Consider the following 135042-nt stretch of genomic DNA (forward strand, 5'->3'; position numbering starts at 1 on the left):
AACACCTTAATTAAGTGCCATATCAACGTTAAGTATCCGGATGCCTTCAGGGCACCCGCTGCCAGGGTGTAACCGGACTCAGCCCGTAGCTCCGGGTCGCTCCCGCTCTCACTCTCCAGCCGCAGGCTTTGAAAACCCCGAGCTTGATTTTGGGCCACGCATCACCCATCTGAGGAGGGTGACCCTGCCCCAACACCCTCACAGCCCCTGTCCCGGTGCCCAGGAGGAACTTACATCTTCGCCGGGTACGGCCAAGCTTCCCCCACTCTTCACCCTTTCCAGAACAGCACGAAAACGCGACACACCAAACTGTAGAGATACAGATGTATTTGTGATGATGTTGCATATTTAAGACAACTTTACATAATGGTTCTGACAGAGTTTTGGCATCCTCCCCTGTGTGGCCCCTCTTCCCCCACATTCCTCCCCAACCTCAAAGCACCCCAAGCAGAAGTGGGTGCAGGACAGGGCGGCCGAGTGCCATCAGGTACCTGCTCTCACACACAGAGGTCTCAGTCCCCTCCGTTTTACAGTACACATCTTGCAACACCCACATCCTTAAATTTGGAGACTGGGAGTGTCAGACCTGCCGAGCAGAGAGAGCTGGGACATGGGAGAAAAGTTAAGATGGCACAGATCCATGGAGACAGCAAAATCCCACCAGCTCCTGAGACCCTGCTTTGAGCAGAGGGTTGGGCCAGGTGGGCTCCAGATTGTCCCCAGCTGTGAAGTGTCTTCCCAGGGTGAAACCAAACCCAGACTTCTCCAGGCAGCATCAGTCTTGGAGAAAAGAATATTGGAGGCAGACCCCAAGGACATCCTGGGGGGACTGCAGGGAAGAGGGATGCTCCACTGCAACCCTTCCCAAGAGGACGTGGCGCATCTTCCCTCTGGCGCACTGGGAAGAAGAAGCAGAAGAAGGAGGATGAAGCTGGCCAGACCTCGTCTCACTGCTTTGTTTTTTGGCCAGGGAAGCGCAGGAGGTCCCAAGAGCTTCTGCCGACGTGGGAGAAAAGAAAAGGCCGGGTCAAGAAGCTGTGGCACAGGGCAGCCCTCCAGGCATGGCTCATCCGCAGCAGGACATCGGCCCTGTGGATGATATTTTGGCAGAGGACCAGGGCGTGCTTTTGCTGAAGTGGAGACAGAAGTGGCGGAGTCTTCAGTGCGGCTTGTTGGACCTGAACCACGCACCAAGCACTACCCGCTTGCCGTCGCACAACGCACCAGAGCTCCAGACATTTGGCATAGTTGGGCAGCTGCCCCACAACCTGGGGGCAACCCTGCCCCAAGGCCAGCAGGCTACAGGTCCCCAGCAGCCCTCAGCAGGAAATGGGCAAACAGTAAAACAATAATAATAAAAATAATAAAAAAGTATGTAAACGACCCAGCACCCTGTCCTGTAGCACCAGGACACCCAAGGGAACAAGGTATGTTACAGTCTGAGGGGAGATGGAGACACAAGGACTTCCCGGCCAATGCGGGGTCTCGTCTCTATTGCACTTTGCATCATATATATTTCTATATATATATTTATAAAAATACAAACTAAAGGGCTGGGGAGGAAGGGATGAGATGCAAACCCCGGGCCAGCAGCAGCTCCGTGCACACGGCAGTTTTTGACTCATTCTGCTTCTGCCTATCTCCAGTCCCTCATCGGCCCACCAGGGCAGCAGCCAGCAACAAGGGCCCATCCTGCCAAGTTCTAGCCCAGGGCTGAGCAGGATGCTGAGCTGGTCCAGAGCCTGCCCACCCACCAGCCGTCCCTCCCTCCCACATCACCCTTTCCTGAGGCTCCAGGGCCTGGAGTAACAAACACACAGCTCTTCCCAGGTGCCTGCCATGCCCCCAACAGGGATGGGCACTCCAGCACCCTCTCCCTGGCCAGCAAGGGCTCATTCCTGCCCTGAGATGGGCAAGACCCACCTCACGCCTCTCCCTCTGCCCAAAATACCCCACAGGAGAAGGTTTTCTCCTGCCTGGAGGTTCCCTTTTTCTCTTCCTCAAGTGACTACGGTGCAAATGGCACAGGGTGATGTGGTCCAGAGACACCCCCCAAAACAGAAACGGAGGATGCTCCTTGCTCCCAAGGCTGCCCTCCAGCTGTTCCTGCTACCTCAGCCGCCCATCAGGTTTGACGGGCCCCAGTTCTGATTTGGGGTCTGGGGAGAGGGAGCTCCAGGAGGTTTTGCTGCAGGTCTCCAGGGAAGCGCAGGCAGAGGGGCTGCTGACACAGACATTTGCTGTGGACCAGAAGGTGCCAATGGAAGCGTCTACCCAGTCCTCCAGCTCCTTGCCCGTCAGCCGTGCCTTCCGCACCGCATCCTCCTCTGCTGCCTCGGAGCGCGGCAGGTTGAGGATCCCGCCCAGGCCCTGGAAATTCTGGTCCATGTACTCGTTGCGGGGAGGGCCACCATGCAGCCAGTTGCTGTCGTCTGGGAAAGACACGGAGAGAAAAGAGAGGGGATGAGCAGTGCAGCAACATTCTGGCACCCTGCAGGTCCTACCCCCAACTCTAGTTGGGGCACAGCACTCCATCCCTTTTTAACACCAGCTCCCCACCATCACAAGGATGCTGCTGCAGGAAGAATCTGACTGACATGCCAATGGGCTCCCCACAGCTGCCAAGAGGACAGCCCAGTCTAAGGATTCACATGGGCAAGGGGACACTGGTGAAAAATTTGCTCCAGCCTGGTCATCAGCTTCAGCCCAGGGGCCAGAACAGGGGGAAGCACTTTGGACTGCCCACAAGTACACCCTCTCATCCAGCCCCAAACTCCAGAGCACCCTCACCTTTCCTGAGAGGCTGCTTGCGGTTGAAGGTCTGAGGCACCACCAGGAACTGGGTCTCCCCCAGAGGCTCCCAGAACTGGAGGAGGCGGATGGTCCAGATGCCAGGGCGCAGGGGGTGGTTGAGGGGGGGCTTGTACTGGGTGAACTCTGCTTCAGCATCCACCGTGATATCGTAGGAGGCAGCAATGATGTAGGTGGGGTCAATCCACACCACCGTGGCCGTCAGGTTGGGGCCCCGTGACCACTTCTGCATGGCCACCGGCTCATCAAAAGGCCCCATCAAGCCTCCAAAATTGCGGAAGAGTCTTTCCTTGGGGTCCCACTCCGTGCCCACCTGGAGGGATAGGAAGCACAAGCAGTGGGACACTAGGCAAAGAGACACTATCAGCTGAGGTTCTGTGTTTCACCTCCCCAAAACAGAGAACACATAAACCTTGAAGTCTGAAGCAATGGACACCCCACCCTCCATGGATCACATGCCAGCACTAATTCAGCTGTACAAGGCCTCCTGCAGCTGCAGGCACTGGATCTCATCTGCCTCTGAAAGATCCCCTGAAGGCCAGTTCTCCATCAATCAGCTCCTCACAAGTACTCAGAAACTTCCAGATAAAGGTTTATTCTAAGACACAATGGCAGCTGTGTCCCTCTGTCCCCATGGCATGCAGGTGGGGCAGAGGAGGAATGGCAGCACAGTGTGGGAAAGCCAGGGAGAAAAGCACCTCATTTACCTCAAGGTTTTGCAAGCGGTTTGCCTGCCCTCCATGACCTGACAGCTTCAGAGCTCCTTGGGGCATCATCCACACCTCCAAGGATTCTGCCTGCCCAGTTGCCAAATTCTGCACTTCCTGCATCACCAAGTAACCCTGGAAACGGTCATCATAGAAATATAAGTGCACACTGGAGGGGAAGCCTCGAGGCTCAAATCTGGAGAGACAGACAGAGAGGTTGCACATCTGAGCATAAGCATCCTTCCAGCACAAGATAAAGGCCTCCCTCTGGAGCCTGGGTTGAGACCACAGAAAATACCCCACCTGCAGAGCTTGTCAGCCTTGGCTGCCAGCGTGGATGAGGCTTTGTGGAGCCCCAGCCTGGAGAAGGCTGTATAGAAGGTGAGGGTGACATCGCTGAGACCGCTGAGCCCATCGACACGGTCATAGACATTTTCCCAGTAGGCCTTGAGGGCTGGGGTGTTGGCAGGGTAGCTGCCATAGAGGTGCGTGTCCAGGATCTCCAGCACCTCCTGATTCACTGTTGACTCAAACTTGCGGGCGAAGAAGGTGGGTCTGGAGAGTTGCTGGAAGAGCACAGGAATTTCTAACAATGTTGGCTGCACCCACTCTGCCCTCCCACTCCAGCACTCCATTCTGCCTACTTTGAAGGCACAGGCTAAGGAGCAGCACAGCACAGCCAGCCTGAATGTGGGATCCTCTAAGACAGGATCAGTGGGAGCACACCAAGAGTGGTAATGCAGATGGGTCCCCATCTCTCCCACCACCTCCCCCTCTCTGTGCCCAGAAGCAGCCATGTGTCATCCACCTCCTTTGCTGCAGTCTCTACTCTGACGGGCTCCCACCCACCAGAGCCACTGCTGAGCCCTGCATTAGCTCTGGCCATGTGGCACAGCCTGTAGGAACAGGGTCTTGGGCTCTGCAAGCCTGGGACTGCTGGAAAATCCTGCCACAACTGCTCTTTCCAGGGCTGGCCCTATCTCCCCCAAACCTCCTGTGTTCAGTCCACATCCCCAAACATTGAGAGAGCATGGGAGATGTTTTGTCACAAGGCATTTTGACCTGCCAAAGAAACAGCACTCTGAAGGGGTTTTACTAAAAAGGTATTTGCCCCAGGTGATACATTTGCAGAGAAAGAGCAGGAAAACAGGAGAGAAAGTCTGGGAATAGGAGCAATGCTGCAAGGAGAAGCCTGGCTGCAGGGCAGGATAGTCAGGATAATCCCACTACCTGTTTACAGACACATCTACACTGAGCCCCACCGGGGGACCTGACCATGCTCCAGTTTCTTGTAGGGACATACACAGTAGCTGACACTGCAGCCTGGGGTGCCCACAGGACAGCTCAGAGAGGAGAGGACAGGGAGGAGGGGAAAGAGCAGGAAGAGAAAGGAGGATCTTTTTCACCTGTAGCCGAAGGAAGTCCTGGGGTTTGAAGTCATTTGGGGAGCACCCGCACCAGTCGACTATGTGTTTATATTGGCACTTACAGCCCAGCTTCCGGTTCCAGTTGGTCACTCGGAGGTTGTTATCGACCAGCGTCTCGCAGGCGTGGCTGTTCTCCAGGACCGTGTGGAAGAAGGACTGTGCAAGGCAAAAAAGGGACAGGACACCCAGTGGGATGTAGGACAGGCAGTTAATGGAGATCCCCACTCATAGAGGAGAAGGACAGACCTCAACTGCTACTGAACAGAAACTTATCCCCATTCCCAGCACAGGGTAACATTTAAGGGACCAGGCTTGCACCAGTCCTTATCTGGCCCAAAGGGTGACTGGACCTAAAGCTGGGCTGTATGTAAACATGACCCCTGACCTGTCTGCTCCTCTCTTCCCTCTTTTATACCTATGTCTGGAAAAGGGGAGGCACAAAACTGCCTGAGCAGAACCAGCGACACCCTTTGCAGCTACCCAGAGCAGGGACGAAGTGGGACAGAGATGTTAAGCACAGTGGGAAGAAAATCCATCCCATGGCCCAGAGCCAGCACCCACCTCAGCTGGCAGGAGTGTGTAGGTGTAGAACTGGCGCAGCTGGGACACCAGCTGGTCATCAGCATAGACCACATATTCCACAAAGCTGCGTGTCAGCGAGAACCAGTCGGAGCCCCCGTCCACCACGATGCCCTCAGGGATGTGGCGTTCGCCCAGCCGCCACATGTGGGAGTCACACTCGTGGAACAAGCGGTCCAGGCCCTGCTTCTTAATAAACCTGGGCATGGGGATGAGGAGTTAGGACTGTCAACCACCTTGTTAAGTGCAGATGCAGAACACTCCCTCCCTGCCACAGCTGTTCCAGTTCTTTTCTGAAATCCCTCATTTTCTGTTCCGCCAGTTCAACTCTGCCTCTAGCTGAGATTACCTGGCGTTGTCTCGGCCATGTGACTTCAGGAAGTTCTTATCTCGGTATTTGGACAGGAACATCACCAGCTCATCATTGGTCCTGAGGTGCAATTCAGGAATCGTTAATACTCCTGGGATGAAGCAGCCCAGTAAACATTCATTCTGCAAGAGCCATTGGACACAAGGAGCCCAAAGTTGCTGACTCAAACCCTTGTCCCATCATTGGACAGACACAGCCTCTCTGCTGTCTGTTGCCTCATGTGCATATCCTCCTGCAACACCCAGACCAGAGGAAAAAATAGCTTCTGAGGTACTGGCTGGGCTCCTCTGCATACATGGGTCCAGTCTGGCCTGGGAGCATCATCACCAGCACGTGGGTGCAATCTCCAACCCCATCTCCCTCAGCTCCCTGATCCTCCCCGCCCCTCCCAAGGGTGCCGCGACACACAGCCCCAACACCTCCAGCCCCCTCCCCTGCCCCAGCAAGGTCCTCACCTCGTGGGGTAGTCAGTGGCACTCAGGTTGATGAAGAAGTCCCAGGGCCACTCAGACAATTCCAGCAGGTCCTTCATGCTACGCAGGTACATCTTCAGCAGGCTGGCACCTCCCCAGATGGTCACCATGCGCCAGGGTGTCACACGGATGTTGGGGTAGTGCCGGGCCAGCTCCACGGCCTCGCGATGGAGGTAGTTGGAGCGCTGCCAGGGAACACAGCCCACCCTCAGAAAAGAGTTGATCCTCCCAGGGCCCTGCTTTCCTTGCCGCCAGCCCAGAGTCAGCCCTTGCAGCAGCCTCCAAAAGGAGGGAAGCAGCAAACAGGGCAGGGGCAAATAGATCCTGCTTCTGTGGGGTTGCAGAAGTAGCAGCAGAGGGTCACAGCTCCACAGCAGTGAGGACTAACCCTATCCAGCCACTTTCCTCACTCACCACCACCTGTGCCTCAGCTCTGTTCCCTCTCCCAGGGACCAATGGATCACTGTTAGCATCCACTCCCTCCCCCCTGCCACACACCTTGTCAACATGGATGTAGAAGAAGTGCTGCTGGTGGTACACGGCCTTGATGAGCCGCTTCAGCTGGCGGATGGCCCTGCCGTGCACCACAAGCATGTAGGCAATGCGCACGGGCTTGCTGGGGGGCCCCTGCTGCAGCCGGCTTTCGTCCCACTGGATCACAGGGCTGACCTTGCCTGCATGGGGAGGGAGAGGGGTGTCAGCCACCCCCAGCCACCCCCAGCTCCAGCTACTACCTGGAGCTCCTGACCAAGGCACAGGACAGCAGGGAAGCACTCCGCCTCGGGCAAATCTCAAACTGGCTGCACTGCCAGGACATGATGGCACATGCAGCCCCTTGTGTTACACTGATGGAGGGTGCTGGGAAAGGGGGTGTCCTCCTCTGGTGCATCAAAAACAGAAAATGCAGCTGGGCCTGGCTCTGACCCCTGCAGAATTGCAGGCTGGGATGAACAGCTCTATTTAAGAAGGCTGGCACAGCTTTGATTGGATTATAGAGGCAGCGATAATCTGGGAATCAGTGACAGATTGAGGCCGCTGTTTGCCAGGTGGGACAGTTTGGTGACATAAGGAAGGTGGCCTAGGAGCCTGCCTGGGATATTCCCAATGCCCAGGGTGACCAGGAGCACTCCAGCAGGACTCACCTGAGAGCTGGCAGTGGCGAGGCACGGACTGGGGCATGAGGCTGCCAGCCCGGTGCAGACACACCACGTTGGCAATCTCCTGTTGGCACTGTTTGCTGCTGGCCCGGGCCAGCGCCGACAGGGCGTCTTTGCCCGTGATTTCACACTTGGGGGTGAAACTGTTCTCGGTGGGCTGGGGAGCCCCCTCCACGCTGCCCGTGTCACCCTGCTGGAAGACGGCCAGCTGGGCCTCCCCACGCAGCTCTGTCAGGTTCCTGCGGCTGGAGGAGTCCAGCATGGCCGGCAGCCTCCATCCTGGTTTGTGCCTGGCCGTGACGGCTCTCACCACCTTGGACACCACGGCCCCGGGGCTGTCTGGCCGGCCCCGCCATCGGCCGTGCTTCCGGCTGGCACTGCTCCGGCGCCCGGCAGAGCTGTCCGAGTCCTTGGAGCCGTCGCTGCTCTCGGGAAACCCAGCTTTTTTCTGCCGCTCCTGCTGCAGGTCCACGTGCATGCAAAAGAGAGGACAGACAGCATTAACTCAGGCCTGCTTCCCCCTAGCTCTGTCAGCATGCTCCTCGGAGCATCCCTGTTCCCAGTCCCCGCTGAGTTCAATGCTGCAGCATGACAGGTGCTCCAGGAGCAACCACTGTGCAGCACAGGACATTACACAGCCTCTTCACTACCTAAAACCCCAGGCTAAGACCCAACAGCAGCCCCCTGCCTATGCCCCCATCATGGGGACACTCAGACCATCTTACTCTCTGTGGCTGGGCTCACTGTAGACTAAATGGACACAGTGGGATGTGTCTGCATCAGCCATCCTCTGAGGTCCTGCCCATGCAGGGACATCCCTGATGCTGGAGATAAGCACTGGGCTGTACTGGCTGGTGAGGGTTATTTCATGGCGAGCTATTGGACCAGCTCTTCCCTGCCATGACCATGCTGTGAGCCCAAGCCCAGCACAGCCAGAGTCCCAGGCAGCCACAGCTGTGCTCTTTGGGCTGAAAGCACTGGACAGGAATAGACCAAGGCCCTGCCCACGCTCCCCTCTCTGGACCCTGGCTCCCCGTGCTGGGCTGGGGCAGGCACTGCCATCACCACCTTCCCTAGAAACTCAGTCACAAACCCTCCTGAGGACCCAAGTGGATGTGTAAAGGGAGCAGTTAATTACGCTTCGTTACCTCTGCCAGGCTGGCTGACCAGCAGAGACAGTCAGCCTTGGGGAGAGCAGGGAGCTGGGAAGTTTGGATGCCACACTCATGGGAAAGAACTTACACAGTGAGTGGTACCCGTGATGTCGGGGCCATGTGCCCCAGCCCACCACAGGCACTCCCTGATGACAGGCAGGCAGCTGCCTGCTCCAGTCCAGCTTCCCAGGGCTGTCTCACAGCACCCCCAAACCCTGACTGCCCAGAAGCTGTGCCAGGCACCATGGAGAGCTGTAAGGAACATCCAGGGGCATTCCTGAGCAGCAGCATCTCACAAGGATGGACAGATGCCTCACAAGGACAGTAGGACTGAACTAGCCCCTGGCACAAGACTCACTTGAGGGTATAGCTAATGGGAAGGTCACAGCCAGGAGAGAGCACAGAGTGAAAAGGCTGGAAAACATTTGGTGTGATCTGCCCATTTCAGAGTCCCCAGACTACCCATGTTGTGCTGACACAACCATGGCCAAACCACTGCTTAAATCCCGAGGGGCTGGTTCAGTGGGCATCAGCCAAGCCTGCTTCCACCCACAGGCGTCACAGGCAGCCCAAGACAGGCAGTGAACCCTCCATTAGTCACCATGTACGACCATCTGTTCCAGAGCTATAAACCTGTTTTCCCCACAGAGCATCAGAGGAGAGGGCAGCCAGAAGGCCACAAGTGAAGAGAGTCTCTTCCATGTTCCTACAGGAAGAGACTCACTGATCCTACCCACATCCTGCACTTCCCAAAAGGCCTGACTCTGGGGACACTCCACATTCAATGCCCACCCATGGTTACAGTCCTGCTCATCCCCCTGGAAAGAGCCCTGTTCCCAGCTCAGGAGCATGCCTAGCTGCCTTTCCCAGTAGGGAAGTTGTTAGAAGCATTGCCAGCCCTTCCGGAGCTGCCAGCCACGGAACTCTAGGGTTTCTAATTACTGCACCACAGCAGAGTGATCCCGCCACCCCAGCCTGGCAGGGAATGGCTCCGGCCACATTGTTCTGCTGTATTTAAGACCTGTGTGGGACAGTCAGTGAGGCTCCCCATTCCCCCCTTCTGACACACACATGACTCCAGGCACCAGCCAGAGCTCACTCAGAATCACAGAATCATTTAGGTTAGAAAGACTCGCTAAGATCATCCAACTGTTAAACCCCTGTCAAGGCCACCACTAAACCATGTCTCCAAGTGCCTCATCTACACATTTTTTAGATATCTCCATAGACTGTGACTCCACCACTTCCTCATCCAGCCTGTTCAAGGGTGATATCCAACCTAAACCTCCCCTGGTACAACTTGAGGCCATTTCCTCTTGCCCTGTTGCTTGTTACTGGAGAGACTTGTCCTGTTCTGCCTCCCCTGGTGCGACACTGCCACCCCAGAGTGACACAGAGCAGCGGGTCATGTATCTACCTCCATGCCATGCCCAGCACAGATCCCACTGTGCCACTAGGAGGAGTAGGGCTAACAGCACCTGGTTTCTGCAGGATTCCCTCTCTGGCTAACTCAGGTTTCTGCCACATACCAGCACTCATCAGGCAAAACCAGCACCAAAATGTTCCAAAGCCATCAGATGAATCCCGAGTTAAAATGGCTGGATTAAGTCCCCTAAAAACAAGCTCTCTGGCAGGAAAAATAACTGTCAAGGAATCTTTCCTGCAGAAGAAAAGACACTTCATAGAAAGCTTCTCCTGTGGCCACAGAGCACAGAGGACACCAAGACATAGGCCCCAGAGAGGTGCCACGTCCTGCCTGGACAGACAAAGACAGGAGACCAAGTAGCTAAAACACTGTAGTGACAGGTCCTCTTCTCCACCCACAAGGAAACTTTGTGGTTTGAGTTTCACTGGTGCCAGCTCCACCACAGACTAAGAGCTTCGGGAAGCTCCTGTGCTCACTCAGGAGCTGTGGGGGTCACAATGACAGAGGCAGGATCGCTCTGGTCTCTCAGGCTGCCACTTGGTGGGGAGACACTCATGCTGACCACAGCAGGAATGGGGATTTCCTCTCTCATCCATCAGTCTGGATAGGGATTGTATTGTTTGATCCTGGTGGAACAAGAATTATTTGGTTTCCAGGAGGAAACGCAGTGTTGACTTGGGCAGATGGAGACAGATACAGATACCCCTGGTCTGCATCCCATAAAGCATCTTCTTGGTGAACATAGGCAGCCTGCAGGACCCCAGAACAGGCTTGGGAGGAGAACTGATGGATCCAAGAGGCACAGCCAGCTCCACAGCACTTCCAGGACTTGAGTGTCTCTTTCTTTCTCCACAGCCAGTCATAGCCCATTCATGGTGGGGATGAGCTGTGTCCATTAGTGGGAAGGAGCCATTTACTTTGGCAATTAAGAAATCCCAAACTTCCACGAATCCTTTCAGGCCTATAAGGTCAGACTCTCCTGGGATTGTTACTCTGGCTTTACTAGAAATGCCCTTAGGGAAATGGTGTCTCCTCTAGGTCTGGCCTAAATCAGAAGCTGCAGGATGGCACAGAAACCAAGAGCTTTGCATTTTGTAAGAAATGAAGGTTAATTGGACTTTTCTCAGCTTGCTAATGGGTTTGGGCTGTCTGTGAAGTTAAGGATGGCTATTGTCTTCTCCAAAGAGGCTTGTCAATTCCCAGGACTACTGGTAGTGAACCAACTCCTCTCCAGGAAAGGGGACCCATGACCAAACATGTTCAGCTGCCCAGCTCAGTTTTGGGATGAGACATGGGGAAACCAGGCAAGGACCAGGTAGAATGAGCCAACCCAGGAGGCTGTGAAGGGCAGGAGCAGAGAACAGCAGACAAGGAGTGCAGGATGGTGCAGAGGGAAGCAGAAGCCAGGATAGGTGAAGTAATTTGATCAAGGGCACAGAGCAGGGAAAGGAGCAGTTGGGTACTCCTTGGTGCCAGATCAGTCTGCTCTCATGCTTCCAGTGCCTCCATGATCACCTCCTTGCCACATTCATTCCCTGGTCCTGTGTTGGTGATGGGCGTATGGCAGCCCATGAGGGTGCTCATGGCCATGCCCCGTGGCCCAGGAGGAGGCCTAAGGCTGGGAATTCACCTGCCCAATGAGTGGCGTCACTTGAGCGATCTTCCCCACTGCAAGGGGCTACCCTGTTCCCCTTCTCACCTCTTTGCTCTCAGGGAAAGCTTTCTAGACCTGCTGACCATGGCACCACCCTCCACAACAGTGAGACAGCAGGAGGCTTCAGCCACTGACCCACACAGACATAGCAGACCCGGACACAGTCTGGGCAGCTCCCAACAAATAAACAAATCCAAATTAGCAACCCAGGGGTGGGAGCTTTGTTTGAAGGTGGCAGCAACGTGCTTTATCAGCCTGGGTCTTCTTTGATACCTGCTCTGTGTCTGACCTTGGGCAAACTCCTTCACCAGACCATGCCTCAGTTTCCCCACACTCACAAGAAAGAAGTGATGCATTTGGCCTTAGCAGGATGTTCTGGTATAAAGACATCAGCGACTCCAAAAGGTTCTTGTACTCTCCCACTTCACAGGGACATCTCTCACCAGAACAGCGACACGGGAGCTGACGCAAATCTCCCAGCTCTCTGAATTTAATGTTTTATGGTTTGGGTGTCCCTGACCCCAGTTTCCCAAAACATCCCCCAAACCACAGGTGCAAAACCTCCATCAAACTCCCCACTCTATGCCAGACCCAAAACACGCCCCCCCCGGGCCACAAGCTCCCCTTCTCAGGTGCTGTGACTCCGCTCTGCTGCAGCCAGAAGCCCCCCAGGCAACATCTCGCTGCCCACCCCACCGCCAACACCTCCAGCAGCCTGAGGCTGCGGGACGCCCCACCCCAGGAGCCCCATCGTGGGTACGGGCCTTGCCAACCCCACGGAGCCCACCCCTTTGTCCCCGCCCCAGCTCCCGAGCAAGGAGACACTCGCGATTCCCAGGGCACTGTCCGTCCCAAGGGGTTCTCCACGAAAGCCCCATCCCAGCACCCACCGCCCTCCCACGACCCCCCAGGCCTTCAGCCCACCTCAGGCCTCCCCTGTCTCCCGCGTCGCCCTCAGTCCCCTCACGACCCCCCAGCCCCTTCATCGCCCTCCTTCAGCACGGCCCCTCCTTCACCGCCCCCCTCCCCTCACCGTCCCCCCGGCAGGCCCCGGCCGCCCCTACTCTCTCCCGCGGCACACCTCGGCCGGGCCCTCCTCGTCGAGGCCGGCGGAGCTCCAGAGGACGAGCCCCTGGAGCAGGAGGATGGCTAGTGCCGTGGCGGCCGCCAGCCGGTAGCGCCGCACCAGCTTCCGCGCCCGCCCGCCGGCCACCATGGCCCCGCCGGCCACCATGGCCCGCCGCGCCGCCGCCGCCGCCGCGCATGCGCGGGCGCCGAGGGGCGGGGCATGGGCGGGGCCGGGTGGGGCATGGGCGGGGCCGGAGGCGGGGCCTGTGAGAGAATGTGTGCGTGTAAATGAGCATGAATGAATGCGAGTGTATTAATGTGAGCGTGTAAGTAAATGTGCGTGTATGAAAATGAATGTGTCAGCATGTAAGTGAAATGTGAGAGAATTGATGTGAGTGTGAGCAAATTAATGTATGAGCATGTGAGTGAATTAATGCGTATGAGCATGTAAGTAAATGGGTGAATTAATGAGTGCGAGCGTGTACTTACACGCTCAGAGTGAATTAACGTGTGAGTAAATGAATGTTGGTGAATGAGCGTGAATGGATGTGAGCGTGTGTTAATAAATGAGTGAATGAATGTGAGAGTGAATTCATGTGAATGTGTAAGAGTGAATGAATGTGAGAGTGGGTGTGCAAATGAACGTGTGAGTGTCTGTGAATGAATGTGAGACAATGTGAGTGTATGTGAGACAATGTGAGTGTGAATGAGTGTGAGTAAATATAAGTGAATGTGTGTGGGACTGTGAGTGATGTGAGTGTGCACTGGGGTGCGCAAATTGTTTGTGTGTGGCCACTCATGTTCTGTGTGCCTGTGCCACTGGTGTCAACCCCCCTGCCTTGGGCAGGGACACCTTCCACTATCCCAAGTTCCTCCAAGCCCTGTCCAACCTGGCCTTGAACACTTCCAGGGATGGGGCAGCCACAGCTTCTCTGGGTACCCTGTGCCAGGACCTCCCCACCCTCCCAGGGAACAATTTCTTCTCAATATCCCATCTAACCCTGCCCTCTGGCACTGTGAAGCCATTCCCCTTGTCCTGGCACTCTGGGCCAGTGTCCCAAGTCCCTGTCCAGCTCTCTTGGAGCCCCTTTAGCCACTGGAAGGGGCTCTGAGGTCTCCTTGGAGCCTTCTCTTCTCCAGGCTGAACACCCCAGCTCTCTGAGCCTGTCCCCTGTGGAAGCTATGCGAGGGGAGGGTGGGTGTTTCAGCAGAGGAAATAGGAAGCAGTGGCTGGGTTGTGATAGCAGCTCCTCAGAGTTCCATGACCTCCTGTGAGCTTTGTGGGCAGATTCTGCCAATAAAGCTGAGGGAACACTGCAGACTCAATGCCCCTGAGGGCTTTTTGAGGAAGAGGTTTTGATAAGGGTGGGTTTCCCTGGCTGCAGAAGGGCTCTGAGCAGCCTGCTGAGCTCTGGGAGGGCTTCCCCTTTGGTAGGAGCAATTTGGTTCCTGCCTCATGAGCTGAGAGCTGCAAGATTGCCTCAGCATCTCCACACCAGCAGGAAAAGCCTCTCTACCTAGAATCCTTTAGGTTGCAAAAGACCCTTGAGAACATCAGGACAATCCATTAACCCAGCACCACCAAGGCCACCACTAAACCATGTCTCCAAGTGCCACATCTACATGCCTTTTAGACCCCTCTGGGGATTGTGACATATCCCCCAGCATCCTTTTCCAGGGCTTCACAGCCCTTTTGATGAAGAAATTTTCACTAATGTCCAGTCTAAACCTCCACTGGCACAACCTGCAGAGTTTTTTCCTTGTGGCACCCTGTTTCCCCTTGTCCTGTTGCTTGTTACCTGGGTGAAGAGACCAACCTGCATCTGACTACAACCTCCTCTCAGGTATTTGTAGAGAGTGAGAAGCTCCCAGCTCAATCTCCTCCTGGTTGTGGTGTAAATCAGCATCCCTGCCCTGAAACCAGCCTGGCTGCAAAAAGCTACAGTGCTCAAATTCTCATGGCAATGGAAAATACACCTCTTTGTCAAAACCACTTGCATGGAACCATGTACATGTAAGAGCTCAGGTTTTCTGCTCCCAGCCCATCACAAATCGACACCCAGCCCTATGGCCTGTTTTTCCTGGGAGTGGAGAGATGAATTGCCTGGCACTGGGCCAGAGAAGAGTGAACTCATGGGGGAGGGCACCAGCACACCAGGGGCAAGACCACATGGAACGTTCCCGTGGGGACTGATGCTGCAGCACCTGGTGGTGGGGCTGTGGGTTTATGCTGGAGCCCCCAGAGTCCTTGTCCCTAAAGATCCGAGTTCTCACACTGCTGGAGCCCAGCTGGGCACAAGCAAGGGGCTGGACCTGCTCTCAGGGTGAGACTCTGCAATAAACCCTTTAGCAGGTGGGAACCTGCTGTACAAACACAGCCACAGGCCGTGGCCAATGCTATCAGATTCTCAGTGCCATGGATAAACCAGCAACACTTCACAGAGAAACTATTTGGTGGGTGTCAGAAGAAAAATTATCAGCAAAGCAGAGAAGAGCAAAGTACTGGCTGCAGCTCATCTGTCTGCTCCCAGGCTGGGGGTCCTTGGGAGTGGTGGGAGAGAAAAAGCAGGAGCAAACCGTTTGGGGGCCTGTGGGACCATTGGGGGAGATGCCATTTCTGCACCAAGATCCTGTTACACCTCACCCTCCACATGAGCACCCCTGCAAATGTGTTTGGACATAACACTTCCCACTATCCAGGTTCCCAGGAGCTGCCAGCTGGCATTAGCATGAAAAAATGTCAGTCACAGGTGACCAGTGAGTTTGGGAGCCTCAGCCCACATGAACAATGCAGCCAAAGGAGCAAGTGGGATGAGTGGTGAGCACAGGGAACCAGCTCACCCACCAGCCCAGCCTCACCTCCCCTGTCCACCTCTCCCACACCCTGCCTGGTGGGTCTCTTGTCTGGACTACCCCACTTCGAGGGGGAGCGCTTTATTCCCAGCACCACTGCTGGATGGATGAGGACTCCAAATTGCATTTGCAAAGAGATGACTTTATCTTCAACTCTCTCTGTGCCACCACACAACCTCATCCTCTCTGATGTTGCTTCAAAGAAACATCCAAGCCCCGGAGAGCAACAGCTCTGCTGTTGAGCAGGCTCCTGCCTGAGCAGAACATCAACCCCATGTCCTCTGTGCAAGTCTTGCTGGTGCTGCCAGCGGCAGGAGCAGCCCATGGGGCTGGGTGCTTGCTCATTTCCCCCCCACTGTGCTGTAGAGCTCTTCACTGGGCCGTGGAGCTGATGGCACTTTGGCATAGATCTGCTTCTGCTGCGGCACGGGCTTCTGCACTTTGGCATATAACGCCTCTCTGTCCTCTTCCAAAGGCTGGGAAAGGAGGGAGATAAACAAAAAACATCCTTTGTGGGGCTACTCCAGGCAAACACTGTCCGCTGGAACCTCTCTGTGATGTTTTTAGCACCCGGAAGCAGCCACAGGGACCGGAGAGGGAACTTACATTAGCCAGAGTCACTTGCACCCCAGTTTGACATTTCCCTTTTCAGCCCTCTCCTTCCCCACCCAGCCCACCCTGCTGCCCATTCTGTCACCCAGTCCACTCCAGCTTTCCTCTCACTGTCTCCAGCTTGGCAGTGCTTGGTATTCTCTTACCTGAGCACTCTGCCTGACGTCTATGTACTCCACATGGGGTGTTTCCAGGCGGCGGAAAGCCTCGGCATTGCTGTACTGGCTCTCAGCCACGCTAGTGTCGTGGTTAATGTCCACATAGATCAAGCCTTCTGTTCCCTGATGGAGATGGATGAGCTCTTACCCTGCTGCCACTCCCTGCCTGCACCCACAGGGGTGGCAATATCTCCCACCTTGCTGCCTGTCCTGATGGGTGTTGAGATGGTTGCAGGGGCACTGGGTGGAAATAAAAACTTAAGCAAGGGCTGGCTCAACATTCCCCAGGGGAATTCTAGTGACACTACCCCCTTCTCAAGAGCTGGCAGAAAATAGCAGAAAATACTTTCCAACTAGTAAGTAAGGAGCAGCTACCCTGCAGCCACTTCAGATGTGCTTTGCTGCAGGTTCCCAAGGCTGTTTCACCCAGAGAAGCAGCTCCCAGGCTTGGAGAGGCTTGGAGAGAAACCTCTCAGCTCAATCCTAAATTCCTTTCCCAGGAATATTCTGTGATAGTCACAGAAAGTCCCTGGTTGTGTTTTTCTGTTGGCGAACAGAGCCCAAAGGATCCCTTTCAGCCTAGAGTGCCACGAACCTGGCTGAAAGCAGCAGCTCTGGCAGCTCATGGTGCAGTGTTTCCCCTCTCCATGTGAACTTTGGGGCACAGAATCCCAAGAACCCAAGAGGTTTTCCTTACTGTACATGACATGCTGCGAGTCCTGTCCATCTCTATGGCTGCTCCGGAAAGGGCTGGATGAAGCATGGATGTGGCTGGACATGGGTGAAAATAGAGGAAAAGGAACGTATTGAGAAACTGCACTGCCACTGCAAATCTTGCCATAAAGCAGGACAGGAACCTGACACTCCATGAGCCATCTAAACTGGAGCAGTTCTTTAAATAAAGCCAGACCCCACCTGCCAGCTGGCAATGTCCCCTTCCTGTCCCTCCCCATTCTTCACACTGGCCTTAAACTTTGCATCAAGCCTAGTGTAAGCCTGGCCCATGCAAGTGAGCCCATCTGGAGAGGCTGATGGTGCCCAGACAAACTCAAGCAGATTCTGTGACCAGCAGCACCCACCACAAGGGCTGTCATTCCCTGCTCCCAGGGGAGAACACCCACGGGATAACACCCATGAGATGGTCCCACTGTTCTCCTGAGGGAGGGAAACCTCCTTGGTGGAGGTCTCAGTGATGGACTGAGGAACTGGATGGATCAGAAAGGGAATGGGGGAGGAAAAAAAACAGAGGGGAAAAATAAGAGAAGCAGAGCAGGCTCTGTTTCTCGTTACAGAAACAGGATGTGTGTGGCACTGGAAACTTCACTCACCCTTCTTCTTCCTGGAGAGTATTACCAGAACACCAGCAGCCACTGCAAACAGAAAAAGAACCACAATGATGGCTGGAGTGAGGATGTGTTCAACCACGTCCAAGCTGCAAGAAAAAAAGAGTTTATGTTGTCATGCCTCTCAGGATGAACCAGCATGGGGGAGGGTTGCAGAAGGCGGTTGTGGGTGACAAAGGAAGCAGGTGTGCATGGTAGGGCTTGCCCATCACAGCAGGCATGGGCTGGTCAGGCTGCCAGCTGAGCATGGAGCAGGGCAAACTAAACAATGCAGAAGAAAATGGTGCTTGGATCTGAGAGCTGATGTGTCTTCAGTGATTTAAGAAGGGCTTCTTGCATTTGCTCTTTGTTTAACTCCACTCTTCGTTAATCTTGTTTGTAATGGGCAAACATATAAAGTCAGTGAGCCAGCGCAGCCCTGAGTGTGCTGAGGGGGAGTCTCAGCTTTGTCTGCTGCTGCCATCACCTCACAGTGGCAGGACAGAAGGGGAGAAGATCTAACACTCTGGTTTCACGCTTTTGCAACTATCTCTGCCAGGCTCTGAGTGACTACAAAGAACAGGACACTGGGCAGCACTTGGCTTCCTAGGAACAATCTCACTGAGTTTTGGGGAAGGAAATGGGGTTGGTGTTGCAGGCAGGAACCACCTCTCCCATATGACTAGAGGCACAAGAATTACTGTCATATAATTAGAGAATGATTTCAGTCAGAAGGGACCTTAAAGATCATCCAGTTCCAACTCTCTGCCATGGGAAGGGACACATTCCACCATCCCAAGTTCTTCCAAGCCCTGTCCAACCTGGCCTTGAACACTTCCAGGGATGGGGCATCCACGTCTCTGGGCAACCTGTGCCAGGACCTCCACACCCTCACAGGGAAGAATTTTTCCATGTGGAGTGGTGTCTAAAGGCAAAACCAGGAGGACTGGATCCTTAAGGGTGGTGTGAAGAGCCCAATGGTTGCAGGGCTCCAGCTGCACCAGACAGCTGATGGAGGAAAGGGGCTGCTGTAGGCATGAGCTCCTACTCACAGTTGAGAGGTGGAGGGATTTGATGTTGATTGCACAATTCCCCCCTGGGAAACTGTCTGTGTGCGGCCTGTTACAGAGAGAATGAGATCAGAGAACGAGGTGGTTGTGTAGGTCGATGATGGGAGGGTGGAAGAAGCTGTAACAAAAAGAGAAGAGGCTTGGTTGATCTCTGGCTGATAAAATGCTGTGGGTTTTGCAGTGAGATAGAAGTGACCCCTGTGCTGTCACAGCAGGACAAGCTGGATCCCCTCTGCCACACCCAGAGGACACATCTTGAGGTCAGTAAGAACCTTCCCCTGCTCATGAGGCTTTTCACAGTCTCAGTGCCCCACAAAACATGAACAAAACACATTCACGCTGCAGAAAGGGGGTCTGGGCACCCCATGCCCAGTTTACTACTAACACAACACCACCACACATACACTGTCCTGCTAGGCAGGCTGATCCCAGGCAAGGCAATGCAGAGAGACATTTGCTAAGCCCAGGGCCTGGAGCCCAGAGGCACTGCCTTGTCCTAAGTTGGAAATGGGGCAGCACAGTGCAATGAGGAACACCCCAGTGTGATAAACTAAGGCAAGGAGGGCACAGAAAGGGCAGCGAGAGCTAAAGAGGAAGAAAATTGGACCCAGAGAGCACAGTGCACCTCACTAATAAAGATGGCTGACCCTGGGATGCCAAGCAGGGGCTCTGGGGACAACTGAGAATAGGGAATGAGTGATGGTGGCACCCACTGCACTGTGGTGACACACCCTGGGGCTGTCCCACCTGCATGGGCACCCACCAACACCAGGCTGCCCCCATTGCTCCAAGCAGCTGAAAGGGAAAGACACATCCATGCTGGATCTGGGGGACCTGTAACCCACAAGTACTGACCTGAGACCATGATCACCCTCACAGCAGCACTGTCATCATACCGAAGTATTCCTGTTCGCACCCCGCAGTAGAAGGTGCCCTCGTCCTCCTTAGACAGACCATCCACGGTCACCGTGAATACCCGCTGTGCGCGGTTGTCCCGGATGGAGAACCGGCCCTGCCGCACCTCGGGCTCCGACTCCGAGGTGATGACGATGTCGTCACTACAGGTACCAATCACTGCACGCGGTGTGCACCAGAATTTCGGCAACTTCTCCTGGCCCGGCTGGTAGGTACAGGTGACCGACAGGGAACCCCCCAGGAATCCCAGCACGGTGCCGGGCCCCGTCACTGCCCCGCAGCCTGTGGAGACACACGGAGCCGCGGGAGCGCTGCCGCCGCAGCGGCACCTCCTGCCCGACGGGGCGGCCCCGGCAGTCGGGGGCTCCGGCACAACCTTACCTGGAAGCAGCGCCCAGGCGAGCAGAGGCAGGAGCTGCATGGCCGCTCCGGGACGCCAGGGCTCAGCGTGCTGCCGCTCCCGGTTCCTCTCGGCGGAGCCCGCCCCGCCCCGGGCCGCCCCTGCCGCACGGTCACCCCGCTGGGGAGGAGCGCGGGGGGAATTCCGGCACTGCTGGACAGGGGGGCCCGCCGGAGAGACGAGCGGAGGGGGCGCGGAGCGTTTGTTGGAGCCGGCGGGGAGGCAGGAAGGGCCCGGCCGGGCCCCGGGGATGCCCTCGCCCCGCCCGTGCCGTCGGGGCCGGGCCAGCGCGGGGTCGAGCGGCGCCGGCCGGGACCGTGGGGTCCCGCAGGCCGACCCGGAGCGCGGCCCCGCGATCACGGCCGGCAGCGCCGGCAGCGGCAGCCCGGCCGGCGCTGGGAAGTAGCGGAAAGTGCTGCCGCTCTCCTGAGGAGCGGTGCCCTGCTGCGTCGGCTGCCACGGGCATCCCGGGCAGTGCTGGCAGCTGAAGAAAGGAGCAGACAGACAGACAGACAGACAGACAAGAAGACAAGGCCCTGCAGGATACCCAGCCTTTATTGAAAAGCGTCTTCAGCTGGCAGCTGCAGCTCAACAGACATGGGCTCTGTGCACCCCAAACCCTTCCCTCTCCAGCACAGCGGCTGCCAGCAGGGGCCGAGGCTTTCCCGGGGCACACGCAGCCGGAGCCGAGCAGCTCCCGGCACGGGGCGGCCGTGAGGGGTGGCATGGCCCCGGCAGGGTGGGGGCCGGGGGGGCAGGAGGGCGTCCCTGGGGCTCGGAGGTGGTTGGGACAGGTGGGCAGCCCCGGGCCCTGGTGCTGCTGCACAGCTCCCAGAGCTGCGGGTTTTCCTGCTCGCGGCTTCTGCACCGGCCCCTCAGCCAGGCTGCCCCACACACCACGGCCAGTGCCACGGGCACCTTGATGCTGAGCAGAAGCAGCAAGTGGATGATGCTGAGCTGGCACCTGTGTAGGAGAAGGGAAGTTATGCTAGAGCTTTAGGAGGGTCAAGGGAATGAGGATGGCGACTGGGCCACTTGCATGTCTGCCAGCTGCCCTGCTTGCCCCCAGGATGCTCCTTGGGGCCTCAAAGCTGGGCAATACGTGCATGGGAAAACAACGTTTTGGCCAGGGGGTGCTGCTGGGGGCTTGCCCGGATCCCAAGCCCTGACTCACAGCACTGGAGGCTCCCCACAGCCCCTGGGGCACAGAGGGTTGGTGGTCAATGGGCTCACATTGCTGTCCTCAGTTGTGTTTGAAACAGCTGGCAGAGAAAACAGAGTCAGAGCAAAGGGGAGACCCCTGCACCTCCTCTCCTGCACCTTGCACAGGCTGCCAGCTGGGCATGGAGCAGGGCAAACCAAACAATGCAGAAGAAAATGGTGCTTGGATCTGAGAGCTGATGTGTCTTCAGTGATTTAAGAAGGGCTTCTTGCATTTGCTCTTTGTTTAACTCCACTCTTTGTTAAATTCTTTGTCATGGGCAAGCATATAAAGTCAGTGAGCCAGCGCAGCCCTGAGTGTGCTGAGGGGGAGTCTCAGCTTTGTCTGCTGCTGCCATCACCTCACAGTGGCAGGACAGAAGGGGAGAAGATCTAACACTCTGGTTTCACGCTTTTGCAACTATCTCTGCCAGGCTCTGAGTGACTACAAAGAACAGGACACTGGGCAGCACTTGGCTTCCTAGGAACAATCTCACTGAGTTTTGGGGAAGGAAATGGGGTTGGTGTTGCAGGCAGGAACCACCTCTCCCATATGACTAGAGGCACAAGAATTACTGTCATATAATTAAAGAATGATTTCAGTCAGAAGGGACCTTAAAGATCATCCAGTTCCAACCCTCTGCCATGGGAAAGGACACATTCCACCATCCCAAGTTCTTCCAAGCCCTGTCCAACCTGGCCTTGAACACTTCCAGGGATGGGACATCCACAACGTCTCTGGGCAACCTGTGCCAGGACCTCCCCACCCTCACAGGGAAGAATTTTTCCATGTGGACTGGTGTCTAAAGGCAAAACCAGGAGGACTGGATCCTTAAGGGAGGTGTGAAGAGCCCAATGGTTGCAGGGCTCCAGCTGCACCAGACAGCTGATGGAGGAAAGGGGCTGCTGTAGGCATGAGCTCCTACTCACAGTTGAGAGGTGGAGGGATTTGATGTTGATTGCACAATTCCCCCCTGGGAAACTGTCTGTGTGCGGCCTGTTACAGAGAGAATGAGATCAGAGAACGAGGTGGTTGTGTAGGTCGATGATGGGAGGGTGGAAGAAGCTGTAACAAAAAGAGAAGAGGCTTGGTTGATCTCTGGCTGATAAAATGCTGTGGGTTTTGCAGTGAGATAGAAGTGACCCCTGTGCTGTCACAGCAGGACAAGCTGGATCCCCTCTGCCACACCCAGAGGACACATCTTGAGGTCAGTAAGAACCTTCCCCTGCTCATGAGGCTTTTCACAGTCTCAGTGCCCCACAAAACATGAACAAAACACATTCACGCTGCAGAAAGGGGGTCTGGGCACCCCATGCCCAGTTTACTACTAACACAACACCACCACACATACATTGCCCTGCTAGGCAGGCTGATCCCGGGCAAGGCAATGCAGAGGGACATTTGCTAAGCCCAGGGCCTGGAGCCCAGAGGCACTGCCTTGTCCTAAGTTGGAAATGGGGCAGCACAGTGCAATGAGGAACACCCCAGTGTGATAAAGTAAGGCAAGGAGGGCACAGAAAGGGCAGCGAGAGCTAAAGAGAAAGAAAATTGGACCCAGAGAGCACAGTGCACCTCACTAATAAAGATGGCTGACCCTGGGATGCCAAGCAGGGGCTCTGGGGACAACTGAGAATAGGGAATGAGTGATGGTGGCACCCACTGCACTGTGGTGACACACCCTGGGGCTGTCCCACCTGCATGGGCACCCACCAACACCAGGCTGCCCCCATTGCTCCAAGCAGCTGAAAGGGAAAGACACATCCATGCTGGATCTGGGGGACCTGTAACCCACAAGTACTGACCTGAGACCATGATCACCCTCACAGCAGCACTGTCATCATACCGAAGTATTCCTGCTCGCACCCCGCAGTAGAAGGTGCCCTTGTCCTCCTTAGACAGACCATCCACGGTCACCGTGAATACCCGCTGTGCGCGGTTGTCCCGGATGGAGAACCGGCCCTGCCGCACCTCGGGCTCCGACTCCGAGGTGATGACGATGTCGTCACCACAGGTACCAAGCACTGCACGCGGTGTGCACCAGAATTTCGGCAACTTCTCCTGGCCCGGCTGGTAGGTACAGGTGACCGACAGGGAACCCCCCAGGAATCCCAGCACGGTGCCGGGCCCCGTCACTGCCCCGCAGCCTGTGGAGACACACGGAGCCGCGGGAGCGCTGCCGCCGCAGCGGCACCTCCTGCCCGACGGGGCGGCCCCGGCAGTCGGGGGCTCCGGCACAACCTTACCTGGAAGCAGCGCCCAGGCGAGCAGAGGCAGGAGCTGCATGGCCGCTCCGGGACGCCAGGGCTCAGCGTGCTGCCGCTCCCGGTTCCTCTCGGCGGAGCCCGCCCCGCCCCGGGCCGCCCCTGCCGCACGGTCACCCCGCTGGGGAGGAGCGCGGGGGGAATTCCGGCACTGCTGGACAGGGGGGCCCGCCGGAGAGACGAGCGGAGGGGGCGCGGAGCGTTTGTTGGAGCCGGCGGGGAGGCAGGAAGGGCCCGGCCGGGCCCCGGGGATGCCCTCGCCCCGCCCGTGCCGTCGGGGCCGGGCCAGCGCGGGGTCGAGCGGCGCCGGCCGGGACCGTGGGGTCCCGCAGGCCGACCCGGAGCGCGGCCCCGCGATCACGGCCGGCAGCGCCGGCAGCGGCAGCCCGGCCGGCGCTGGGAAGTAGCGGAAAGTGCTGCCGCTCTCCTGAGGAGCGGTGCCCTGCTGCGTCGGCTGCCACGGGCATCCCGGGCAGTGCTGGCAGCTGAAGAAAGGAGCAGACAGACAGACAGACAGACAGACAAGAAGACAAGGCCCTGCAGGATACCCAGCCTTTATTGAAAAGCGTCTTCAGCTGGCAGCTGCAGCTCAACAGACATGGGCTCTGTGCACCCCAAACCCTTCCCTCTCCAGCACAGCGGCTGCCAGCAGGGGCCGAGGCTTTCCCGGGGCACACGCAGCCGGAGCCGAGCAGCTCCCGGCACGGGGCGGCCGTGAGGGGTGGCATGGCCCCGGCAGGGTGGGGGCCGGGGGGGCAGGAGGGCGTCCCTGGGGCTCGGAGGTGGTTGGGACGGGTGGGCAGCCCCGGGCCCTGGTGCTGCTGCACAGCTCCCAGAGCTGCGGGTTTTCCTGCTCGCGGCTTCTGCACCGGCCCCTCAGCCAGGCTGCCCCACACACCACGGCCAGTGCCACGGGCACCTTGATGCTGAGCAGAAGCAGCAAGTGGATGATGCTGAGCTGGCACCTGTGTAGGAGAAGGGAAGTTATGCTAGAGCTTTAGGAGGGTCAAGGGAATGAGGATGGCGACTGGGCCACTTGCATGTCTGCCAGCTGCCCTGCTTGCCCCCAGGATGCTCCTTGGGGCCTCAAAGCTGGGCAATACGTGCATGGGAAAACAACGTTTTGGCCAGGGGGTGCTGCTGGGGGCTTGCCCGGATCCCAAGCCCTGACTCACAGCACTGGAGGCTCCCCACAGCCCCTGGGGCACAGAGGGTTGGTGGTCAATGGGCTCACGTTGCTGTCCTCAGTTGTGTTTGAAACAGCTGGCAGAGAAAACAGAGTCAGAGCAAAGGGGAGACCCCCGCACCTCCTCTCCTGCACCTTGCACAGGCTGCCAGCTGGGCATGGAGCAGGGCAAACCAAACAATGCAGAAGAAAATGGTGCTTGGATCTGAGAGCTGATGTGTCTTCAGTGATTTAAGAAGGGTTTCTTGCATTTGCTCTTTGTTTAACTCCACTCTTTGTTAACTTCTTTGTCATGGGCAAGCATATAAAGTCAGTGAGCCAGCGCAGCCCTGAGTGTGCTGAGGGGGAGTCTCAGCTTTGTCTGCTGCTGCCATCACCTCACAGTGGCAGGACAGAAGGGGAGAAGATCTAACACTCTGGTTTCACGCTTTTGCAACTATCTCTGCCAGGCTCTGAGTGACTACAAAGAACAGGACACTGGGCAGCACTTGGCTTCCTAGGAACAATCTCACTGAGTTTTGGGGAAGGAAATGGGGTTGGTGTTGCAGGCAGGAACCACCTCTCCCATATGACTAGAGGCACAAGAATTACTGTCATATAATTAAAGAATGATTTCAGTCAGAAGGGACCTTAAAGATCATCCAGTTCCAACCCTCTGCCATGGGAAGGGACACATTCCACCATCCCAAGTTCTTCCAAGCCCTGTCCAACCTGGCCTTGAACACTTCCAGGGATGGGGCATCCACAACGTCTCTGGGCAACCTGTGCCAGGACCTCCACACCCTCACAGGGAAGAATTTTTCCATGTGGAGTGGTGTCTAAAGGCAAAACCAGGAGGACTGGATCCTTAAGTGTGGTGTGAAGAGCCCAATGGTTGCAGGGCTCCAGCTGCACCAGACAGCTGATGGAGGAAAGGGGCTGCTGTAGGCATGAGCTCCTACTCACAGTTGAGGGGTGGAGGGATTTGATGTTGATTGCACAATTCCCCCCTGGGAAAGTGTCTGTGTGCGGCCTGTTACAGAGAGAATGAGATCAGAGAACGAGGTGGTTGTGTAGGTCGATGATGGGAGGGTGGAAGAAGCTGTAACAAAAAGAGAAGAGGCTTGGTTGATCTCTGGCTGATAAAATGCTGTGGGTTTTGCAGTGAGATAGAAGTGACCCCTGTGCTGTCACAGCAGGACAAGCTGGATCCCCTCTGCCACACCCAGAGGACACATCTTGAGGTCAGTAAGAACCTTCCCCTGCTCATGAGGCTTTTCACAGTCTCAGTGCCCCACAAAACATGAACAAAACACATTCACGCTGCAGAAAGGGGGTCTGGGCACCCCATGCCCAGTTTACTACTAACACAACACCACCACACATACATTGTCCTGCTAGGCAGGCTGATCCCAGGCAAGGCAATGCAGAGAGACATTTGCTAAGCCCAGGGCCTGGCGCCCAGAGGCACTGCCTTGTCCTAAGTTGGAAATGGGGCAGCACAGTGCAATGAGGAACACCCCAGTGTGATAAACTAAGGCAAGGAGGGCACAGAAAGGGCAGCAAGAGCTAAAGAGGAAGAAAATTGGACCCAGAGAGCACAGTGCACCTCACTAATAGAGATGGCTGACCCTGGGATGCCAAGCAGGGGCTCTGGGGACAACTGAGAATAGGGAATGAGTGATGGTGGCACCCACTGCACTGTGGTGACACACCCTGGGGCTGTCCCACCTGCATGGGCACCCACCAACACCAGGCTGCCCCCATTGCTCCAAGCAGCTGAAAGGGAAAGACACATCCATGCTGGATCTGGGGGACCTGTAACCCACAAGTACTGACCTGAGACCATGATCACCCTCACAGCAGCACTGTCATCATACCGAAGTATTCCTGTTCGCACCCCGCAGTAGAAGGTGCCCTCGTCCTCCTTAGACAGACCATCCACGGTCACCGTGAATACCCGCTGTGTGCGGTTGTCCCGGATGGAGAACCGGCCCTGCCGCACCTCGGGCTCCGACTCCGAGGTGATGACGATGTCGTCACCACAGGTACCAATCACTGCACGCGGTGTGCACCAGAATTTCGGCAACTTCTCCTGGCCCGGCTGGTAGGTACAGGTGACCGACAGGGAACCCCCCAGGAATCCCAGCACGGTGCCGGGCCCCGTCACTGCCCCGCAGCCTGTGGAGACACACGGAGCAGCGGGAGCGCTGCCGCCGCAGCGGCACCTCCTGCCCGACGGGGCGGCCCCGGCAGTCGGGGGCTCCGGCACAACCTTACCTGGAAGCAGCGCCCAGGCGAGCAGAGGCAGGAGCTGCATGGCCGCTCCGGGACGCCAGGGCTCAGCGTGCTGCCGCTCCCGGTTCCTCTCGGCGGAGCCCGCCCCGCCCCGGGCCGCCCCTGCCGCACGGTCACCCCGCTGGGGAGGAGCGCGGGGGGAATTCCGGCACTGCTGGACAGGGGGGCCCGCCGGAGAGACGAGCGGAGGGGGCGCGGAGCGTTTGTTGGAGCCGGCGGGGAGGCAGGAAGGGCCCGGCCGGGCCCCGGGGATGCCCTCGCCCCGCCCGTGCCGTCGGGGCCGGGCCAGCGCGGGGTCGAGCGGCGCCGGCCGGGACCGTGGGGTCCCGCAGGCCGACCCGGAGCGCGGCCCCGCGATCACGGCCGGCAGCGCCGGCAGCGGCAGCCCGGCCGGCGCTGGGAAGTAGCGGAAAGTGCTGCCGCTCTCCTGAGGAGCGGTGCCCTGCTGCGTCGGCTGCCACGGGCATCCCGGGCAGTGCTGGCAGCTGAAGAAAGGAGCAGACAGACAGACAGACAGACAGACAAGAAGACAAGGCCCTGCAGGATACCCAGCCTTTATTGAAAAGCGTCTTCAGCTGGCAGCTGCAGCTCAACAGACATGGGCTCTGTGCACCCCAAACCCTTCCCTCTCCAGCACAGCGGCTGCCAGCAGGGGCCGAGGCTTTCCCGGGGCACACGCAGCCGGAGCCGAGCAGCTCCCGGCACGGGGCGGCCGTGAGGGGTGGCATGGCCCCGGCAGGGTGGGGGCCGGGGGGGCAGGAGGGCGTCCCTGGGGCTCGGAGGTGGTTGGGACGGGTGGGCAGCCCCGGGCCCTGGTGCTGCTGCACAGCTCCCAGAGCTGCGGGTTTTCCTGCTCGCGGCTTCTGCACCGGCCCCTCAGCCAGGCTGCCCCACACACCACGGCCAGTGCCACGGGCACCTTGATGCTGAGCAGAAGCAGCAAGTGGATGATGCTGAGCTGGCACCTGTGTAGGAGAAGGGAAGTTATGCTAGAGCTTTAGGAGGGTCAAGGGAATGAGGATGGCGACTGGGCCACTTGCATGTCTGCCAGCTGCCCTGCTTGCCCCCAGGATGCTCCTTGGGGCCTCAACGCTGGGCAATATGTGCATGGGAAAACAAAGTTTTGGCCAGGGGGTGCTGCTGGGGGCTTGCCCGGATCCCAAGCCCTGACTCACAGCACTGGAGGCTCCCCACAGCCCCTGGGGCACAGAGGGTTGGTGGTCAATGGGCTCACGTTGCTGTCCTCAGTTGTGTTTGAAACAGCTGGCAGAGAAAACAGAGTCAGAGCAAAGGGGAGACCCCTGCACCTCCTCTCCTGCACCTTGCACAGGAGTCTTTGCCTTGAGACTTCAGCAATGAAGGTGCAGAGGCTGGGTAAGGAAGTATCCAGACAGTGCCCTGAGCACTGCAGAGGGGGAAAATGAAAAAAGGCAGATTTGCTTCCAGCCCTGTTTTACCTGCAGAGACCATCACCTTGATCCTGTGCCACTGGTTTGTCCTCAGTTTCCTCTTCACCCCACAGGAGTACTGGCCTGCATCCCCCAGTGTGACACTGCTTAGTGTCACTGTGAATGAATTTGCTGTGTGGTTGTCCCTGATGGATACCCTGTCCCGCGTCACCGTCGCCTCTGAGCCATCAGTTTGGATGATGTAAGTCATGCAAAACGAGAGGAAGTTTTTGAGGCACCAATATTTGGAGTTGAGCTTGTAGCGTGGCCTGTAGCTGCAGGACACTGCCAGTGAGCTGCCCTGCTCAACTGTCACCAGCCTGGGGCCTGTCACTGCCTGGCCACCTGCAGGGGACAGAGAGAGGTGCTGTAAACCCGTCCCGACATTGCCTCAGGAAACCATAAAGGATCTGAGCCCAGGTTTCTTGGGGGTACAGCCTGAGGGAGGCTGTGCCTGTGCACCCACCATGCTAGTGAGCTGTGGTGAGGTGAAATGCCCCCAGTCATTAAAAAAGAGCCCCCATCAAAGGTGTATATTAATAAGAGAGTGAAAAGCCTTATTCCCAGGGTTCACATGGCAGGGAATAAGCAAATCTCAGAGATCCTGCCCTGTAACTGGCAGAGGAAAAGTTTGAGATTAGCTAGGCTTTTGCCATGACCCCAGTGAGCTTCCTGGTCTGCCTCAGCCCCAGCTTCTCCACAGCTCTGCCAGAACCCCTGGTATAGATTTGCCTGACCTGTGCTCGTGGCTCTCATGAGGAAAAGGGTCCAAACCAAGAAAATCCTCATCTTCCAGCTTCTTGCTCCTGAGGTGGAATTTTCCCCGTGGTTTTCCACAAAAAATCCTTCAGAATGAAGCCAGGCCCACATGCACATGGATGTCCTAAGAGTTTTCCAAGCCGTCTTCTCCCGACACTTCTTTGGGCAGTGCTTACCCTCAGACTCTGGATATCTTCTTTTCAAGACAGTTGCTTCCTCTCCTTGACCCAGGGCTCATGACTCACCCTGGGGTGTTCCGTGACAGAGACTGCTTTTTCTCTGAAATAGTCACTGGGTTCCCAAGAAAATGTCAAAATGCAGCAGGTTCCTCCACCATCCCAGCTGGGACCTTCCCAGCAGGGACAAAAGACCCTTCCCTGCCCCAAGGATTTTGGGGAGTTTTGAGAGGGCCTGGCCAGAGCAGGGATGCAGGCACTGGAGTAGAGTGAGTGCAGGTCAACCCCTGTTGATGGACTGGTTGGGAAGTTCTCCTTCCATCCCCTGAGGATAGAGCAGTGATTTACAGCCACCCAACATCAGCACTGCGACCCCCACATGAGGTTTTACTCTGATATTTCTCCTCTCACCTGCTGTTTGAAGGGACCCTGGCTGAGTGGGACGCTGGCCAGGGGCTGTCAATGAGGGGTTTGCAAAGAGGATGGCTCCAGCTCAGTTCCTCAGACCCAAAGAAACAGCAGTGTGAACATCCTCCTGGGGCGGAAGGTCAAGATGAGAGCAGGCAGGAATGAGGAACCCCAGAGTGCTGACACAGAAGCCTGTCACAGGAGGATCTATGATGTTTATCCCAATTAAAGTGAGTGTTAGTTAGAAGGCAAAACCACAAAGGGAGTAGAGCAATTCAGGCACAGATCAGTGCACCAGAGTGTGCAGGAATCACACTGCCTAAAGTGGGGAGAGACGTGCAGAGAGCCCCCCCCGACACCCCCTCGGCACGGGTGCGGAGGTGTTCCAGAAGCCCGGGGGAATGGATAAACACAGCTCCCTGCACCGGGCAGGGGAAGGCACTCTGCTCTGAGCCAGCATCTCTGGAGGCTGTGGCAGCATCCTGCAAGCCAAGACCTCTCTCTTCTGGTGGAAAGAGGCCCAGGAAGCACGAGGCAAGGCTGCTCGGTGAGAGAAGCAGCATCGCTGGAGCGCTTCTCAGGAATCCCGCTGGTGCACGCTGACAGGAGCACACCCATTTGCCTTTTCGCCTGTGCCGCACGCCGGGCTGCAGCGAGCACCCTCGCGTGGCCCGGTGGCCGCGTCAGCGAGCAAAGCGTGTCAGAGCCCCGGCAGCGCTGTCGTGGTGTGCTCTGGGCACCGCAGAGGGGATGAGATGAGCTGACTCGTGCGCCCCTGCAGCCCCTGCCTGCCCCTGGGCAGCGCTCCCAGTCCCTGCCCAGCAGCAACGGGACACTGCCCGACACCATCAGACGCTGCTTTTGCTCTAGTGCTGCAAGACTGTGAATCTGGGTTTACTCTCTGGGGTCGGTCCTAAGAAAAAGCCTCAAAGCCTTCCTGAGACAGGCAGTAATTGAGCTAATCAGTGCGTGCATCTCCTTGGTTCAGGGCCCAGCAAGAACAGATCTTCCGCAGTTCTCATCCCACTGTATTACCCACCACCACAGCTGAGCCTTTCCAGAGTCCTGTCTTCTCTGGACTTCAATGATATTTCCAATCCTTCGCTCTGTTATTTAATCTAGGGCCTTTGAAAAATGATCAGGTCGTTTCAGTCTGTTCTTCACGGGCAGATTTAGTGAGTTTGGTGAAATTGTCCTTAGGAGATAAGACTGAGTATAATAATGTAGCTCCTTTTGTGCTGGCTGATTGAGCAGGCATTGTCTGATCTCTCCGCTGCCATCTCAGATAACCAAGATAAGTCCGGATGATTCCCAGGTCTCCCGATTTAGCAAAGACAGTAAAAGTGGCAAAACGTACTTGCTGACTTTGTGGTGGTGGAGGATTTGCTCTGGGCTCCACCTGAGGATGGACTTAGCCAGAAAGGGCCACGGCAGGGGTTGTTTAATGCAAAGAAATTAAGAATCCATACTCGGTGGATTCAGAGGATGAAATTCTGATTCCTTCCTAGCTCATGGGGAAGGAATGACATCAGCAAGGCTCCAGTTTCCCCCAGATGCGTTGTACAGGCAATCCAGGGAGATACTACAGCACTTAATGGGGTCGGGCAGCAGAGAACAAGCAGGAGCAGGCCAGGAGGACAGTGAAGAAGAAACTCCTCAGCTGGATTTAAATCTTCCACTGTTAGAGCTGTAGTTCTCAAGGCAGATCTACAAGTAATTAAGCTTCCAGAGATGCAGTCTTCGAGCAAACACACCAAACAATGGATCTAAATTGCAGGTTCATTTGGAATCACTCCTGCCGTTTACAGGCCATTTCCTCTGATTTCATTGCTCTGTATTGATTTCAGCTGGTCAGCACTTGCTCGGGGCAATAAACTGTTCACTGGCTGCCAGAAGCCTCTGCTGGGTCTTGGGGAGACTTGTGGAGCAAATGATTTGGTCTGGGTGGTGGGGAAATGCATTCCTCGGTGTGTGAAGGGAGGCAGTGATGCACCTGTTGGGCTGCTGGGCTCCAATAAAGATGCTGTTATTGCTTATCTACGATGGGTCAGGTCCTCCAGCATGATAAAGTGGGATGAAGCCCTTGGAGCAGGACCAGGGCGTGCTGGTGCCTGCGTTTTGCCAGCGATCTGCGTTGTCTCATTAGGCTGCATTACATTTGGAGATATCATGATGGACAGGAAAATTGTCTTCCTCCTGAGTGAGGTTAAACCTGCAGGGCTGAGTGTGTCTCTAGTGCAACGCCAGTGCCTGCAGAGGGAATGGACAACTTGGCTCTGTGAGGCTCTTCAGTGAGCAGCAGCTCCCCCCTGCTCTCTCTCCTTCGTGATTCAGGGTAGTTAACAAATGTTTCTCAAGCTAAAAAGTCAGAATGCTCTCTGAGCCCCAGAGCTTCTCCTGCAGCAGGGACCTCCCAGAAATTCCCATCCAAGGATAAGCAGACCTGGAGCCTCAGACCCAGTGGAATGTTGGGGGCTTACTCTCCTCTTCACCCCCACCTTCCAGGAGAGGTTTGTTTGAGTACCTGCCCAGTTTGGGTGCCCAGGGCAGAGCCGTGCAGTCCCTGCTGTAGATCTGGGTCTCTGGGGTCAGGCAGTGCCCCCCCTCTGGGCCAGGAGAAGGCTGAGCATGCACTCAGGATGGAGGCATGAAGTCTCCATCCTTAATGGGCCATGAGAGCACTGGGACATCCACGGGAAGGGTTGTACTGACATCCATGGAAATTTGGGCGTTTTGACATGTTCTTGGTGTGTTTAAGAGTTACCCTGACTTTGTTGAAGCCCTCCTGAGGTTTGCTGCTCTCTTCTTCTTGGATCTGCCTGCTGTGGGGTGTGCGCACTATTGAACCACTTGTTAATTTTCTGATCACCAGGGCTTGTGATATCATTTATTTCTGTGCTGTTGATTGTCTTCCAGTGCATGAGGCCTTAGTCTGGCTGCAGGATGGTCTGGGTTGGTTGGGTTGTGTTTTTTGGCCTCAGGCAAGCCTGAACCCCACTGTCCCTATTGGTTTTTAAAATTTTTTCTGGCTGTTGTTTCCAAGTCTAATCATCTGACCCAGCAGAACCATGTCTGCAGTCAGATGAAATAATGGGCAGATATAATTAGCAATGTCAGGCTCGGGCAGCCAAACAGCAGTCGGATGGGTGCAGATGGCTCTTGGAAACATGGTCTGTTCCTCTGGCTTGGGGCCATCTGCTGATCTGGAAGGAGGGAACTGGAGACTGAATCGAGTCTCTCTTAAATAAACTTCTGAGTAAAGATTAATTTATTTCCAGTGCAATCGACAACAACAGATTGCTCTAAAGGGAGTTGTAAACAAAACGATCTCAATGAGATATTGACTGTCACCTTCAGGTTTAGGCACAGCTTCATTCTGGTTCTAATAACTTTTTATTTTTTACTCTGAGCAGAGTCATAACTGGGCTCTGTAAGTGCAGTGAGATAACAAACTGGACCTGCTGGGGTGAACCAGGCTCAGCACCAGTTTGGTAAAGAAGCTGAAATGGCCTGGCTAGTACGAGCTGCTACCCCTGCCTAGAGTGACACACCGGTGATGACCACGCAGCTCTGTGCTTCACCCCTGCCCCTGGGCTCTGGAGGGGTGTCAGCCGGAGCAGCCTCGGTGCAGGCATGAGGCTTCTTAAGTGCCAACGAGCCTGCTGTGAATGCGGAGCGGAGCAGCGCAGCGGACCTGGCTCCGTGCTCTCAGCTCGGCACTGATCGGAGCTGGCACCGAAAATCTCTGCCAGGGCTGGCGGTGCCCCGCGGGTGCCTCCCGCAGCGGAGGGAAGAAGGGCAGCGATTCCCCGCGGCAACGGCGGAGACCCCCGGGCTCTGCTAAGTCGGGGGGGCTCTATCACGGTGGACAGAGACGGGGAGGTGGGCAGAGACCAGCGGAGAGTCCGGCGGGCTCTGCCGGCGTGGGGGACGCTCCCACCGCCTCCCCGCCCCCGGGCGGGACCGGCCTCTCGCCGCTCCCCCCCCAGGCCGCCTCCTCCGGGCGGGGGAACCCTGCGAGTGGCGGCGACGAGCACCGGGCAGCCCTGTCCGGCGGTGACCGAGCGGGCCGGGCGGTGCCGCACCGGGCGGGCGCTGCGGGGCCGAACCGGGGCGGGCGGTGCCGGGCGGGGCGGGCGCTGTCCGCGGTGCTGAGCGGGGCGGGCGCTGTCCGCGGTGCTTCAGGGCAACCCCGAACCCCCCCGGCCATGGGCGCCCGCCCCGCCGGCCCGGGGGGGGACGGCTACAACGAAGACCTGCTCCACAAGGTATGGCTGGAGATGGGGATGGAGGCATCGGGCAGGGGGCTGCAAAGGGGGGAGACAGGCCAGGGCTTCTGCTTGAACTTCCCAACAAATTCCAAATTCCTCTGCCTTCCTCGCCCCTCGTCTCCCGGTGGGGTCCGTCTGTCACCCCCATGCCGGGGCGGCGGGGCGGGGTGCGGCGGCAGCTCTCTCCCCGCCGTGGGGATGGGCAGCCCGCAGGGATTGGCCCCGGTCCCAGCCACATCCCGGCTGATGGTAGGCAGGGGGGTGGCAGGATTCGGCATGTTTGGGAAGCCAGGACTGCTGGAACGGGGCCAGCCCCGCGGCACGGCCCGCAGTCGCCTTTCAGCCGCTCTCGCTGTCCTGTGCAGGATCAGGGCGGGTCAGGGGCAGCTGAACTCCGGGGCTCTCTTTGCCAGAAGCAGATTAATGAGCCGGGACTTCCCTGCCGTGAAACAGCCGTGTCTCAGAGACGTCCATTCCTGCCCTTGTTGCTTTGAAATCCTCTTTTGCAGTGTTTCTGGGACTGTGTTTTGTAACTGCAGTTGCACGGAGGGTGGTCAGGGTTGGTGGTGTCCCTGCAAGATATGGGGCGCTCAAGCTTTGCTGCAGGGACAGCAGCAGCAGGGCTTCTTGCTCTCTGCAGTCAGGCGCTGCCCTGCAACTCCTGGCGTGATGGAGAAGGTGCTGATTTATGACGGATCCACCCATCACTCCTTCCTGCTGTCCTCACACTGCTTTCCTGCAGTCCACAGTGACTGTGCAGGAACTGGCACTCTCAGGAAAAGCAGGGATGGAACAAGACAGGAGAAGGGCTGAGGTTCTGTTCCCTTTTCACAAATCCCAGTCTGTTCTGTATCCCGCTGTACTCAGGGCAAGGTGCCCAGCCTTTGATTAGAAGAAATACATCAATTACTAGCAGCTCTCATTTCTGTTGTGGATAGAATACATAGAACATGCCCCCAGGGATGACTTGAGAAACTTTGATTCTTTGCAAAGCCTTAACTCTCTCTTCTCCAGGAAGGAGCTGCAGATGTTAAGAATGACATTGGTGGAAATGAGCCTCTGGGCAGAAGACCTGCCCAGGCAAATAACCAGTCCAGTCCCACGTTCCCTGCTGTTTCCCTTGGCATTTTTCTGCCTCTCCTGGCTGGGCTGCTTGTCTTGCAGAAACAAGGCTGCTCTCACTCCTGGGAAGTGAGGCAGCAAATACCTCACTAGATCTTCTGTCTGAGCAAGCAATCACATCTCAGATGTGCTGAAAAATCCCGAGAGAACTTTGGAGTCTGGAGACAAAGATTAAATGATTTCTGGTTGGTGGCTAAACCCAGGCCTGGGGAGGAAATGGGCCAGAAGCTAACCAAAGCAGGAACAGCAGAGGTTTATTCTTGTCTGTTCCAGAAAAGTTTTGCTTGATACAAAATGATGCTTTCTGCTCTCTGGTGGTTTGACCCATTGCCAAATCATTCTTCCTCCTCTGTGATTTCTGGATCCATTCAGCTGGAAAAAACCCAAAGGCAGAGGGATGTGTTCCTTGGCTGTGGTTCATCCAAGGTGTTAACAGGGGGTTGCAAACAGGGATCTCCTGCATGATCGGAGCCAGGTTTTGTTTGATGCACAGCCCTAGAATTCATGTCTTCCAGGATGAGATACTGCCTCTGCTAAGGCAAGGGCCCAGCCAGGCTAGCGGGGGGCTCCAGACTCTCTCTCAAGCTGGTGTAAGTGTCTTGGCCATGGTGGAATAGTGCCTGGGCAGGTGGGGACAGCCCTGAACTGTCCCTGTGGCACATAACATCTTCTAGCAGCGTCCAAATCCACCCCTGGAGTCCTGCTTGGAGCAGCGGGGAGGCAGCATAGTTTTGTATAAAGAGCAGGTTAAAAATAAGTCTCAGGGACTGAGAGTCTCAGCCTGAGAGGCCACGAGAGTGGGGTGGTGAGGGGCTGAAAACACCATGTCTTCACCCTCAGACCTCTCCCAGTGCCATGGCCCAGCTGAGCTCTGCAGGCAGCTGTGCTGGGGGGCATGTACACATTTGCCACCATTTGTTGTGATAAATCCTGCTCACCTGGGCACAAACCTGTGGGTTTGGGGCTTCAGCAGCTCGCTGAGAGCAATACCAGAGCCTGTGGAGGGCAATTCTCCCTTCCCTGCATCCCCTGACTGGGGTTTTACCCTGTTTTTACCCATTAGCTATATTTAGCTCAGGTCTGGGTTCTGCATGTTAAATCTTGAAAATGAACTGGGAAGACAACCTCAGCCCACACGCGCTGTCCCAGATCTCCTCCCGCTTGGCTGGCACCAGGATTGCAGCCATCGCCTCCCTGCACTGCCTTGACAGCCATGCAAAACCTCTCTTCCCTTGGCAGGTTAGACCAAAATATCTCTATTCCTTGCAAATATGGGAAGTTTGGACTATTTTGCCTGCAGCCCATGCCAAGCCATCAATGATTTTGACTGGAAGTGATCTGTCCATGTCTGAATTAACCCCAAAACTAACTCAAGGTGTAGGGAGGGATATTTGCTCTTCCCCTAGGGCAGACCAACCAGACAAGTCTTTTCAGGAGGGTGTTACAAGCTGTACCTTCTTTTCTGTGGAGCTGTGGGGTGGTGGAGAAGTCAGATTACATCTCCTCATCCAATGGAAATAATTTCCTTTAGCTGGAAACAAGGATTGCTTTGATTGCACTGGGACTCAGCAGTGGTGATGTAGGACTGTCACCAAGTGAGTCTCCAGATCTTGGGAAGGTTTCCCTCTGTACCTTGCCCAGCCCTGGAAAAGCATTGCTCCATCTCCACACACCAGGCAGAGAGGATCAACAGCACCAAAAGGAATCTTGCAATATTTTACAGAAGTTTCCCATGAAAAAAACCCCAACTAAACAAACAAACAAACAAAACCCCCCAAACCCCATCAAACAAACTGGGAAAACCCCGAGGCTGAGAAGGTGTGGGAGAGGTCAGTCTGTGGCTGAGGGTGGGGAAGAGTCAGGACAACTAAGGAACTTCATCACTGGAAGACTTTATACTATCATGACTCAGTCATATCCTGCCTGAGGTTTCAAGGGCTAACTACCACATCTTCCCCATAGTGGGGTTTTTGTTCTTGTTTTATGTTTATTTGGTAACCAGGAAGGCCACAGTGATTTCCACTGTGCTGTTCCTCCACGGAGCCCATGAGCTTTTCCTAAAGTCATTAGGAATATCTCTTGGCTCATCCAGGCCAAATTTTACTGTTATTATTAAGTCATGAAGCAATTCATGAGTTGTCTCTATTATGAATCCCATTTAAATTATTAATAGAGGAATCTGCCTTTTATACATGTTCTCTGTAAACCCTGGGCTCTGGAGGCTTTCTGGTGCTCATTCCAACCAGCTCTTCTCCCTCCATAATTAATGCTGTTCTCTGCATTAACTTCTCCCAAAGACAGCACTTCAGAGTGTATCCAGTCTTGTTGCACATCCCAGCATCAGTATTTTACCTGGAAATAGTATATAACACCAAAATATACAGCACTGAGGTGCAGAAGCCCCACGGTAATGAATCCTTGGAGTGTTTTCCTATCCAGCTGTTCCTGGGCATATCCTTCTCTCTGCACAGGGTAGAGTTCTGGGCCCTAGGGAAAAGTCAAGGGGGGTGTGGGCAGGGAAATTTCCCCCAGGAAAGGGGTGACCCAGATCCTCTGGCCCAGAGATTTCTGCCTCCCAACATTCCCCCAGATCCCGTGCAAGCTCCCAGCTCACGAGGCTGCTCTGAATGTACAAATGCTCTGCAAGCAGCCCAGGCAGGGAGGAGGGAGAAATCTCTCACTCTGGATCTGGGCACAGGTTGCTGCCCCTCAGCACACAGGTCTGTGCAGCAGCCTGCATCTGGCAGAGGCGCAGGACTCCCTCCTGCCAACAGCTCTGCTCAGCAGGTCAGGCTTTTCCCAGGACAGGTTCAGTGTTTGGGATCTGTTTTCCAAGAGAAAGTGCTGATTCACTAAGGCAAGCATTCACTGAAGTGTATCAGCACGAACAGGCTCCAGGCAGGTTGTAGGGTGGTGCTTTATGCAAGGCAGGATGCTGATTTCCTGCCAGTCCACATCCCTTCATTGTTTGTGGTCCTTAAGCTCCTTGGCTTTTGGTTTCAGCCCACTTCTTTAGGATCTGTGGGGTGCAGGAACCATGGTGCCAGGTGCTGTGAATCCCACATGGCCTCCCAGGGTATAGAATCAGGCCTTGATCTGCTGGGGCTGTTCAGGCATTTGATTAAACACATTCCTTCACACTCATCCTGTGTTTCACAAGGGGAAGTGCAGTGCCTGAAGTAGTGCCAAGGTTGGTCACACTCCAGGGCACTTTGGGACAGGAGATGGATAGGACTGGATGTACACAGAGGCTCCCCTGCATATTGGGGAGGTACTGAAGCACCTTCAGGGTGGGGACAAAGGACTGAGGTGTCACAGGATGGAGCAAGGCTGCTGGAGCTGCACAAACACAAACCAAGCAGGGGAAAACCAGATGCAGCCAAGTGTAGCAGAAGAGGATGCAGAGAGTGGGGAGGTTTAGTCCCAGCACCTCGCTGGCTCATCCCTGCAGCCTCAGGGGGGACAGGGGACCAGTAACAGAGAAGACACTCCGTGTTTGCCAGAACTGCAGCCTCAGGAACACCCCTGTCCTGAAAGACAAAGCCCAAACCACTTCTAAGCAAGAAGCCTGGTAGCAGAGTTTTTATTTTAACTTGTGTCCTGCGGAAGGGTTGAAAGTGCCTCAGTTTCCTGAAAGGATGGGATTGTTTGCCAGTGGCTCTGTGAACAAACCCCAGATACCAGCAGAGGGAAGAAAGGTTCTGTTTGCACTGCAGGTCTCCCTTAGGTCAGGGATTTTGAGCGACACGGGCAGGAGCAGAAGGGAAGATGAGTTTCCCAGGAATGAGGTGTGGGCACCAGCACCATGGGCAGTGTGGGAGCTGCTTAAGAGGTGATGGCTCTGACACCAGCACAGCTCTCTTGTCCCTTCTGCTTAGGGAAGGGAGCAGTCTGGGGCTTCCCATGGAGGCTGGAGAGGCAGAGGGACCCCGTGACTTCAAACCCATCACTTTGCAGGAGGGAGTGCTGAGGGTCCATGACATTAAGGCAGTACAAAGGCAGCCCAGTTACCTGGTGAGGTTGCATGGCTGTGGCAGCAGCTGTGTGCAGCAGCCGCAGGAGATATGTCTTTACTAAACAGTTTTGGACTTAATCCAGTGACTCCAAAATCTTCCCAAAGAGGTTTTCCAACAGGCCTGTGTGAGCCAAGGCTGCTTCTGCCTGGAAGCTTCCCGAGCTGGGGTAGAAGGATCTCCCCTGCTCACTCCCTGTGACAGGCTGTGCTTTGCTTTTCCTCCCATCTCTCCCCTCTTGGGCAGGGTGCAGTGGGTTTCAGGCCTGAAGCTCATCCCATAGCACATTTCATTTATTACAGAGATGGACAAAGGGGTGGAAATTCCTCTCTGGGCAAGTGGCAGAACCAAACATGACAGACCCAGGGGCTGGGTGGGTCCTTCTTGATCCTGCTGCATTTGCTGCCACATCCCCCCAGCACACCTACCCAAATGTCTGGCCCCCAGCTCCCCCATCACGTGCACCTCCACTAATGCCTCTTTATCTGGTCCTTGCAGACAATCCTGGTTGGAGACAGCGGTGTGGGGAAGACGTCTCTGCTGGTCCAGTTTGACCAGGGCAAGTTCATCCCTGGCTCCTTCTCTGCCACCGTGGGCATTGGGTTTACGGTAAGAGCCCAGTCACTGGTCCCCGGGATGTGCATTCACCCTTGGGGAGCAGCTTTATTTGGGGAATCACAATCTATGAATCTGTGGTAAGCACAAAAAATTGGATACTTTGCTTTGGTGCTGCTGGATGAGGAGTTTGGTTTGGCTCTGTGCTTCCTGGCATGCTTTGGACTGCTGGGAGGGATGAAGGATGGGCAAAGCTCCATATTCCAAAACCCTTGGTGGGACCATGTCTGAGTGCAGCTTTATGCTTCACACACAGAAAGCTGCATGTGGAGCTGCCCTGCTCTGCCAGGGAGATGCCAGCCTGTGTCCTGCCTGTGTCCAGCCTGGGGCCCTGGCGAAGTCAGACAGATGGTGACGGTGCCTGGGAAAAGCACTCGGCTGCCATCCAGAGCTATTTGCAGAGCTGCCGTGGGGTCTCAAGTGGCTCTGACGTGTGTTTCCCCTCTCCAGGGGGAGCTCAGGACAGGGACAGTACTTGGGACCTTACTCCAGAGAAACTGTCATCCCTTCAGCTTTATGACAAGGCTGGAACTCAGCAAGGGGCTGGTACCCATGGGGATGTGACTACCCACAGGAATTCTCTTTTTAATCCAGGCCAAGGAAGCAGGAAAATGTGGCACCAGTGGGGATGTTCTGGGGCCAAGCTGTCCAGGGATCAGCAGCCAAGGCTGCCCCTGCCAAGCCATGGGCAGGCAGAGGAGGCTCAGCCACACCACTGATCTCCGCCAGCTTCTGTCTGCCTCGTTTCTCATGGAGCAAATGCCAGTGTGTGGAAGTGATGCTAAGCCAGGCGCTTTTGCGGCCCAGGCAACTTCATGAGCTCCAGCACAGTTTCCTTCCAGCCCCTTCCCCATCTTGCTACAAGGAAGCTCAGCCACTTCCAGGAGCTCTGAGTGCTTCCAGCCTCCAGCTCTGGGCACTTTCCTGGCCAAAGAGCACATATAACCTATAAATCCCCTGGCTGGGTCTGAGTGCAGTTACAGGACTGGAAATACAGGTTCTGTTTCCTGGGGGGCAGAGGAAGGCTTGGCTGGTGCAGGAGCTGGCAGCCCCAGAAGGCCTGGAGGTGGATTCCATTCCAGAGGGCATTTCTGCCACTGGACCTCCTGCAGCCATGCGTGGCCTTCACCTGGAGAGCAGCGAAGGGCATAGCTCTGCACGGGCGCCCTGCACCCCTGAATCTCAGTGGTGTGAGCAGGGATGGTGGTTGCCCTGAGATTAGCCCTGATATGGGAGAGGTGAGATATTCCAGGGAAAATAGATGAGGGAGGGATCAAGGCTGTTGTACATGAAGTGATGCCTGTAAGGCTGAAGACCTTGGGCAGCTGTAGTGCATGGTCTTGAATGGAGTTTTACATGGTGGGGTTTTGGGTAACACAACATCCCTCTCCAGGGATTTCTCCCACATTCCCACGCTTGGGCTTTTCCCAAATGAAGCGCGGTATGAGCTGGGCCCCAATGGCTGGTGTGGGATGCAGGGGGCTGCGGGCAGCCAGGGGGAGCGGGAGGCCTGGCAGCCATCCCGGGTGAGATGCAGGCGCCGCGGAACCGGCTCGGCACAGCTCGTGGCTTCCGGCTAACGGCTCCTGCTTCGCTTCCCTCCCCGCTTCCCTGCTCGCGGGGCCCCCCAGCACGGCTGGGGCTGCCGTAATGGGGCAAACCTCCCACCCTGGGGTGGGTTGGTGGGGTGGGAGTGAGAGCTGCAGGGTGGGATTTGGCAGCACCGGGGGCTCCAACGCCACGCTCTGTGAGGGACGGGGTGACTGTTCATTTGTGCGGTGAGCAGTTCCTCCCTCCTCTCCCCACCCATGTGTCCGGAGGGATGTGCCGGGGCTCTGCCCGCCCTCCGGTGCAGCCAAGCCGCTAGCAAACCCGAGCGCCGCGGGGACCGCGGTGTGGGGGTGCAGTGGGGCAGGTTTACACTCTTCAGCCTCTTCCTCCTCATCCCGTGCCCAGGCTGGGCAGGGAGGCGGCCGGCGCGCGGCCTCGGGGGTGGCATCGGCCTCGGAGGAGGAGGAGGAAGAGGAGGAAGAGGAGGAGGAAGGCGGGTGGGGCCGCGGCTCCCGCTGGCCCCGCGGCGCCGGCACTCGGCGGCTCCGCTCGGACGCACCATGGGTGGCCCCGATGGGGCGGCGGGGAGCGAGACCCCGGAGGAGAGCGGGGAACCCCCGAAGAGCAGCGGGGATGCCCCGGCGCTGCCCCGGGACTACGAACTGTCCGGCAAGGTGGGAGGCGGCGCGGGGTGAGCAGGGATGGACCCTCCAAGCTCCACTAGAGGGGAAGGTTTGGGTTCCCCCGCCGTCTCGGAGGAGACAAGGAGGTGTTTAGGAAGGGTCCCGGGGGCCGCCCGCTTCCCCCGCTGCTGCGATCGTGCCCAGGAAGCGGCCGCGAAACGGGGAAGGAGAAGGGGAAGGGGGCGGCAGCCCCAGCTGATCCCCCCAGCTCTTCTCTACCCCGGGAGTCCCCCGGTGGAGCAGGTGTGGGGAGTGGGGTTTTCCCTCCCCGGGAGGTGGAGATGGGGGGTCCCTGCCCCGGGGGTGCCGGGGGGGGGCGGGAGGTCTGTGCCCCGGAGGTGTCCCTGCCCGGCAGTGGCAATAGGAGGGACCAGCTGCAGGAACAGGGTTTTGGGGGGCTCCCGGGAGAGGAGGAGCATGGCTGAACTTTGCCCCCTGAATGCCCATCAGATGTTTTCTAGGGCAAGGGGCTCTTGCCAGCCCCTCAGCAGTGTCCCCCATGGCACAGGGAAGGGGGAGCAGGGGCCCATCCAGGCCATTGCAGCACCCCAAGGGCTCCGAGGCGGAAACAGCAGTTGAGCCCCGGATCCAGCCCAGGGCCCCCCTTTACCTACACTGCAGCATGCTGCTTGTGAATGTCTCTGCACTCCTGCCAGACCTTGGGGCAGGGGGAGCCTTCCTTCCTGAGTGTCCCCCTCTTCCCCACCCCAGCCCAGGCGAGGGTTGCCCCGGGAAGCACCTTCCTCATCCAAGCAGCTCAGGGGAGGCACAGGACTGATGAACCTTTTACACCCAAAATTTAATATACAGCCCCAAGCTGAGCCCAGAGTGATGGGTGTCAGCCCTGACACCCCCTGCTGCCTCACTGACCTGGTTCCAAAATGGTCCTGCACACTGCCACCGTCTCTAAACTGCTTTTATTCTTTTGCCTTTATCCTCCCCCCTCTGACTCCTCTCCATGGAGGGCAATTTCCATATTTGAAGGAGAAAACCAGCTTTCAGCTTGGTCTAGAGTGAGGTGGAGGCAGAACTGAGCAGTGTTCCCAGCTCTCCACAAGTCCTGGGGAAGGATTTGACCAACAGAGTGGTAGCAGGAGGCAGAGCACTTCCAGCTGCCAGCTTTGGCATTTGCTGTGACATCTCTACGGAAGGTGGCCATGGCTCACTCTGTTTGCCTGACCAGAGACAGCAGGGCTGCAAGGGATTCACTTTGCAAGCTCCAGCATCCTGCCAGGGTGGGCAAGTGGGGATGGACCTTCCTGCTGGAGTCCTGCTCGCTGCTGTTTTTCATAAAGGGCCAGATGCAGTCAGGTTAATGGTTGCTGGGCAGGAACAGGTTGCTGCAGGTAGGCAGAAAGCACACAGGATCAGGAAAGGCTGTGCTTATGGAGCCCAGCATTGGTCCTGGCTGCTCGCTGTCTTGAGTGCTGGAGTGCCTGGAGAGCCTGGGCTGATCCTGTTTGCTTAGCAGGAGGGGAAAGGCACCGTGTTTGCTTTGGTGTCTGCAGCAGGCACCAACAGGGAGAGAGTCCCGGACACGCAGGGTTTGCCCAAGCCATGCATCAGCCCTCGGGCTGGGCACACCCGGGTCAGGGGCAAATCGTGGGTGGAGGTGACTCCACACATTTGGGAGCTGTGGCTGGTTCTCTAGGAGCCTTCAGGGCTGGGAGGTGGCCAGGGCTTGGCTAGGAGATATCTCTTCTTGCTGCAATACTTGCTTTCACACCAGCTCTTCCCCTCTTTCATGGCTGGGGGCCGCTCTCCTGCCCTGGAGCACCACTTGGCTGCAACCTCAGGGGTCCCAGCCCACACCCAGCTCCCACGGGGCTTCCCAGACCCATCAGGACCAGCCCTGAGGAAAGAAATGAAGGGAGAGAAGGAACTGGGGAGGGCTCAGCACCAGTCAGGGCTGCTGCTCCCTCCTTGTCCTGCTGACATCTCTCCCTGCGCCCATCTTGCAGGTGATGTTACTTGGAGACTCGGGCGTGGGGAAAACCTGCTTCCTGCTCCAGTTCAAAGACGGGGCCTTTCTCTCCGGGACGTTCATAGCCACCGTGGGCATAGATTTCCGGGTGAGACCACCACAGCTGCCAGCCCCTCGCCTCCCTCGACCCACACCTCAGCCAGGACAGGGTGCTGGGGAGGGGGAACGGGGGGTTTACAGCCTCTGTATCCCCCAGTTCTCTCCCAGTCAGAAGCAGGTGTTTGCTGAAACCCATCCACCCCTCCCTGGGAGTGCACTAACAGACAGATGAGCCCACTGGTTCTGTCACCTCTTACCTTTAAATCAGCAAACAGTCTAGGTTTAGCCCATCCCAGCTGTGTTCATGGGCTGGGGGAGTGTGTGCTGGGCAGCCTGTATGCTCCACCATTCAGGCCAAAGCTAATAGCTGGGGGGGACAAACATTGGTTGCTGTAATTTCGTGCCTTGAAAGGGCTGAAATGGGCTGCTGAGAAGTTGTTAGGGTTACCCGATCCTGTTTAAACCCCCATGCTGCTCTCTGCTCACCAGATTTCAGCTGCAGCGTCTCTCTAAGGGTGTCCAGAGAGGCACAGCTGTTTGCAGCACAGGGCAAAGAAGGAAGGAAGTCATGGGGGTGTCCCCGGGCAGGGCTCTGCCCACAGTCACTGACACGTGTCGAGTGCGGTCTCTGCCCCCACAGCTGCAGCTGCTCTGGTTTTCTGCCACTTTTGCTGCCCTAGCTGTGTTTGGCTTTTGGTGGAACTGGGGGCTTGATGATCAGGGGCTGGGGGAGAGTGAGGGCTGTGGGTTTGGTTTGAAGGGTCCATGAGGCCTGTCCTTATGATAAAGTCATGAAAGAAGGAAAATCTGCTGCATCCCTCTGCTGGGCTCAATGCCACTGTCCCCAGAGGTGTTGTCAGCCCGTACGTACCTGCTCTGCCTCATGCAAGTATTCCCTCCAGCAGCTCATGGCTCACTTCTCTAGGTAATCTCCAGAGTCTCCTAGGGCATGTTTTTGTTTTATCCAGCCCATTTGCTCAAATGCTGTCATCTCCACATGGGCTGAATTTCCATTTCAAACAATTCCAGGCAACCAAATTATTTATAGGGGTCTTCTCTTTCCAGACTCCAAGTATGATTATTTAGGAGTCTTAAAATAGCTTTTCAGTAGTTTTTGCTTTTCTTTTTTCTGGCCTCTGGAGAGAAGCCTCTGCGCTTCCAAGATGAGAACAGTGATTGCCTAAGCCTCAATAGCTGCCTTCCCAGCTCAGTTGGAAATGCCTCTTTCCTTTCCTGGTCCCAGCCCAGCTTGGCTGCAAACCATCCTGACCCAGGAGATTTCCTCCTGCCATGCTGAAAATGGCTGTGTGCTACATGCAACCCCTCCAGCTCAGTGTTTACTACCTCCTTTAAGGACCAAGCAAGGCTCCACCAGCAAGGAAACCTGAGCAGGATACCCAGCATCACCCAGTGCACGTGCCCAGGCAGTTTGTAGCATCCAAAGCCCTTAAATTACTGTAAACAGGCTGAATTTTTTAGTGCAGCAGTGGTTCCTGAGCACATGGAGCTGAAGAGTCCCATCAGAAAGATCAGGGCTTTTTGGTGAGCAAACAGAAAAGCACACCAAGGTGTTAATAATAAATGCAAATTTATGTGTGGTTCATCCATGCCTCCCCCCTTCCGCATCTCTGCCAACTTCCCACGGGTTGCTGCAGTCCCAGAGCTTCCTGGCAGGAGCCAGAGCAGGTCAGTGTTCCTGGGATTTGCTGGACAGCCGTCATTAACTGACTCATTAGGGGACTTGGGAGCCACAGGACAGGGACCGTAGGAGATGAACGAGGCACTGGATCCAAGGCAGACTGGGATCTTGCTCTCTTGTCTCTGCTGATTCTGCTCTTCACCCTGACTCGAGCGGCTGCTGCTCTGGGATGTCCCTGTAGCTGCCAGAAAAGCAGGATCATGGTTTGTAGCAATGAGGCTTCAACGTCCAGACCCACAAGCAGCCTGGCTTTCTCCCACTGGCTTGGGGAGAGCAGCTGAAGGGCTGTGGAATGCCAGCTCAGTGCCAGGGCTGGCTGGCACTTGCACCAGGACATGCTTTGGGCTGATAAACGTGCTCTCCTTGTTTTCTGCAGAACAAAGTGGTGGCCGTGGATGGTGTGAAGGTGAAGCTGCAGGTGAGCTTTGGGAGGGGGGGACAAAATTTCCAAATGGAGACCCACCTCAGGCTGAGTGTGGTGATCCAGCAGGGCTGGGAGCCACAGGAGCAGACCCAGCTCGGGGAGTTTTCTCTCCCTGCTCTCACCAGGGCAGTTTCTCGGCAGATTTGGGACACAGCAGGACAGGAGCGTTTCCGCAGCGTCACCCACGCCTACTACCGGGATGCCCAAGGTGAGTTTGGGGTCCAGCAGGGATGGGGAGACTATCCAGGGGACATCCCTGCAGCGTAGCAATGCCTCTGCCTCTTCCCCTCCAGCCCTGCTCCTGCTCTACGATATCACCAGCAAGATGTCCTTTGACAACATCCGCGTGAGTCCCACCGTGGGTTGGGAGTTCCTCCCCAGGGACTGGGGTTGTGGGTGCCCTGCTTGGTGTTTGGGGTGTGTTTGGGGCAGTTGGGAGCCTGTTTTACCTGTAAGCACTGGCTGTTCTGGCCAGACCCAGCCAGCTGGGAGCTCATCCCAGGGCACCTGGCTGGGTGCTGCATGGCTGGGTGAGTTTTGTTTAAAGACATGGTGAATGCCTGAGGGAGAAAATGTGGTTTGGGAAGGATGTGAACTACAGCTTGGGCTGTAGCCAGGAGACGGGGCGTTCTCAGGACTGCTCATCTGTGATGCTGGAATAATTCCTGTGCCAAGAAAAGTCATTATCCCTGTCCTCGTGGGGGAGAGATGGGGGTGCTGAGGGGTGGAGGGCTGAGTTGGGAGGGACAGGAGTACCCCTCACCCCGACACAGTCCTGCTGCCCTACAGGCCTGGCTGACGGAGATCCATGAGTACGCCCAGAAGGACGTGGTCATCATGTTGCTGGGCAATAAGGTGCGTGCAGGGTCCCCGTCCCCCCTGGGGGTTGCTGTGCTATGCCGTGCCCTTGTGCCATCCTCATGGCTGTGCCGGGATGGGGCTCTGCCCGCATCCTCCGCCAGGCTCTGCTGCTTTCTGGGCTCAGCCGAGCGCAGAGGTGATCCCCGGGGTTTGGGGGCTCGGGGAGGGCAGTATTCCCGGTAGCCAGCGGGTGGCAGCACGAGGCTGATGCTCCCGGCACGGGATGCTCCTCTTATGGGATGCTTTGGTATGGGATACTGCTGACTATGGGATGCACCCCTGGACCTCAGGTAACCCCAAGCCCTAGAGGCCAAACAAGGTCCCAGATTCTCTCCAGGGGTCCTAGATGCTGCTGAGTGCCCAGTGCCCAACGGGATTTCCCTCTGGGACTGGATGTCCCCTGGATCCTGGCTGATGCTGGGTACTTGATTCCCAGCAGGGTACCAGAGCCTCCCTGGGTCCTGGATGCCCTCAGGTACTGGCCCAGGTCCTCAGTGTCCCCAGGTCCTAGGTGTCTCCTGAAATCCTCAAGGCCACCAGGTCCCAGATGCTCCACAGATCCCAGATTCTTAGGGCAGTGGATACTTCTGGATCCATGATGCCCCTTGTTCCTGCCAGCCCCCTGAACACCCCACACTTCTGGTCTGCCAGATTTCCCAGGGTGCCAGCTGGCCTGGTGTGTGGTGACATTTTTCTTCCCTTGGCAGGCTGATGTGAGCAGCGAGAGGGCTGTGAGGACGGAGGATGGAGCATCACTGGCCAGGGTGAGTTGTGCCAGGGTCTAGCCTGAATTAAGCCTCCCCAGACAATTCCATGTCACTCAGGGTTCCCATGCAGCCGTGCCATCCCCTCTGTGTGCCAAGACCTTCTTGGCTCTTGCAGGGGCAGCATAGCAGTCACTTGCATGCAAAATCTGGGGCAAGGCAAGAAGGGGATGACCCTCAAGCCTTGTCCAGGCTACAGGGATGATTCAGAGGGCCAGGAGGGCATCTCGGGGATTGCCATTGATGAAGTCATGCTGTTCTTGCAGGAGTACGGAGTGCCTTTCATGGAGACGAGTGCCAAGACAGGCATGAACGTGGAGCTGGCCTTCCTGGCCATTGCCAAGTAAGAACCTGGGGCCAGGGGACTGAGCCAGGGAGGTGTCCCCTGCAGCCCCACCACCTCCCACACACCAGCACAATGTGGGAGGGGGTAACACAGCCCCACCACTCTAGGGAGCTGAAGCAGCGCGCAGTGCAGCCGCTAGATGAGCCCCGCTTCCAGATCCATGATTACATCGAGTCACAGAAGAAGAAATCCAGCTGCTGTGCCTTCTCCTGAGGGTGCCCCAGAGGAGCTGGCAAGCCTGGGGCCCCAGGCAGGAGGCAGAGAGGGGCCCAATCCTGCCCTCAAGCACTGGAGGCAACCAAGCCCTGACAAGCCAAGGTGGATGGGACAGTACAGTGGAGCAGAGTGCATGAGGAGGGCCCTTGCCCTGGTGCCAGGATTCAGATCCTGCTGCCCTGCAGAGCAATGACCTGTGAGCCACCGTGGGAATCACTGTGGTGTGGTGACTGCCAGTCTGGCCAGTGAGCCATGGTGATCCATCACCTCCATCACATGAGCAGAGTGCAGGACACAGCAACACACCTCACTGAGGGACCCCTGGAGTGGCTGAAGGGGCTGTGCCATGGATGAGCCCCCCTGCAGCCCCCAGTCCTGTCCTCCCCTGCAGCTATTCCTGCTCACAGCGCTGCTGTTGTCCAACTGGTAGGGCCTGGTCCAGCCCCCAAGTCCCTGGTGCTGCCAGGCTCTGGCTTCCCTCCAAGGAACCTCAGCTCTGCCCCCCCAGGCTGCCCCACACCCCGACGCCCACGCTCGGCTGTGGCTCCTCACTTCTGCAGTTGCTGCCAATGGCTTTTATCCTCCTGCCACCACAAAGGCAATGATGTCCCCATTGTATCCTGGCTGTGCTCAAGGGAAGGGCTGGGATGGGGAAGGGTCCAGCCAAACCTGCTCCCTGCCCACACAGCTGGTGTGAGAAGGAAAATTCCCCTGGGAGCATCTCAGCAATGCTTGAAGCATTTCTGGTGTACACAGCAATTTGGGAAAACTTTGTTTCCCCCATGTTGTAGCCACAGAAAATAGATTTTTTTTTTTTTTTTAACAAGAAAAGGCTTTTTTGTTTCAACACCTCCAGACTAAACCATCTCCAGCCTCAGGTAGGAGATGTCCATGGTGGCATCACCTGGGGTGAAACTCCAGCCCTGCCATCTCCCAGGCGAGGCTGGGTTTCTCTCCCATCACTGCCCATGCAATACAACTATGCCTTCCTGCTGCTGGCAAATAGCATCTGGAACCCAGTTTCTGGAGACCAGATGCCTGAGAGCCTTCAGCCAGCAAACACTGCTCCATTGGGCACTGGTGGGGCTCAGGGACATCCCTGGTGCTCAGCCCAGCTCTGTTGCTCCCTCAAGCACACTGTCCACTCCCCTGCGCACTACCCAGAGCAGTCAGATGGTGAATATTTGGTTGTGTAGCTGAAGCACTGATGCAGGGAGCAGCTGTGGAGGGAATGGCACTGCTGCACGTAGGATTCAGGGACTGCCCAGCACATCTGTCCCCATCAGTATCTTCCCTGGCCCTGTGCCTGACTGCTCGTGTCTCACCTGCCCCTGTGCCTCCTTCACCTTTGCTCTGCCCCTGAGTCTCTCTTTGCAAGTTTACAGATTAAAGCTGAGTATTTTTGAGGCTTTGCATCTGTCTGATTGTTTATTGCGTGAGAAATCTCTGCCCTGGGTCTGCAACGTGGGAGGTGGCTGCACACAGGCGCTGCAGAGCAGCTGGGCCGGGGGGGGCCTGGGAGCAGCCCTGAGGAGGGGGATACACCCACGGCCCCTTCCTCCCTGCCTCCCTGGCAGGGTGGGGGGTGCTTTCCTTGCACATTTCAGACAGACCAAAGGTGAGAGAGGAAGAGTAAACATGGTCTGTTAAATTAAAACCAACCTCCTCCCCTGCTGTTCTCATGGTGCGGAGTCCAGCATTCCCCAAATAACTCCGTCTTCCCACCAATGGCATTGCTGCTGCCGCTTGGCTGATGTCTGCAAAAAAATGCTGGATGGCTTCAACACAAACAGAGGTTGGCTCTTTTCTCTTTCCCCCCTCCTGCCTGAGCTCCTTTAACTTCGCTCAAGATGCAAAGGGCAGGAGGAGGCAGCTGGGGTGCAACGGTCCTGCCTGTGCCCTGCCATCCCGCAGGCATTATTGGACCCAAAAGCAGCTTCAGCTGTTTCCTTTGCAGCTGCAGTTCTTCCTTATCAAGGTCCTGTGCTCAAACCAGCCCTGCTGGAGCTGGGTTTTGCTTCCTGACTTAGTGCAGGGTACCCAAAACGTGCTCTACATCTGCCCTTCCAAGAAGCTCACTTGTGGGGCTTGTGCTGCTCACAGCCTCCTTCCCAAGGGGATGGCTGTGAAAGGGTGATAGATCCCCCTATCCTGGGGCCGTAGCACAGCACGTCTGCCCTGGTTTTCCTCTCTGCAGGCATTTGCCGCCCGCTGCCGTGGGATTCCTCTCCGCCGCTTTTCTCAGGGCCGAGCGGCCGCGGACGAATGCTCAGCCGAGTGGAGGAAACAAATGAGCCCACCCTCCGCTCCCAGCTGGGTCCCACGGAGCTGGAGCACAGCCACCCAGAGCACACGGGGGGTTCCTCGGCCGCTGGGGTTCCTGAGCAGGGTTTTGGGGCAGAGCGCCTTGTGAGAGACGTGTCCCATGGCATGCAGCTGTCTCCTCCTTGCTTGCCTGTCTGCAGCTCACTTAAACGTGATCGTGGCTACCCTGAGGACCTTTGCCCAGGAACTTCAGCCAGGCCCTGCAGCAGGAGACACCTATGGTGCCTCTGTGCCATCCTCTCTGGGGCAATCCCAGGAGCCAGGAGGCAGCTCTGCCTGGCACCAGAAACCCTGCGGCACGGCTGGAGCAGCCCAGGCTTGTTGCTGCCTTGCACTGCCCAGGCTGAGCCTAAACCCCAGGATCTCACATGCTCATGACCCCCTGCAGCTATTTCTGCTTCTCAGTCCATGAGGAGAGAACATGGAGCCAGGGCAGAGCAAATCCCCTGGGGTTCCCTCAATTTCCCCCACCTCGGGCCCCCAGCTCTAGGATGCTGAGCAAGGTTCAGAGGAGGCTGGGGGAACAGAGCTGGTATTTCATTTCCACTGCCAATCTAGTTACCTGCCCTCTTCCCGGCCCGCTTTCCCAGGCAGTTTCGATTTGGGAATTTTATTTTACTGTCGAAGCTTCGAGTATCCCTCCACCCTCTGCGTCGGATCAGCGCTGGGACGGACGGCAGACTTCGGGGGCCGGGCGAGGGTATGGGATAGATGTTCCCCGAGAGACCACCCGAGATGTGCCGCGGAGCAGGAACGGCTGGGAGCGTCCCGCCGATCTCTGGCCACCGTGGGGGCTGCCTCCGAGATGGCGGCAGAGCCGATCGCCGGCGGGGGAAATTCAGCGAGGATCGGGAGTTGCCTCGGTGGGCTCGGGCGGCCCCAGGGAGAGGCAGAGGTGGCTGCGGGGGAATGGCCCGCCTCACGGGGGAGCGGTGGGACTCTCGAAGGAGCGGTCGGACCCCGCGGGCCGGCGGTCGGACTCCACCGGGGGAGTGGCCGGCCCCAGGGGGAGCGGTCGGACCCCAGCGGGGAGCGGTCCGGTCCCACTGCGGGCACCACGACCCGGCGGCGCCGCGCCCAGAACGCCCCACCGGGGCGAGAATAGATTTGCATACCCCACCCACCATATTTGCATAACAGCAGTGGGAGATTTGCATAGACACGCCCCGTTGCTATCCTTATTTGGCGGGCAAGGTCCCACCCCCCCTCTCCCATTGGCGGCCGCCTGCCCGGCGCCCCGCCCATTCTATATAAGGCGTGCGGGGAGCTCGTTGGCGCGCAGTGCGCTGAGTGCGGGTGGTGGGACGGGGCTGCTGCTGCTCCCGCCGCTTCCCCCGCCATGAGTAGCGGCGCGGGCCCCTCCGCCCGGCTGTGTCGCCTGGAGCGCGGCCCGGATGGGTACGGCTTCCATCTTCACGGCGAGAAGGGCAAGCCGGGCCAGTTCATCCGGCTGGTGGAGGCGGGCTCGCCGGCCGAGCAGTCGGGGCTGCGCGCTGGGGACCGGCTGCTGGAGGTGGACGGCGAGAACGTGGAGCGGGAGAGCCATCAGCAGGTGGTGGAGCGGATCCGCGCCGCGGCCGGTGCCGTCAGCCTGCTCGTCGTAGACTCGACGGCCGAGGATCAGCTGCCTAAGCCGGGCGGGGCGGGTGCCGAGCCGCCGGTGATCGGCGAGCAGGCGGTCCCGGTGCCGGCGGAGCCCGCGGCGCGGGAGCCCAGCGGTGGCGACCGGCGGGTAAATAAATGAGCGGCCGGGGCATTGGGGCTCGGGAGTTTTCGGGGCAGAGGTTGTTGTCCGAGGAGGAGGGGTCGCGACCGGCCGCCGTCGTCGCCTTCCAGGCGAGCGAGCGGGAGCCGCGGCCGCCGCGTCTGCCCTGGGCGTCGTGTTTAGTTTCGGTCTCGATTCTTTTTTTCTTTTTTTTGCTTTGTTTTAGACGCGGCTCCCCAGAAGCCCCGGGTCCTGCCGCGCCCGACTGCTTTGCCTTTTTTTATTTTAGTGTTTTGGGCTTTTTCCTTAATGATCCTGTCTCCCAGCCGTGTCAGTGCCAGGCGGGCCCACCGGGCTGGCTGGACCCATAACTGAGCCCGTTGTGTCCTGGAGCCCTTCGGCCCATCCTTGTGCTGCAGGGCCGGTAAAATGGGGTGAGAAAAGCAACAGGGCGAGCTTTGATGTGCCGCTGAGCCCAGGACTGAACTGAGGGCAGCCTGCACTAACCCACCTCAGAGTACAACAAAAAACCCTTGGCAGAGCGCGTATTTTGGGGTTGAGACTGCAGGTGTTGATGGCAGTCACTCCTGCTTTGAGTGTGTTCAGTCTCTGCTGTGGAGATAGCAGAGCTCTTCCCGGGCTGGGGGCTTGATCCTGGCTGTCAGTCCCCACAGATACTTCCTAACTCAGGAATGTCGGCCTTAAGCACGCGTGGGAGTGAGCAGTTGCACAAACAAAGTGATGTGGAAAGGTGAGGAATTGAGAAACAGCTGACCTTTCATGCCCCAAGCGGTTCCTAAGAGACGCACTGGGCTCCGGGAGATAATACTGCTTTTTATTTACCCAGCAAAGACGTGTTTGTTGTTACAACAGACATGTGGATGGTTCTCTGGGCTGCAGCCTCTTGGTGTCCCCAGTGTGACGAACCTTCTGAGGAAGTCTTATGACCTGTTCCCAGAGAGGCTGGTGCAGTGGAGCTTTCCCCGTGTTGATGCTGAGCCCCAGGAAGACCTTGGTGCCTCACTGAGCTGTTGTCACATAGGGTTTTGCTGAGGATTAGGTGTTTTTGAGCTGTGAACTCCAGCCTCGTGCTTGTTCCCCTGGTAGGGCTGATCCACTGCAGGCATGGCTCTCATCTCTGCCTGGCCAAAACATCACTCCAGCACCTCTTTGATGGACTTATTTGGGTGGGAACAGCCATGCGCTGTCCCTGTGCTGTCCCTCTTGCTCGCTGTCCCCTGTATCATCCCATGTCACTCACGTGTGGCCCCGTGCCAGGCTCCAGTGCTGCCCCATGCAGGGAGAACGTGCCTGCTCTTCTGTATGTCACAGTGCCAGCACTCCCTCAGGGCTAGTGAGACAGTCTGTGTTCTGCTTTCTGCTCCCAGACATCTCCATGGGCTGGGAAAAATGAAAGGGATGTTGTTAATGCAGCTCAGGTGAGTCCCCTACCAGGCTTGGGGGCTGAGGATGCGTGGTCTCCAAAGAGGATGGAGGCCTCTCAGGCTGTGGGACCACTGCCTGCTTGCTGTGTTGGCTGGAGTGATGGAAAGAGCTTAGGAAGCTGGAGATGCCCCACAAGATTTTGGGAGACAGCCCCAGCTGGAGACACCTCATGGGCTTTGGGGGACAATCTTGGCTGAAGATTCCCCACAGTCTTGGGGAGCCGGCTCGGGGCACAACTCCTGCACAGTTACTACTGGTGGTTTCTCTACTAGCGGTTTTTCTTCTCCCTAGAGCAGGAAGCAGGTGACATGGGGTGATATTGCCACAAGGCCCCCAGGCAGGGGTTTCTGTTGAGAAACAGGTAGCAAGCAGGAAATATTGCGGTTGGGGGCAGGGCCCAATGGAAAAGGCAAGTGGTTTTAGAGACATCGCCTCAACCAGGCACCCACCAAGCAGGGTGGGAAGATGCCGGGCGGGATGCCAAGCCAAGCTAGAGCAGGCAGAAAGGGATTTCTCTCCAGTGAGGCAGGAACACACTGGTGGCCTGTTCCTGGCCACTGGAAGGCAACCGGTGCTGGCTGCTCCATCCCCCCACAGCCCCATCCCATCACTGTGGGTTGGTGGGATCCCCTGGGATCACAGGGGAAGCGGGAGATTTGCACGTGTCAGAGTCCTGTTTGCTTTATTGGGCTGGACTTGCCTTTATTTGTTTAACAAGCCTGGAGACGCTCAAGAGCTGGGAGAGCTGCTTGTGGTGAGCAATGTTTAGCGTCTCCCACCTTCCAGCAGAATCTATTCTCTCTCCAAACCGTGTTGGGTCCTGCATGATTGCAACTGCCAGGGGGCTCAGACACCCCCACGGATCCCTGGGGTAGTTGTGGGAGACTCGTCATGGGCTTCTTTTTCATTCCCGTCAAACCTTGAGTATGTAAATCCCCGTGATACTGCAGTGGATGCTTTGAGCCTCCCTGGGGAGCTGATCCATGCACCCCTGTCTGCAGTGCTGAGCCAGTGTGGTGATAGTTTCACACCCCTCAGGCTTGCCCCATTTCCTGGGGCCCTGTGCTATGGGGGTGTCCCCTCACCAAGAGCTGTGACAGTTTGTCTTCCCCCATGTTTGTTTCAGGAGGTTTCAGCTGCTCAGGAGTGTCTTGAGAAAGTTCTGCGCAAACCACAGTGTTCCTAGGGCAGCACCGAGTGCTGCCAGCATTGTGCCCTGGTACCAGGGCAAGGCATTTGCTACCAGCCCCAGGCTTCCCCCTTGCAAATTTAGTGTTAAATTAGAGCCCTCCCTGCCAGCAAGGCTCATCCCTCCTTGTAAAACCTGGGAGAGGCTCCCAGGGCTGCCTTTCAGAGTGTAACAGGGAGCAGTTCCCCCAGCACTGGGAGCATTGCACTGGGTTAGCTGGTGTTTAATTAGGAAGTGAATTAAATTTCCTCTCAAGGCAGCTGCATGAAAAGCAGCTCCAGTCAAACAGGACGTGACAGGGATGCTGCAAGGAGGCTGCTTTGCATCCCCTTTGTATGAAGCCCGAATGTGCGCGCCAGATTTTGGGACCCGTGTGAATTTGCTGGCTCAGGCGTCCTCAGAGCTGTTGTGTTTCTCTTCGAGTAACTGGGAATGTTGCTGCCGCCAACAGGCTTGATGCTGCTTGTAGGGCTGAAGGGAATTTCCTGGGACTTGAGGCTTCAGAAGCTGTCCTGAAATTGCTATTGGGGGGCTGGAAAATGGGGAGTGAGTCCTGACATGCTGTGCAGCTGGGGTTCCCCCCAGTCCTGGGATTGCTGGTCCTGCCAGGGGGCTGAAAGTGCTGCGGAGGGAGAAGCATCTGAGTGTGCCCCAAATCCTGTTTCAGGGTAGGAACAGCAGTGCAATTCTGCAGAAGTCCTCATCCCAAGCGGGCATCTCTGCAGACAGAGGCCTCTCTGCCTTCCCTGGGTGCAGAAGAGAGGGGTGGCCTGGGATGCCTGTGCAGGGGGCTGATTCCTGCTTCCCCCGCTGCCCTCCCTGACAGAGGTTGTAGCTGCTTGTAACGAGGCTCTGCCGGCTAATCCGTGTCCCAGCGTGGTGGGAGAGCTGCAGGACAGGATGCAGCAGCTTAGAGAAATTAGGGGCATTTCCGCTGCCCAGCTCCATAGCCATGAGTCTTCTCGCATCCCGGGTGTTGGCCCCAAACCCTCTTGCCTCACGTTGCTCAGCCCAAAGGGGCCTTTGGGGCTGGAAGGATGCCCTGCCATGGGGTGCTCTCCCCATAGATGGGCAGGATACGGCTGCTGGAGGATCGGATGCATTTGTTTTCCCCTCTGGGAGGCAGAATGGTGGCTGCCTGCAGGGTTTCTGTGATTTGGGGAAGGCGCAGGCAGCCTGGCATGCTGTGCTGGAGGAGCTGCCAGCCACTGGTGGGGGGATGCTGCGGGGCCGGGTCATGGCTCGACTGGGCTGCCTTGGCCAGCTGCCTTTGCAGAATCAGTGCCTCCCTCACCGCCGTGACCTGTCCATAGTGTCCTGAGGCATCTATCCAACCTGCAGGACTTCCCATCCCCCTAAAAAATGCATGGCACCAGCATCTCAGGGAGCCCAGGCTGCCAGGGCTTTGTTGGTATGGGTGGGAGCGAAGACCTCCCTCCTCCTCCTTGCCCGGGAGTGCTGCCAGCACCACTTGCTGGGTGCTCCCTCTGGCTTTGTCCTGAGCTATCGGTGTGGAGCAGCCCCACAGTGCTGCCAAGGGTACTGACAGCATGGGTGCTCCAGAGCCTGAACCCCTTGCTCAGGGTCGAGGCAGGGCAGGGATCTGGAGGTGCTGCCTTCCTCCAGGCTCCAGCAGCTCCTGCCTTTTGTCCTTATTTTTGGTATTGTCTGTCCTCACCATTCCTTGGGATTTCTGCCTGGGTGGAGGATGCTATCACACCCTGTGAACCCGCTGCCACTTGGGCACGGCGGGGGACAGGAGGGCAGAAGGGGCGAAGTCGAGGGAGTCACAGTCCTCCTCAGCCAGGGAATCCACAGCTGGGCTGCTGCACTGGGCTTGTAAAGCTGAGACACGTGGAGAGCAAGTCCTGCATGCAGTGCTGAGGCATCTCAGGATCACCTTCACTCCTGGCAGATGTGCTGGGTGCTGCCTGCACCTCCCTTCCCGGGGCGTTGTCAAGTGCTGGGTGGCAGCCAGCCTTGACCGTGAAGGAAGGCATTGTGCAAGAGGATGGGCCTTTATCTGGCCTTTATTGCAGTATTGGGCATAGCAATTGTAAATGCGTCACCCCGGCCCATGTGGGACCGTGTGCCGTACCAGTGTGTCAGATACGGGGTGTCAGCACCCCAGGACCCAGGTTTGCCCTGCAGTGGGCAAAGGTGATTTCCTGGCAAGATGCAAGAGTGCTGTGCAGGGGGTAAAGAGCGCCCCAGTGCAGGTGTGGGAGGGCAAATTCCTGCAGTGCCTGTCCTCAACGATGCTATGGGTACCAACAGAGAAAAAATGATCTTGGAGGAAAGATTAAATACTAGCCCCCTTGGTGAGGAATATCCCAGCAGTTTGAGTGAGGCGTGGCTGCTGGGAGAGCCCAGCCAAAGCTCAAGTTCTGGTGGTCAAGGTGGGATCAAACCATTTGATATATAAAGTGTAAAAGTGGTACTGGGTGCTAGGGTCAGAGCAGTTCTGACAGTGCCACATGTAGGTGTCTGGTTGGTGTCACCTGGTTCTTCTGATGCTTCCTGGACAGCCCACTCCCACTGGGTGAGCAAAAGGAGTTCCTATTTGCCAGGCTCTCAAGGATGCTCCTGCTTCTTCCTGCTGCTCAGCGTGTGGGGAGCTTAGAGGGCACCAAGTGAGTGGCTGTGGCTGCTCCAGCATGGTTCCCTGGCTCCAAGCACTGGTGGATCCACAGGTCAAGGTGAAACCATGTGCTGATGAGCTGGGTGTTGCCTCCTGGAGAAGTGAACATCCCAGTCGCACCACTGCAGTGGAGCTGGTTTCTGTTTTGCAATCCTGGAAGGTCATGCTGGGGCATGGAGGTGCCTCAGCATTACAGCTGCTCCCATCTGGGTTCCAGCTGCCTGCCCGAGCCCTGTGTACCCCTTCCCTGCTGACAATGGCTGTGGGGTGTTCTGGGGTGGGGGAATCTCCCTGAGCCCATGCCTGGGTTTGCCATGGAGAGGGGCTGCAGCTGGCAAGGGGGTGATGGAGGGGACCTGTGCCAGCACCTGAGACTTCTCCAGTAGCCAAAGCTTCCTGAGTGGAATGGGATGGAGTGGGGGTGCTTCCCAGCAGCCTGGGTTGGGTTTCCTCCTCCACCTTCACGGCAGTTGCAATCCTGATCCCAAAAGGAAGAGCGTGGTCTGGGAACACACATATGATACCGTGTTTCGTCAGTGTTTCACTGCAATTAGTGTGCCCTGCACCTAATTAATTAATTAGAGCCCAGGATCATAGGGTGTTTGGCACCCTGCATCCCATCTTGAGGTGTCAGTGCCCACAGGTGGTCACACGAGGATGGTGTCCCTGCCACTCCAGCAGCTGTTGGGGGTTCCTGGTGCTGTCCTTGGGTGTTGGGGGGTCCGGGGACAGTTCACCCACAGATTGTTCCCATTGCAGGATGAGCTGAGACCTCGGCTGTGCTGCATGAAGAAGGGCCCTGATGGCTACGGCTTCAACCTGCACAGTGACAAGAGCCGCCCAGGGCAGTACGTGCGCGCTGTCGACCCCGGCTCGCCGGCTGAGGCAGCAGGGCTGGCCCCTCAGGACCGCATCATCGAGGTGTGCTGGGCTGAGGGGAGGGCTGAGGGATCCCTCTGAAAAGCCAGGCACTCCCTCACATCCTGGTGCCTGGGAGACAGCTGCCCTTGGTCAGGAAGGCACGCAGTGTCCCTGGTGCTGGTGGTGACTCATGGCACAGCCGCCTAACCTGCACCAGCCTGCCGGTCCCCACCCAGGGGTGCAGCACTGTGGAGGGCTGGGACTGAGCATTAATTAGCTATCTGGGGGTTAATTAGTGGCAGCACTGTCCCCTGTCCCTGGGATGCCCTGGGGTGGGGTAGGCTGGGGACAAGGTGCACGATGGTCGCAAGTCCTGCTGTCAGGTGTGACCAGGCTGGGGATGAGCTCAGGTTTGTGTCAGGTGGGATGATGATCCATAAAGGCAAGGACCAACTCAGCCCCAGCCCTGCTGCTCACCAGGGTGCGGGGCTGCTGCCTCTTCTGGGGTGAAGCTTTTGGGGTTTCTGGAGACCATGGCATGGCACAAGGGTTCTGTGCCAGCCCCAGGTCCATACGCTGCTGGAAGTTCCCTGCCAGCTTTGCCCATTCAATCCCATGCCAATCACTCAGAGGAAAATCTGCTTTTAATTAGGTTTTTCTGGCTTCACTGTTAATCCCTGCGAGGCTGCGAATGCCTGTGGGGGCTATGGGGTGGCTGTGCTGGGATTATGACTGGTACCAAGGCTGGTACCTGACCCCTCCACGGTGCTTCTGAGGGATGGATGTCCCCCAGCTCCAGTGGTGATGTGGTGCCTGCAGGTGAATGGTGTGTGCATGGAGGGCAAGCAGCACAGTGACGTGGTGGCAGCCATCAAGGCGAGCGGTGACGAGACCAGGCTGCTGGTGGTGGATGTCCTCACAGATGAGTTCTTCAAGAAGTGCAAAGTGGTGCCCTCGGAGCAGCACCTGACAGGTGGGCTGGGGACTGTGCTGCTGGGAGGGGTTTGTGCCACCTCTGCTGGCTCTGTGTCACCTTCTCACCAAACCTAAGGGTGCTGAGCCCTGGGAGGTGGTCTTATCACCCTGGGGCCAAGCAGAATCACCTGGCTTTGGCGTCTCCCTGCCTGGCCAAGGGCCCCATGGGTTGGTGGGGCTGACGTGGGCAGGTTTATGGCCCTCGGTTGCACTTTGGCAGGATTTATGGCTTGGAGAGCAAACAGGCATCAGCTGCCCTTTGCTCTCCTCTGCTGTCATGGTGGTCCCCAGGAGGATGGGGAGGGGGTCTCACTGGGCTCCGCATCACAGCTGCCATCATGGGGATGTGTCTGGCAGAATTCCCCTGTGCCACGGGGCTGGCTGCAGCGGGTGGTTAAAAAATCCAGGGCCTGGCCAGACACTGGGCAGTGTTGTGTGAGCATTGGCCATGTACAGCCTTGGCTTGCCCTCCATTGGCAAGGGGACAAAGCAAACACATCCTCACCCGGTGCCTGTGTCTTTATCCCACAGGTCCCTTGCCAGAACCAGTTACCAATGGTGATATAGGGAAGGTAAGAACCTTGTCTTGATTTTTAATTCCATCTGTGCCCATCTTCAGTCAGGGACCCTCCTATTCATATCCCCTCTACCCATGGGTGGGTGATGCCACCAGATACCACAGTGGCCTCAGGCTGCCACACAAGTGCTGGTGCCACAGGGAAGGGAACGGGTGTCCTCCAGGAAGGGGGATGCTTGTGGTGCTGAGTGTCATGGAGGTGGCTGTTTTCCTCCTCTTTTTTGCCTTCTGATGCTCCGGGGTTGGGAGCCCTTGTGCTGCAGGAGGGAAGTAGCACCCAGCCCCGCAGCCACCCTCCCCCTCCTGCTTCTGCTCAAGCCAGGGCAGTCAGTCCGGGCTTTAATCCTTCCCCGCCCTGGATGGGCAGCGCTAGAGGTATTTATGTGCCTGGAGCTTGCAGGGGATTACGCGTTGGGAGGACGGATTTTATGGCCCCCTGGGTGGGACTTACAACTCTGGAGGCTGTTCTCAAGCCCCAGGGCTGGAGCTCACACACCCTCCCTGCTCCCCCCAGGAAAATGGTGGAGAGCCACAGCCTAACTCGGTGTCCGAGACCCCATCCAGCCCCACGCCTCTGGCCGTGTCCCCCAACTCCAGCGAGACCCACAGCAAGGTAGGGCTGGGGATGGCAGGGGAAGGTGGTGGCTGGAAAGCAGGATCTGGGCTGAGCCCCCACCATGGGGCTGCCCAGGGGCACACACAGTGCAGCTGACACCGCCTCTCATCCCCAAACTCAGGCACAGGAGGGTGACAAACACCATTCAGCATCTGGCTCCCTCCTGGACCTCGACATCCCGCTGGCTGTGGCCAAGGAGCGGGCGCACCAGAAGCGCACCAGCAAGAGGGCACCCCAGATGGACTGGAGCAAGAAAAATGAACTGTTCAGCAACCTGTGAAGGCCCTGAGGCAGGGTGAGGGTCTTCTAGCCCCTCCCAGCCCCATATCCACCTCTCCTGGACTCCTCCCTGCCATGGGCTCCTGGTGGAGATGTGGGGCTGCTCCCTACCACCCTGACCTAAGTGCTGGGGTTTGGTGGCCAGTGAGCATCCCTGCAGAGGGGTTCTGGGCCGGGGGTGCTGGGGGTGCCCCCTCCTGAAAGCTCATCCCCAGGGTGCTCCTCCAGCCCTGCCTTGAAGCCCTGCACACCCCAGTAGGCACAGGCAGGGGTTTGGGAGGGATCAAGGATTTGGTGTGGCCTGATGTCCAACACTCCTGGTCCCCACTGTTTCCTGTTTTTTTCCCCACCCCAAACTCCATCTCCATTTGAGATCCCCTCAAATTACCCTCTAACTGCAAAACCTGAGGCTTTTAGTGTCTTCCACCAAACCCCACTTGCCCAGCCACTGACCACAGCCGGGGTGTTTAACCCTGGCCTGGCAAGCTCCGTCCACAATGACCCTGTCCCTTTGCCTCTTCAGCTGCAAGGAGGGGTATGGGTGCCCAGCACCCTTTCCTGGGGCAATTTTGGGAGAGGAGAGGGTGTCTGGAGCCAGCACAGCAAGCAATAACAGTCTCCTTTGCTCCTGCACACTCCTGGAGACAGAGCCAATCAGGGTTTGAATCCAACACTGTTTAATTTAAAAGCTCATATACTTTTTTTTTTTTCCTGAAATAAGTGTTTTTCCAATTACTTTTTTTTTAACTGTATTTTGTGGAAATTCTTCCTGTGGATGTTTTGTTTCCATGTTCTACAATCAGGTGTTGTTGTACTGTTGAGCTCAAGAGAAATTCTGTTTACTGGAATAAACGTTTGTGACTTCACAAGTCTGGTTTAAGACTAAATCCTTCCAGAGTGTGAGGGGGTGCAGAGGGCTTGCTGTGGCCAGGAGTTTGGGGGAGAGGCAGGTAACTAGGGGACACTGGGCCTGGGTTGGGTGCTCCTCAGCAGCTGATGGGGACAGGTTGAGGGCGTTGGAGAGGCACCGGCTGGTCCCAGTGGGGGTTAATGCCGAGGGGTGATTAATGAACTTTAATCCCCTGGGGAGTGGGAGGGGGTGGTGAGGGGGGTGATGCAAAGCTCTAATCTGGGTCTGCCAGCCAAGCTGGAGCACAGCAGCTCTGTTGGGGCAGCTCAAATGTGCCCCCAGCCCCTATGGGGGTTTTTGGGATGAGCCTGGGTTGCAGCTGGGTTGAGGGAAGGCGGGGGGATCAGTGAGGAGAGGGGTGCTTGTCCCTCTGAATGAATGGATGGAGCCCTGGGTGGCTCAGTGGGGCCAGACTGGTGGCACAGTAGGGCAAAGCAGGGCTGTGCCTGGCCTTGATCTAGTATCTTCACTTCCTTCCCTTCTGCACGCTCTTGTTTTGAGCTCCAAATCTGCAAAGAAGCTCTTCCACCTGAGCACATGATTGGTCACAGATGTTTGCACCTCAAATGACACCCAAGTGACAAAGTGCCAGCAGATTTCTGGGGGATGTGCAGGCTGTCACTTCCTCCTGGAAGCTGGGGGAGCCCATTCCAACCTGTCTCATCCTGCAAGTATGTGTCCTCTGAGGAAAGGTGAGCCCCTATCCCGTTTTCTCATCCTCATCCCATTGGAGCAGCAGGACACCCCTACCTGGTATGGATGCTACAGGGTGGGCCAGCCCATGCAGGGCAGGAGTGGGGGCACCCAGTGGGTCCCAGCAGAAACTTTTGCCTCTTGGCCTGGTCAGAGCAGCTGGGCACTGGTTCCCTGTGGGAACCATGTTCAAGCCCTGCTGGGACTCTCCCCCAGCCTTTGGGGCGGGCTGAGCTCCGGGACAGACCCAACTTTGTTTTGGGTTGCCAGGGAAAGGCTGTTCCCAGCCGCCTGCGGAGCCGGGGCAGAGCCGGCGTTGCCGGGGACCGGGGATGCCAAGCAGGGCCCTCACTGGCTCCAGAGCAACCAGCTGGCCACAGGGAGCTGCGATAGATCACCCTGACCCTTCCCCCTGGCAGCAGAGGTTAAAAGAAATTCTTTTTCCCACCTTGGTCGGGTTTTAGGGGAGCAAATCCCAGCCCAGCTAGGTCTCTCCTGCCGGTTTGGCCTTGCTCCTCCGGCAGAGGGATGAGACCCTCCACGGAAGGAGCACCAGAGCCAGGAGTTCACCCAGCAGGTTCTGCAAATCTTGTTCTGGAGGACAGAATCCATTTCTGCCTGCAGCAGGTGACGAGGAGCAGGAGGATTAGTAGCCCTTGTCATGGTAATCCCAGCGGGAAGTAGAGCTGCTCTTCACTTTATTACCACACAAAGCTTTCACTACAACTAAATCCACACTAAATACTTGTTTAAAATGCCATGATACACTGTTCCCACGCTTGGCTTTAATATTAGTCACAGGAATCACGTATTTAAATTAGCTAAAATTGGAAAACTAAAGCCCCCAGGCCCTAAAATACAGGCACAGCAACACTAAAAATTCCACAGACTGCCAAGCTCCAAAACATCCCTGGGCAAATATGAAAGTTATTACCTGATCCTCCATTACTGAAACAGGTAATTTGTGGTCTAGGATTAGCTGTTACAGCTGCTGTTATGGTAGGAAAATACCATATCCCTCTTACCTTCTCTCCTCTCATCTTAGCAGCTTCCCTGCTGTGGACAGCATGTGTAGGGCAGGAGAGGTCAGGCTGAGTAACTGCACAGGGAAGTTTGTCCAGTGGGAGTCAGGCATGTGCCTCTTTTTCATCCATGGATCTCAGATCTACTGCAGCAGAGGCCAGATAACTCCTGCCCTAAATATATCTGCCCCCCAGTAAGACATATTCCCCCCACATTCATCTTTATCTTAGTGGAGAGCACCAAATGGGGCCTCCAGGCTCAGCAGAGCAAGTCCTGAGCTGCTGGAGGAAGGGAGCTGTCTCATTTCAGTGTGTTCTCCTCCTTGCTTTCATCAAAGCACCCAAGGAAAATGAAGTGCAACATCACTGCTGGCCTGAGGTTTTCAGATCTGGAGCATAGCCCTGAAGCTGAAGGGGGGTTGTCTCAGAAGCCTCTTGCAACTCTCAGCCCCCTCATTGTGGTGGGGCTCAGCTCCAGTCTTGATCAGCCAGTATCAACAATTTCCATCATATTAACTTGCCCTTTGTTTGTGCCCACCCACATCTGGGCTTCTCCCTGCCAGGACCCAGCAGTGCCTCCCTGCAACCCACCAGACCTCAGGAAACTGGGTTTAAAGCGTCTCTGCTGTCCTTTACAACTTCTAAACCACTCTATGAGCTGCCAAAGAGAGCTGCTGAGCCCCATGTAGTGCTCAGACACCCCAGATCTTTGTTGTTTTTTGTTTTTTTTTAATTATTATTATTCAAGAGTAAAAGAGACTGAGCTGCCAGTAAATGAAACCTCCTCGTTGATGAATCCCGATTTAAGAGCAGTGGGAGAAGTTTCTGCTTGCCCAGGAATCAACTGCTGGTGATTTTAGGCTCTGTTGGAACAGCACATCAAAGTTAGAGTCATTCCTAGCCAAACGTGTGAGTTAGTGGCTATTTCCCAGGTCCAAATTTCAGGCAGTAATCCTGGCTGGTGGAGCAAAGTGCAAAGTTGACAAGATGACAAAGCAGCTGAAGGAGACAGATGAAAACAGTTCCAGTGTTGGCTCACTGGTGTCTTCCACACCCAGACATTGCAATAACGTCCAACTTCTCCCTGGAAAGCCAGCCAGTGTCTGGAAGTGTCTGTCAGGTGTCCAGCACCCCAGCTGGCTGCTTCAGCTCAGCGTAGCTCTTCTCCTCCACGTGGTTTGTCTGCTCCAGGAGCCACTGTCTCTCCTGGTCACTGACATCCAGCCTCAGCGTCACCTCCTGGAAAACGCTGTTCACAGCAACCTGCAGCACACAGAGAGCAAGCAGCTCAATCCCAGCTACAGGGCAAATGCTGCTCACATTCTCTGGGGAGATGGGCTGCTACTGCACCTCCTTAAAGTGAAGCTTTTTGAACATGCAGATACTGGCTTCATTTTCCTGACCAATCTTAGCCTCAAACTTGGTGATTCCAAGTTTTCCCACTCCTGCAGGAGAAATCAGAGAGAGAGACACTTCTATTACGTGCCACATCTATAAAAGCACAGTACTCCAGTCGTGGGGAAGATGCATCCCTTACTACCCTGCCTGTATCACTGGGAATTATGTGCTCCCTGATCCCAGCCCCACCACACTCCTGTTCCCATGCACTGAGCCACCCTCACCATAGGCCATCATCAGCAGAGTTGCCTCCTTGCCAAACCCTCTGCCACGGCAGCTGGGCTCTGAAAGAGACAGCACAGAGTCAGCATCCAGTTAGTGGAGAAAAACCAGCCACACCAGACACTTCTCAGAAGAGGCTGTGACCTGGACATGCCACGGACTGATCAGGGCCGAACAGCCATGGCAAAGCATGAGAATAAAAAGCTGGTGCAGGAAACATCAGCATCTGTCTGCAGCATGCAGCCACAGTGAGAGAGCCCCAAGCTATGAGGGAGAACTTGACCTGCAATCATGATTTCAATCTCGCCCAGAGTCGGGTCCTCGGTGTTGGTGAGGAAGAGATTCACATCCCCCACCATGGAGCTCTCTTCTGCCTGCCCAGGCCAGCGCCCTGAGTCCAGCACGATGAAGGTGCACTCTGGGGGAAACAAGAATGTGGTAGCATCTTCAGAGTGTGCTGATAATTATTCACAAATCACCAAAGAATGAAATTAAAGGTGTATAATGGACAGAGGAACAGTTTCCACGTGTTAACAGCAAGGAAGAGTTAATAATTTGGCTTCCCACAACAGGTGTGCCTGTTCCTACCCGCAGCAATGAAAGAAATACTTGGAAAAACCTGTTGTGAGGGTGACACAGACACCAAGACTAGAAACAGCCTGTAGAATAAGTGTGAAAACTTCCTTCCCATGTCTGAGGTCTCCTTGCCTTGTCTTACTCAGCAGCAAGTTGGGGCAAAGAATTGTTTGGTGCACAAGAAGCTGACTGAGTGATTCACCTGGCCCATGTTACTGCCACTCTGAGTAAGGTTTTTAATGCCACCTAAGACAAATACTCTGGACTGAGGTCTTTGCCAGCTTCAGTATTTTCCAGCTCACTAAATTTCTACGAGGCTTTTATGGGCAGTGATTCATTACCTGTAGGAGAGTCAGGGAACGAATTCAATCAACACACCCCAACCAGGTGATCATAAAATCATTTGATTTATCAAGGAGAAATACAAGCTCTTTCCACCTTTTTGCAGTGATCAGACCTGGGCACTGTTGGCTGTGCAGAAGTGATGCTTCATAACTTTTAGATCAGCACAAAATGCTGTGGGAAATGAATCACTACAGTCTCTGGAAAACTGCATAAAAAGGAGACAAACAGCTCGAGGAAGTGGATATTCTCCACTTCCCTGAGTATATACCAGCTCTAAGGAGAAAAGCAGTTCAAGCTGCTGTTGTAGAAAGTCTCACATCCCTTCTGGTTTAGGGGAACCCACTCATGGGGCACTCTCAGTTCACTGTGGGTCCTTCCCAGAATGGAAAGGACCTGCTCACCACTCCCACCCTCCCTCAGAAAGCATTCCAGATGCTCACTGTCGGCGTCATCCCGCCAGCTGCGCTGCATTTCGTGCTCCTGCTCCAGGCTGAGGGGCTCCGAGGCTGTCAGTCGCTGCAGCTCCTCCGACTGCATCCACTCGTGGTACCTGGCAATGGACCCCAGCTGCAGCACCACAGGAGGATCCCTCTCAGGGCTCCAGGGGTCAGGGCATCACAAAGCAGCTCTGGAAACACCAGCCCGGCTTTTGTGGCAACTTGAAATGTATCCACAAGCCTCTGTCCCTTATAAAATAGAGTGCTCTCTGGAAATTTAGGAAGTTTGCCCATCCTGTGGCTTTGTCTGGAGTGCCCAAAGCACACCTGATGTTTTTGAGTTCTGGTGCATTTCACCCCGAGCCACCCTGATTCAGCACCTCCTGAACTCTGACAAAACACTAACACTGGTATCTTTGTGATGATTTACTTTAGAAACTGTTGGCACGCCTAATTTATCAAACATCCACCTGGCTTAGCACACTGAAGCTTTGCTCTCCCACCGCCACCCGGGAGAGGCCTCAGTGAGCAGAACTGCTGTGTTCACTCACAGGCAGGTATTTCCCAGTGGCACAGGTGAAGTTCTCCCTGACAGCAGAGCTGACAGGGATGGTGCTGCTGGGCACAGAGGGTACCTCACTGGCCGATTCACAGGGGAAAGCTGGCAGTCACCACCTTTCCTGACCCCAACACTGTCTTCAAAGGGAGAAGCGCAATCAGAGCGTGCAGGAGCATCCGAGGAGGGTGTGGGGAACGTACCGGGGTACGTGTGCGGCGGTGTAGGGCACCAGCGTCACCTTCTGTCCTCGCAGCACCGTGTCCTGGTTAATCTTCATGGCCTCTGCACTGCGGGAGACATCCAACACCCCACTCCGTGTGTCCGCCGAGGCCAAGGCACGGGGCAGTGTGGCCTTGCGCCTTTCGGCAGGGAGAGGCGGCTCTCACTGTCCCGATCTCCCAGATCGCACCAATACCCCCGCATTAACACGCCCGAATCCCTGCACCAACATCCCGACGGGACCCCCGGGGCTGGGGGGGATCCGGGTCCCAGGGACCGAGGGGAACCGACCCCGGGAGGTGATGCGCGACCGCCCTAACCCCTTCCACGCATGCGCACAGACCCCGGCGCCTCCCCGCCACAAACTGTGTGGCGTCATCGCTCCGCCCCACGTGACCCCGCCCCTTTCCTGCCGCGCCCACGCCCCGCCTCTCCACTGCCCCATCCCCATTGCCCCGCCCAATGGCCCCGTGAGGCCCCACCTCCGCTTCGACCCCGCTCCTCCCGTTGCCCAATCGCGATCTGTGCATTCACCCTGTCCCCGCCCCGCTCTGTCCCCGCCCCGCTCCTGCCTTCCTGGACACGCCCCTTCCCGACGCTGCCACGCCCCAATGCCCCGCCCAATTTCTCCATTCCACGCCCCTTTCTGGCCCCCTCCCGTTCGTGTAGGCCCCGCCCATCTTTTCCCGTGCCCCGCCCCTTACCCTTACCCAATCGCCAGTCTGCGCCTTCGCCCCGTCCCGCCCCTCGGGCCAGTCACGTGCGCGGAAGGCTCGGCGCTCGGGCAGCGCGTGCGCCGTGAGTGCCCCCGCGCGGCCGGAGGCGGGGCCGCCGGCGCGAGCTGCTGCCGCCGGTGAGGGGCCGGGCGGTCCCGGGGGGCCCCGGGCGGGACGCGGCCCTCCCGGGAGCTTTGGGGGCGGCCCTGTGTGGGGACAGCGTGGCATGAGAGCAGCGGAGGGGCTCGACGGGCGGGGGGAGGCTTGGGGGAGAGTCCTGGTGTGGGGCGGGGTGTGCAGCAGGGCGGTGGGAGCCGGGCGTGGGGGGAAGGCCGCGAGGTGGGGGGGGGCTGCCGGGGTTGTAGCGCTCTGTGGGGCGGGGGAAGTTCTCCCCGAGAGGGCAGCGGGGACAAGCAGCGTTCCGTCTGGCAGCCCGGGGGTGGCCAGGCCGGGGGGCTCTGGTGCCCTCGGCGGGCCCTGGGGTCGGTTCCCCCCTCCCAGGGTGGGGGCCTGCACGGGGACACGCTGTCCCCGGCCGCGTCCCGGAGTGTCCGTTGTCTCGCTACTTGCTCTGGGTTTGCCAAGCTTGGCTTCAGTGTTTTGAGCCGCGGTTTGTTTTAAAGGGTGGTGTTTGATCTCTTTTTCTGAGGCTGGTCCAGTTATGACCTCAGTGAGCTATGCTGCCTTATTCTTTTCTGGTATTCAGCGTGGGTGTACAAGCTTATAACTGGGTTTTTTAGTGGAGCTTAGCTTGTGCTGATGGTTTGTCCCAGCTAGTGTGGTTGAGTTGGAGCACATCTAGAAGTGTGAAGCTCTTAATTCAATTATGGCTAATCATTGACACGGAAAGCTTCCAGAAGGCTTCAGTCTCCCAATACATGTCTAGTTTGGTTTTTTTTTTTTTGAAACAACATAAAGCTTCCCAAATGCTTCTGCTTTGGAATTGTTGGTGCGTGAGAAGCATCGTGGTGTGTCTTTAATAGGTCCAATATTTTCATTTGTCCACTTAATTCTGTACTTGAATTTCGAAGAAGAGACTTTAGGCTGGTTTTTTGATTTACAGGAGGCACTTGTTTCCAGGAGTAGTAGCTGCATGACAAGCAGTAGTTGGAGATCATCCTCAAGGTAGTAGTTTTTCCTCTTGAGGTTTTAGTTGTCTGAAACAGCCCCTCTGGCTGTTTGGAGAAGATGAAGTTTGGTCATCACATGCTGTGAAAGGGCAGGGCCTTTTGGTTGCTTTAAAACCTGTTTAACAGGTATGAAAACTTCTCACAGATTATTGAACCAAGTGATTCTGGTGAGTGGGGTCTGTCTGAAGGGCCAGATCCTGCTGAAATCTGTTCAAATACCAGAAAACTGATGTGCCAAAGCTTGTGAGTTCTTCCTTTTTCCAGCCAAGATAACACAGTTTTACAATGTTTCCCTAGGTTAAAGGCTACAGAAGTTGAAAACACCCTCCCAAAAACACCCCTCTGGCTTTGCTCTGGGTTTTCCCTCCCTCTCCTGATGGCAGGTGGCATCACTGACACCGGAGAGCTTTACTCTCCCTATGTAAGTTCCACTCTTTGTGGGTTTGGTCACAAGGGTTTTTTTTCAAAATTGTCTTTCCTCAGCATTGTGTTTGCAAATCCTACTTCCTCATGGACATAACTTCAGCATTTCAGGGGATGATGGAGGTCAAAGGGCGGTTAAAGATGCTTAGTGTTTGTAGTTATATGGGGGGGTTTTGACATCACAGATCGCTTTTCATAAAGTAAAGGGATTATGTGTGCTCTAAAATATAGATTTAAAAGTGCTAAAAGACCTTCATGTCCTATACCAGCTCTTCATCCTTCTGCCGGCTTTCTTACATTTTGTTAATGTTTTCATCAACTCAGATGGTCATTATCATAAACAGAGGGGACCGGGGCATTGAAACTATCCCACTTTCTTCCCTTTTGTTGCTTTATATAAACATTTTCCCCTGAATTTCCCAAAGTTTACTTAGCTGCAGCTGTTGCAGTAATTTGTTTTACACCACTTCACTGAAAGTGAGTAATTAAGAGATTCTTTCCCTGTAATGTGGTGTCCTGTGCAACTGCTGAGCCAATTACTGCTTTCCTTTAGTACTGGAAATACTGGTTTTCATAGCCACAAGACTTCACAAAATGTCAGCTTTTAAAAACAGCACTTTATAAACTCTTTTTTTTTTTTAATAAACTCAATAAATTTAGAACCAGCCCTGAAATCTGCGTGTTGGGTTTTAAATCCTTTAAAATTTTTCATCTCCATGTTAACGATTAAATGTAGGAGAAGTGGATATTAGGCTGCAGAAATAGGTCACAACTGAGAAAATGGAGAAGTAAGACAGTAACTGGGATGTCTGGACCCTCAAAGATTAGTGTCACCTGCTCTTATGTTGTTATGCTGGTGCTGCGTGAATTTCCTAGAGTAATCTCAAAGGCTGAGACCCTCCTCTTTCCCTGAAGGTGTCTAACCAGGCTGAACATGACAGGCAGCATTCTCATTTCTTCTTGACCAAAGGAAAATCATTGTTCTCAGATGTTCAGCAAAAGATGAATTTGTTGTGCTTATGCCAGTGAAATGCTCCCAGGGTCACCAGGGAATAGTTCTGATGTTAATTGCTCCACACCCAGAAAAGTCTGCTAATACACAGCTCTTTACTGGCTTTCCTCTGAAGGGACTCTGACCTGTATTAAAAAACACCCCCAAAACCACTAAAGCACAACAACTTTAGCAGTTTTTGATCTTGAATTGAGCTAAATTCATAGCCTGGGGGGTCCTGTCCGAGTGCAGAGTTCTCTTTTGTCTCTGGACACTGAAAAAGCTCATTGCCAGAGAAGATAAAATCCTTTCAGGAAGTAAAATCGCTTCTTCAGAATATGCTCAGCTTCCTACTGGTAGAATGGCAAGCAGGCTTTGAATTAGAATTCTGTTTGGATATTTCTTGTGTGACTGGAAATAAAAGGTCCTGAAAGGTACAAAGTAGTAACTACTCGTGTTCAGGTTAGAAAAAACCCACAGCACAGACCTTCAGGTAGAAGGCAGTGATTTGAAAACGAGCAAACACAAAAACCCTCATATACTTTATAATTTTAAAAGTTAGAGAGAAAAAATAATTTAAAATAATTAGAAAAATGGAGGGGAAATATCAGCTTCTCCAGAAATGTGCTTACACCCACATTGTTTTCTTTGGATTTCAGTCCCCCTCCTCCAGTTATTTCTCACATGGACTTCTTGCTACCCTGCTGGCTCAGGGATTGCCCTCTCCTTTTAAATCAGGGTGTGTGTGAGGTGTTTTGGATGACTGGTGGCACACTCTGATGCTGGATCATGTGGCTGATTGCAGGTTGGCCTGGTGTACATGTTCAACCTCATCGTGGGGACAGGAGCCCTGACCATGCCCAAGGCCTTTGCCACAGCAGGGTGGCTCGTCAGCCTCGTCCTCCTGATGTTCTTAGGATTTATGAGGTAGGACCTGTGTGTGTGTGTGTCTTTAGGGGACTGTAAGGTTCAGCTGGGTGAGGACAGGGTAAAGACTTTTTTGCTGTTTTCCTTTGTGCTCTCTCTCTCTGCTTCTTGAGTGTTGGTTTCAGTGGTGGTGTTGCCCGTGGACCTGATTTGGAGGGATGCACTTTCTGACTCTCTGGTACATCCCATTTCCTAACTGATGGGAAGGACTTTTCCTCCAGTCCAGTCTTCTGGGACCTTTATCCCAGCTATCTTTTTGACATTGTCCTCACTGTGGATACATTCTGTGCTTGCCTCTGTCACAGACCAGTTCCCCAAACACCAACCAGGTCACAGGAGGCACAGGGTCAAGTCTTTGCTTTGTGACTTGCAGATGTGTAAGCTTTCTCTTGGCTTCTGGCAATGCTCTCACAGCTGCAACTGTGTCAGGAACAAAAATTCCTGTACAGCCAGGCCTATCTTAGCCCCTCCAGACCTTTGCTGCTCAAGACCTTGGAGATGGCCTCCTGTTTGTCACACTGGTTCACTGTGGGCCCCTGTCCAGGTGTCTCCCTGCTGGAGCAGCAGGTGGAGCTGAAGGCTGTGGATACAGCGCTGATTTCTAAGGAGTTCCTGCTACAACTGCCCTCTTCTGGTGGGCCGGGAATCCCTGCTTGCTTCTTGCTTGGTTTTAAAATAAAATAAAGCAGAATTCCCTCCTGCCATTTATATAAATGGACTTTTGAAGTGCCAGTCTTTTCAGTAACCAGCCCTGCCAGCCTGAATGTGCCTTTGGTTTGGAGCCAGAGCTTTTGGGTTCTGTTCTGTGCTGCTGGGCAGGGAGACTGTATGGTCAAATGCTTTTGAGTGCCCCACCTCAGAGCTGGATGCTGCGAAGGCTTGGTAAAATGGTATCTATGGGGTTACCAGTAACTGGGAGTTTTAGAAGCAATTCCTTTTAGCTATATTAGTTTAAAGGCATAAATTCAATGTATGGAATTCAGCACCAGCAGACAATCCTTTAAGGTCAGCAGGGAGAGCACAAACCTCCAAATCTGTGCACCAGAACTGCACTGGATTAAGCTGAAAAGACACAGCTCAAAGTGCTGCATGCCTTGGGATCTCTGTTGCTTTTGTTCTGGTACTTCTAACTTCCTCATGCCCCCTGGGCATCTTTAGTACAGGAAAAGCCTGGGTGGAAATTGCTACACAGGACTCAGCACTTCCTTTTATTCTTGCAAAACTATCTCTTATTTGAGCTTGATAGGCAAGTCCAGTTCCTGAAGCAGTGAGAACCACTTTAAAGCCTTAAATAAGATTGCTTTGTGGGGGGTTTAAAACTTACTGATTAATATTATAGGACTGGTTTTAGCTGAAATAATGATATTCCTTCCATAAAGTGGCTCTCCCTGTCTCCCTGGACAGCTCTTACACTGGCCTCCAGTATTTGCCTGCATGTGTGGTGTGCTCCTTGTTCTTGTATTGCTGCTTTGCTTCTGATGCCATGTGTAAGATTCTTTAAGGGACCAGAGTACCTTTGCCATGAGCTTCAGAATTGAACTGGGTTTGTCCTAGGTTCTAAAATGAGGAAGGAAATTTGCTTTCTAGCAATAGTCAAAGTTCTCTTGCTGCCTTCAACCGACAGGAACACCAGGAATGTGCCTTCCAAATACCTCAAGTGTCATCTTATATCTGAAGGTGTGTCAAATTTTACTGCGTATTGTGGTCTGCTTGAACACCTGCATCTCAAGAGCAGAAGAAAGCAATAAACTGAAATGAAACACTATCAAAACAGTGTGTGGGGAGCTGGAAAAAGGATTGTTTTGGTTTGTTTGCTCCTACAAAACAGATGGGAATTATTCTCCATCTCTCTTCAGTGACAGTTCTTGACTATTACTGATGATATCAATTTAATTCTTCTCTCTGTAGCTATATGACTACGACCTTTGTGGTGGAAGCCATGGCTGCTGCAAACGCCCAGCTGAGATGGAAGAGAATGGAAAAACGCAAGGTTTGTGTGGGGTTTAATTCTCCTTTTCCTCCTGTTGTTTTATCACATAGGATTTTCCTGGCATTCTCCTGCATCTTTGCCTTGTCTCGTTACTAACTCAAAGGAAATAAATTTCTTGTGTACTTAACTTTGCCATATAAAATATAGCTGTTAGTTCCCTGTGGGGTTGCTCATTAAAGACAGGATTTTCTGCTCCTGCTTTGAAAAATCTCTTGTGCTGTTCACATTTCTTACTGATCACACTCTCCTTGCCCAGAAGCACTGCTCAATGAATGTGGAGAGGTGGCAGCCAATATATTGGTGCTATTTGGAGTGTGCTGAGGACTATAAATCCTTGCTGATCTCAGGTCATTTAACTGGGACAGGCTGGGATGTCCTTGCTGTTACTTGGGCAGTATCCCAGGTTGTGGACAGTTCTGAATTATGTCCTTGCTGTAAAACTTACTTGTGGCTTTACTGGATCAGAGGGAGGCATAATTGTTTGCACTGATTTAGACCCCTGGCTTGGTGTTAGTGGGATAGTTAGGAACTAGACCTGCTTGTGCTGGCTAGATATGCTTGGATTTATTTTTTTTCTCCCAGTTCTTCAACACTGCAGGTCTGCCTGAAGTTTCCAACTTCCTTGTGCCACTTATCACTGTGTGAATTGGGCAGTGTTGTTGTGTGTGTGGGTGACCTGGGGCTGGGACAGCAGAGCCTGTCACTCACTTCAGCCTGCTCTGCTAGTGTCCTCTTCTGCCCTCCACAGCATCTCCTGAGCTCCCTGGTATTGCCTTTGCTTGCGTGTCCTCCCCTCCCTGTTTGGGACGTTCCTTTGAGTGACCATGACTCTAGGGGTGGCACAGCCTATACTGTGGGCAGCAGATATCTCAGCACTGCTCTGGTCTTTTCATCCAGGAGGATGATGAAGATGAGGATTCTTCCTCTGGAGTGTCTGACAGTGATGTTCTTCTCCAGGATGGCTACGAGCGAGCAGAGACACGGCCTATCCTGTCAGTTCGTGAGTACCCAGTTCATGCTTTCCCTGGTGTGAGGCCCCTTGGCATACAGTGCTCCAGTGGAATCCTCTGTCCGTTTCACCCTTAATTCCACATGCTCTCATCCCAAAGTCCTCAGCACTTGCAAGATAAGACTCATTGAGAATTCACTTTGCCTTCTGAAGCCTGATAAAGATCTTTTCCCTCTAGGTCACTAAGATGAGAACATCTTATTTTCTAAACACCTTTAAACTAGCTTCAGCAGGGTAATTGGCCCAGTGACTCTACAGCTGTGGAGTTGTACATACTGTCCTTCAAACTGCTGCTAGAGCTTCCCAAGTATCCAGGTAATCTGGCCTCAGGCCTTATTGGAGGCACTGGTTGAAACACTTCTTGTTTTTAACTTGCAGAGAGACGTGGCTCAGCCAATATCTTTGAAATCACTGAGAGGGTGGAAATGGGCCAGATGGCTTCCATGTTCTTCAATAAAGGTAAGCGATGAACGTTTTCAAAAGTCCCTTTGGGTCCTCCTGCATGTTGGGTGTATGGCTGTTCATAAGTTTGCGTGCTTCTCGGTGTGGGTTTGCATCCTGAGTTTGTGATAACTCCACCCAATGTACTGTTCCTTCTCTCTGTGGACTGTATTCATCCTCCTGTGTGGTGTTTCTATAAAGCATTTATGGGCTGGGGGGGCCAGAACCTGCTGCGGTGGGCATATGAACCAGCAAAACACTGCAGATTATGGGAGCAGTTTCTTCATACAGGCAAGTGTAAGTCAGTGCTTTTTCTGACTGCACTTCACCTACCTCTGAACTGCATCTGCCCTCTGTGATCTCCACTGTTTGAAGCAGTAGAGCCCAGCTGTTGTGTTTTTTGGTTGCATTTTGGTTGTAGCATTTGAGAATAAGACACTCAGGTTTCCTTGAGCCTTGTAAACAGCAGTCTGAAGAAAAGAGACTTCTGATAATAGCTCGTGGGAATTGTCTGCATCTGGGGAATCATCAAGAGAGCTGGGACATGAACTGCTGAAGAGGTCCCTGCTGAGGATGAGATAGACAGCTGGCTTGTCTTTTTGCTTTTAAATGTCTCTTATATGCCAGGGAACAAACTTGTAACCCTGATAAAGCCCCATCCATTGCTGTGTATGATAGAAATGCAAGCCATGGCGATGAGGATTCTGAAACCTGTAAAGCAGGACAATGAAATGCTCTGCAGAGCCAGAACATCATCAGACACCATGGCTGTGCAGTTTTGAGCCTGTCAGGCCCCATTTTTTTGTGGACAGTGATGTTTCCCCTTGTTCACTGGCCACCTTGCAAAGAGGTGATGGAAGGCTGGGTTTTTTCCACTACATTACATCAGTGTTATGCCAGCATAAAGCTGTTGCCTCTGAAGGACACCTGGGCTTAAGGAGTAAATATTCTTTGAACTTTATTTTTTTATTTTAAAGTTAATTTAAAAAACCAAACTTTATCATTTTCTTGCATTCCTCTTGTGGGATTTTGTAGATTTGAATCACTTAGGACTATTAAAAAAATCCGCCTTGGACTAGGTTGCCACGTTTTTAGTCAGAGAAGTGAAGTGTGTCAGAAACATCTTGTTCCTGGTCTCGCTTGTACCACTGAGTTTTTATGACCACAGGCAAGTTTTCTTGCTTGTTTGCTTTGCTGTGTGTAAAATACGGTGACCACGTCCCTGTCTCTTGATGTTCTTCTGAGGCATGATATTTGAGAAGTGCTTTGAGAGCAATCCATCTAACGGAGTTTAGCGGTATTGCTGAGGATTGGGCTATGGAGGGATGGGGATCACGGGAGTCACAGTGTTCTCATCAAGTTTCAGGAGGCCCCTTCTTTGCATGTGCTTCACAGGGGAGTTGGAAAGGACCCCCAGAAGCCAGGCAGGTTCTGGGCCTTTCTGGTGCTCAGCCAATAGAGGGTGCTGGGAATATGTGTTCTCTCTCAGTCAGCACTGATGTAGCTTCCAAGCAAAGTGAAATAAACTGCTTAGTACTCTTAAATCTTAATCCCTCTTCTTAATGTTGCTTTAGCCAGAGTTATCTGATTTCTGTGTTAAGGATCCTCCCCTGGGTCTCCTCAGCCCGTCAAAAAGGGATGAATCCATCTGCAGGAAGGTGGCTGGAACAGCTGCAGGCCATGGCCTGACCCTCCTTGTGACTTCCAGATGGGATGAGGTGCCTGCAGCAAAGGACCTGGGGCAGCTGTAACTCATTTGCTGCTTTCCCTTTGAGCTCAGCAGTGAGCTCCATCCCTGTCACTGATTCATAGATACCCTTTGGCCTTCGGGTGGCTGCAGAGACAGACAGGTGAAGGACCTCCCTCTGCAGGTCCCTGCTGAGGTGCTCCCTCCCCACAGCTGCACAGAAAGGCCTTCAGCAAGGGCAGCTGCTCAGTGATCACTTAGTGCTGAGAAACTGGGCCACACTGGGGAATTCCCAGCTCCAAGCACCAGCCTGTGAGGTTTCACAGCTGGCAAATGTCTGGGTGTTTACTTATGATACACAAGGTATGGATCCAAACCCAAGGTGATGGAGGGCTTTACAGTCTCCAGAGGGAAGGCTGATGAAAGCTATGCAGTAGACCTCAAAACCCCTGATTTCTAGTGAGTTCTCTGCTCCTTTCCCTTGACTGATTTTTATTTTCAACAATCTGACAGGAGTTGAATCTGCAGTCCTAGGAGGTAAGCTGGGGATAAATCTCAATTTCAGATTGTCTGCTTTCTTAAAGGGAGCTGACTTAGGTTTAGGCTGTGAAGAGATTGTGTGCTCTTTTAAAAGAGCTGGCTCTGAAAGACTACTTTTTTCTCGTTTTAATTTTTTTTATTTTTAATGCTGGGTGCTTTCTTCTGGGACTGAGCAGTCATTTATTGCAGTAATAGATTCTAGGCACATCTATCATGCTGTTTCCTTACAGGAAGTAATTGCTTTTTTTTTCACCCCGTTTTGTACCCAGTAATGAAAGTATTGATCAGGGAGGGTCAGCCGCAGTTTATAAAAGAACTGCTGCTAAAGTCTTCCTGCCTTGGAGAGGATGAGTTTGCGAGAGGAGTGTCACCTGTGCTTCCTGCAGACAGAGAGGTCTGCGTTGGAATGGGGATGCTGCTGGGGCTGGCTGGTGCTGCTCTGGCTTAGCTGGTCGTGTCAGCTTTATTTTGTATGTGTGGGGCAGCTGAGTCCTGAGACCAGGTGCAGATCCCAAAACAGAATATCTATCTGAGTCTGTGTAATCCTGGGCTTCGTGTCCCTGCAGCTTCTGTCCTATGTCAGATATTTTTTAAAACTTTCAACCCTTTTTAATGGGAAATTGGAGAAGACTGGTAGGCAGTTTGTTGCTGTCTCCAGAACAACGCAGAGACTCCCTAACTGTGAAGACATCTTTCACAGAGCAAGAAAGCAAGGAGAGAACTATACAGAATGATCTGACAGTTTCTGTAGTAAGTCCATTTGTCTCCAGGAACAACTCCAGAGCACTGATTTAGTGTGCTACTGTACAGAAGCAGTGAAGCTCTCTCAATGCTTTCCTGATACAGCCCCTTTAAAGCTAAGCAGGCGCAGCATACGGAATAATTTATTTAAACAAAGGAGAATGCCTAATAATGTTTCCTGACATCCAGAGCTCCAGGCGCAGTATGATGGCAAAGCATGGTTAAGCTTTGGGGCACCCAAGCACTGTAGGAAAAAGTCCTCATTCCTGCAGCAGTGTTGTCCTTGTTTGATAGTTGTCACAGCTGTGAGTGTGAGGTTTGCTCAAGCTGCACTGGGATTAAGCATCAGGTGGCATCACAACTTGAAAGTAGGGGCAGGTTTCTTGAGCTGTTTTCCTTCAATGTCACCTTCCTAAATTAAATGAATTTGAGGCTTTTATTCTGTAACTCATCTGTCTCTGAAATAAAATATCTTCCAATTTGTTGGTGAGATTTATACAGACTTGCTTGCACGAAGAGAATCCTGGAGTCTCATCAAGCATTTCTTCATCCCTTTAGATTTTAGTCCTTCATAGCAGTGTCTTGTTGTGCCTCAGTAAGGCTGTTCTGTGCACCCAATTAATTTGTGTAAGATTTTCTATTAATCTCATAGGTGAAGACAGGGCAAGCTTTAAATTAGAAACAATTAAAAAAAAAAACAACAAACAAACAACAGAGAAAAAACTTATCCCGAAAAATGAGTAGGGGCAGGAACAGTGTATCTGGTGGCATCAGGGTAAGTGGGATGCAGAAACAGTTTTAAAGCTTTGCAGGATTTTACCTTGGCTCAAGTTGCCAGTGGTAGGGAATCTCCCAAAGCAGCTCCATTTCAGCCCATTGGAATCTGAGCTCGGCAGGGCCAAATCCCTACAAATCCATACTGTGAAGGTCCTGCAGTTTGAAATCAGAGGATTTGGAATCAGCAGAGCTTGAAAACATTCTCTCTGCATTTCACTTTGTCAGGCTGTGCTCACACTGAGTCTGAGAACATCACCTGGATGTTTGCCTGTGGCGGTTCAGAGCTGACAGCTTCTTCTGGCAGGTGACTTTTGTGAGACCTGTTGGTCTTGACTGCAGGATGGGCTTGAACTAGAGGGTTTATTTAGTGTCAGTGCCAGGTATTGAAGGAGGCAGAGTGGAGGCCTGAGATCCCTCATGCCCCATCAGTTCCTGTTCCATGGTAAGTTCCCTGAGCTTGGCTGGAGTTTGCTGCAGAAACTATGGAGACAAATGGGGATTTAAGATCTTAAAATTTTTGTATATTTGAAGTGCAGAGAACAAGAGTCTCTGTGTACTCTGCTGAATCTGGACAATATTTTGTTTTTCTGCAGTGGGTGTCAACCTCTTCTATTTCTGTATAATTATCTACCTCTATGGAGATCTGGCAATCTATGCAGCAGCGGTGCCAGTGTCCCTAATGCAGGTGACCTGGTAAGTGTGCTTACTCCTGAGGGGCTGTGTGCTGCCAGGAAACAGGGCAGGCTTAGGGTTTGATGGGGTGACAAGTCTGACTAGGATCAGCTGTATTTTCCAAAGCATGGGGTGGAGAAATGACTCAAGGATAGCTCACCTCTGGTGGGTGGGAGGTGAAGTTGTTTTGTATTCCCCACCTGAGTGCCTGCTGCCTGCCTGCAAAGTAGCTGACCTGATTCCAGACAAGTCCTGGGGTGTGAAGTATTTTCAGCTTCAGCACTTGCAGACGTGAGACTTGTTGCTCCCTAGTTTGATTGCAATACTCTGCAATATGTTGCCTTCTCTGTCTCTTTGGGCAAGAGTTGAGGGGTGTGATGCTTACTAAGCCTGGGGCCAGTGAGTGATGATGGTCTGTGGACTTAGCTCTGGTTTGGGAGTGGTGCCTTTCTCAAAAAAAAAAAAAAAACCAGATAATAAAAAAGATTGGTTTGATCAAATCTGGGCTGGATTTGGACTTTTATCTCAAAAATGGAAAACCTCAGCGAGCCATAAAAGATCTAAGCTCACCAGCTTAATTATTAAATGACAAAACTTGAAAATAATGACCGGCAATTCAAGAATTTGCCTTTAAACTTCTGGTACTCAGTGACTTGCTGTATTGCACAGTCCAGAGAATGTAAGGAAGTGAGTGTGGTCAGGGACAAAGAGGAGGATTGGCCAATGCTCATTCTTCTTGAATGCAGGAGAGAGGGGAAGACATCTGCTAGGAGTTAATTACTGTCTTTTGTTTCTCCCTCCTTTCCCAGCAGTGTCACTGGCAACCATTCTTGCAGCGTTGGAGATGGCACAAAGTACAACGACACAGACAAGTGCTGGGGGCCAATTCGAAGGATTGATGCTTACAGGCTGTATCTGGTGAGCTTCTGGAACTGGGATAACCACTGTTGTCATTTAAAGTCTGCTTCTAGTGCTTAGGGATTTTTTTTTTTTTCTTGTAGAAGTAATGTAGTTCAAGTGAAAAACAGACTACGAAACTTTTGGTTCAGTCTGACTTTTTTGGCCAAATACCCCCTCCCTATTCTAGGTGACATGGCTGTGTTTGAACTTGTTTGCCATCAGAATGATCCTTATGTTTTGAGTTCTGTCCATCTTGGTGCGTAGTTTTATATTGCTTAAGCAGGTGAGATGTTTTTGCCAAAGGCTGGGTTTTTCTTCACTGGGTTTTTTCAGTGGCTGGCTAAGTAATATTTGCTTGGGGGTAATTGTTGTCAAGATACTGAAGTATATTAAACTCACTTGAGTGCTTTAGAATATAAAATACCCAGAGTTAGAAGGGACTCACAAGGAGCATTGAGTGCATTCTTTGTGTGAATAAAATTGTTAATGCTGCAGGAGAATCTGCTACTTGAAAGATGATGGAAACAACCAGCTTAGACAACATCCAGTGCTATACACTGCCTTAGTAATAACTTTGTCTAGTTCAGGATTGTCTATTGCATCTAATGCTGTGCTGGTTTCTGCTCTGAACCCAGGGTTTTTCCCAGAGGATGGTGAACATGGCTTCTCTAGAGCCTGGGGAGTGCTGAGTGCTCGTATTTGGAGACAGATGTCGGTAGGGCAAAATGGGAGGAGGGAAGGATGCTAGTGCTGTGTAGTGTGCCTTCTGTTAAGGGTCTCAGTGAGAATTTTAAGTAAAAGGAATGAGGGTGACTGCATGTGTGCAGAGAAATCCAGAGGTAATTTTGGAATTTGTACATTTTGGACATGCAGTGGATCACATCCAGTGTTACTGCAAAAGTAAGAGCTGGGCCTCAGAAATATTAGTGAATGTCAAAGTCTAGTTAATTATTTAAGAGAAATATTATTGCTTTATTAAATTCTGTCTTGGTCTGTTTCTTTAAAACTTCTAGAAGATTGAAGATTTCCTTCCTGAATTTCAATAACTCTCCCTGACCCAGCAGAAGGAGCTAGTCAGAAAAGGCAGACATGCATTAATTACTGCCTGTGTCTCTGGGATATTGTGTCTATAATTCATGAAGATAATTGTTGTTAGGACTTGCAAAATTAAAAAAATTAAGACTTTGTAAGCATTAGCCTTGCAGTCTGTGTACATAACTCTCAGAGGAGCTTTTCCCTCTGCTTGTCTTGTGGATTTGGAGAATAAATATCTGCAAAGTCTTTGCTATGGTTAATCCTTTCCTGCTCATTAACTGGGATGAGGCTTCAGTGTTGTTCTCTGTGCCCTCTTAGATGGAGGGTGGGGTTGTTTGTGGGAGAGCAGACCACTCTGTCGTGGTTTACTAGTGGGGGTCAGTTCTCCCAGTCACTATTTTCAGGATGCTTCTGTGTGTCAGCATTACCTCTAAGTTCTGCTTTTCTGTTCAAAGTCTCTAATGCTTCTTACTGGGTGAGGACGGGAGTAAACTGGGACTTGTTCTGCCTCCAGCTCTTCTGGTCCCACTCCCTGCTTGACCTGTGTGATTTCATTCTCAGAAACCAGAGAAGATGGTGACCTCTTTAGAGAGGGATAAGAGAGGTAATAATTTATAAAACACTCAGACAACAGTACTGACCCTGGCTTTGAGTTTGGGCTGCCTCTGAAGTGGCTGTGCTGGATAAATTTTTCACCTGCTGTCCTGGTTAATATTTTCCCCACTGCCCTGTTTGCAGTGTGGACAACTAGTGACTGGTTGAGCTCTTAAACTTCCTGAGAGAAATCTGGGGATGGGAGGGCAGGACAAGGAAGCCACTTGACTTCAAGCAAAGAATTTAGCAGTAAACCATTGTAATTATCTCACACATTTTGTCCAAGCTTCTTGTGTATAGAAGTAGAGTTTTGAGCGTGCCAGAAAAGCTGAAACCTGCCTGTCTGAAGGGGAAAATACAACATGGAAGTGAGGAGGGGAGAGATGCATCAAGAGCACAGCTTCTCTTGGTCCCAGGGGATCATACCCATAGAGAACTATTCTGTTTTCTTAACATTCTATTTTGAATTCTTGCCTGATGGAATAATTCAGGTTCCACATTTCAGTGGACAAACAAGGTCTCTTTTTGCAAACAAGTTCCCCTGTGGCAAGGGACAGATGGACACTGCGATCCCAAAAGAAAGCAGCTGAGTTTTTGGATCAGCCCTTTTGTCCTAGATGGCTGCCTCTAGTTTTCCCACCTTATCTTAGTACTGTATTTAGGTTTAAGTGACTTTTAGGAGGAAGATGTGTGGATGTTACTGAAACTTCTTGCCTATTCCAGTGAAGGAGCAGTTCTCTGGAAGTAGTGTTATATTTCATACTCTGTGCATGACCCTACAGAAAACCTATTTTGAAGGAGAATAATCTATTTGAGGTTTTTTGGACAAATGGTGCCAATGGGAGCTGCTTTGTGCCAAGTCCCACCAGTCTGCCAAAGACCCGTGCTGCCTTCCTCCTGTCAACTTTTTCTCTCCCAACACTGTGTATTCTTTTCAACAAAAACCATTTCAAACATTGACTCTTCAAGCTGGTGATGGAGAGAAGAATAATGACTGACGTAAAAATCCTTTTTCATGCCTTATTGTCTAAAAAGGCTTCTGGAAGCTGTCTCTGCTCTGATTACTGTGAATGGAAGCTGAAAACTATGTACATAATGAGAATATTTAGATTAAATTCTTCTCTTGAGACTTGCTTGTCTGTGCAGCATCTTTATTGCTGCTCCAAGATTTCACACCTAAGTGTGTCTGCAGAGTCTTCAGAGACTGCTGGGCCCCTATTAACCTTTGTCTGAACAAATGGTTGTCTTGCTTCTTGTTTATAAATTGCTTTGGAAAATAAAAACTTGCAAAACAAATAAGTGAAGGCAAGTGCAGGAAATATGTTAATAGACTTTTGCTCCTGTCCCATCACCTGCTGCTAATATTTGCCTCCTTTTTGGGACCGTAACGACCTGGGAGGTTTGAAGGGTGAATCTTGCTGTGCTGTTCACTCCTGTGAGGGCAAGACCATGCAGGACAAATTTTCTTCCAAGAAAGGTGTGTGTTGGGCAGCCCAGCGACCTTGTTTAAGGCAAGCAGTGATCACAGCTAAAGCAGATCGATGGCTTTCTATCTTTGCTTCAGACCCGTTACCACCCTGCCATGTCCTCAACAGCTGGAGTGACTCCCAAGTCCCTTGGCTGTCTCTGGCAGTGCTGAGGACAGAGTCACGTTCTCTCAGTGCTGAGTTCACACTTCAGTGCAGCTGCTTTATCATGCTCTCTGTAGGTTCCACTGGACTGTGCTGGGGAGGTCATGGGGAAGGGGCTGCAGATTTAAGTTTCAGATCTTTCATCGTAACACTTTCTTGTCTTTCTGTCCAAGTCATGTGGGAATGTGATGTGATAGTCCCTGTTTCTAGAAAGCAGATACTGAGATAAATTAGAGATTAAATCCTGGGGATCAGCCGCCATTCAGTGTCTGATCCAAACTGTGTTCATGACCTGGCAAACAAGGCTTCTGTTCTGCATCAGGGCAGCCGTTGAGGCTGAAACCTCTACTCTGTTCTCAGCCCTCCTCTTCTGGCAATCTGGGGCATGGTGTCTTCCCATGATGGAAAGGCAGTGGCTTAAATTCTCAAGGGGAGCCGTGTGCCTTTCAGAAGAGGCACTGGCACAGGTATACTCCTGGTAGCCTGGCTCGGTAGCACGTCAAAGCCACCAGGTGCATCTGTTCTGTCTGAGTCTCCGTTGGTTTTTTTAGCTGATTGGGAAAGGGACGCGGCATCCGCTTGTGCCGGTTCACAGATGCTGCAGTATCGCAGGCGGCCCAGCGGGTGCAGGCCGGGCGAGGATGGGAGCGCAGATGGTTTAATGGAGATTATCCCAGTTGGAAACGTGCTTGTGCAGTGAATAAAATGAGCGGGCTCGCAGGCGCTTACTGTCCCTCTTCAGGAGGGGACAATGTCACCCCGGCCCGACACTCTGATCGGTGACCAGAGCAGGGCCAGGCTGCAGCTGCGGGAGGCTGTGCAGGGGGGTGAGGGGGTGCTCTGAGGACACACGTACTGTTGTGCCATTGCTCAGTACCAGCAGAACTTAATCGGCAAATGCAAAGGCTGAACTGATAAGTGTTGATGTGGATCCCATCGGCCTTGGCACGGGGCTGCCTTCCCGGCCGTGGGCTGGAGTGCTGGGCTTTGTGTACCTGCTGTACGTGCTCTGCTTCCCTCCACGGCATTCCTCCTTCCTGACTCTGCCTGTGCCCTGCTCTGGGTAAAGGTATCTCAGATTTTTATTGTCAAAATAGATCTTTCCAAATGCGTTTACCTGCGCTGGGGCAGTTTTATCAGCTTGTTTGGTACAACGATGCTCTTGTGGCCTCTCAGTCCATTGTTGCCTTCTGTAGATTTTTTTGTTGTTGTTGTTTTTGGTTTTTTTGGTTTATATTTTGCCACCCAGCAGTGATATGAGACGAGCCCTCATGGCAGTACTTGAATATCCATGCTTGATCTAACCTGTCTGTTGCCAACAGGGAGCTGGAGTAACAGAGCTGGAGCACTGCTGCAAGCAGAGTGCTTCTTCCAAGGGCACCTGGGTTTTCTCCACCATTCCCTTTGCAGCAAGTGCTTTTCCTCTGCCCTGCCTTCCTCAGCTGTGCCCTGCAGCAACATTTGGTAATAAATGGGTCACAGCTGCTGTCTCCTGGATATTTATTCTTACAATGTCTAGAGACCTTGAGAACCTGTGGTGGGGAAGGAAGCTGCCTCAGTGGCAGGAGCTGGACCAGGGAAGGCTGATTTCACAGCATATCAGTCAAAAAGGTTTGGGGCACTTGTCCTGGGCTCCCAGAGTGAGCCAGTAAAAAGGAAGGAAAGCTGATGGAAGTTTATCCTGATGATGTGAAATCGTCATCTAGTTCGAATTAATTGCTTAAACTGTAACATTGTTGTGTCCTAAGTTACTTCAGCCTGCAGTAAGGATGCAGCAGGACTGGGGCACTGTTAGCTTGTCACCCTGCATATCCTACAAGAAGTTATTCATGGTTATTTTTGCCAAAAGTATTGCATTATATTCCTTACCACAAATGCTTTGATGTGGTTTACCATGATACTGATATAGAAATAAATGTACAAAAAAGGCAGTTGCCACTTCTGTGCATAAAGGCAGTTCTGAAAGCCTTCAAAATAAGAAAAAGCTTTTCAAGAGTCCAGAATATTGTGCCATTTCTGTGTGTACAGGCCACCTGAGTTTTGAAGCATTGCTGTGATATGAGAGGAGTTAATACTGCATTAAGTATCAATATCAGTAGGCCAATTTGTTATAGGTGCCCCTGAAATACAGCTTTGCCTGGCTAAAAGCCCTGTCTCAGAGGCTGACTGGAGTCTTCTCATGCCTCTCCTCTACTCAGAGTAGCAAAAAGTAAAGTCAGTTAAGTTGTTGCTTTGGTCTGGAGTTGTTGAAGAGGGATAGGTGCCAAGTTCTGCTAAAATTAATGGTGTCTGGATGTGGGATGGGGAGGCAAGTCTCAGCTCTCTTTATTGTGCAAGTAATAGGTTGAAATTGTCTCACAGCCTTGTTAATATGGCATAAATCCTGCCTCCTTCATCCTGGTCTATTCTTCTGTGGGCTCATCAATAAATCCTTTCAATTGCTTGCTCATCATATGCCTGTGACAGATAGACTGGCTCTACTGGTGGTTGCCACACTCCTTGTGTTTCCTAATGCAAAGGGATCTTCAGATAATAACTGGCCTTGTGAAAAAGAGATTACTCCTGAGCCATCAGGAGGAGAGGCAGGTGAGTGTAGTGTTTTGAAAGTGAAATATAAACTTGTTGTACCAGTGACCTAAGAGCTGGAGTGCAGGTTCTGATGGGTGATTTTTCTTGCTTCCTTGTAACTGATGGCATTTTGAGTAAAAGAAATATCAGCCAGAAGGCAAACACTGGGTGAGAGAGTCAGCCTTTGGGACCAGACTGAAGCAACTGCAAGACCACGCTTTGAAGCAACTAACATTAATGGATTAGCTTGTCTCTTTTCACTGGAAAATCAATAGTGCAGGGGACTGGAATGTGTTTTCTGTACAGAGCTGTCTGTTCACAATGAGAAGTGGGTTTTTCCTAAGTGGAGCTTGGGTTGCACTTGTCACTTGGACGCTGAGCTTTTCTAAAGGACCAATCCTGCCCCCCTGGCACCTCCAGCAGGCTGACCAGGACTGTCTGGAAGGGAAGGGTGTTGTGGTGCTGCTTGGCCAGGTGTGCTGCAGGTGCTACCAGCCCTTCAGAGAAGCAGGGTGCAAGAAAGGCAGAGATACAATGGGCAGAGGCCATCAGTGAGCTCAATCACCCTTGGCTTACGCAAGGAAGAATGTCCTACATGCTTTAGTGCTTGGTTTGACTTATGTGGTGTTGGATGGTGATCATTAACCTTGGAAGCAAACCAGCTAAACAAACTGGGTGAAGCAGCGGCTTTAGATAGATCTGTTTGCTTTTCTGCACATTCTACAGTTGGGAGCTCACCAGAGGTGATGTTGGGCTCAAAGCACAGCCCTGTGCACAGTACAGCCACCCTACTAAGGCTGTGAGGCCATGCTGCTGCTTTCCCTGAATAAAGCTGTCTCTTTGGAGTCAACTCACTTGGGCATCAAGGCACCCAAAGCTGACACTGTTCTTTCCTTATACTGGAGACCAATCTCTGCTGAATAGGGCAGGTGTCAGAACTAATACATGTGATCACCCGCTCCCTACACCGACTGGTAAAGGTTTAAAAAGGGCCGTTTAAAAATCCTTTCTTGGACTAGGCTGTTCCAGCGGAGCCACAAATCTTAGGTTTTCAGAACATTTGTGGAAAATAAGAAATATATTTCCCCTGTGCAACGTTACCTTTTTGCAATGATTGTGACAGCATCCTAGGAGCCAGAGTTGGAGACGACCTGTTAAGTCAGCTAAAAAATCCCCTGGGAAATGCAATATAAGCCTTTTTCTTAACAGCAGATTTTCCAGTATTCTGTTCGGTGCTTTAGCACCAGCTTTGTTTTTAAACAGAGGTCTGACCTTGCTGCCTGCTTGATTCACATCAGTGTTTTGATCAAGTAAGACAGCAGTCTTGATCTCTCATCCCCTGAAATTACCATTAATTCCTTAATATACAGGTAGAAAGTACCAGGGCTGTGGAACTGTGCAGTTCTGCTGCTATGAACATTATCAGAAGCTGTAGAGGAAAGCTCTGGACAGACCCATGTATCTTTTTACTCCTAAATAAAAGTCTGCAACTTAACACCATCCTAAATTGTGCTGTATGTCTGAGTGAGATCACTGACGCTCTTGTCCAAAAATGTGGATTTTTGGACTACATCAGCAAATCCCACACGTAGCTCATGCTTCTGTAAGCAGGACTATAAATACAAATAATGCAGCTGGGATTTATCTTGTAAGTTGAAGTCCGTATAATACTCTGGGGTAGAGCTGATCTCCCAAGCCTGTTGCACCTGTTTGGTGTGCACTGTGTAGGGAAGAAGGCTGGAAGTGAACAGACACCCCACTAGCCCCGGGCAACAAGGCTTTAACTCTTCTTTTGTGCTAAGTAGTTTCAAAGTGAGGGACTTTGCTTCCCTTCAGGCAACTCCTGCATGACACAGTGAGCAGGATGATGCTGCCCCTGAAGCTACATCCTCCAGGCAGCCGGAGAATCCTGTGAAACTCAACTGAGAAGTTTGTAGGGGAGAAAAGTAAAGAGGACAAATACGGCTTAGTGGTAGAAGCACTGCTGATGTTGTGGCAGACAAGGGCTTAGTGGCCGTCAGGAACATTCATCCTTGCTGAACCCAAGTACCTCCTAACCCTGGCAGCTTGTAGCTTGACATGTTTGCAGGGCCCTCTGTGCATCCGTGTCACGCTGGTCCACATCTCCCTTGCTTTGTGCTGTCTAACCCAGGGGCTTTTGTAGTCAATATAAATATTGTTGTAGTTGCCAATGCCCTGCTAGGAGAGGCTACAAATATGCAGGAATTTGGGGCAGTATTTTTGATAAAGATGATGCCCTCGCACTTTCTTGGAGGAAACTCATTAATCTCTCATACCATGCTAATGAATTGGGGAGGCAGAGAACAACTCCTCAAGGTCACTGAGTGTCACAAAGGAGGAAAGCTCCATGTTCATATGCTGTGGGAGATCAGAGCAAGCTGGGGGGGGGGGGAGGGCACAGCCAAACTTGGCTCTGCACCTCCTTTGCTGTCCTTCCAAGTATCACAACCCAAGCATTCAGCTCTCCTGCATCTATCCACTTTGCTGCTTCCCTCCTGCTTGTTCAGATGCAATTAGGAGATGCAGAATAAGGGGGAGCCAGGGGTCAAGGAGGCGGTAAAGTGATTACAAGATGCTGCAAACGGCTGTACCATAAATAGTCCAATGATGAAAAATTAGATGCCAGTCACCTCGGGGTTATTGCTGGCCTCTATCTCTCTCTTGTTGTGAAAAATGATAATGGAAGTGTATTTACCCCAGAGTGTAAGCTTGCCGCTGGCTGTGATCCTGCACACCCCAGGTATGCCAGGAACAGAATCCTTGCACCTAATGACTTTCTGAGAACACTTTGTGCCTGAATTCCTTCAATTTAAGTGGAGAAAAAGCTGGTATTTCGGGGCATTCTTTCCAAAGTGGAAAGTTCCTGGTGCTCAGAGATTGACCAGCTCCAGTAACAGGCTGTGGCCCTGAGTAAGGATAGGGAGAGGATAAGGATGAGGGAGGAGGAGAGGAGAGGAGCACCCTCAAGTACTTCCTTGCTGTCAGTGTGCTGCTTCTGCCTTGGCCTCCCAGAGCTGTATGTGGAGGCTGCCCAGTTCACAGCCAGTTTTTGGTGTGTTGGATGACCAACAAGATCAGAGCTTAAGGAGCTGGGATGACTACACCTTTTTGCTGGGTGGGCAGGTAGAATCAAATGCTGGTGCTGGGCTGGAGCCTTTGAAAATCTCTAGATAGTATTCTGATCAATTGAAGTTGGTATCTTTGGGGATACAAGCACTTCTTTTCATCCCCTGCAGAAGATCTTCCATTTGGGAAGAGGCATTAGGATCACTGTGGCACAGGAACTGTGGGAGGCAGCATCCAACTTAAAGGGTACTGTAGGTGAAAGGCCACTGCTTTGCTGGCAAAAACCAGCCTGGCAGCAGCTGAGGTCTTAATTCCTGGAGGATACCTCCTCGCTGCCTGAAGGAACTGGGGAAGAAGGTGGGTAAGGGCTCCTCAGTGCCAGGAATATGCCTGGTGTGAGTTATGATTATAAAGCTCTGCCAGGTGTCCCTAGAGCAGCACGGTAATTACCGGAGCTGCTGTGGCAGCTGCCTGCTGTACCCATAGCACAACTGCCCTTGTTTCTTCAGCTATAAATATTCCTTGTGGATTGTGGAAGTCCATTGTGACTTCCTGAATATGCAGGGGATCTGGAGGTTAAAATCCCTCTTGTCTCTCAACTTCTTTGAGCAATCCTTGTTCTGTGGCTGGTTTATCTCTTTTCAACCAACTCTGAGCTTCATAACAGCTTGTCTGCTGATAACTTGCTGCCTATCAGCACGGCCCCTGCTGCAGCCCTGCCTCCAGCCTTGAGAGGCTGTGGATTTTCAGCTTTTTTTTTTTTTTTTTTAGCTCTCTAAAAAGCTTCTTCCTGAACAATCAGACTCTTTCCATGTATTTATATTTGTACTGTCCGCTGCAAGGGGTAAAGCTTTACCAAGGAAAGCTTGGATGGCCGCCCTTGCTGATAGGCCATCTGGCTCTGTACCTTGAGATATGAGCTCATGTAGGACAGAAACGTGGCCTTGTCACCCCAGTGAAGGGGACGAGAGATGGCAGAGGGGACACCACACTCAAGAACCTTTTCCCTTAAGGTGTTTCAGCTGAAAAGCCCTGGAGCCCACCTTGGGGTAGCACTGCAGTAGCCACAACTTGAAGTGGGTGCAGAGGAGCTTGCAGAGGCTGCAGCTGTGTGCTGGGAGAGCTGCAGGTAGCTCTGAAATGCCATGAAGCTGTTTTCTTTATCTAGCAGTTCCAAGCAAGAGTGGGGAAAGCACCATGCATTTAATATTTCTCTCCAAAGTCATCCCTAAGAATTCCCTGAGGACGTGAATAGAACACCGGTTCCTAAGGAATTACTTAAGGTCTGGTTCAGTCTTCCAACCAGGAATAAAACCTCTGACCTGTGCCCATGCCAGTAAATCCAGTTGTGCTTTTTGGGCTTCTTTTTCCCTACATGTGACACGCTCTAGTGAAAAGCACCTGAGGTGGGAACAGAGTATCCCAGTTCCCTGACATCTTGTTTGCTCTCTGTACTTGCGCAGTCTGGTTTTGTTGGATTGTTTCATCTGTCCCTTCTAGTGCTCATCTGAGTTGTGAAATAGCTCTGAGCTCAGGGATGTCTTGCAGAAGCAGAGCAGGTGTCAGAGTTGCCACTTCTGACAGTATGTAAGAAATGTCTGCTTTTTGCTGCCGTGCTCAAGGAGACTTTCCTTGCATCTGAGCACGGAATCAAGCAAAGCTTCCTTTGGGTAGTGCTTGTCCAGTCGAGCCTGTGTCTTGTTGGTGTCAGGCTTTGCTGTGGGAATGTTGTGTACCTACCATCCAGTATCAAGCACTGAACCCTTGGCTTTCCTGCAGAAGTGTCCAAGTGTACCAAGGAGAGTGATTGTTTTATTAAACCAGTGACCTTTTAATGAGATCTTATCTTACCCCTCTTTAGAGCAGGGTTATTTGCTGTGCTGTCGCATGGGGCAGAGGTACTGTTGCTCAACAGCTGTGAAATCTAAACATCAGTATCTACAGAGATGGAGCTGATACCATCCTAAAGTGAAGTTTGTCTGAGATGTCACTTCTATCAAAGGGAAGCAAGAGCTCCAAGGAATGATATGGTTTTGGAGGGGAATTTTAGTTTAGGCAGGGAGGAGGAAAGGAAAAGGCAGGGTGGCTGGGGGCCCCATAGGGAGGTAGGTATCTAAGGAGTAAGCGCTACAACACCTCTTCTTCATCTTCACATTAAAACTGGGGGGTCATTGCTCTGTTATCTGTAAACTAAGTAACTTCTCATTGGTATAATAGCCCTGTGCTGCACAAATGATTTTATTCAAAAAACTCTTGCACTTTTTGCACTGCCCCTGGCACATTTGCTGCATTTAACAATCATGGTCTCACTTTACTCAGTTACATACCTTGCTTCCACCCAATCTTTTTGAAAGTTTCAAGGCTCTGAATCAATAAGAAGCAATAGCTACCGTTTTTAATTCACTGCTTGGCAAGCACCGAAAACAGATGCAGTTCTTACAGATGAGTTTGTGTAGCATGAAAACAAGCAAGTCCTGATGACAGTTATGAACGAGGCTGGTTTTTCAGATGGTCCTCTTGCAAATGTATGCAGGCACTAGCCATAATGCTGTAACTACTGTATCTAATACATGAATCATCCATGTTTTGGATGCTAATTGTGCTTCCTGAGCAATATTGGCTGCTGCTGTAAAAGCCACATGCTGAGCAGCAGATGAAAGCTATTGAACTGTACTGGTTCAGAGTGATAGATGGACCCTTCAGGTCAATAAAGAACCCGTTTGGTCAAACAGCCCTCTGACTGGCTTAAAGCATGTTTGTATGGTCTGAAAGACCCCTGGCATTAGCTGGCCATCACTTAGTGGTTGAGAGCTCTCTTGGTGGTCCTCTTGGCTGCAACTAAGCTGATAAAAACCAACCAGATGTCCTATTAACGCTTGATCTTACTCTTGCTTTTATCAGATAATCCAATAAACAAGGTTATGTAACCAAGTTTTAACATAAGAGCTTTAATAAAATATACTTTTAGAAATATATAAATATATATATATATAAATACATTCCAGGCAACGGTAAGACCTAGTTAGTCCCCCCTGTGGCAAGAAGACTCGAGTTGACCAGCCTGCTTTTTCATTTTGAAATACTGAGAGCTGACAGGTGCAGAGGCTGGGAAAGTGGTATCAGCTGAGTTGCCAGCTCAGGGAAGATCCCAAACCTTGGTGCCTGTGTTGCTGTGGCTTGGCTTGGAATGGATTTGAAGACCCTCCCAGGGGTTGAGCAGGCTGGTGTGCTGCTTGTGGCTCCTACTAGCCTGCAGGGAAGAGTGTAATTCAGGGTGACAAGCTGCTGTTCTTTCTTCTACCCTCACTGGTTTCTCATTTTTTGACTGGAAAATGTCAGTAAAAGCAACAAAAACACCATCCTTTTTTTGTCGTTAGTGTGCTGGATTTTCATGCTGTTTTTCAGCATGAGAAAGGAAGGAAAAAAAAAAGAAAATAATTTTGCATTTACTTGCTGTGTGTGGATTCCACATACCATCCACTGTGAGCCTGGTGATTTACCTGGCCTTTCCCATTTAATGGAGGAGCTTGGAGGGAAATGAGGGAATCACTCTTAATAGCCAACCCTGTGCAAAAGCACTATAATGGTTCCTCTCTGCTATCTTGTGAATTTAGACGGCATTTAATAGATTCAGTTCTCCTCCTTAGCTGAAGGAAGCATTCCTTCACCTTGTTTCAGTTTAGCAATGAATCAGTCCCCTATGCCTGCTTGTTTCTAATAAACCACTTCACTAGCAGAAAAGTCTTAATCAAAGTAGACTGTGCCCATTCTGCCTTGGGTGGGTTTATTTGCTGAATCTTAGGAAGAGAATGATAAACTCCTAGAAAATACCTCAGCTGACTCAAGAGGTGAACTGGAAAACTTGGGAGGGTTTTTTTCATGTGCCAGGGCTCTGCATATTTGACTTCTGACAGGGCTGACTGGTACAGTTTTCTGTGTAGGTTTTAGATTGTTTGAATTACATGTGTAATGAAGTACTTTGTGAATTATTTCCCTCTGGGAGAGACTAGAGCTTGGAAAACATCAGGTAGAAAGTTTGGGTATTATGTCTGAGGTGCTTATTTGGGCTTACTTCTTCCTTAGGGAGAAGTTTTGAAACTAATTAACTTAATGGGTTGGAAGAGCATTGAGGTGTCTGGCACAGTGAGGGTGGAGGAAGCAGACATTCTCCTGCTAAGCACTGTGGTTTCTTTTCATCCTTTTGGGGATATGTTTTTAAATAGGGTTCCTGGCCTTGGGACTCTTGTGATGGTTGATGGTGAGGTTAGCTCTAATCCAGGGACTGAGTTGTTGTCCTCATGTCGTGGCTGTTGGTGAGAAACTGGCCCCTTTCTCCTACCCTGTGTTCAGTCCTGGTGAGCTGTACAGAGTTTCACTTCAAAATTATGTTAATCTGGATGTTTAATGTCCAGTTCTGCCCAGGCTTTCTCCTTCCAAGCAGTCCTGTGTGTTCTGTGGCTTCTCTTCTACAAGTTGTTGGCACAAATCCCTGCAAAGCAAGGCAACCTCATCTCACTGCAGGCCTTAGCATTGTTTGTATTGATCCATGGATATTCATCTCGGATCACTAATGGGTGTCAAGTGAAAAAGGTAATAAATTTCTATTGCACTAGAATTAACCTCTCGCTTGGCTCCTTTGGACCAGGATCTCGTTAAGAACAGAAGACACTGATCATCCTAAAGGATGGGGGGGGACATTCAACCATTCAAGCACGACTTTTATCTCTCCCCCATGAGTTAAGCAGTAATGGCCAGAGAGGAGGAGAGTTGAAAACCTTGCTGAATGGATTTGGTTGTTTAAGGTCTTCTGAGAACTGGAGAATAACTGCAAAAGGTGAAGGACATCCAGGTTCTTCCAGAACCTAAGGATGCTTTGTGATGCTTTTCAGCAACTGAGCCCCAAATCCACCTTGACACATCTCCTTTCCTCAGTGGGTAAGGCAGATCTGGGTTTCAGACCCAGCTGCTTTGGTGCTTGGTGATTTTGTGTCAATCCTTGCTGTGGTTTGAGGGGCTGTTTTGCTGATTGGTTCTGGAGCATTCTCATTTGCAGTAGATACCTGTTCCTTAATTATCACAACCTTAGTCAGTCTCTCTTTGTTCAGCACTCTCTGATGCAGGAGCTATAAACTGATTTGTAGGGAGGCTGTGTTGAGCAGTGTTGGGAGAGAAGGTTGAAAGAGATTAGTCACAAACTCAAGAATACTTGTCAGTAAGATGGTGTCAGCTTTTGTATGCCTTGGGTCCGTGCACTACATCACTTTTTAGTCAAAGGTTTATATAGTCTGTTGGGGTTTGTGCACTTCTCTAGGATGGAGTGGCAGTCCCTAGTGGGCAGGAAAGTGGAGTTAAGGTCCCAATTAGAAGAAAGGAACAAGAGGGAGAAAAGTAAAAAAAAGGTTTATAACTGACCGGTTTGCTTCTGTGTTAAAATCTCAAGTCCCATAACTGTTAAACCTGATTTGGCTGTTAGTTTTGCCAGTTATGCCTGTGGCATTGTATTCTGTGTGATTTCAGCATTTCCTCCAACAACCATCAGTTGCTTCACAAATCTGAATTCTCTGCATGCTTCCTGTCCTTTTTTTCCATCTGAGCAGTAAAAGCAAGACTTGGTGTAAGCAATGGTCTCAGATTGGAATATATTCCCACCAAGCAACGTGTCAAACCGAGGGTTCTCTCCCCCGCTCCCCTTCTGGGTTTGCTTTCGTCACCTGAGAATACTTGTGATGTGAGGCATTTCCAATTTGCCTTGCAGATATTCTGAAACTGTCTCAAAAAAGGTTTCTTGGGGTTGTGCTAGTCTTAAAATAGCTTGGATTCTGTTCTGTCCTGACTCTGTTGGGGCTGACAGAGACCTTGAGGCTTGACAGACCTGCCCCTTTGAGTCCCCGTTCTTTGCTTCTGGTGACACCTTCTCTTGAACTCCTTTAAGAAGTCATGGAAAAGAGCAATGTGTAAATATTAATGTTGAATATTTGTCTTTAAAAATCTCTTTGGGATGCTCTACAAACCTATGCTGTGTGTGCTGTGGCTTTCTAAGCACTGCCTGCTTACAGGTCCACAGTGTTTTGACCTGTTGGTGTATCGCTAGCTAGTGCCATCCCGTGGAGGACAGGCAGGGTTCTCTTCTCTTAACACCCATTTTGTCTCCCTCTCCCAAGTAGCTTCTCTCAACCTATGTTCAGACTGCAGCCAGGGTCTGTTTCTTTTTGCAGTGAAGCCTTTTCTGTTCTCTCTGGGATAGGTAAGGCTCGAGTGCTGCTTAGTGCCCAAGCAGAGGTGACAGTGCTGCGCAGGACATGTCACCTCTGGGCATGGGCTGATAACATAGTTGCCTTGTGTGCTCTAGGAGGTTCTAGAAGAAAGTCTCATGGGAAGCTGTATAATCCAGATTCCTAGCATGGGTCTTTGTTGGATGTATTTTGCAGCCCATCTGGAAGAGAAGCAACAGACTGGTGCTGCAGTGTACGCCAATTTAATTTGCCCCATCCCTGGAAGTGTTCAAGGCCAGATTGGACAGGGCTTTGAGCAACCTGGTCTAGAGGAAGGTCTCTCCCCATGGCAGGGAGCTGGAATGAGATTGTCTTCAAGGTCCCTTCCAACCCAAACCAGTCTGTGATTCTGTGAAACACTGGTCTCTTAAGATATCCAAGAGGGCAATGAGGACGTTCTTCATTGAAGAACCTTTACTTTCCACACTGAATTGAGTTCTCTCTTATGAGTATATCTTTGATGAATTTTTTCCTCACTTTGCAGAGGTTTTCAGCTTCCAAGAGCTGTTATACTGTAGCTTCCCACTATCTGTTTTTACATGTATAGAAAACCCTCTATGTTTTACACAGGCAACTTAAAGCATGGGGGAAAAAAAGCTCCCAGGCAGACCTGGCTCCATTGCTGTTGAGCCTGGGATACCCCAAAGCCACCCCATCAATGTTAATGGAAGCAGACTGGTGAGGGCTATTGCTATTCATACCTAAACTGAGCATGTACTTGGGCAAAGAGGCCACAGTTTAATATTTAATGTTCCGTAAGGCTGCACTGAGAGCTTTTACTGAAATGTGTCAGTAAAGGAGTGCTGTAGCAGTGATAGCAAACAGCTGAGAGCCAAAAGGATCCTGGGGCTCTACTTCTGCCCGAGGCATGTTCTCTGATACCCAACAGCTTACTTGACCCCGTGTCTCAGCCAACTTAGCTGTAAAATTAAGCAACAAAGAAAGCTTCATGACAAATGGACATGTCTAGAGGTGAACTTTCAATGCAAGCTTTGTTCTTCTGATAAATTCATCTTGCTGGCAGAATTTCTGGTTTTTAATCTAACATGTGATTTTGTTGTCCTTCCAGGCAGCATTCACGCTCCTCCTGGGTCCTTTCACCTTCTTCAATGTGCAAAAGACCAAGTATCTTCAAATCATGACGTCCCTCATGAGATGGATAGGTGAGTCTTGGCAGAGGCTCAGCCACCTCTTTACCGTTGATGGAACCTGAGTCACGCCACTGATGCTTCTCTCTGGCAAGATCTTTTTTGGAAGCAAGTACTTGTCAAAACAACCTCTTTGAGGACAATTGTGCAGGCCTAATAAATTTTTTGAGGAGAAAGGTTTTAGTCTAGGATAAAATTTCTGATTTAAACAAAACAAATTGTTCTCAGACATGGCTGGTAAATGAAGTTTTAGTCTGGTTTGTGTGAGGGGCAGAAGAGGTTTGGCAGAGTCTTCTGTCTGGGTGCTGGCTGTGACACCCACCAGCTGGAAGTTTCTCATTCTCACAGCATTTGCACAACAGACTTTGGACAGTCTTTGTTTTGATCTGAGAAAAAAAGGCATTTCTGTCAGAATTTCCACCCTTAGTTTTATCATCTGCTTGCATTTATTTTCCTCGGTCTTCCTTTATGATAGGATGTGCTGCATTGGAAACCCCCAAACTAATGTGTGTTGTCCTTGAGAAGTCCTGCTCCCATGAGTTCTTTCCAAAATATTGCCAAGAACTTCTAGGAAGACAGATCATTCATTCCCTTAGGGGAAGTAAGATACAATCTTTTTTTTTTTTCCTAATGCCTTTGTCATTCAAAGATGCAGCTGCCTCATGTCTGGCTTGTGTGTGTACATGCCCTTAAAGGCTGAGAGGTGTATGTGGGTTGTGGAGGTTTATGTTCAGGTTTGTCTATTTTTATGTCACCTAGACAGAGTGACTGATACTCAGGGCTAATAAAGAGCATTTCTGCAGGTTAATGACCAGCATTTCTGCAGGTTAACAGTCTCCTGGTATGTGAATCCAGACCATTCAGACACAAAATTAGCTCAGTTTGTACCTATCACTGGAATAAGAGGAAAAGCTGCTTCTCTAACTATTTCCCATTACACACATACTCTTGACCAGACTGCAGCTGGGTATTGTCACTTCTCTGTGAATTCATCCTGTTTGGAGGTGGCTGGCAGTCCCTGCAGAGGAATAGAGATCTTCTGTTCTAGAGAATTCCTGAGATGGGGTTAAGCAGTTGACACACAGGAAAATTAAGTTGGATTTTAAGCTCTCAAGTCTCAGATGTTGAACAGTTTGAGTTAATAAATCCTGACTTTGGATGCTGTGAAAATCCTGAATGCCTGTTTTTCTCCTTTGTTGTCTGAGCACATGAAAGGTTTGAAAGCCCCCTATTCTTCAGAGAAAGAGGTTATCTCATTAAGGGGTACTAAAGGAAATGAGGAAGTTTTGCATGGGTTTTGTTTTGTTTTTTTTTTTTTTCTTCTTTATAAGAGTGATCTCTGCTCAGCTGACTGGCCTGATTCCAATCACCCTGCCTCCTCTTTCCTGGTAAAGACATCAGTCAGACCTCATCCTGTCTCTGTGACAGTCTGATGCCTGCCTCATCTGCCATTGGTTTCCCTTTAGCCAGCTCCTTCCATTATGAGGATTGCTAAATCTTGGCGTGGTGGCAGAAGTGTTCCTCTCTTTCATGGCTTGATAGAGAGGGATAAAGGCAGTGTTTGGAGAAGTGTAGGGGAAATTCATGCTTTAGCCTGATTGATTCCTGCGTCAGCACACTGGGGAACAGCTGCCCCAGATAATGATAGTTAATGACCCTGACAGCACCTCAGTGGCTACTTAGAAGAATAGATTCCGTATGTGTACAATGAGGGATAGATTTATTGGGAAAGACAATTTATCAAAAAGCCATGTGATGCAGGGAGCAGAGAAAAGCTCTTGCTGCAGATCTCGGGGTAAGGATCAATCCTACACTGCTGAGATTTGTCAAGCTGGCTTCTCCCATGTCCTCACACCACTGCTGTCCCCTCCTCCAAAAGCAGGGCTGTGAGTTAAACACAGATTGGTGTTTAGAGAACTTAGATCCTAAAGAATGATCTTGGGTAGTGTTTTGTGGTCTTCTGAACTCTTGCTGTCTGCATGCCAATGGCCAGATGTGAACTCTTTGTCCTGGTATAAACTGTGCCTTTCTTTCACTTTCCTTGGGTTGGTTTTAGCCATGTGGTGCTGAGGGTGGTTCTTCAAACCACTCTGAGCAGCACAGCAACACTGCAGCTTCCCACCTACTTAATGTGTGGGGGAAATAAAACCTTCCCATGTGGACAGTGGTTTATTCAGCTTACCTGTGCTCATTGGTTTGGTGTGGATGGGAATCTGACCCATGCTTTGCATAATGATTTGAAAAAATCAAGCCTCCCTGAGCTGGGAGGTCAGTACAGACTTTGCAATGTGCTTCCCACAGGGCCCACCACACACCCTTCTCCCCAGCGCAGTGGAAAGTCCCTGGATTTCAGAGCAGAAGAGGCTGATGTAAAGCAGCACTGCCCCAGGTGTACTGGTGATTCAGATGATAGCAGCTGAGAGGATGGTTCTTGGCAGCAGAGAGAGCTAGCTGTGTGTGAAGGTCATTTCTGCTGGTATTTGTAACAGTGTCAGCCTTGCCTTTGAAAGTCGCTTTCCCTCTTTCTCCTGATCTAAGTGATAATCAAATGTCACCAGCCTCTTCCAGAGCCTTGTGCTCATGACAAGGACCACATCGGCTATCAAAGCCTACAGCAGTCTCATTCCACACCTCACAGTTAAAAAAAAAAAATTCATTCTCTCCCTGAAAAATAGGCTTAAACACTGCGATCTGAGCTGGAAATTAAAAATGGGCCAGTTCAAAGAATGTGGAAATGTTCCAGTGATCAGCCCATTATCTGGCATCCTCCCAGGATAAGGGACTAAGCCAGGACAGGCACCTCTGAAGCCTCTAAGAGGAGAAAGTTGAAGCAGGAGCTTGGAAGCCTCAAGTGTGCTGCTAGAGAGCCCAGACAGATGGCTCTCCTTGTCTGGGCCTGTTGATCATGGACAGCTCATCTGGAAAGAAGGTTGGCATGGCAAGGCACTTCCCTGCCAGGACTGATAGGAGCACAGAGGGTGGATCTGTGTCTCCAGGTGGAGTGGGGCTGGTGGCAGAGAGGGCTTCCAGAGGAATCGAGCTGTTGCCAGTCTTCTGAAGAGTATCAGCTTACACACTTGGCTGCAGAACTGATTGTCACTTGGCATTGGCGAGTGCCAATGGTTAAATTCAGTGCAGCAGTTGGTGCTTGAACTGCTGGCCTTATCCTTGCATAGAGATCTCTGTTCTCCAGGGGCTGGCAGATGAGTAAGGCTTTGCCTGCCCAAGTTCTCATCCCTTTCCCAATGCAGAAGCTCCTCAGACTGCTGTGTCAGCCTTTTGCAGGTGCCTAAGCTGCCTTGGGAGATGGAGCAGAGGCACTCTAAGGGATGCAACAGGGAGCCTGCCTGCTGTGCCTCCCTGGAGAAAGGGCAAGTCATGAAAAATCATTTGGTTTAAATCCTGCCAATGGTGCCTACAGTGAAGCCTTGTTTTGATTCATGGTTAGAACCTTGTTGGCTCACCCAGCTCTGGGGCCATGTGAGTACAGATTATAGGGTGAGGAGGGTCCTTTCCCAAAGTGTAATTCCTGCCTTCCTTTCAGCTCTCTTCCTCCTCAGCCTCAGGAAGGTGTAGAGCTGTTATTGGGTCAATTCCTTTACCAGTTTTGGAGCCTCTTTCCAGGTCTTTTACACAGTTATTGGAGCAGAGCTTCCTGCAGAAGGCTAAACCAACTAAGTCATCAATAAATCGGTATTTCCAATTCTGCTGTTTGGATTTCAGACACTTTTTTTTTTTTCCTGGAGGGTTTAAATCTATGGTGGCTATGGATTGCTCTCTGAAGAGACTTGCTTATCTAGCTGGGTTTTTTTCCAGCTTCAATCCTGAATTCCAGGATTCCTTCAGTCCTGATCAAGTGGGTACTGTTAGGGGTGAGCTGCTGAAGGGCACGGCCCAACTGGGACTGAGCCAGGCAAGTCCCATGCACCTCTCACAGCAGAGGGGATACAGCTCACTGGGGCACAGCTCTACCTCTTTATTATTGGATAATAACTGTCTAGCAGCATCATGGGATAGGATATGGATTAGGAAAGATAACAAAAGGACAGAGCTTGGTGGAGCTGAGCAGCAAACATTGGGCTATTGTGTATTAAGCAGCTAACCCGATTAATTGCAGCCTGAGATGTCCAGCTCTATAGGTGAGGACTGCTGGCTCTAAAGACATTGGTAGCATGATTATTGCTGCTGTTATTAAATTGTCTCTGCCAAATGTTCCCAGACAGCTCCCACGTGGGGCCTGTGCTCTGTGTGCTCCTCATGATGCTGTATTGTAGTTATTAGAAAGTATTGTATTTTAATGAAGAGATAGTTTATAGAGTAATAAACTTCTGGGTTTGGTTGAGCAGGCTCAGTTCTCTCTCCATGTTGGATCACACCACATCTATTCAAGTAAATGCAGCCCTTGAGACAGAGCCTTCCCAACCCTGCCCAAACAATGATCTCACAATTACATGCTCAGGAAGAAAATCTCTACCCCAGCTCTTTCCCCTGGCCAATAAGATGGACGGAAAGCAGCCAAGAATTTATTTCTGGGAAGTCTGTGTTAAACCCTTCTTTTCCCCATTGCATCCCCTCCCGTCCCCGGATACTTGGTAGAAGGTTTCTGGGGCAGAAACTAGGAAAGGGCTGTCCAGAGCATGCTATTGGGGCTGACTTTCTGTATCTGGTGGTTTGTCTGGTAGTTCTGCTCTTTTCACCAGAGCCCTGCTGTTTACAGCACTGCTGTGCAGAGAACTGGTCTCAGACCCTCTCACCTTGTGAGCACTCTCAGGTAACTGTCTCTGCCATCCTCAGCAGCAGAACTAAGCTGGAGTTGACTCGGTGCAGGAACTTGGAGTCACTGTGCTACATCCCTTCAAGGGCTGAGGCTGAGAATTACAGAGGAGGCTGATTTAGGAGGGGGTGACAGTTATCTGAAGTCCTGAATTTACAGTCTCCTGCTGAGAAATTAGTCTGCTAGTGCCCACAGTTCTCAAGGTGGGTGGCCTCTTTTCACATCAGAAATGGTGCTTTCTGCAAATAGCTTAAGGAGGGATCATTGTGATCTCTGCCTCTCTCCTTTCACACTGCAGGGCGTACAGGACGATGAGGGAATTGGACTGTAAATCAGGACACTGTTGCATGTTCATTCTGACAAGCTGCTTCAACAAAGTTACTTCATGTTCTTATATCCCTTTTGGAGCAGATGAAGCTGCTGCCAGAGCCCAGGGTAAATAATTCACTAAGAGAGGTGAATATATTTATGAAGAGTTAGTTAAAATGCTGTGCTTCTGTCATGCCTGCTTTTGGAATTGTTAGCTGAGGAGCTCATTTCAGTGCTGTTTGTGGGGGGCAGTGGGGTGAAGCAGTGCCTGTATGAGAGAAAGAGCCTTGTGAGCTTCAGACACAGATGGAGAGTGATTTGACCATTCAGATCCTGCCTGAGGAGCTGATGCTCCTGAAAAGAGCACTTTAGTCAGGCAGCAGGAGACACTGATGGGTCTGAGAGCTGAAGAAGGGGAGCTGGAAATGTAAGGGCACATTCAACCCTGCAAAAGGGTCTTGATGATGATGCCCACACAGGTTTTTAGAGTGGGGCTGTGGCATGAAAAGCTGCTTTCTGTTCAGTGTTTGTTGGTGGAACAAGATGATAAAAAACTTTGCTGTGTAGAGCCCAAGGCAGGATGGGCAAGATATGGCTGAGTTTACAGAGGACCTGGATTTCATGGGACATGGGTGCTCTGCAGACAGTGCTTTCCAAAGCATGCACAGCCATAGTTTGGGCTCACAGTGACACCAAAGTGTGTATTATTTCCTTCTCTCAGAAGAGTAAATTCTGACATGGACAGAGAAGTGACTGTCAGAGCTAATAGGCCAAGCCAGCAGCAGAGTCCTGGTTGCAGAGGTTCTGTAGTTCTACTGCCAAAGGTGACCAGCCGAGAGAGGACCATAAACTACACAGGTAATTTTCCACCAGAAGCAAACAAGCCTTGCTGGCTGCTCTTTCCTTCTCATATGTTGAGAAAAAGCATCTGGATAAATGCCCAAGTGCAGGGCCATTTTTCTCCTGTGCACTGTTGCTGGTGTGCAGATGTCTGTAGGACCAGCTGATGTGGGCTGAGATGGGGCAGCTGTGCTGGCTTCATTGCAGGCATTGTTATCACAAATGGGGAAGCTACTTGAAAATCTTGGGTTATGGTATTGCAAGCCTTATGAAGAAAAGCAGGGAGGTATGCCCTTAGAGCAGGGAAGCTCCACTGAACGTTTGGCTTTTGGCTGTCAAAAAGTCCTGTTAGTACTTTTTAAATGGAATTTCCGTTTGTGAAGAAAAGGGGCTCCACCTAGCCGAAGGCAGCAGTGCCTGAGTTGGCTGCAGCAGGAGCAAGCCAGGCCTGGGGGAGTGGAGGTGCTTGAGAGGCTTTTTCTTGCCTTCGTGGTAAGCTGTCTCACACTTCTGTGTACGAGCAACAGTCCCCTGCCATGTGGACCCCTGCCTCAGGCTTTGGGGCAGGCGAAGTCCCTGCTCTCCATTAGAGGAAGGAGCCACAGTGATGTTCCACAACTTTTGCTCATACCTTTCTTCTGGGAAGTAATTTCCCTCCTCTTTTCCTTCTGATGTATCTCTCCAGAGAATTGCTGTCTTCTATGAACATATCCATCTTGCTTCCACACAGTCTCTGCACTCATAAATCCTTCATCTTCCTAGAGATGGTGTTTTAGGCTCTGTCATTGTCAAATCCGATCCTTAACTACTCCAGCTCCCACATCTAATGGAGCAAACCTGGTTTTCATGTTACCTCTTTACTGTCAATTCCTATAGAAACCCCCTCTAAAGGTTGGAGAAGTTAATCAGTTGCTGCTCTGGAGTTTGTGGAGAACTGGAGGTCATGAACAAGTGGCAGGATATAGCTTCTGCAAGAGAAACTGGCTAAATGAGTTTTAAATTTAAAAATCAATGTCTTAATTTCAGATACTTTGTTCTGGCAGCATGTTGGACTCCAGCTGTGCTTTAATACTTCAAATGCCACAGGATCCAGAATACCTGGTGGTTCCAGAATTGCAGTGGGCTCTTCAGCATGCCCACAGCACTGCTGGAAGGCAGGAGGCCGCTGGATCTGAGAAGGGGCACCAACATCCTAGAAAGACATTAGCGGGGAAGTAGACAGCACAAGTGTCAGGTGGGGATGCAGAAGGTAGGACTGTCTTTGCATGTTACTGGGGCATTCAGTGTGTACAGAGCAGATACTCCTGTTTTTATGCCCTATCTATGAAAGAGCTGCCTAATGTTAAACCAAATCAGATCTGTTCCTCTGTTTAAAAGTGGCCTGCTCTGTTCTGACTTGATACAGGATTGAGGTGGGGAGAAATCTTCCCTTTCCAAAGAGACTGAGTTTAGGAAGCCCCTGAAAACATCTTCCTCTTGGAATCCATCATGCTGCTTAATGTATGAAAAGGGAAGCAAGTGGCGTGTGTTGGGATAGGGTGATCCATTATCATTATTTCCTGGCATATTGATTCTCTGCTTGGACAGGAAAGCTCTGTCACACCGGCAGCAGCGGTGACGGATGGCCCTGCCACAAACGTGTCACGGCACCAGCTCAGACAAATGGCTGGGGGGTAGGGGAGCAGCCAGGCGTGGGGTGGCTGCACACAACTGCCTCTCTGGTCCCTGGAAGAGGTGGCAGGCAGGTGTGCTGATGGTCTCTCCAGGCTTTCCTTGTAGAGGTAGGAATGGGAGTAGGGACGGGGCTGGAGAAGATGTGAACATCTCTCAAGTACTATGTCTTGCAGGGATGCATGGGGAGTTAAACCAGAAACTCATTCTGAGCATCAGTTCTTGCAGGAACCTACCATCACAGGGGAAAAAATGTGTTTGAGGCTTGGACTTACTTTCTTTTCTGCAGTAGCCTTTCTGCAGAGATGAAGCTCATATACAAACACTATTTTTCATTTAGAGAGGTGTTTTCTCTGACTCTGTAAAATGATCCTTAAACTCAGAATGGCTAAATTACTTTCACTGCTTCTCTGCAGCCCTGTTATGTTTCTATCAAAATGCACAAAAATGTATTTCTTAATATCCCCAGACTCCCTTATTTCCCAAACTGTACTACTTTGCACATCAGCTCATCCATATTCATCCTTACTTCACCTGCAAGAACCACAGCAGAACTGCCTTATCTCTGAATCTCCTGAGTCAAGCAGGAGAAGCAGCAGTAGCTGACTGCAAGGTCTGCTTTATCTGAGAAGAATATTTGTTCCTCAAATAGTGAGGGGAGCAAAGAGAGTCTGCAGGAGAGACAGTTGGATGATTGGGATGAGATTCATCACAGGTCTCCCTTTATGGCGTAGCCCCTCTTTATTTTTTTCCTCAGGCTTACTTACTTAGATCCTTCACTAAAAATGATGCTTGAACATCTAGAGGAGACAAGATGAGACAAGAAGTGGCCTCTGTGCCTTGCTGACTGCCAAGCCTGTGGTGTGGGGGCTTGGAGTGGGTTTCACACTGTGGAAATATCAGGACAAGCAAAACCCTTGACTGCTTTTTAAGCATTTATATAAAACAAGGCTTAAAGCAAAATTTTCATGGAACCAAAAACAATTCATAGTGCCATCACTGTCAACCTTGCTTTGTGGCTCTGGGTGCTGTTGATTATGGTCTGAAGGCCTTTCATCCCTGGAACATGTTGCTTGTGTCCTCTGTTCTTTGTGGAGAGGAACAGATCAAGAGGTTTTCTGTGAATCCATGTCTTACTTTACCAGGATCCTTGTGGTGAAGGAACACTGTTGGACAGCTGATGTGACAACAGTAGGTGACATGAAATAGTGATGTGTGACTCTGCCTTCAGCTCGCTGTCCTGGGAAGGGGATGTGAGTGGGAACTCTGTGTGTGCCTGAGGATCCTGTGCTGCCTCTTTTCTGCTCAAAGCTGCCTGTCCATCAGCCTGTCATCTTCTTTTCATTTTGACTTATCATCCAAACCAAATCTAGGTTTCAGAGTTTCATTTTTTGGCTTGCCTTCTCTCGAAGAGAGAGATAAATTGACAGGCAAGTGTTTTAGCTCTCCAGGAGTGAGAAACTCTTCTGCCTCAGGGATTGAGAGAAAACAACCATGGGGCAGGGCTTTTGTTGTCCTCTCTGAGGCTGGAATTGCGCTGGGGAGGTTTCCTGTTTACCCAGCACCATTTCTCTCAAGGATCTTGCCTCTGCAGAGCAACAGTGCTCAGGCAGGGGAAGCAGAGCCTGCCTTGTTGGAAGCAAAACTAGTTTGGATCTTAGTATTGGATCCTCACTCCTTGTAATTTTAATAAATTTCTGAAATGTATATTTAATGAAAAACAAATATTTAATTCTATTTGCCTAAGCCAAAGACCATCCATCATTTAGGGAATCGACAAGAATTCTGTTCTTCCAGTGTACCCTGCCAGAAAAGCACATGTTGGGGCAGAGGAGAGTCTGTGGGAGATGCTTTGGAAGGAGGGTCAGGTCTCACAGGAGGTATTTAAGGGGGCTGCTAGGGCATGTAGGAAAAAATTAGGGAAGCCAAAGCTCAGTTTGAACTTAAATTGGCAACTTTTGTAAAGGATAATAAAAAATGTTTTAACAAATATATTAATGGTAAAAAGAAGGGTAAGACCAACCTTTGTTCTTTATTGGGTGAGGGAGGGAACTTAGTAACTACAGATGAAGAGAAGGCAGAGGTGGTTGATCTTTTCTTTGCCTCAGTCTTTAGTGGGAAGATGGCTTGTCCTCAGGACAGCTGCCCTCCTGGGTTGGTAGATGGTGTCAGAGTGGTGGCCAAGAAGGCCAATGGCATCCTGGTCTGTATCAGGACTAGGGTGGCCAGCAGGAGCAGGGAGGTCATTCTTCCCCTGTACTCAGCACTGGTGAGGCCACTCCTTGAGTGCTGTGTCCAGTTCTGGCCCCTCACTTTAGGAAGGATGTTGAGACACTTGAGCGTGTCCAGAGGAAGGCAATGAGGATGGTGAGGGGCTGGGAACACAAACCCTGTGAGGAACGACTGAGGGAGCTGGGGTTGTTCAGCCTGGAGAAAAGAAGACTCAGGGGTGACCTTATCACTCTCCACAACTCCCTGAAAGGTGGCTGTGCTCAAGTGGGGGTTTGTCTCTTTCTCCAGGCAGCAACTGACAGAACGAGAGGACACAGTCTGAAGCTGTGCCAAGGGAAATATAGGCTGGATATTAGGAAAAAGTTTTTCACTGAGAGAATAATAAAGTACTGGAATGGTCTGCCTGGGGAGGTGGTGGAGTCACCATCCCTGGATGTGTTTAAAAAAAGACTGGATGTGGCACTCAGTGCCATAGTCTAGTTGAAGTCTTAGGACGTGGGTTGTACTTGATGATCTTGAAGGTCTCCTCCAATCTAGTCATTCTGTGTGTATCTGTGTGTGTGCTCCAAGGATGGGGTGCCTGCCTGAAAGTTCCCCTGACCTGGTCCTGTTGGCACTGGTGCAGAAAGTGGCTTTGAGCCAATGGTGGGAGTGGGTTTGGGGGGTGGAAAGAGCTAACTCATTACTGTGTTGAGCAGAGCATGAGGAGATTCACTGTATAGTGTGCAGGGGAAGAGGTGTGAGACTTCTGAGTCATGTCTTAACCCAGATACAGGACCAGCTCAGGATGGGGCTGCAGAGCCTGACCACCTCTCCCAGGCAAGAAGGAAAGGAACAGTCTCAGCACATTTCCAGAGCTGCTCAACCTCCTTTGTCTTACTACTCAGGGCATCTTTTCCTCTTCCTTGTAGCCTGTGCAGCCCCGGGGAGTGCAGCCATGTCACATCACCTGGAACACAGCTCTTTCTGGGTCTCTTGCTGAGCAGATATGGCTGGCAAGCATCTCCCCTCCGGGGAGCAAGAGGGGAGGCACAACAACTGTACCCCTGTTCGCAGCGTCCCTCACCTGCTGGGCTTGAGTGAAGGCAAGGGGAATTGCACATCCCCAGAGCAATGAGCTGTTGCCTTCCATAGCTCTCTGTGACTGCCCTTGGGGGAGGAAATAGAGCCTAGCACTCCTGAAATGACCTGGCCTCGTGGTACTGTGAAGGAATGGATCTGCTGCTGTCAGTGTGGTGTTTGGGGAGGGCTGGCAGACGTGCCCTGTCACTGGAAAACAGTTGGAAGCAGGAGGTTTCCTGAGGCAGCACAGGATGAAATGCAGTGTGTGGCTTGGGAAGGGTTCAGCATGGAGCTGGTGTTTGCTGCAGGAGAATGTGAATTTCTGACAGGGGGTTTTTGAGAGTGCTGGGGGTGTATGGGAAGCAACGTTCAGTGACGTTAGTCTGATCTTGCTGGGCACAAGAGAGGCAGTATTCACTACATGGTCTAACTTTTTCCTAGTCTCATCCCTGGCAGGGTTTCCCATCTCCAGCCGCCTGTTGTGGGGAGCAGGACTGGGCACAGAGCAAGCCCATGATGTTGTCACCCCATGGTGAGCCTGCCCAGCTCCCAGCACTGGTGCCAGCCTCCTATGGGCTTGAACTGTGCACTGCTCTGTTTGATACCTCTGGATTTATATTAATGACATTCAAAGTTGTCTGTAGTAGTTGTCTCAGCATTTTGTTGATTTTTTCATTACCTGATAATTCATGGCTCTGTTCCTATGCCTCCGACTGGCGCAAGGACAGCTCTGTGCAAGCCACAATGGTCCACCCATTGCAGCACCAGACTGTAAATCTCACTGCTTGCTGCTCTGCCAGGCAGGTCCTTTTCTCCCCATTACTTGTTAACTCCAGCAGCTGATGATCATCTTTCCCAGGTTGATGCAATTTTTGTGACACCAGAATTAGTTTTCTGCTGCTTTTATATGCCATGCTAGGAATGAGAGTCTCACAGTAACTGCTCTGGCTCAAATTTCCAGCCTCAAAGTAATAAGGGCATTAGCCCAATCTCCTGAATTCATTTTGTCCCTGGCACGTTGTTATTTGTAATAAGCTCTGTAAAACATTGTTAGGCTTTTTCCTGGCATAAGTGAAGGGTAGACAAGCAGACTTTGTGTCTAGAAACTATGAATTTTAATAGCAGTCTTTCAGTGCTGCTTTAGTCCCTTCCAGACTGGTTTCTCCACCCTGGGATTAGCTGCAGACAGCCTATTCCTCCTGCCCAGGAAATGGCTGGCTAGTTCTTGCTCTATCATGCTTGACAGATCGCAGGGACAGGAAAGCTTGCTAGTAGTTGCTGCTCCTGTGCACGTAGGGGAGGTCTTGAAAACATTAGTCCAGTTGGAAATGTGTAGGAATATTACTGGGGTTGACTGGAGCCAAGTCAGAGCTCAAACATCTCTAAGCCTTTTGAAATGATGGTATTTTAACCAGTGTGTGTGTGACAGAAGCATCCATGGACTGAAACCCTTGAGGGCTTAGGGTTCACCAGCTACGTCAGCCTTCGGCTTCAGGAGGGCTCGGCACAGCCCTGTGCTCTTGGGGGTGGGAGGGTGAGTTCCTGAGGGAAGGAGACTGGAGGGAGATGCCTGAGCCCATTTCCTTATCTGCTGACTGGCATTGACAGCAAATCACAATTAATTCCTGTGCACCTCGCCTTTGATGTAGCACCCTCAGATAAGGTGGTGCATCAAAGAGATAAGGGGATGCTCTTGCATAGCAGGAGAGAGCTGGTGCCAAGACTGCCAGTGCAATGGGAGGAGATCATGGGGAGTGTGGACCTGGGCTTGACCTGAGACCTTCTCTCTCTCTCCAGCTTTCATCCTCATGATTATTCTGGCCCTCATCCGCATCAGCAGAGGCCAAGCTGAAGGTCACCCCTCCATGGCCCAGCTGTCGGGCATCCGTAATCTGTTTGGGGTGTGTGTCTATTCCTTCATGTGCCAGCATTCCCTGCCATCCCTCATCACCCCCATTTCCAAGAAGAAGCACGTCAACAAGCTGGTGCTGCTCGATTACATCCTGATCCTGGCATTCTACAGCCTCCTGTCCTTCACTGCCATTTACTGCTTCCGCAACGACACCCTCATGGACATGTACACACTCAACTTCACCAACTGTGAGATCATCAGCGTGGCCTTCATCCGGTACTTCCTGGGCCTCTTCCCGGTCTTCACCATCAGCACCAACTTCCCCATCATCGCCGTGACCCTGCGCAACAACTGGAAGACCCTTTTCCACAGAGAAGGGGGCACCTACCCATGGGTGGTGGATAGGATTGTTTTTCCTGCCATCACGCTGATTCCCCCAGTGCTGGTGGCTTTCTGCACCCACGATCTGGAGTCCTTGGTGGGGATCACGGGAGCCTATGCCGGGAATGGGATCCAGTATCTCATCCCAGCTTTCCTTGCGTACTGCAGTCGGAAGGACACTCAGCTGGTCTTCGGCAGCGGGACAGTGAACAAGCACCTCTCCCCTTTCCGGCACAGCTTCTGGATTGTGTTCGTGCTTATCTGGGGTTTCTCTTGCTTTGTGTTTGTGACTGCAAACATTGTGCTGAGTGAGTCAAAGCTCTGATGAGGGTTAGCAGCCCGCTCCCTCTGAAGCTCCAGAGACTCCAGCATTTCAGCTCCCCCTCGGAACTGTGCAGTGAGGGGGAGAGGCAATATGAAGGGAAGTTTCCAGGCTGTTGGCTTGGTGACACAGACTTTCTTCACTCCACTTTGGGTGTGGATGGAGTGTACTCAGCCTTGTTACGGTTCTGGTTCTCAGACAAAGCCCTGGGGCTGAGCCCTTGGCAGCCTGCATCATTAACCAGTGTCCAGCCATTCCTGCCTTTGGCTCTGTCAGAGCAGCACATTCTCTGTCCCTCTGTGGTTCTCTGTGTGCTGCAGGTCTCGGCACACGGGAGAGAGACAGCCTTGGCTGTTTCACTAAATGTCCCTTCTTCCAAAGGCAGGCATGTGCTGTGCAGAATCCAGCAGGAGTTTGGGATAACTGAGTCTCTTCTTTCTGCTGAGACTCCTTCAGACCAACCTCCTGTGCCAGTTGAAGGAAAACGTAAGGGCGGAAATAGACCTAATTCAGAAGGAAATAATTTTGTGCTGTTACATTTTCTTTTTCTAGAAGCATTATCATGTTTGTGCGCATTGCCTGGGATCAGGGATCTCTCGCTTAGAGTTGGATTTCTCCAGCCTGGGAGTTTACATTCACACTTCCATCCTGTTCTCCTGTGCTGTAGCAGCTCAGCTGGGCAGAGCAATGCCCCTCTGCATGCAGGGATACAGCTCTTCCCACTGGAAAGGAAATCATCCTTGCTTCCCTCAGCAGCGGCACACGACTCGGAGCTTTCCACTGGCAGAGCCCTTCTCCCTTTCTCAGCTTTGCCCGGGGCTGGTACAAGCAGCCAGGCCCTGACTCCAGCGGCCGGGATCGGGATCGGTGTGGGCTGGGGAGGGGCTCATTACTCAGTCCTGACACGCGAGAGGCTCCGGCTGTGCACACTGATGCGTTCCCGGCTCCCGCGTTGGGTAATTAGCCTTGAAACAAGGTGGGTGTTAACTCAGGGGAATGAGCCGGTGCCGGGAGGAAGCGGCTGTGCCCTGGCTCAGCCCTGCCTGCAGCAGAGCTCCCGAAATAAGGGAGAAAAACCTGAAACCCTGCTGGAACTGGGCTTGAATTCCCCCTCTGCACAGGGTTAAGGTGGGCTTGGGGCTGCTCCTGCTCTGCTGCTTTTGGAATTGGGCTGCTCCTACCTTAGGCAGCTCTAGGAGAGTCTCTGCTTTTAGGATGACTGTGGTCACTGTACCACACTTTGTCACCGGGTCCTGTGTTCAGAAGCCCTGGGGCACAGATTGTACGGGGTTTCCTGACAGAAGGAAGAACTTCAAAAGTTTTCATCTGAACTATTTTAAACCCTGTTATCAAAGCAGGTTCAAAGCCAGGTGCATGTCAGATCCTCCTGCCCTCTGCACTTGATGCAGTATTAAATGTCATCGCTCACTAAAGCAAGCTTTGAACTGCAGCTCTTTTTAATCAAGCTCTGTTTTCAAGTAGGACTTTCTGGTTTCCATATGACCTGAAGTGCTCCTCCTGGGGGAATATGCAAGTACCTGGAGCTGTATAAAACCACTTCATGGCTTTTAAAGCAAAACCCTGCACCTCTCAAGCCTGAGCACCGCCACTGTGTCCTTGCCGAGCTGCCTGGAGAGAATCTGGATATTTCTGTTCATCTTCTCTCCAGCTTGATCCTAAACAGGCATTGGCAGCCCCTGCTAGTAAGTTTAAACATCCCTAAGTGCTCCTGGAAAGCTGATGTGCCATCTTCAGTATCAAATTAAGAAGGCATTTTACAGGTATCTGGTGCTGGTGTCTTGTTTAGGAAGCAGTAGTTTGGAGGGCAGATTCATGGGGCAGCTGAGCTGGCAGCCACCTGCGTGGCAGCTGGGAGCTGGGCAGAGCTGGAGGGAGAATTGAGCGCTGATGAAATGAGCCTTTGGAAGCAGGAGAGGCTGAGGGGGCTGTTCCTCTGCACGAGTGTGCAGGTGTGGGTTCATGGAAGGGCTGAGGGCTGTCTGCCCTGAGCTGCCCATGCGTTGCAAGGCCCTTGGCTCAGCCCCTACCCTCCACATGCCCATTTCCGTCTCTTGCCTTTACATTTCGTTGCGGCCAGGCAACAGAGCTGTTCTCTGTTACTTCATCTCTTTTCACCCTTCCTTCCCTTTCTCAGGAGGGAGGGAGCACAGCCTGGCACCCTCTTTCCTGCCGCCTCTTACATTTAAAGATGTGCCTTCTCTTCCCTGATCTGTGTGTCACCCTCTCCACTTCAACAACGTGTGACAGGGACTTCTGAGGGGCTGCACCTCCAAGAGCTGCTTGGATCCAGGTTTTGGATGCAATGGGATGCTGAGGGCTTATGTTCCAGCCCCAGTCTTTGCTGTGGTACCTTACTGGGAAGGACTGTGCTCCCCAAGGAGCACGAGTGCTTCTCAAATAAATAACTATGAATTCCCAGACACCTGCTGTCCTTGCACAGCAGCAAAACAAATATATCCAAGGAATTGGGGTGATTAACAGAAAGAAGCTCTACAGCAGAGAACATTTTTCATATAAAACATGACATAGCAATGCCTTAAAAATTACTGGAGAAAGCAGGAAGGGGATGGTTCAGTGCAGCCAGCACTGGCTGAGGGGATGCTGGGTCACCCCACGGTGCAGGACACAAGCTCTCTCCTCTCACTCATCAAGAATAAGTCTATTTTTATTTGGCCATTATCAGCACTAACAATTCATTATTGCAGATTCACACATGATGCTTTGTCCTGACTGTAATTAGTTTTAAAAAAAAAGGGATTAAAACCAATAAAATGCACATTATACATCTGGTTTAGTCTGACTTCTTTTTCCATCCCTTTCTTCCTCGTGCTTAGGCACGGAGCAGCTATTCCTGGAGGGGATGGCCATGACGGATGAGGCTGCAGGCCAAGGAGAAATGGCAAGTGGAGAGGCTAATGGAGACCCTCACCTCTTCTCTATTAGCCTACTGCAACTCTGGGTGCTAGCTGCAAACTCAATTAAAACATCTGTACTTTCCCTTTCTCAATTATGGCTCCTTACACTTAAAGCCAAACAAATTGAATTGCTCCACTGCCTCGGGCTGCAAAGGCAGTTTCTGCCAGCAAATTTATTATCACCATAAACCGTAGCTTGATTTATGTTAAAATATTAAAGCAGATCTTTATGATGGAAATAAACACTTTCTGCTGTGATTCTCTCGAAGGACCTCACAAGCAGCCGCGGATTTTGGGGCTTGGGCTGTAAATCTGAGGCCAAACTGGCACCAGGAAGGAATTCAGTCTATTGCAGCACTTGGAAGAGCAATGGCCAAGGAAAGAAAAACTTCGAACCTGAGAAGAAACTTCAGGCAAAGCTTCACTGCTGTCAAGGAGTCATGTCCCTGGGGGGGATTCAGCTGTTTGAACGTTTGGGGAAAGTGCTCACCAGCCTTTCCCCTGGATGGATTTGGGCAGCCCAGGAGCTGTCAGTGGCTCAGGGAAGGGCACCTGCTGCAGGGTCTCAGCTGGGGAAGGTTTTGTGCCACGGCTTTGCCTTGGCAGGAGGCAGGAACCAGGAGGTGGCTGCACCTGCTGCTCCCTCAGGCATCCTTGGGCACAGGCATGGCAGCTGTCCCCAGCACCTTCTTGGCCCCGTGTGTGTCCTGGTTTGTGATTTAACCAGTTCCCCCTGCCCTCACCTGAGTCACCATCTCCCCACAGCAGCACCAGCATGTCCTTGCCAATGGAACCCCTTCCCCGTGGCTGACCTGTGCGGGCCCCCTTTGTTCCCCCTCTCCTCATCAGGATGGGTCTTACAAGGCTGAGCAATGGGGCCGTTGAAAACAGGACCTGCTGTGGAGATGTCAGAGCTGGCAGAGGCAGGGGATGGGTTTGGGGGGACACTGCCTGTCCCCTGCAGTGGGGCTGAGCCCCAGAGGTGGGTGCCCAGCAGTGATCCAGCCTTATTTCTCTCTGCATAGCAGCCCACAGCCTCCCAGGGTGTCCCTGGTGCCAGAGCAGGCTGAATTAAAAAGTGATTGATTAGACAATTTCACCAAAAAGAAATAATATCCCTCAACGTCTGTTAAACACTAAATTACCCAGCCCCTCTTTGGAAAGCCTAGCCAGAGGGTGCTTCCAGACTGCTGCTTCCCTGAAGGTTTGTCCCTGGTGTACCCACAAGCAGGGAAATGCTGCAGGAGCAGCTACTTGAGGGTCACAGATCCCACCTGCACTGGACTGGTCATGCCCCAAACACCTCCTTTCCCACCAGTGCCCAGAGCCTAGCACCAGGAATGGGAGAAAACTGTGCTTTTCCATCCCAGCTGGCATGTGAAGATGATAATGCAAATGCCACCATGATGGCCAGAGACCTGGGCCATTCACATGGGGCACCCAGAGTAGCCCTGGCCTTAGACAGGGTGCTGATACCCAACCCTGGGGCCACTTCCTCTGGGAGCACCCCTTACACCCCATTTGCCCTGTCCCTCGCTGTCCTCAGCCTCCTGCAGCAAAGCCCTTATATAAAACATGAAGCAGCTCCATTTGGCCTCTGCTGAGTCACCAGGGACATCACTAATTAATTTAACGCATGGGTTGGGGATTTTTGATACTTTTTTCTTTTCCCTTTTCTGCTCCCCTTTGCTGTCACAGCCCCAACCTCAGCTCAGGTTTGACTGAGCTGTGTATGCTGGTTTTCTCGAGCCAGAGTGCCACAATTTGAGGGAAAGTTCCCAAGGCCACACTGAAGCTTCCCGGGGACCAGCCTGTCACTCCAGGAGGCATCAGGGGCACTCAGCTGGGAAGAGCTGCCCCGGGTGAATGGGTGCCATCACCTGTGGCAGCCTGGATGAATACCCTCCTCTTCAACCCGATTTATTTATTTATGGCTTTTATTTATACACCAGCAGCTCCCACCCTCGCCAGGAGACTTGGAGGGGCTGCCAAAGCCATTAAGAGACAATTGCGATGATAAGTAAGTAAAGGGAATTAAAGTGCCAGCACCAGTGTGTGATGGCAGCCAGGCTGGGGGATGGAGGAACTGGCTGGATTTAACCCCAGACAGATGGGTGGATGCATTGACGGACAGATGGATGGACAGCCAGATATTGCTAATGCTTTTGAGCCTGAACCACACATGGCCGGGCCCTTCTGGACCTCCTCAGGGTTTTGCAGCCATCCCTGGGGCAGGGCTGGGTGTCCCAGAGCAGTCCCTGCCATTGTCCCCTTGCTGTTACCGGCCCCGGCTGCTCAGTGGCTGCCAACAACTCCCACCAGTGTTAAAATAAAATAAAAAAAAATTAAAAAAAATTAATAATAATAAAAAAGAAAGCTCTAGAGGAACTTCCCAGGGAGACGTTCATGGAGGAAGAAGGCAATGCCAAACCAGCTGGGAAGAGGGGCTGAGGGCTGGCATCTCTCTGGGACAGCGTGCCAGCCGGTGACGGGCAGCTCTGTATAGTCCTGGTGGTGCTGCTCTGGGATGGGGCTGGAACTGCCCGGCAAAGCCGTGGCTGCAGTCCGGGGCTCTGGAGCCTCGATTCCCATTTCCCAAAGACCCTCTCCCCTGCCTGGGGCTGCTTGTGAGTAACGGCCGCCCCTGCTCACGCCCCAGCCCGGCAGGGAAAGGGCTGTGTCAGACGTCCAGGAAGAGAAGAATTAAACCCGGCTCATCTATCACACCTGATTTATGGCTCCATCAACCTGGGAAGGTGGGAGGAATTTTTCCCTTTCTCATCCCCCACAGCACACCTTCCCGGGGCTGCTGTGCCGAGCTGGAGATCCCTGCCAGGCTGCCGTTCGCAGCTATGACAGCATCACTCACTGTACCCGAGGCCAGGGCCATCAGTGCCCAGCACCCCAAAGCCTGAGCAGGGAGCATGAACCCCGGCTCCAGTGCTCGGCTCCAACCCTCGGAGGAGTTGCCATTTTCCTTTTCCAGCTTTTCTTTGCCGGTGGGACGAGCCTGTGTCGCGGCTCAGCAATAGCAGGACACGGACAGGGAGCGGGTGCACAGGACCACGAATATTCATGGGAATCCATGATGCCAAGGGCACCCCCGGAGAATGGAAGAAGGGTCCCCAGGCAGCTGAAAATGTCTTTTTAATGACCTGGACATGGCGTTTCGAGTCCTATTAATGAAACCAAAACGTGACGGCGAAACGGCGGCGATGCGTTCGGCGTTTCCAATGCCAGCCCCGCCTGTAGGGAGAACTCGACCCGGCATGTACCAGCCCTTGCCAGGCTCCTCTGACTCCCCCCAAAAGCTCACCGGAACCCGCCGAGCCGCTTGGAGCGTCCCGCTGCCGGCGGTGCAGGACCCCGGGAGGCCGGAGCCCGGCCGGGAGCCACTGGCTGGCCAGTGGGGACACCCGGGCAAAGGGCAGGCAGAGGGGTGCCGACACCCCCCTGTCCCCCCATCACACCTCCGACTCCAGGCTGGAGACCCGCCGCCAGGACCCGCCGGCGCAGGGAGTCGCCACCCCGCGGGCCACCAGCGGGTCCCTCCTCTCCGCGCCCACCGCCCGCAGCAGGGCCAGCTCCCCGCGCCTCCCACAGTCTCTGCAGGCGCTGTCCCAGCGCCCGGATCCCCGGTCACAGGGATGCACCCCGAAGTGCTCCCGGGGCGGCGGGGACCCCCGCGAGAGGTGTCTGGCGTAGAGGGACAGGTTGGCGTAGGAGTTCATGCAGGCGTGGGGAGCGCACGCCGGCACGGTGGCGCTGGCACGGGGGTTTTGCCGACAAGCCTCCCGGTAGGACGGCAGCCTGGTCACGGGCGAGCGCGGTGGCAGCCGACCAGCGGCCTGTGGGCAGCGGGAGCCGGAGCCGTAGGCGGCCTCAGCTTCGGGGAAGAGGTCGGGCACGTCGGCGCGGGCGGGCGGACGGGCGGCCCCGCAGCGCCGCAGCCCTGCGGGACGCCGCTTGTCGCCGCGCTCCCCGGGCGCCCTGGCCGAGCTCGCCCACCGGCTCGGCTTCTCCCGCTCCATCACCGCCGCCTCCGGCCGTGCCGGCTCGCCCCTGGCTCTGCAAGTCCTGGTGACTTTCGGGAAGGCTCCGCGAGAGCAGGATGGAGGCAGGAAGGCGCTGCCCACCTCCCGCTTCTTCTCCGCTGCCGAGAGCAGCCGGGGCAGAGTCCCTGAGCCCCCGTGTGCCCCGTCCCTCTGGAGCACGGGGTTGTTTTGCAGCCGGTCCCCCCGTCCCGACGGCCGCTTGTGCTCCCTGTAGATGTCCGGTGGTGGGAGGTCCCTGGGGGATGTGGAGGGCGGGAGGGGAGCCCCGACATGGTTCCCCACCAGCATCTGTTCCCCATAATCCCCTCCTGGAGAAGTCTTCACCAGGAGGTGGGGGAAACCTGTGAGGGCTTCATCCCCTACACAGCCACCCCGAAACTTCAGGGGGTGTAGCAGGTGGGGGTGCTCGCTTGCCCCTCTCCAGTTCTCCTCCCCGTGCAGATGGGCGTCCACGGGGACGGGCTGGGGCAGCGGCAGCCCCAGGGGAGCACCCTTGGGAGCGTAGGCTCTCCCCAGCCTCTCGGCAGGGTATGGGCCAGAGGGGGGGCCCCGATGTGCGCCAGTGCTGTTCTGCACCACGAGCTGGGGTGTCCTCAGGGAGAAGGTGGTCTGGAGGCGCTCGCTGTGGTTGCTCCAGTCCTCAATGGTGCGGGTGGCCTGCTCCAGTGAGCCGCCCACGCTGGCCGTTGTCACCATCTCTTTGGCCGCCTGCAGCATTTTCAGCACGTTGGCCTGGGCTGAGCTGGCAGTGACATCGGGTGTGGGTGCCCGCCCGGGGCTCGACAGGGTCTGCACCCCATTGAAGCAGCTGTAGATGCCCTGTAGGGAGAAATGGGGGCCCCCTCATCGTCAGCAAGGTCAGTGGGGTCTTGCCCCCCTGAGCCAACCCTGCTGAGCTGAATTCATGCTGCTGAGGCTGAGGTAGCTTCAGAGAACTGACATCCCCTCCCCAGCATCCCCAGCATCCCCAGCACATGTCAGCATGGGTGACACCATCCTCCATCACCTGTTTCCCCAGGGATGCCAATAAGGATGTGGGGTCATTCCCAGGACTGAGCCCTTTCCCCAAAAGCTGGCCTTTTTCACCAAGATCTCACATCATCAAGAACATCTCCAGTCCCTCCCCTGCAAGTCAAAGGACAATGCCCACCAAGCCAAGTCCATCCCATCCCTGTGACACTGTGTGAAGACATTTGGGCCCCTTGAAAGCCCCTGTCAGCATCCCTCACCCTGCTGATGGCCAGGAGGAAGTCAAGCTTGTGGGACTTGGGGACGGAATGACGCAGCTTCCAGTAGACGAGGTGCTCCCAGGAGAAGACCAGCAGGCTCAGCCCCATGGCCACCAGCAGCATGTAGAAAACTCCGGCCATGTTGTCAATGTCCAGCTTGCTGCTCATCACCTCATTCTTCTCATTCTGGCAGATCCCTGACAGCCAAACTGTCTCCAGCTTCTGGGTCTCACCTGTGACACACACAACAGTGCAGGGGGTGAAAATCCACCCCTGGAAATCATCTTCCCAAGCACATCCCTGCCCCTTTCCACCCTACTGTGGGTGGAGGAGGATAATGAGACCCCTGAGCCTCTGGAGCTGGAATCATCTAATGCTTGCTGCTTGCATCCCACCAGTCACCTGTCCCTCTCTAGGGTCCTCTCCTGACTGTCCCCCACCCATGTGCCAGGCAGCCATGCTCACTGTCCTTTTCCCAGGCTTCTCCTCAGGACCCTCAAGTGTTGTGCAGAGTCACCTCCAGGATTTTACAACCCCAAAGGGAATGACACCCACAACATCCAGATGATTTCACATCCCCTGAAAGGAGCTGGTGAAATCCCCCAGTGCCATCCTGCCATGAGGATGTTGGCTGTGAAGGCTGCACAGGCTTTGAGGACCCTATCCCCTGGGTTAATCTGCAGGGCTGGGGTGTGATGAGGATGGGGACAGGGCTAACAAGGAGCTGACACAAGCACCCACCATCTCCCAGGAACTGGAGCAGGGCCAGGTCAATGGCCCGCTTCCAGCGCGAGTCCTTCTGCAGGGCGATGCCGTAGCCCGTGGTGGCAAACACCTTCCCGCTGCCGATGGTGACCAGCTTGCAGCCCTCGTCCTTGCCCGCCATGTAGTTGAGCACCGCCGCGTCGTAGATGAAGGCATCCAGCTTCCTGCCACACCAACAGGAGGAAGGGTGAGAGGGGGTCTCAAAGCCCGTTTTTTGGTTGGTTGCTGGGCCTATTTTGGGAGATCTATCCCTTTCAGAAAGCTGTAGCCCATGTGGAGGGGGTTCTGTATGCTCTTGGGGTCTCTGACCCATCCTGGAGTGCTGTAACCACACTTGGAGGGGAAGTACCCCTTGGGGGGAGTTGTGTACCACTTGAGGAAGCCATGCCCCGTCTGGGGTGAGCTCCCCTTTTGAGGGGAGCTGTATGAAGCTGTACCCCATCTGCAGCAGGTTGTGCCCTGTTTGGGGCTCCTGTACTTCATCCAGAGAAGATGCACAGAGCCATACCCTGTCTGGGAGAGCTTAACCCAGCCTGAGGGGCTCACATCCAGCTTCTGGGGGGGGCTGTAACCCAGATGAAAAATGCCTTCTCCATCTGGGATGTCCTGTACCCCATTCCAGGGAGCCATAGTTATTTGGGGGTGCTATATGCCATTTGGAGGAGCTCTGCAAGTCATACCCCATCTGAGGGGCCATATCCCATCTTGGGGGCCATACCACATCTCGGGGAGCCATACCCCATTTTGAGGCTGGTGAGGGCATCCTCCACAGAGCGCTGGTTGTACTTCACCATGTGGGTGTGCATGTCGGGGTAGTTGCTGCGGATGTTCCTCTCAGTGCTGCCATTGGGGACGGTGCCAAAGCGGAAGGGTGGGTATTGCTCCTGTGGCCTCTGGAACTGCAAGAGTGAGCCCCAGGGGCTGGCATCACATGGTGCCCATGTCTTTCCTTGTCCCCAGCATGTCCCCTCCCCACAGCCAGCCTTCTACTCATGCACTCATGCCCAGCCAGCTGGCAGTGATGTGTAACTCCACACACATCACTGCCAGGAACTTCAAAAAGTTGAGGTTTCTTAGGGATTTTTTAGGGTTCCCAACCCAATGATCAGCCCCACCTTCCTGTCACTCAGCCCCGACACAGTGTCAATGTACTGCTCCTGGATCATGAAGGCAGCCAGGTTGGCCGTGTAGCTGGCGAGGAAGATGACGGCGAAGAAGGCCCAGATGAGCACCATGATCTTGCTGGTGGTGCCCTTGGGGTTCTCGATGGGGACTGAGTTGTTGAAGACCAGAGCCCACAGCAGCCACACGGACTTGCCAATGGTGAAGGTGGGACCTCCTGGCCCTGCAGGGACAGGAAACAGAGGGGAGAGTTGTCAGCCCAGCCAGGGACGTGTCCCCCCTCCCACCTCCGACCTCCCCAACTCACTCTTGCCACTGGTGAGGTTCTGGTTGTAGCCAACGGGGCTGAAATACTCGAACACGAAGACGGTGATGGCCACCACAGTGAGGCACATGACAAACATCATGACCCACACAGCTGGGCTATAAGGCTCTGCAAAGCAAGTAGAACTTTGTGAGCCTCCATGGACATTCCCTGGTGCTCTGAGGACTGCCAGGAACCCTCCTGGATGGAGGGGGCTCATCCTGCATATTGCCCCTCCTTGGAAAGGAGTTGGAGGTTGGCAGCACCGTGGCCAATAAGCTCCACAGGGAATCAGGAGAGAAGGGGGTTGCTGCAGAGCTGGGGGATGCAGCCATGCTTCCCTGCCTAGACCAGATCAAGTTTTCACCAACAGGGAGATGTTTACAAAATGCTGCCCATCTCCAGGGTCACTGCAGGAAGGTTTCCCATGGGATCACAGGTCGTCCCCCATGATGGTTCTGGCCACAGGACTGTGCCTGCATCAGGCACAGAACCAGCCCCCCAGCCCTGCTCAGCCCTGGGGAGAGCCCCTCGTGAGTGGGGACAGGCAATGAGCTCCTGCCAGCCCAAGATGATCTGGGATGGAGCAGCAGGAGCACTGGGGATGCATCCGAGCCGTCAACGTGCAGCTGCTGAGGTCCATTTGTCAGCATGTCCTTCGCTGTCAGGGAGGAGAGGCCTCCCCTGATGGGGATGTGGCTCATTAGCGCAGAGGCAGGAGACACGGGGACATGGGGATAGCAGACCCTGCCCTGCCAAATCAGGGCAGGACGCTCTGTCTGTCCCTGGGGCTGGTGAAGGTGACCCTGCTTCTGTGGGAGGTTGGGCTTTGTGGTCTGGGGGGAACAGGATGAGGAGGATGTGCCCAGGCTGATGGTCCCACCTTCCACGGCATCCCTAGCACCCACCTGCACCCTCCCCACACAAGGGCCCAGCGCCAGCTGAGCTGGGATATTGCTGCTGTGCCCTTGCCGAGAGCCGAGAGCCCTGCCCGAGCTGAATTTCCTGACGACCTTGGCCAGTCTCCTCCCCTTCCTAGGCTGCAGCCTTGCTGGTGTAAAACTCAATAAATAAAACTTTCAGCACTGGCGGTTTCCTACACTTGGCTTAAGCACTGGCTCTGGTGATGGTGGCAGAGATGGGTCCCCAAAGCAGAGCTCCAAGCTGGCAAATCCCCCACGTACCCATCCTCCCTCCTCCACACAAGAAATGAAGGGGACAAAACCACTGAGCCCAGCCTCAGTCTCCAGCCTCCATCTCCATAATAAAAGGATTATTCAGGCAGGGAAGGAAGAAGCCCCAAAGCCGACAGCACAATCTCCTTCCCTTATGACTTAGGATTTTTTCTCTTGGAAGTTATTAAAACTGAACAATTTCTAATTTGCATTTGTAGGAAGCATGGGATGAACCTGCAGAAAGACCAGGGGACACAGGGCTCACCCAGGAAAGCGGAGGGGGACACGGTGCCATTGCTCCGGGCCACCATGACGCTGATGCCCGTCTCCACAAAGGGCACAGAGAAATCCACGATCTCAGACCGCTCCTCATTGATGGTGAGGGAGCCGATGGCCATGTCTGCACGCTTGTAGTACACCTGGAAAAGGAACAGCTGAGCTTGGGACAGGCAGGGGGACAAGCACAGGGACCCAGACCACTTTCCCCAGGAATTTCCCCATCTCCAGCATTTTCAGCCTTAATTTCTGCCTTTAAAAAATATATTAGCTTCCAAAGTGAGCAGTGGTACAGACACAACCTGCTGTGGGGTTGTATTTGTCTGACTCCTCCTCCAAGGCGGAGGTCACGCCAAGCTCCTCCCTGCCCACAGTCCCACCACAGATCCCATCTTCACCAGGAAAGCCCCAGGTCAGGAGTGAGTGGTGCCCTTCAGGGAGTGTTGAATTGGGGGTCTGAGCCATAGCCATCCCTACCTCACCAATCATGCCGTTCCAGACCCCACGGACAATCTTGCCATGTTTGCCATTAGTCACCAGGTAGAGGTCGTAGGAGAACTTCACTGCCTTGGCCAGCTTCTTCAGGATGTCAATGCAGAAACCTTTGCAGCACAGCTTGGTGTAGGGATCCACAAGGCCATCACCACTGGAAACACGCCAGGAAAGATAGGTTGGACCAAACAGAGATGCTCTGAGCACCCTGGACACCACGTGCCAAGCGAGTGGTGGTCAGAATCGCTGAGCTCCATGTCCCTGCTCACCTCTGGGACGAGTTGGTCTGCTTGCGGCAGGGCACGGTGTTGCGCACACAGACCCCCGTGCTGGGGTCCGTGTTCTCCACGATGACAAAGGGTCTCTCCTCCAGGGTGGCCACTGTCAGGTGGCGGTTGTCCACCACGGGCTGCATGAAGGAGCCATAGCGGGGCCACACCGGGTACTTCATGTGGATGATGCCTTTCTCCCACTTGCCCACCTGCCCCCAAAGGAGAGCACATGGTCACCCCAGTGAGGGGCTCTGGGCGGTCACATGTGATCCCATATCCATCCTCCCACTTTTGGGGCTTATTCCTGGTGAGCCTCATCTCAGCATCCCTTTCCCCACACACTCCTGGACCACAGGGTGAGGTGTTTCCTCCTGAGCCCCAAGCTTCACACTCGGATGAGCACAAACCTGGCCAAACTTTACCCAAAATAATTTCAAACTACCAAAAAACCCTCCATGCATCTTGTTTCAGGTCTAAGTGTTTGGCTGCTGTTCTCCAGAGGTGGGCATCTGCATTTCTCACTTTTTTTGAACTTATCAGCTGAATTGCAAGGGAAAACTGACAACTCTTGGCAGAGCTTTGGTGCTCATCATTGCTGCAAATCCTCACCATGGCACCATGGGTACTTTTGGGACGTGCCATGGTACTTTTGGGTTTTGCAAGGTACAACCCACCCCAGGGTTGTGCATGGCCCCAGGCTCACCCTGCACAGACACCCTGCAGTGTGCCCATCCCAGGGAGCCTGGGGGTCCTACCATCTCCCAGAGCCGGTGCTGGTTGAGCGTGATCACCACCATGGTGGGCCTGACCAGGTAGCCACCTTCATTGAAGGAGAAGTCCCTGTGCTCCCACGTCACATTGAGGAGGTGCCTGGTGGGACACAGAGCCTGTAAGCCCCTGGTGGTGAAGCCCTCCTCCTCCACCTTCAGCCAGGCTGCCACAGGTTCCATGGAGACATGTGGGGCTGAGAGCTGGGGACCAGCTTTAGCCCCCCTGCAAGGGGCAGAGGGGAGCTGGTGAAAGCTCTTCCAGCAAGGAGGCACCGAGGATGATGGCCCACTGCAGGGCTGAGGATGCACAGACTGCCACAGCAGCCCCGAGGTGCCACAGAGCTATGACAGCCCCCCTGAGACCCCCAGGGCCTGGGTCGCCAAGAAACATGGGGAAAGGCAAGGGAGATGCTGAGAGATCTCTGGGGAGAGGCTCCAGGAGAATCCCAGCCAAGAGGCACGGACTATCAGCTGCAGCCCCCAGTGAGCATCACCCTTGCTGCCCACCAGCTCCATCCCCCTCCTCCCCTGCCCTTTCCCTTGCCTTTTCCCCACTCCTCCCATTTCACACCCACCCCAGGGGGTCCCCAAGCCTCACCGGTAGAAGCTTGTGTTGGTGGCGGTGGCCCTGGTGGGGGTCCAGCAGTCCCGCCCCACCTCTGGGAGGTAGCCATGGGCACGGAAGAAGCTGGCTGCCCCCATGGCAATGATGGCCACGCCGTCCCGCACCTTCTGCCGCAGGCTCAGCTTCCAGCTCTCCGTCACCACGCTGATGAGGCCCACCGGGAAGGAGGAGGGTGGCACCTCCATGTTGCCCACTGTCATGCTGGGCACAATCCAGACGTATCCTGGCCCCACAAGCCCGGCTTGTTCCGCCATGGAGAAGAGATACTCGGCCTCCTCTCGGGAGCAGTAAACAATGAGGACCTGGGCATCAATCTGGCGCAGGAGCCTCTGCGTCCTGGAGCTGCTCTGCTCCTGGCTCATCTCAAAGGTGAGCACCTCCTGCAGCTCCCAGCCAAAGTAGCTGGCATCCGTGAAGGAGCGGATGACGTCCAGGAAGATGTTGTAGCCAGGGTAGAGACTGGTGATGACAGCAAAGGAGCCCCAGTCGTATTCCTCCAGCACCTTGAAGATCACCTGGATTTGCTGCTCGATGGAGACACCCAACTGCAGGAAAGCTGATCCGGGCTCCTGCGGGAGGAGAGGGATCAGGGGCTGCTCTGGCATCATGATCCAGGTCTCTTGCAGCCACGCAAGCCCCTTTGAATTTGCCATCATGAAAAGTTCAAGGTTGCCATGAACCAGTGCAGTCCATGGGCCGGAGACACCCAAAATCAGACTAATCTTCCTCCAAAGAACTTCACCCCATGCAAAGGGTCAACTCCTGAAGCCTTACATCCATTTCATAGCATATTGAACAAAAACTCCTCCAAAGGAGATCATCAGTTTCTCCTTAAACCAGGAGAAGGAGGTGGGTGAGAGCTCTGCCAGGAGCATAAATCCCATCCCTGCTCCATCTCACTACCTGCAGCCAGAGCCTGTGTGGCTCCTTCTCTCCCGCTCCACCTCCCCGGCCATCTGGCCTCTCATTAGCAAACCTTAATTGGTCTGATTCTGTCTTAAATGATTCAGTGAATGGCAGTTGCCGAAGGTCACGTGCAGGCAGCAGGGTTTTGCCACCCAGACCCCTTCCATCTCTAGAAAAGTAGTCTGGGTGAGCCCCACGGAATCCCACGGGGAGGAGGAGACAGATCCCTCCACTGACCCCAAAATACCCAGCCCCTTTTCTGGAGAAAGCTGCAGAAAATCACCTGGACAACAAAGCCATGGATATTTTTCCATTGCTCCAGGCACGATCTGAGCCCTCTGCACCCACCTGAGTCCACTGCACCAACCAGAGCCCACTGCACCCACTGCCACCCACCCGCAATGAGCTCAAGGTGCTCCATGAGAACCAGTGGGTACAGGCAGGGCTGTGGGGGTGCAGTCCAGGGAGATTGGACCCCAAACCACAATGCAAGAAAAGCACACAATCTGTTCCCTGAAGAAGGGCAGGATCTCCAGCCACAGGAAAGAGCAAGCACTGAAACCTCTCCAGCATCCAGGCAAGGCAGGGTGGGATGAGCCGCTGTGAGGAGATAACCCAAATCTCCACACCCAGGACCCTCCAGCCTGGCTCCAGCTCTCCCTGCCACCAGCAGTTCCCAGCAGGCAGGTGACAGTAACTGACAGTGTCTGATGCCAGTGAGGAGCAGAGAAGACAGAAATCCTGTGTCAGCCGTGGTGTACCTGAGATCACCACCACAGCTGAGCAAGGCTTCTTCATCCTGCACACCTGGCCATTCCAGGGCTGGATCCAGCCCCAGCAGGGCGAGAGGAAGATAAGGTTGTGATAACCCTGCCACTGCCCCAGCAGCCCCAGTGCCACCAACCCAGCATCCCGTGGTGGGCACAGGAAGCAGCACACCAGGGAAGGTCCTTCCACAGAGTATTGAGGTCCTCTCCCACATCCCATTCATGGGGTCCCTACTTGAAGTCCCCATCACGTCCCACCACCCCAGTCGGCCACACTGCCATGGCCATTGATCCAGCATTCCTGCCCCTGATCCCAAAGGCTGCAGCCCAGCAGTTCCTCTGCCCTCCAGCATTCCACATCCCTTACCTACCCTGCTCTAACAGTTCTTCATTTCTCTCATGCCCCCTGCAAATACCGAGTGACTACCTCACCTTTGGGGTCAGGACCACTGCAGACCCGCCGCTGATGCTGATGATGGGGACCTGTGTCTGGGAGGAGATGAAGTCAAGGATCTGGGCCACGGCCTCTGTGCCCACGTTGTCTTCAAAGACGATGCCGTGGATCTTGTGGCTGGCGAGGATGTCGCAGATCTGGGTGAGGAGGGTGCTGGGGTTGGTGTTGTTGACGACAACAGTGATGGGGTGGATCTCCAGGGGCATGTCCAGGAAGCTCTGGGGGCTCAGGCGGGAGCGGATGTGCAGGGGGTAGGACGTGCCCCCAAACACCACGGCCACGTTGACCACGGGCTCCTCAGGGCCCGGCAGCAGGATGTCCGTGAAGGCAGCCGAGCAGCCCAGCACCATCGACAGTAGCAGAGCGTGCGCCGGCGCTCTGCCCATGTCCACCAGCGTGTCCCTGCCAGCACAGGACACAGGCCCTCGCATCCAGCCGCACACCAGGGCCCCCAGCCCCACTCGCCCAGCACTCCCCACTGCCCTGGGGCCTCACCACTGATCGTCGCCACCCAGGGAACACAGGGACCCTCATCCCTTAGACACTGGATGTGGTGAAGGAATGACCACAGGGTTGTACTCGCCCCCCACTGTACACCTCAGTGCTGTGTCTGTTGTCTCCAGTTTTATCAGCCACTAACCCTTCACAGCCAGTCCCTGCTTCCCACCACCACCCTGTCCCCGTCTCACCGTCACCGTCTCCCCCCCACTGCCCTCCCACCCCATGCAAAAGCCACCACTGCTACATTGGTCCATACCATCCCTTCAGCCAGGGACAGCTGCAAGAGGTGCCAGGAGGGGCTGGCAGCTCCTTGGTGCCTCTCTCTGCAGCAGACAGCCACCTTCAACATTCAAAGGCTTTGCCCTTGAGGGATGGTTCAGCTCTGCACCCCGCTTGTTGAGATTTTGCAAATCACAGTCACTGAAGTAACTGGTCCCCTGCCTGTTCCACTGCCTGTCTCCCGCCCATCACCCTACCTTAGCCCCTTCTCTGCCACAAAATCCCAACTAATGCAACTATCTGGCTCCGTATCTCCAAGTTTTCCCTCCAAGTTTTCCACAGCATCCTTCAGCTTTCCTTCTTCTCTTTACCCCCATTGCGTGTCCCCTGCTGGCAGTATCCACCCAGATGGGACACCCTTCACACTGTGCCTCTGCTGTCTGCACCCCAAATCCAGGCTCCCGGGGGCTGTTTGGGCACATCCTCCCTGCCAGGTCCCCAGTTCCCCACTGGCAGTGGGTGCTCACACTGCAGCAGTTGGGGTGACAGAAAGGGGACACATCCCTGCCCACAGTGATGCACCCCTGTGCTGGAGCTCACCTCTCAGAGACCACCAGCAAAACCAACCTGTGGCTAGGGGTATCCAAGCCCTTCTGAGCCCCATTTCCCCCAGGACTGTCACCCTCATGCCAAGCTGGGCAGCAGGGAGGGGGACAAGCAGCCCTCCACAGTGGCACCAGCTACGCACCAGTGTTGCTTCATGCAGCAAGGTGCCAGCTGGTGCTAAGAAACGTCACTTGCAATTAAAAGCTGCTGTTGCTTAACGTGTCTTCAGCACAGCCAGATGCTCCTCTCACTGAGTCCCAGCTGGTTTTGGGGTCTGGGCTGCCCCGGTGACCTGCACCCAAACACTCCTCCACGCCGCAATGACGGACACCCCTTCAACACACTGCGAAATGCTGCCGGCATGTTGGACTGAAAATGCAGGATACAAACCCAAGAGCTGCCGGGCTGGGCACCCTGCAAGAGCTGCTCGGTACAGATTTGAGCACCGGGGCTGTAGCCTCCAGAGAGACAGGGAACACAAACCACACATTTCCCTCCTGTACCCCATGGCTACCAGGAAGGCTCAGGCACCTGTCTGGGCACTGATGCTCACCGCGCAGCATCTCTCTCAACGCGGCAAGTTTCATCGGGGAATCATCCATCCCCAGCACCCACCATCACCCAGGGGGTTCACCCTACCTGACTGCATCCCCCACCCCACTCCACATCACAGCTGGTGGAGCTGCAGGAGCCACAATGCCACACCGATGGCCGCAGCCAGGGCCCCTTGGCCAGAGAGGGCAGCAGGTGAGTCATGCCATGCTGGCAGCGTCCCATGCTCCAGCACGGCCAGCTCAGTGGCAGGGCAGCCTGCACTGCCTGCTCCTCACTGCGAATTCCCAAGTATTTTTAGTCCTGTGATAAATAATTCATCAGGAATCCGGCATCAGCTACCCGAGCAGAGAGGAAGGGGAGCAACACGCCACCCAAAACAAACAGAATCGCCCTGCCAGCAGCACTGCCCGTCTGAGCCCTCCTCAAGGACATTTAGATATACTCTGGGCCCTTGTGGTGATTGATGGGGTTTGCTCATGCCAGCCCTGGCACCTCACCTACTCCTCTTCCTCAACTCAGCTCTTGCCCAAGCCCGGGAGCCTCTTCCAGCACCAAGTAATCCAGGCACAGACCAGTCCCTTGCAATGCCAAGCTCTGTCACCCCCTGCTCCTGGCTGTGACTGGGGGCAGGGTTGAGCAGTCTGGTTTCCCATGGACCAAGCCACAGGTGGAAAATATCCCCATCCCTCAGAGCCAAAACACAATGGCAGCCGCAGAGGGGAGGTGGGTATGGGCCCATCCAGTCGTTCAGCCAGTGCTGAGACAACAAGGGCAATGAATTTCTATCCTTCCCAGGAATCCGGTGCCACCACACAGAGCCAGGCTGGCTCACCACAGCCTTTGGCAGACGAAGAGGCGTCTGGTGGAAGAGGATGGAGGGGTTTAAGGCCAGAGAGCCTATGGCTGGGAAGGGGTCCACGTGCAGGTTGAAGATGGGGCTGCTCCAAAATTGCCGAATTTGGGAGGCAAAGGGCAACCAGCTCCTCCAGCCCAGCCAAGACCATGCGTTTCCAGCCCATTGTTTCTTGTACTGAGCTAGAGGGGTACAGGAGAATTTGGGGATTTTTTTTTGGGGGGGGGGAGGGTGTGACAGATTGCAGGGAAGTCGTGGAGGCTGAGGAGAAACTGAGCCCGTCCCAGAGATACTGCCAGAGCTGGGGCTGCTCTTGGGTTCAGCACAACACAGCAAAGCCCCTGCCAACTTCAAAGAAAATCCGCATTTTCCAACCCCTTTTAGGAAACACTGCAGAATTGGTCACTGGGGAAAAGACTTTCCCAAAAGGGAGATTTTCCAGCTGCACGAAGGACCAGTGGCCAGTCAGGGTCAGGAGGAAGGTGGCCATGGCCAGGAGCCTGGGCAAGGCAATGCCACCTCCTGGCAGCCTCCCCAAGGACCAGAGGACACCACAAAGCAGCCTGGTGGCTTTGGTGCTTGGTTTTTGTTGCTTTGGGGTAGTTTTGAGCAGGTTAACCATCTTCCTAGGCACAGCTTCCCCTGGTGCACCAAACTCACAGAAACCTCATGCTAAAGGCACCAACAGAACCCTTACCTTTCACCAGACCCTGAAATGCAAATTTAATGCAACAGGGAAAGTTTGGTCCTCATTTTAAACCTCCTTTTTTGCCCTCACTCCTTCCCCTGCTCCAAGAGAGGGAGATCTCATGCAGATATTTTCACCTCGGGAATGGAAGAAATAAAATTCTAAAATACGAAATATCATCCAGGAAAGAGAAATCTTATTCCCTCCCCCCCCCCCCCAAAAAAAGCCTCCAAGCCTGAAATCAGGGAAAACGCAGCCTGCACCAGGGGATGGGGAACTGCTGCTGGTGGACGGAAAGGACAGAGCAAAGCCAAACCTGGCGGGAGCCATCTGGGGAGGAGAGGGGACACAGAGGAGGGCACCAGGATGTGCCAGAGCTTGTCATTGCCCCGATGGGGACAAGCCTGTGGTGCAAGGAGACCTCGGTGAAGCCCCTCAGAAGGGGAGAAAGCAGCAAAACCCTCTCAAAGACAACTCATCACCACCCCTGTCCCCATGCAGGGGGGATGACTCGGGAGAGAGAAGCACCGGCAGCCCCCGGCAAGCACCGTCTCCTTTCAACCTTCATCGGTCACCACCCGGCATCACCCTCCTCTTCCTCATCACCCTCCCCCGCCTCGCCCGCACGTCCGACAGCAACAGTTGCGGGCCGGGGGCTGCGGGCCGGGGCGATGGTGAGGGCCCCACACACGCACGCACCGAAACGCAGCTTAAAAAGGTCGAATATGGATTAACCAAAAATAAACGCCAAGTGTCCCGCCTGCCGCTGGGTTACGCAAGGTGGCGGCGGGGGACACAGGGCTGGTGGCACCCAGGGAGGTCTCCTCAATTTTTCCTGCCTCCCACTCCCGCCAAAACCCCCCAGAACAGCGCCCGGGATTAAGGCTCATTTCCGTCCCGCGCCCGGGATGTGGAGCAGGAGCTCTGGGGGATGCGGGGGGAAGCTGAGGTAGGGGAAGACGGACAGCGAAGACCCCCACCCCAGAAAAAACAACCGCCTCATCCCTAAAAGTTGCTGGCGGCGGTGGCGGGGCAGCAGCGGAGCCCGGCGTGCCCCGGTTGCCCCCAGCCCGCCCGGTACTTACGGGACCGCCGCTGCTCGGTGCCTACATGCCCCGCGGCTCCGGCGGGGCTCGTCCCACCGGGGGCTCGGCCCTTCCAAAGCTTCTCCTCCTGCGGGGCTGCCCCCCGGGGCAGGGTCGGGCCCCGCCGCGGCTGGCGGGGGGCTACGGCGGCCGCCGTCGGTCCCGGCTCGTCCTTGGCGGCGGCGGCGGCGGCGGCTCTGCAGCGGCGGCTGGAGGCAGGGACAGGAGCCGAGGAAGGAGGGAGCGGGAGCGGAGCGGGTGTGCACGGGGGGGGGCCCGGTGGCAGCAGGTGTCTCGGCGACCTCCGAGCCCCGGCAGCCATCTCCCCCCGGCCCGGGACCGGCGGGGCTGCCCAGGCGGGACGGTCGGGAGGAGCGCGGGGGAGGGATGCGGGGATGGAGGCTGGGGGGAGCCCGGGGGCGGTGGAAGGACAGGACGTGTGTCCTCCCGCCTCGCCGCAACTTCGGGGCTGGCCGCCAGCCCCGGTGGAAGGCGGGGGGGGGACGGGGGACAGGCAGTCCTCCCTCCAGAAACCGGCCCGCCTCTCCTGGCACCGGGGTCGGAGAGAGAAGGGGGCAAGACCCTCTCCTTTTCTTCCCCCCTCTCCTCCATCTCCAGGAGGGAAAACCCATGGCAAAATGGCACAGACTCCTTCTCTGGGCAGTGCCCGTCCCTAGCCCCGGTGAGGGCTGGAGAAATGCGGTTGCACTTCTTCCCTCCCGCCAATATCTTCCATCCCTTTGCTGACTGAACTGGTGGACACTGGCCAGCTGCCCACCATGGTGCCCCCCAGTCGGTGCAGGACAGCCTCGGGGTCCCCATCGGTCACAGGGAGGGGGGTGACACTGAACAAAGCCCCCGGAGGCAGCAGCATCCTCCAGCTGTCGCCAGGGCCAGTATTAAAGCATCAGCTGATCCCGCAGCACTGGTTTAGAGCAAGACAGACTGGGGGAAGGAGGGGGGAGTAGAAAAGGGGAGAGATACAGTAAAGGAAGGGGGAGACAGGCAGGGGCCCTGCTGGGGCTCCCTTGTTGCTGGGTGATGCCCACTCTGCCCCAAAATGAGGCAGTGGCTGCGGGCAAAAGGACTACGGCTCTGGCAGGACCTGGCAGCAGTTAGAGCCCAACTCAGACCCCACTGTGTGGGGCAGATTCTCCCAAACCTCCCCATGTCCCAGCTCAGAGGCACTAAACATTGGGCATCACCCTGAGAGCACCTGCCCTCTCCAACAGAGCCGGGTGCCAGCAGTGCCCGTGCCCAGGCACTGCCCTTCTGCCTTCCCCAGGGACAGATGCCTGGCTCGGGGACAGGGCCACCAAAATGGGTTGCTGGGCGTCTGCCACCCAGGCTGGCACTGCAGACACCTGCAACAGCATCCGTGTGGCTGCTGGGCTTGGAGAGGCCGTTTCCAGAGAGGTTTCAACTTGCCTAAAAATCTTCTGTCTATGCTTAGCCATGAGTTGCCGGATGCAGGACCTCCCCACACCATCCCTGGTCCCAAAGACAGCCTGGCCACCTTCTGCCCAGGTGCTGTGGGTGCCTTTGGGGCACCTCGGAGGTGGAAGAGGTGCCAAAAAAAAAAAGGGAAAAATGCATCTAGGGCTACATTTTGATCCCTGTAAAGCAGCACCCGCTCTCTCTGCAGGAGGGCTCAGCCAGATCTCTGAGGCTGCTGCAGTGCAAGGGCTCAGGGCAATGGGGGATACAGGATCTATCCTGTCCTGGGTACCTGCTGGCCATGTCCTGCTCCCCCAACCTCAGGCTGCTCACCTCTGCCTGATTGTGACAGCACTGTCCACTCTCTTGCCCAAAGAGATGTAAGCGTTGGCAACAGGTCCTCAATACCTCAAATTCTTCTCCCAGGTCGACAAAAGGGCCAGTCTTGGGTTTAACGTTGAAGGAGGCAGTGGCTGCATTTAACCCTTTCTGCTGGCTTCATGATCCAGTGTGACAGGGCCTGTGGGACCAGCTTTTCAGGGATCTGGTCCTTCAGGGCTGGCACAGAAGCACTGAACTGTTTCCATGCCTTTATTACTCCTCCAGCAGCGCAGGGTCATCATTTATCTCTCCCAGGACTGGCTGCTCCCGGGACTGGATCCCTCAGAGGGTCTTGGCTCACAAATACTTCCCAGCAGAGCTTCCAGGTGGATTGAGGGGGGCATAGCAACCCCACACCTGGGACAACTCCCAGCTCCACCATCACACCCATGACTGCGCAGCATCCCCATCCCATGGGCATTTAATCCCCATCACAGCCCAATCCCCACACGTGGGACAGAGACAACCCCAGGTCTGGTGCACAGCTGGCACAGCTGGAAGGTGTCTGCAGTGGGGACAAGCAGTGGAGGGCAAGGACTGGTGGTGACACTCTCATGCCAGTCCCCCCAGCCACATCTTCTCTCAGCTGGGTCCAATGGCTCACAGTGAGCAACTGCCTTGAGAACCCAACTGCAGTTTTGCAATTTTCCTGGCAAAGTCCTTCAATGTCTTAAAAAAATAAAACCCCCAAGATTTTTCTTTGTGAGAAGGCAGTGAATTCCCAAATCCAACCTGCTGCTGGGTCACCAGACATGATGCAGTTTGTGGGGGCTGTTCTGCATCACCAAAATAATTTATTTGTGCATTTTAACACCTAAAGTCCTTTCTATATTAAAAAAAAAAAAAAAAAAAAAAAAAAGCCCTGATGGCTACAAAGGTCCAGGTTAAAAGAGAAGACCAGCGGCACCCCAGGATGAAGTCCACAACCCCAGGAAATGCAGCTGCATTTTTCTTCTTGCTTCTCCAGCCCCTTAGTGCCACTCTCTCAGGGCTGTGCCCTCTTTGCCCAGATTTCTGGGCTGGGTGGGGACAACACAGACACAAAGTGCCTTTCCCCACCTTCATCCTCCTCCTTCCCACTGCTGTGGTAGTGGCCCAATTGTGACCCTCGGCATCCCAGCTAGTCCCTCAACCACGGCACAGTCCCAGCAAAAGGGAGCTCAGCCAGCTTCTCCATCGCCTCGTTACCTTTCCCTGGCATCTCCTCTTGCAGGAGGCTCTGTAAGCAGGTTGATAAATGCAAGGCACGGTGCTCCTGGTGTGCAGCCACCTCCTGCAGGGAAGAGCTCGCTGGCAGCCAGGCCAGGGAAGCAAGGGGAATGTGGATGGGTCGTGTTGGGACCCTGATGTTTATCCACTGGCCCTGATGTTTATGCACTGGCCCATACAGGCCAACACCAGTCAGAGAAGTGCCCTGGGCTCCATGCAGACTCCTCAGAGCCCACTGCAAGCCCACTGACATCTCACATCCTAAACTGGGGTAAAGCCCCACATCCTGCCCCAGCCCCCTCCATTCTGGTTCCCCCAGAACTCCAGCCTTGCAGAGCCCCTGGGAGCCCCCACCTCCAGCATAAACCTGCACCTCAGACCTTATTCAAAGCACCCATCCCCAGCCAGGAGAGCAGCACACCAAGGCTCTGGCATCTCCAGCTCTGCAAGGCAAACCCCAGCATCAGCCTCCTGTTCCTGGGAGAAGACCAGTGTAAGGTTTCTAACCTATGTGGCTCCTAGACCAGGACTTGGGGAAGGAGAGGACCCGCATCTGTGCACTGCCAGCACAAAGCCAGAGCTGTCCCTGGAAAGGTAGGGTGGCATCTGAGTGACACAGCCCTCTTGGGCTGTCCCCACAGGCATCTGCATCCCACTAATGGCATCTGACATCAGATGCCCACAGGTCCCTCTACCAGAGCTGAGTCTTGCAGGTGACACTTGTGACACGTGAGACTTGGCCACGGACCTACACCCATTCCCTGCCCTGCACTCATCCCAGTCCTGCATCCATCCCAATGCTTCCTGTTGGCTGCCAACCTCTCCTTCCAAAGAAGTCTGGCCAGAAATTAAGAAGGTCTGAGCCCAGGTGCTCCTATTCCTGTTCCTGTCCTGTTGGGTCTCACTTAGGATGTAAACATAGGTGTTGATCATCTTCCTCCACTCTATGCCACCTTAAGCTGACAGGGCCACCCTTCCTTCCCCACCTCCCTCACCTGCTCCATCCCCCAGAGAATTCAGGGCTTCAGTGCTTAAATAGTCACATGGAGGTGGCTGGTATCTTGGATCCCAGGAGCCATAAAAGTAATCAAGGCAGAGAGTGGAGCAAGGAGAAAGGTGGGAGAGAAGTCACGGGGATGGTGCTGTGCACGGTGCATGCCTGGCACGGATCCGGTGCAGCTCC

The 135042-nt window shown here is 53.6% G+C and overlaps 9 protein-coding genes across 20 annotated transcripts; 3 read left to right on the top strand and 6 right to left on the bottom strand.

Annotated features, from left to right (window-relative positions):
• Positions 1–280: 280 nt before the first annotated feature.
• Positions 281–12992, bottom strand: XYLT2 (xylosyltransferase 2). Its single transcript, XM_066200604.1, has 11 exons — positions 12840–12992; positions 7510–7984; positions 6866–7041; positions 6350–6552; positions 5874–5954; positions 5507–5723; positions 4925–5101; positions 3822–4084; positions 3519–3714; positions 2791–3124; positions 281–2432 (listed from the first exon to the last, which is right to left on the bottom strand). Exons 1-11 carry the CDS (start codon positions 12990–12992, stop codon positions 2110–2112), a joined length of 2598 nt encoding a protein of 865 aa, XP_066056701.1. The 3' UTR covers positions 281–2109.
• Positions 12993–15827: 2835 nt separating this feature from the next.
• On the bottom strand, positions 15828–20217 carry LOC136299100 (CMRF35-like molecule 5). 4 transcript variants are annotated; one of them, XM_066200427.1, is made up of 7 exons: positions 20138–20217; positions 19697–20038; positions 18824–18959; positions 17778–17881; positions 17147–17220; positions 16438–16572; positions 15828–16155 (listed from the first exon to the last, which is right to left on the bottom strand). In XM_066200427.1, exons 1-7 carry the CDS (start codon positions 20175–20177, stop codon positions 16021–16023), a joined length of 966 nt encoding a protein of 321 aa, XP_066056524.1. In that variant the 5' UTR covers positions 20178–20217; the 3' UTR covers positions 15828–16020. The 4 variants fall into 4 exon arrangements, with proteins under 4 accessions (XP_066056524.1, XP_066056523.1, XP_066056522.1 ...); XM_066200426.1 differs by having other exon boundaries at positions 18824–18890; positions 19697–20213; XM_066200425.1 differs by having other exon boundaries at positions 19697–20213.
• Positions 20218–20671: 454 nt separating this feature from the next.
• LOC136299173 (CMRF35-like molecule 2) lies at positions 20672–23680 on the bottom strand. 3 transcript variants are annotated; one of them, XM_066200537.1, is made up of 4 exons: positions 23601–23680; positions 23160–23501; positions 22287–22422; positions 20672–21120 (listed from the first exon to the last, which is right to left on the bottom strand). In XM_066200537.1, exons 1-4 carry the CDS (start codon positions 23638–23640, stop codon positions 20745–20747), a joined length of 894 nt encoding a protein of 297 aa, XP_066056634.1. In that variant the 5' UTR covers positions 23641–23680; the 3' UTR covers positions 20672–20744. The 3 variants fall into 3 exon arrangements, with proteins under 3 accessions (XP_066056634.1, XP_066056633.1, XP_066056635.1); XM_066200536.1 differs by having other exon boundaries at positions 23160–23676; XM_066200538.1 differs by having other exon boundaries at positions 21090–21418; positions 23160–23676.
• Positions 23681–24134: 454 nt separating this feature from the next.
• Positions 24135–27143, bottom strand: LOC136299149 (CMRF35-like molecule 6). 2 transcript variants are annotated; one of them, XM_066200501.1, is made up of 4 exons: positions 27064–27143; positions 26623–26964; positions 25750–25885; positions 24135–24583 (listed from the first exon to the last, which is right to left on the bottom strand). In XM_066200501.1, exons 1-4 carry the CDS (start codon positions 27101–27103, stop codon positions 24208–24210), a joined length of 894 nt encoding a protein of 297 aa, XP_066056598.1. In that variant the 5' UTR covers positions 27104–27143; the 3' UTR covers positions 24135–24207. The 2 variants fall into 2 exon arrangements, with proteins under 2 accessions (XP_066056598.1, XP_066056599.1); XM_066200502.1 differs by lacking the exon at positions 25750–25885 and having other exon boundaries at positions 24413–24583.
• A 6914-nt stretch (positions 27144–34057) lies between these two features.
• On the top strand, positions 34058–49862 carry RAB37 (RAB37, member RAS oncogene family). 4 transcript variants are annotated; one of them, XM_066200649.1, is made up of 10 exons: positions 34058–34140; positions 39777–39887; positions 44089–44199; positions 46226–46267; positions 46415–46481; positions 46567–46619; positions 47063–47128; positions 47842–47898; positions 48165–48241; positions 48352–49862. In XM_066200649.1, exons 1-10 carry the CDS (start codon positions 34081–34083, stop codon positions 48455–48457), a joined length of 750 nt encoding a protein of 249 aa, XP_066056746.1. In that variant the 5' UTR covers positions 34058–34080; the 3' UTR covers positions 48458–49862. The 4 variants fall into 4 exon arrangements, with proteins under 4 accessions (XP_066056746.1, XP_066056744.1, XP_066056745.1 ...); XM_066200647.1 differs by lacking the exon at positions 44089–44199; XM_066200648.1 differs by lacking the exons at positions 34058–34140; positions 39777–39887 and adding an exon at positions 41658–41671.
• Positions 49863–52083: 2221 nt separating this feature from the next.
• NHERF1 (NHERF family PDZ scaffold protein 1) lies at positions 52084–61943 on the top strand. The gene is made up of 6 exons (XM_066200696.1): positions 52084–52517; positions 58526–58687; positions 59447–59600; positions 60134–60174; positions 60694–60792; positions 60917–61943. The coding sequence occupies exons 1-6, from the start codon at positions 52125–52127 to the stop codon at positions 61073–61075; spliced, it is 1008 nt and encodes a 335-aa protein (XP_066056793.1). The 5' UTR covers positions 52084–52124; the 3' UTR covers positions 61076–61943.
• A 2464-nt stretch (positions 61944–64407) lies between these two features.
• On the bottom strand, positions 64408–68186 carry NAT9 (N-acetyltransferase 9 (putative)). Its single transcript, XM_066200385.1, has 7 exons — positions 68166–68186; positions 67437–67523; positions 66681–66790; positions 65603–65737; positions 65322–65381; positions 65050–65144; positions 64408–64962 (listed from the first exon to the last, which is right to left on the bottom strand). The coding sequence occupies exons 2-7, from the start codon at positions 67511–67513 to the stop codon at positions 64816–64818; spliced, it is 624 nt and encodes a 207-aa protein (XP_066056482.1). The 5' UTR covers positions 67514–67523; positions 68166–68186; the 3' UTR covers positions 64408–64815.
• A 17-nt stretch (positions 68187–68203) lies between these two features.
• TMEM104 (transmembrane protein 104) lies at positions 68204–112981 on the top strand. Of its 3 annotated transcripts, none has more exons than XM_066200383.1 (10): positions 68204–68308; positions 69599–69722; positions 71521–71642; positions 73551–73632; positions 74530–74632; positions 75020–75100; positions 79421–79520; positions 80309–80417; positions 96656–96749; positions 109420–112981. In XM_066200383.1, the coding sequence occupies exons 2-10, from the start codon at positions 69678–69680 to the stop codon at positions 110178–110180; spliced, it is 1497 nt and encodes a 498-aa protein (XP_066056480.1). In that variant the 5' UTR covers positions 68204–68308; positions 69599–69677; the 3' UTR covers positions 110181–112981. The 3 variants fall into 3 exon arrangements, with proteins under 3 accessions (XP_066056480.1, XP_066056478.1, XP_066056479.1); XM_066200381.1 differs by lacking the exon at positions 68204–68308 and adding an exon at positions 68657–69296; XM_066200382.1 differs by lacking the exon at positions 68204–68308 and adding an exon at positions 68657–69296 and having other exon boundaries at positions 80312–80417.
• A 3272-nt stretch (positions 112982–116253) lies between these two features.
• GRIN2C (glutamate ionotropic receptor NMDA type subunit 2C) lies at positions 116254–131444 on the bottom strand. The gene is given in 14 exon segments (XM_066200399.1): positions 116254–117987; positions 118398–118630; positions 119139–119326; positions 119901–120061; positions 120278–120507; positions 120592–120717; positions 122029–122182; positions 122517–122685; positions 122801–123012; positions 123559–123673; positions 124172–124767; positions 126304–126727; positions 130833–131323; positions 131325–131444. Coding segments are annotated over 14 exon segments (4629 nt in total). The 3' UTR covers positions 116254–116577.
• Positions 131445–135042: the final 3598 nt, after the last annotated feature.

Source organism: Chamaea fasciata, unplaced genomic scaffold (assembly GCF_029207755.1).
Source record: "Chamaea fasciata isolate MVZ Bird 193981 ecotype frontalis unplaced genomic scaffold, bChaFas1.0.hap1 SCAF_19, whole genome shotgun sequence".
In the NCBI taxonomy this organism is placed as follows: Eukaryota; Metazoa; Chordata; class Aves; order Passeriformes; family Sylviidae; genus Chamaea; species Chamaea fasciata.

Bases quoted from the DNA above. Each gene is read 5' to 3' on its own strand.
- LOC136299173 (XM_066200536.1), bottom strand. From the start codon at position 23,640: ATGCAGCTCCTGCCTCTGCTCGCCTGGGCGCTGCTTCCAGGTAAGGTT. The intron at 22,423-23,159 runs GTCAGTACTTGT...TTTTTGTTACAG, and splicing joins GAGGGTGATCATGGTCTCAG to CTTCTTCCACCCTCCCATCA. The intron at 21,121-22,286 runs GTGAGTAGGAGC...TCTCCTACACAG, and splicing joins AATCCCTCCACCTCTCAACT to GTGCCAGCTCAGCATCATCC.
- LOC136299100 (XM_066200425.1), bottom strand. From the start codon at position 20,177: ATGCAGCTCCTGCCTCTGCTCGCCTGGGCGCTGCTTCCAGGTAAGGTT. The intron at 18,960-19,696 runs GTCAGTACTTGT...TTTTTGTTACAG, and splicing joins GAGGGTGATCATGGTCTCAG to CTTCTTCCACCCTCCCATCA. The intron at 17,882-18,823 runs GTGAGTAGGAGC...TTTTTCTTGCAG, and splicing joins AATCCCTCCACCTCTCAACT to CTTGGACGTGGTTGAACACA.
- NAT9 (XM_066200385.1), bottom strand. From the start codon at position 67,513: ATGAAGATTAACCAGGACACGGTGCTGCGAGGACAGAAGGTGACGCTG. The intron at 65,382-65,602 runs GTCAAGTTCTCC...TGTCTCTTTCAG, and splicing joins GATTGAAATCATGATTGCAG to AGCCCAGCTGCCGTGGCAGA. The intron at 64,963-65,049 runs GTGCAGTAGCAG...TGTGTGCTGCAG, and splicing joins AAAAGCTTCACTTTAAGGAG to GTTGCTGTGAACAGCGTTTT.
- LOC136299149 (XM_066200501.1), bottom strand. From the start codon at position 27,103: ATGCAGCTCCTGCCTCTGCTCGCCTGGGCGCTGCTTCCAG. The intron at 26,965-27,063 runs GTAAGGTTGTGC...GTGTCTCCACAG, and splicing joins CGCCTGGGCGCTGCTTCCAG to GCTGCGGGGCAGTGACGGGG. The intron at 24,584-25,749 runs GTGAGTAGGAGC...TCTCCTACACAG, and splicing joins AATCCCTCCACCCCTCAACT to GTGCCAGCTCAGCATCATCC.
- RAB37 (XM_066200649.1), top strand. From the start codon at position 34,081: ATGGGCGCCCGCCCCGCCGGCCCGGGGGGGGACGGCTACAACGAAGAC. The intron at 46,268-46,414 runs GTGAGCTTTGGG...GTTTCTCGGCAG, and splicing joins GTGTGAAGGTGAAGCTGCAG to ATTTGGGACACAGCAGGACA. The intron at 46,482-46,566 runs GTGAGTTTGGGG...CTTCCCCTCCAG, and splicing joins CTACTACCGGGATGCCCAAG to CCCTGCTCCTGCTCTACGAT.
- NHERF1 (XM_066200696.1), top strand. From the start codon at position 52,125: ATGAGTAGCGGCGCGGGCCCCTCCGCCCGGCTGTGTCGCCTGGAGCGC. The intron at 59,601-60,133 runs GTGGGCTGGGGA...TTTATCCCACAG, and splicing joins CTCGGAGCAGCACCTGACAG to GTCCCTTGCCAGAACCAGTT. The intron at 60,793-60,916 runs GTAGGGCTGGGG...CCCCAAACTCAG, and splicing joins CCAGCGAGACCCACAGCAAG to GCACAGGAGGGTGACAAACA.
- TMEM104 (XM_066200381.1), top strand. From the start codon at position 69,265: ATGACAAGCAGTAGTTGGAGATCATCCTCAAG. The intron at 71,643-73,550 runs GTAGGACCTGTG...TTCTCTCTGTAG, and splicing joins ATGTTCTTAGGATTTATGAG to CTATATGACTACGACCTTTG. The intron at 80,418-96,655 runs GTGAGCTTCTGG...TTGTCCTTCCAG, and splicing joins ATGCTTACAGGCTGTATCTG to GCAGCATTCACGCTCCTCCT.
- XYLT2 (XM_066200604.1), bottom strand. From the start codon at position 12,992: ATGGTGGCCGGCGGGGCCATGGTGGCCGGCGGGCGGGCGCGGAAGCTG. The intron at 5,102-5,506 runs GTGGGTGCTGGC...TGCCTTGCACAG, and splicing joins ACACACTCCTGCCAGCTGAG to TCCTTCTTCCACACGGTCCT. The intron at 4,085-4,924 runs GTGAAAAAGATC...GTGCTCTTCCAG, and splicing joins AGGACTTCCTTCGGCTACAG to CAACTCTCCAGACCCACCTT.